Source organism: Medicago sativa, chromosome 8 (assembly GCF_051527215.1).
Source record: "Medicago sativa cultivar Bolivia chromosome 8, Bolivia_mono, whole genome shotgun sequence".
Lineage (NCBI taxonomy): Eukaryota > Viridiplantae > Streptophyta > Magnoliopsida > Fabales > Fabaceae > Medicago > Medicago sativa.
In genome coordinates this window covers 75,453,348-75,585,014 of record NC_140756.1, presented here as the reverse complement: position 1 = coordinate 75,585,014, position 131,667 = coordinate 75,453,348, and the positions used below count along the sequence as shown (strand labels likewise).

Genomic DNA, 131,667 nt, shown 5'->3' with positions numbered 1-131,667 from the left:
CAAACAGAATTACAAAGGGCTCAAATAAAAACAGAAACCCCAAAACCACATCAAACCACCAAAAACACACTAAAACTCAACACAGGTGGAAAACAACCGAAACTAAAACCACAAATAGCAGGAAAACAAAAAACAGATCAGCACCCAAACAAAATAACGAGGCTGCCATATGCAAAAATGCACAAAACCAGCACAGGTCACCGCAATATAAACAGCATACCCCAGCCTCAAACTTGTTACTGTTAAAACCGTTGAACACCTCCTCATTTATGCACCATTTATGCACCATAAAATTTAAATATCAATTATAAACATTATTTCAAACTTTATGACTCTTCACCATATATGTATGCCATACATACATCTAATTAGGCGTTCACATTTACAATAAAATTTCACAAGTCAATGTTTTGAACTTTTTATCTAAATGCACCCACCATCTCCATTTCTTGCCTCTAAATCCCACAATAACACTTCCAACTCAAACAATGCCAATCTAAATGATGACTTAGCCTCGGCCACATCTTCAAGTCTTTACCCCAACACGCATTTCACAAACCATGAATCTCTCCCACTTTTATAATAGTCGTATATTAACTTTATTAAATCGCCAATCTAAATGATGACTTAGCCTCGGCCACATCTTCAAGTCTTTACCCCAACACGCATTTCACAAACCATGAATCTCTCCCACTTTTATAATAGTCGTATATTAACTTTATTAAATCATTCCCTCAATTTTCCACAACTTCTGAAATAGATCAAATTCGAGCACAAGAATATCACCACTTGAATAACCTCTCCAATATTTGTTTCTATTACATACGATATGGCCTTTTCTCTTGTGCTCACCATAACAAAAAATCTGTTCTTCTTCACCTTCTTTGTCATCTACTCGTCATTTGAACTTAGAACAGTCGTTTTTCGATGTATCCATTAAGTCGATGAATCTAAATTCACGGATACTCTACAGTGGACACGAATCAGAACTAAAGTCAAGAATTATAGGAAGAATAATGGCATTTATGAATGCCTCTGAAAATGATTACGCTTTAGTTTTCATTAATTGCAAATGAGGTATCTGCTTTTAAACTTGTAGCTGATTCATTCAAATTACAATTTAAATGATCAGAACTTCTCACTGTGTATGATCATAAAAATGAGGAAACTCAATGAGTGTGATTCATCGTCAGAAATTGAATGTAGAGGATGAGACCACGCAAACTCAGTGGGACTAATGGAGATACATTGCTCGAAATCAAAAAACTATTGAATTGTGAATTTGTTGTTACTTGCTATTTTTCCTTCTCTGTTTTGTTATCAACTCACATTCTTTATGGTTGTTTTATTTTAGAATAAAATTGAAACTCTTGCAGATTTGAGTTATACATTATATTTTGCATAATAAATTGAGTAACATACTCTCCAATTTCTGAACAAATGTTTGAACCTTCTGTCACCATATCCCACATTATCCCCTCAGAATTTCAGGATAAAATAAAAACTAATAATACAAATAAGATGTCTCATATGACCCAAAATACTTAGTAGTGCACTATAAACCAACTATCTACAAAGATCAAACGTCTAAGAAGTAAGAACTAAGAGTGAAAGAAAAGCATGCATAAAAGTTTTCCCTAAACAAGTTCCCTTTATAATTGGTTAAACCACTACAGGATGCTAGACAACAATCTCATGACAAATAATGCTTACAATGAAGCCAGAGAAGAAACACAAAAACCTATTTCTTTTTTATCATTAGTTGGTTGGAGTTGGACCAGACATGAACAAAACCATGTCTATTACCCGTATAAATCGCATTCCGTTCTTCATCATAATAGAGGGTAGTTATACCCTCCAAAGCCTCTTCAACTGAGCTCCTTCCTTGAGATGAATCAATGCCCTCCAAAGCCTTTCCAGCATTAATTTTCGCCACACATTTCCCCGACAAGATGCTGCTCACATTGATGGAACCTACCACATTGGTAACCATCGCTTGATCTTCAGAGTCATCCCTGCAGTAAGAAATGATCAGGTTCTGATCACTTGTTATGTAATTGTTGTTTAAGTTGAAGTCTGGATGCCGTAACAAGTGATCCTCCAATGATGTAACCAGTTCTCCACGAAAGTTCCATGCAGAAATTGTTCGGTTTTTGAGAGTAAGGAATAACTCTTTCTTGTAAAGAAGGATAAATATAGTTGGTTTCATGAACTCAGTTCTGCTTACCACAGCCGTCAGCTTAGAACTTTGTAAGTCAAGAATCTGAAGGTTGACATTGTCCTGATTGACTAAAAGCTTTTCATTGCATTGCACTATGAAGTCTACCTCCCTATTCCAGTGTAGATAACTGAATTCTTTGAGAATTACGCCATCCTCAATGGATATAATCTTGATTGGAATGTGATCACTTCTTCTTTGGAAGATGAATAACATGATGCCAGAAGTAATGTTGATCCGTTGAACGTTGCTAAATGAAAACGAGTATAGAAAAGTGTAGTTTTTAAGGTTAAAAACCTTGAATATACTATCAAACGCACAGTAAGTTAGGACCTTGGCATTAACATCATCAAATTTCACAACAAAAGACTCTGACTGAAAAAGATGAAAACCGGCATCCGGCTTGGCCTTCCTTATGTATTCAATACTTGTTGATCTGTATTCAACCGGCATCAGATTCTGGCTTGACACTGTAATAAGTGAGTCATTGTTCTTGTTGTAGAAGAGGCTTTTGATGAGGTCGTCGGGGTGCAGATTCATAAAGCAAATCCTCTCATCTGTTTCACTACTAAAAGCTGCACAAAGACCAGAATCGGCAAGAACAAATACAATGTTTTTAGCAGCAACAATCTGAACAATTTTGGTACTTCCCATCAAAAAGAGCAAGATATGTGAAGGAGGAGATTTATGTTTAGAATTATGAGTGTCAAGTGCATGACTCAAACGCATGTTTTGGAATTTATGTGGAGTAGTAGCAGTAACAAAAGCATGGTGAGGTTTAGAAGATAACTCGCGGTTTTGAAGGATCTTGATGATGTTCTTGTTTCTTTTCTTGATGTTGCCACCATTGTTAGAACCTTCTTTCCCTCCACGAGTATTTTCATCCATTGTTGTTTGCATAAATGGTGTAAGTTAGAAATATGAGATGAGATGAGATTGGGTGGAAAGTGAGTGTTAAGTAGTATATAAATGAGATAACTTCTATATCTAATGTCTTATTTATGCTCTCTTTGGGAGGGTTTTTGAGAGGGTTTTTTGAAGGGTTTTGGAGAATTGAGTGTGTATTTTGATATATATTTAATTTTTACAAAAATAAAATAAAGGAACATTGATTAATGATGATATAAAATATAAAATGAAAACTATAGAGAATAAAAACATAAATATATCTCATAGCAATGAAAAAATCATTTCAATAAATAAAAAAGAAAGAGAAAATTTAGAAATACTTTTGTGCTTTTACACACTATACGTAAGGAAAAAAATTACATATTGTTGAACGGATGTTATTATTTTTCTTATGGGTTGATTGGTTTATAGAACAAAAACTCAATTTAATTAGACCAAAAAAAAAACAGTGAGATTCAATCTATAACTAATATGAAAATAAATGTCCATCAAATTTACCATTTTGCCCCTAGGAGGGGCATTTGGGTAAATTAATTATTGGAAGTTTTTTTTTAGGGTTGGCCTATGAATTTCCATTTTTGCCCCTAACCAATTTTTTTAATTATTTTCTAATTTTTATATTTTAATAACTTTTAATTATTTTCCAATTTTTATATTTTTAACTATTTTTCAATTTTTCCTCCCAAATTCAGTTGCTTCTACATTGCCGTTGTGGGAGATTAAGGAATCGTTTGACCCGACTTTTTTAAAACTTCTCTACATTTTTAAGGAGAAGTTAGGCCGAATATAATATCAATTAAGTACTTACTAAAAAAAGTACTTTTTTTGAACGCATAAAATTGAATGGAATGAGCTTTGACCAGAAGCTGTTGAATGTTACTTTAAAAAACTACTTCTCGACAATTTATTTCACAAGCACCTCTTTTCAACTCACACTGGGAACCTTTTCTTTATTTTTTAATATTATATTTCAATATTTTTTTTCTTCCATTTAACTTTATTTTTTTTAACCGTTCCATTAATTTTTTAAGGAGGTTCCATTTAATTTTATTACCTTTTTTTCAAAGGAATTTTATTATCTTTTTATCACTTATATATTTAATTTCAATATCGTTTAATCATCACAATCTCACAAATATTTTTATTCACGCTGTCATTTAATGATCCTAAATATTTTTATCTCATTTCTTCAACCTCGCGAATATATACACACATTAACGTTTAGAGTAATATTTTATATCCATCTGTCTGTTTTTTGTTACGCTAATGCATATAATTTTTTTAGTGTTGCTTGGTTGAGTGCTACCTTACCAATTTTTTTTAACTATTTTCCAATTTTTATATTTTTTAAAACTTTTAACTATTTTACAATTTTTTTATTTTTAACTATTTAAAACTAAGTTGATAGTTCATGGTTTTTAAGGTTTATATTTTGACATATTACAATGATACACAATTATCCGTCATTTTACCATCTATCCTTTCAATGTAATCTTCCAGAGTGAATATTACTAAGCATATGTGAAGAGACTGAATATTGCTCAGCTGATATTACTTTTTTGACGTCAAAGAGATTTTTTATTTTTTAACAGTCAAATTACTAATAACCAAGTTCCTACACAAGACGCTAAAGAGTTTAATGTGTTTCTTTCGTTCATTTTGTGTCATGTAAATATTGGTGTTAATCCTTTTTTGGTAACTCTATGACAGTAGCGCTCACTTTTATAATTTTAACTAATATGTAATTTATGATGTTTTTCTGCTCTTGATAAAGCTTTCATAAATATTTTGATAAAGATTTATAATTTTTGTGCAATATTCATTAATTTGTTCATTTTTTCTTCGGAACAATTTTTTTACAAAATACGTTACTGAACCCCATGCCTTAGACCATGCATCACAAATATTTGGATTATGCGACCTTCATTCTCAAATTTACGAAGAATGGTAATATTCCGTAATTTGAACATCTCTCCTTTAAAATAAGTTTTTTAAAAGTGCCTATAATTCACATGAAAGGACTCGATACTAAATTGCAGTTAATATCTGCCTTTACTGTAGATCATGTGAAATGATTTATATACGTTGAAACTGAAAGGCAAAATGATATAAATCAAGTAGAGAGGCATTCAACTATCTGTCTGATTCAGAAGTTTATTGTTCACCTGAAAGGACTGGATACTAAATTGTAGTTAATATCTACCTTTGTTGTAGATCATGTGAAAGGATTTATATACGTGGTACTAAATTGCAGTTAATATATGCATTTGCTAGGGGTGGCAAAAATACCCATGCCCATGGGTACCCGTGGGTAAAATCCGTCACCGGTATGGAGCTGGTAGCTAAACGGGTATCCACGGGTATAATAAATGGGTATTTGACTGCCCATTATTATATGGACACAGACACGGATTGAATTGTATCCATACCCACGGGTACCCATACCCGATAATAAATTAAGTAAATTACTAATATATCTTTACATATCATATCTTATTATTTAAAGTTGGTACCTTATTGAAGAAAATTTTACCGCCCACCTAAAAATCCTCAATAATAACCTATTTTTATTTTAAATTTTTTTAATTCATCTTATTAAGTTCACCGTTTCCACTTCATTCACATCATAAAACATATAGATTATATAAGAATCATGAATTTTCTATGAATTATGTATGATTTATGAAATTTTGAGTGGATTATGTATGGATGTTTAAAAGTTGAAGTTTTTTGGTAATTAAAAAAAGTTATTATTTGTACCAAAAAATAAATAAATTCAAAACTCGATGGGTACCCATGGATACCTCAATACCCACGGGTACCAGTATAGTGGGTACCCACGAGGATACGGGGCGGGCATGGGTATCATATTTATCCAACGGGGCGGAGACAGGTATCATATTATTCGTACCCATGGGTATCCATTGACATTTGCTGTAGATCCTGTGAAAACATTTATATACGTTGAAGCTAAAACACAAAATGATATAAATTAGGTAGAGATGCTTTCAGTTATCTGTCTGATGCAGAAGTTTGTTCACCTGAAAGAACTGGATACTAAATTGCAGTTAATATCTGCCTTTGTTGTAGATCATGTGAAATGATTTATATATGTTGAAACTGAAAGTCAAAATGATATAAATCAGGTAGCTTTGGTAATAGGGTTTTCATTGGTTTATAGATAGATATCAATTATTACTGGAAAAGTGTTTCTACCGCTGACTAAATATGTTTTCATTTGTTACTCGTGATCAAGCCATTTTGAAGATTTAGTTTTGTAATCCGTAATGCAAGAATACTCTAAATATTGTATTATGGTTTATAATTATCTGTCATTTCGCAATCTATCATTCCAATATAATATTTTGTCAAATACGTTACTGAACCCCCGTGCGAAGCACGGGTTTATAACTAGTTTAGTTCATAAAAAAGAAAGTAATTTTTATTACTAGAGTGCAATAAATTGGAGTAACTTAATTCCCATCTCAACAACTTAATTTTTATTGTGGTTGGAAACATAGAATTCGAAGAGAATCGAAGAAGATAAGGGAAATCACAATTTTCTAAATCATTTCTCTAATTTAAAAAGCATTTGACTATATAAGACTATAAGAGGTGATTTGAATCACAACTTTCTAAGATATTACACGATCAAAGAAAAGGTAATTTAAATTTTATTCAACTCCACACCCACCACCATTGCACAATTGGGAATCTGAAATTATGATTCCATGCTTAAATAAATTAGGGTAAAATGTAGAGATCAAAAACATATTTAACCCCATAAATTATTTTTGATAAGAGTCTAATTATATAAGAATGTCCAAGTAAACGAAGATACTTTCAACGAAACGATAGTAACATGTAAGCTTCCTTGATCTCATATTCTTCATTGAGTTCAAACCTACATGACCACCAGTCAGAAATATTAACCTCCAAATGAATTTTTCACCAAAGCACATCAAAGAAGCACCAAATCCTTTTCCCAAACAAAAAATTGTCTCCTCCACCTCCACCTCTACCAAAAGAAACCAATAAGAAAACTTCCACCGTGTTTACATATTAATCCATCAGAACCCGTCTTTTTTGGATTAGTCACCGCACATCAACCAATATTAAGAATCATGGTGTCCTCGTCATCGTGCTGCCAACTTACCATTCTTAAAGTGTGAATGCAAGTCATCAAGGAGTTAGTATCAAAGGATTGGTAAGCAAGACAAAGCTAAGAAAAAAATTGTTAATATATTGAGGTAGCCTAAGAACACATCACAAAATGTATATATTTCTACAAGATATGAATTGTACTTGTGTTGTAGTATGACTCAAAATTTGATGGATGGAGAATATTGTTGATAAAAATATAAAAGATTTGTTTCAAATATATTTTGTGCTGAAAATATATTTATGGACAATAAATATATTTTTGTACCGTATGAAGGACGATTTGATGCAAATATATTTTGAAAGGAAATATTATATTTTTGATGCAAATATTCTTTCACTAAAGGAGAAAAAAAAAACGTATCTTCAGTGTGATATTCGTTCCAAATTTATGAGTTATACTTTTACTATAAATATAGACCTTGTATCAGAGTAAACCTTGAGAAAGAGGGGACTGAAACAAGGGTTTAGAAAGGCAACAACAAAACTAGGGTTTGTGTAGAGTTTGTCTCTTTGGAACAAACACTAGGGTTTGAGGGTTGATTCACCTTGGGAAACAATATTAGGATTGAGTCTCTTGGTCACGGGAAGAGATTGGGGCTTTGGGTAGAATTAGGCGGGAGACTTATTCTTGTAACCCATTGATATCTCTTTTGTAAAGTTACTCATCATTATAGTGGAACGGAGGGCTGCTCTCTCCCCCAGACTAAGTCGATTTGGACCAAACTGGGTCAACAAATTCTTTTGTGTTCTCTCTTTCTTTCTCTCGCTGTTTTCTACTTTTGTTTGTGATTATAACTTCCATACACTTTGTATTGGTTTCTTGACTATCTCTTGCTCCACACATCAAGTATTTATTGGTGTGAGTTTTCATCGACTTCATAACGATTGGCGCCCACTGTGGGGCAAGGATCAAAGGAAAATCAAGTACCATGGGTTCGAAGTGGGATATTGAGAAGTTTACTGGAGATAACGATTTTGGGTTATGGAAGGTAAAGATGAAATCGGTGTTAATACAGCAGAAGTGTGAGAAAGCTTTGAAGGGTGAAGGTGTGTTACCAGTCACCATGTCACGAGCGGAGAAGACCGAGATGGTGGACAAGGACAAGAGTGCCATTGTCTTGTGCCTCGAGGATAAAGTTTTGAGAGAAGTAGCGAAGGAACCAACTGCGGCATCAATGTGGTCAAAGTTAGAGTCTTTGTACATGACAAAGTCTTTGGCTCATCAGCAATTCCTAAAGCAACAACTCTACTCATTCAGGATGGTGGAGTCAAAGGCCATCATGGAGCAACTTAAAAAGTTCAACAAAATCCTTGATGACTTGGAGAATATTGAGGTGCAACTTGAGGATGAAGATAAAGCTATACTCTTGTTGTGTGCTCTACCGAAATCTTTTGAATCGTTCAAAGATACCATGCTCTATTTCAAAGAAGGCACTGTTACGTTGGAAGAAGTTCAAGCGGCTTTGAGAGCCAAGGAGTTGTCCAAGTCCAAGGACTTGAGAATTCATGAAAACGGTGAAGGCCTAAGTGTCTCAAGAGGGAATGGTGGAGGTAGAGGTAAACGGAGAAAGAGTGGTAACAAGTCAAAGTCTAAATGCTTTAACTGTCACAAGATGGGTCACTTCATGAAGGATTGTTCGAAGATTAATGGTAACTCCGCACAAATTGTCTCTGAGGGTTATGAGGATGCAGGTGCTCTGGTGGGGTGTTGTTTGGAGGATGAAGAAGGTGATATGTCTCACCTTGAGAATGTTGCCTAGTGGAGCGGTGGTCGTCTGGAGAGACGTTAAACACTCAACATCAGCCTGGAGAGGCGGTGGTAAGAATACTCATGATCAGTCTGGAGAGGCGGAGGTAACAATACTCATGATCTACCTATTGAGGTGGAATTTCAAGGTGGAAGACATAGTGGGATATACGTATTTGCTAGTTGAGGTAGAGTACGCTCAGCTTGAGGTGGAGTTGAACACACCGGTAATGGTACGACTATGGAGGACCTTGGGTGCTATGCTCTAGTGGTGAGCAAGGGATTTCTTCATGAAGACGGAAGGCATTCCGGAGATTGAAGAATGTATAGCACGGCTTGCGGGATTACCCTAAAAAAAGGCCAATGGTGATTGGATGCAAGGTGATCTTCAAGGAAGCGGGAGATGTCCTGTGTTGAAGAGGTTATGGTGAATGCTTGTGGAACTACCTAAAATTCCTAGTGTAGTTGGACTGCAAGGACCTTCGAGAAGGCGGAAGACAGTCCGATGGCTGAAGGGGTTAAGGTGTGTACTTGTGGAACTACATAAAATTCCTTGAGCAGTTTGGACACAAGGATCTTCAAAAGGGCGGAAGGCATTCCGATGGTTGAAGAGGTTAGGGTATAAACTTGTGGAGCTACATGGTGTAATGGGATGCAAGGGAAAGAGCAGCATGGTGGTTGATGTTAAATTGCCATCATCACTAATTTAGAGTCAAGGTGGAGAATGTTGTAGTATGACTCAAAATTTGATGGATGGAGAATATTGTTGCTAAAAATATAAAAGATTTGTTTCAAATATATTTTGTGCTGAAAATATATTTATGGACAATAAATATATTTTTGTACCGTATGAAGGACGATTTGATGCAAATATATTTTGAAAGGGAATATTATATTTTTTTATGCAAATATTCTTTCACTAAAGGAGAAAAAAAAAACGTATCTTCAGTGTGATATTCGTTCCAAATTTATGAGTTATACTTTTACTATAAATATAGACCTTGTATCAGAGTAAACCTTGAGATAGAGGGGGTTGAAACAAGGGTTTGGAAAGGCAACAACAAAACTAGGGTTTGTGTAGAGTTTGTCTCTTTGGAACAAACACTAGGGTTTGAGGTTTGATTCACCTTGGGAAACACTATTAGGATTGAGTCTCTTGGTCACGGGAAGAGATTGGGGCTTTGGGTAGAATTAGGCAGGAGACTTATTCTTGTAACTCATTGATATCTCTTTTGTAAAGTTACTCATCATTATAGTGGAACGGGGGGCTTCTCTCTCCCCCAGACGAGGTCAATTTGGACCGAACTGGGTCAACAAATTCTTTTGTGTTCTCTCTTTCTTTCTCTCGCTGTTTTCTACTTTTGTTTGTGATTATAACTTCCATACACTTTATATTGGTTGCTTGACTATCCCTTGCTCCACACATCAAGTATTTATTTGTGTGAGTTTTCATCGAATTCACAGCAACTTGTATTCTTGAAGTTTACAACATTCGATTCTTCTAGACTTTACATACTAGTATTAAGGGGAAATTGAATCACTTCCTATTGGCGAAAGTATTACTCCTTATGTCATAAATTACTCGTCATTTTGGGAGAAAAATTATTTCAAATTACAAGGCATTTTACAATACCAATGAAACATTAATGATATTTTTCTTATGTGTGCTTTTTGTATCGTTCTTCATATAAAATTCACTTTTTGTTCTTATAACAAATTTTGAGAAAATTGTGGATTAGAAAAATCATTTGTAATTATGAGTATTTTATGTGAAGAAACACACGAATAATGCATAAAGAAATGCACTTAAGTTTTGTCCTTTTTCTTATTATAAAAAAATTTACGTTGAAAATTTATGGGAATAAAAAAACAAATTCATTAATGTATAATAGCACATGTATGTCTACATGTACAACCGTTTAAAATAAAGAAATACACAGCAATATCGAACAATAAATCTAAAAAACATCACAACAAACAACGTAAACTAACACCACAAATTATCTTTTCTAAAATAATGACCAAGTCATAGTCCCGATAAACAACAAAATTTATTATTTTTGTTGATAAGCAATGACCTATAAAGTAAACAATTTAAATCATGATAATAAACTAGTCAATGGCCATTACAACTTGCTTGAATAAAAAATGAGAAGCATTTTAGAAACATATCAGACATTGGTGAATGTTACTTTATTAATTAAAGAAATGATAAAAAAGCAATAATATGTCATTAGTTTTAAATTAAATAAGTTTTGGATATTAGATAAATCACACACAATTGATTTTCTCTAATACTCATGAATTAAACACGAGTCATGCACTTCAATCACTAACAACAATACCAACTCCATGCATGAATCACAAATATATCTTACAAACAAAATAATACATATCTCCCTCATTCATCATGTATTAATTATGATTCTTTGATTCATGCATGTCATGTGAGAATGAATATTATACATGTAGTTGAAATACATAATGTTTGCATCCGTAAGTCCTAACTCAAATGACAAATACCGAAATTGTTAGGTCAAATATTTGTATCCTAGATTCAAACTCAGGGTTTTCCCTATGTGTGAGTTTCATATGGTATTTACCACATGTCTACAGACAAAAAGAAAAAAGAAATACAAAGTATTTGCAAATTTTAACATCTATTACATTTATATGTTATTTATTTATTATATTTCGAATAACGTATTTTTTTAAAATAATCACATAAAAATTTATAATGTTATATTATTTTATAGAAAAATTATAAACTACATTAGTTACCACTTTGAAATTACAACAGAAGTATCAACTATTAATAATTTATTTGATCTCTCGTTTACCCTTATCTATTGTTTTGTACTTTCTTATTTTTCCTTTATTCTTTTTGCACACATATTTGAATGATAAGACACTTTTTACAAACGTAAGGTTAGGTTGCTACTCTCTAATTATTAATATATATTATTGTCAAAAAATTTGTTCCCCTCTAAATATTTATATATTTTCTTCTACATTACTTATATTTAATAAAAAATAATTATTTTTTATTTTCTTTTTCTTTTGATTCTTGATAAATCTTAATATTTTTTTATTTGATTATGGATTTATTATATTCTATAGTTATAACAAATACTCAATATATAAATTTGTTATTTTATTTGTAAATTTATTATATTCTATAGTTATGGATTTTTTTTTTTGAGCAAATATAGTTATGGATTTATTTGATTATTTTATTTGTAAATTTATTATATTCTATAGTTATGGATTTATTTGATTATTTTATTTGTAAATTTGTTATCTTGTAATGAACGAGCAAATATCACCATGCATAATTTCAAGTTCATTCTCCTTATTTCTGTAAGGCTTAATCTTTGGACAAACACCACCTTTATCCCAATCACTTTCAAAATGATGTGGTGGAAATGTTGTCACAACTACATCAATATCATTTTCTTTCTTACCTCTCTTGTCAATTATAATTTTAAGGGTGGTCCTTAAAGCCTTTCTCAATGCATGATGAAGCTAAAAATCAGTTTCATTTCCACCAAGATCAGCACAGTCATGACTACCTAAAACTAAATCACCCTCGTAGTAAGCTAAAGGTTTCAAAAACCAATGAACAATTGAAAGCACAACTAAATCAATCTTATCAAAATTCATTATCCATTTCTCATCAACAAGATCCAAATACTTATAATTTGGCCCTTCATTTGATATTTCAACACCATGTACAAGAAAATGGGACCAATACACTTTGCATTGTGAGAACCAAAGTGACACCTTCTAAATTTATTGTCATGACCCTTTGTGTATACAAGGATTGACAACATACATAGAAGTGACTCAAATCGGGTCCTAGCCAAAGAATCACCAACAAATGCTACATGCTTGTAAAAATATGATTTTTAATAAGATGAGATGATGTATAGATATACATGAAGAGGGTGTGGACTTAATATGCTTCTCGAAATTGTGAGTATGAGATAAAATTGATATTGAATTTTGCGAGTTAGTGTGTGTGTGTGTGTGTGTGTATATATATATATAGAAATTAGAATATGTGCTTCTTTTAAAAAATAAATTGTATTACAAGGCTAGTCAAGCAGTACAATGCGTACACATAATAGACCCAACGCAACTAAAAAAAATGTAGTGAAGTGAACCAATTGAGAAATATTATTAACAACATCATCCATTAATTTTTAGGAGAATTTTGTATATCTCGAGCTTGGTTGGAGACCGATATCATGTACGTAAAATTAATTTCAAATTCAAAATTCTTTTAAAATGTCTTTTTTTTTTGTTACATGAGATAAGAATTTAAAATGTCTAATTATAAAATAAATAAATAAAAATAGGTGGTCTACCAACATGTGGTTAGTCTTAATTACTAACAGATATAAAGGATTCGATCGTTACCTCTTATAAATGGAGAAAATTTGTTGGAATGGTGAATTAATCTTATATGTCAAAATTCAAATTATGTCCAAGAAAAATCCTATATGTCAAATAGATTTTTATAGATATCAGTCGGCGTTACTAAAAAACAGTTGATGTCTCGTGTCTATAACATAACATTATTGTATAAAAAATAAATATTGTCTTCGACATGGATTCCACATCGGTTATATTTAACGTGGGTCGGATTAATAATTCCCTAAAAAAGATAATTGTTAATTTATTCATAATATATTTAATGTGGGTCGGATTAATTTTTGATTAGGATCGTTTTTGGTGAAATTTTATTTGTTAGGATACTTTACTGTTGTTTCATTTGGTCATCACTATTTCTGGGTCAGGTCTAATGCCCCAGTCTCTGTATCTCTTTCTTTTTTATTTAATATGTTTTTCTTTGATTAAAAAAAAAATCAATATTAATAAACTGTTTTGACAAAATAATCATATAACAAGGATTTTTTTATCCTTTCAAGAAGAACTAATTTTAAGTTTCTTTTTAAGCTGCGTCAAAAAAAGGTTCTTTTAAAAAAAAATTGATCATTGTCAAAGTAGTTTTCTCGTTAACCTTAATGTTTCCAACTTATATTCTGCATAATAAAGTAATGCTTCCAAAATGGGTATATGGAGATGTTGATAGAAAAAAATGTAGAAGTTTGATTTGGAGAGATTTTGATCATGGAAAAAAAACCTCAGTTGGTTGCTTGTGATGATGTTTGTTATCCTATGAAATGAAATGTTGAGGCCTTTATGAAGGTTAGATATTTTTTAGGGGTCTATGACGTTATTTGGCGATTGTCTTTGTGTAAGCTCAAAACTTTTGTATCTTAGTTATATGACTCAGTTTTTTGTCCCTTTCCCTTTTGTGTGAAAATAATTTTACTATAATTCTTTTATAGATAAATAAAGTAAATTAAGACATTTAAAATCTATTTTATTCCATCTTCCAATCAAACACAACATATATATAAAGATGGGTGTTGTGAACACTTTCCTTTATCCGGTGAAATCAACATGAGTTCTACATTTTAAAGATATAATCCACCTTGGTGAGATTCATGTGGTCCAATAAAATATTTTATTAGATCATCATTATAAACAAAAAAATATTTGTTTTAGATTCATAGAATAACCAATGTATCTGATATACATCAGTTATATAATAAGCTACAAAAAATTGATTATAATAGTGACCGGATGGAGTAATGAATGTTATAATGGAGTAATGAGTGTTAATGAGTGTTTCTAACGTTTTTTCTATGTTACGATAAATTATGGGTAATTCACCATTAATGGCATGCACCAATTAAATTGTGACATATGTATTCAACCCTTCAAGTCAAATATGTGGGTCAATTTTAATCCTAAGGTAATTTTTACTATTTCAACTTTTAATTAATTATATTTTATTTGTTTAATTTAGATGAATTTGTATTTTAGGGTTCCATTTCACATCAAAAAAATTTATCTTTTATTCATCTTTATTCTCATCAATTATCATTTTCATCTCAAGAACATCAAACTTCTTCATCTTCTTCATTCAACGTCTGATATACATCTCCTTCGTTTCAGAATTGAATCACGATTGTTACTGTTGTTCCAAACGCATCATCGTTGTTCTTCTCTTCTTTGATCTCACTCACTCCTGTCTTCACTCAATCCAGGGCCGTTCCTACGAATCCGGAGGCTCAACTCTGGAAGTGAAAAGGGGTTCGTAATAAAATAAAAACGTATTTTTTTTAAAAGAACAATGTTCTATTTAAATTTTTTAAAAGATAAATACAATGTGCCGTATATATGCGATACATCCAAAGGTAAAAATCACTACCGTATACATGAGAAACCTCAAACAACCATCCCAAAAAAACACTCACCTAACACCAAAAGTACGAGGACCCAATTATAATAGGCCTAAAACAAGACAACATAAGAGGAAAAGGAAATCAAATCGGGGAAGAAGAAAAGGAAAGTCTGATGGAGTGATGGTGATGGAACGTGTGGTATCAGAGAGAAAGAGAATAATTGGGTCTCTTTCTCTCCGTTAGACATAATCGAGTGATGGTGATGGTGATGGAGTGATGGTGATGGAACAATGTTCTCTTTAAATAGAACATCTTGACTATGTTTTTAAATGAATAGTTTATCAGATTGATTTATCTTGACTAGGTTTTTAGTCGTTTTTAAATGAGTAGTCAAGATGAAATGACACTTCCATGTTGACTGAATCGTACCTAATCGACTAAAGTTATCAAATAAAATCAATGGGACTGTTAAATATGACCAAATTCGACTATGGATGAACCAGAAACTTGAATTTCGATGATCAGAATCTTCGGTTTAAGTCAACCAGACAAACTATCGATTTGAAAACCTGGTCAACATGAAATGACACTTCCCCATCGATCGAATCGTATTAAACTGACTAACGTTATCAAATAAAATCAATCAGACCGATAAATATGTCCTAATTTGACTAAGGATGAACTAGGAACTCAATTTTTGACGATCGAAATCTCCAATATAAGTCAATCCGATAAATCATCCCTTTGAAAAAATATATTGTATAAAGATATACTCCCTCTATCCCCGTATCTAAGCACTCTTTTTTTATGTTCATACCAATTATGTTAAGCAGACTTTTTTTTTGTTTTTATAATAAAATTAAAGTAGTATTTGTTTAACCAACCTTAATGCATATCGTAAAAAACTAAAACTAATAGGTTGCTCATAGTTTTGCAAGAACATTTTTATCTCAACATAACCTTTATATTTTCTATAATGCACCATCTACGGTATACTAGTATTTGATTATCTTGCTAAAAAAAGTCCTCTAGTCAGGAAGATGATTGTTCAATGTAATACTTCATTGAATTATAAACGACCTATAATTTATGATAAAAAAAATTCTTTCACAAAGAGACTTCGTACTATTTTCAGTTTATTATGTATTAATTGAAGTGAGATATGATGGAAGCTTGTAGGACTGTTATGGTAATCCAAAATATCCCGCCAATCATTTTGGACTTTTCCTAACTAATCTTTTGCTAGAAAACAATTGATGGAGATTTTTTTGGCTCCTTTGATAGAAAGAATGTTATGTGAGGATAAATCTCAAAGTTCAAATACCGTCAATAGCGAAAATTGGATACTTACTTTTAGAGAGTGTGAATCAATTTCTTAACATTATAAGTTAACAAAATTCTTAAATCTCATTGTTAGTAGTTAACCATTAATTTTTTTATAAGAAGTCAAATTGACCTATCAAATTTGCATTAGACAAAATCGAATTTGAGACATTAATAGAAGCGCACTCCAAAATGAGCTAACAATTAACAAATTTTACACGATGGTAGCTAATTGGTGAGAGTTTAATATTTTAACCTCGAATCTCTAATGAACAATTATAAAAAGGTATTAGTATAAATTGAATTAATAATAATTTCCATCTTCTCCAATTTATTAAAAAAATGTTTCTTAACGAACACTTGTCAATATATTAAATAAGTCTTGCAACAATTCCTTCAAAACAAGTCTTGCAACAATTATGAGTTTCGTAAAAATAAATGTCTTATTGCATAAATTGAAATTTTATTTTATTTCTCAAATTATTAGAACCTCTCTCGTTTAATTATTTCACAAACACCAACAATTTATAAACTGGTAAATACTTTTATTTAACAACAAAAATCATAATGCAACAAAAAAAAAGTTGATTGAAAAGTGAAAGCCTCGCATAACACGAGCTTATTTGATCTGCGAAAACCTCGCATAACACGAGCTGATCTAAATTTAACAATCATCATTGTGGAGCTTGTAACGAAATGTAGAATAAAATAATAAAATAATTTGTAAAATTGGTTCTGGACAGGACAAACTATGCAAGAGGCAGGTCAAAAACATAAAATTTGATCCCGCACTAAATTACTTCACAACTTTTTGTCCCATGTCAAGTTATTTAAAATACAAAAATAGTTTTTTATTCATCAAAAATCGTATAAAACCAAAAATTATTCAATATCATAAAAGTAAAGTTTGTCGTGTATTGTTATTTTCCGTACATACTGTTTATCAAATCAAACTAATTATTTGCTGAATTAAAATATGGTGTGCGGCCCCTTCACCTGGCGACTGCATATCTTTTTAGTTGGTTTGTCTCTTCTAAACTTTCTAAGGAAGAAAACATTCCCAGTGTCACCACCCCAAAAAGAATGATAAATTGACATATAATAACGTTGTTTAATATTAATTTAAAAATTAAAATACAATAAAAAAGTAGCTTGACAAATTAAATTGTTTGGTAGTGTTGTTTTTTTTACAAATCCACGAGCTATTTGTAAATATTTGTGTTTTAATAAGTACCGTCACCAATCACCACAAGAAAATATGATCTTTTAGCAGGAATTTTTGCGAGGCCCCTCTTGAAATGCATTTCACCAGTTCATGAAAATTATACTAATATTTTTGTGAAAAATAATACCCCATATACAGGAAATGTTTTTTTTTCCTGCATTGATCCTGCTGAATCATTGTTCACTCCCATAGAAATCCGCAAAAGCTCTCGCTCAAACTGATTAAATGCAATTAAAATTCATACAAGAGATAATGAGTAACTTGCAACTAATTTATTCAAGAGTTGATACAAATACAACATATAAATAAAAATACAGGCACTGAATCATATGAACGGAGAGGCACATCTTTGTAGCATCCACACAAGCTGAAATAAATCAAAACAATGATATGATATATGATAAAATTGTGAGCCTTGTACTCAAGCTTTAACCTTCTGATTTGGCTTGAAGACATTCTCAATGAGTGATTCCTTGATAGACAATAGTTCTGGAAATTCCTTCTTCAATTTTCCCGCATCAAGCTCATTGTTACTTCTTGGGGCAACTATCACCTTAGCTTGTTCCTCAAGAGTGAAGTTCTTCCAGGTGAAGCTTGAATCGATATAGTCTTTGTACATTTGTAAGATTTCATTGTGGCTAACAACTCCAGGATTTGTGAAGTTCCAGATTCCAGTGAGGTTTCTCTTTGCCATCTCAATTGAGATGGGAAGAAGTTCATCTAAAATGGTCATCGAGTTTGGAATATCTACAACCTTCTCATATCGGGTGATCTTTGTGATGAAATTGCGAGGGTTGGATAAATCAGATGAAATAGGCATCCTCACTCTCAAGGTGCATACATTATCGTAGTTCCTCAGCAGATCCTCTACCTGTGTTAACAAAAAAGGAAAACAAGGTAAACACATATCTCAAGTCTAACCTAAAATACCACCTTGCTTTCTTTTTGTTAATGTGAATTTCTACGCACGCAATTACAAAGACTAATGCAATAAAGCAACTAAGAACCGCTTAAGAGACTAATGTTTTTCGGAGAAAAAAAAAATTATGAACAAGCTTCCCTGTAGTCATTCGTTTGTAACATTGGTAATCATTCAATCAAGATCAGACAATCTAGATTCAAACTCAATATTTTAAATTATAAAACAAAACTGAAATCTGCATTTTTTTTTCTAGATTGTTGATCTTGATCCGACAACCAAGGATACTCCAACTACTGCATATAAAAGTAACATTAGCATATCAAACAAATCAAAACACGGAAATGTGATTCGTTATAGTTCTTCTATACGCATCTGAAATCTGAAATGTAATGTATAAATCAAGCATAAAATTATTTTAAAATATAATATAAAACAGATCTAAGGTAAACAAAAAGAAAATGAAAACGACACATAAACAGATCAGTCCTAACCAATAATTCAACAAATCAGCATTCTCAAATTTAATAAAATAGTAACATTTACTAAGCTCATTGCACAGCACGATCCAAAAAACATCAATCTTAAACATGTTTAAACAGAACAACTCCAAATCAATGTAACATACCATAGCCTTGGTTTTGGAGTAAAAAGAACCAATGAAATTAGGAGTATCTTCTTCCTTAAACCCAATCCCGGATCCAAGAAGATGAAGATCATCATACTCAAAAATACATCCAGTAGCAAAATTAATAACAATAAGTCCACGTTCACGGCACACGTCAGCAAGAGTGAGAGTCCCAACCACATTAGCACGGATAGTTTCAACTTTATGAGTCTCACACCAGTCCACGTTGGGTCGACCCGTAACACCAGCAGCATTAAACACGTGTGTTGGTTTAATCTCAGCTATGTCAGATTCCAATGAAGATCGATTCTCAAGACGACCCGACCCGTATTCGAATTGGATCCCTTGGGCGGTACAGAGTTTGCCTAAGAGGCCTCCTATCCAGCCGGTGCGGCCGTATATGAGAAACTTGAGGGGAGTGTCGGAGGAGGAGGATGGTGCTGGGAAACCCATGATATTTGGAGTGAGAAAGTGAGAGGAGAGAGAGAGACACGGAAATAGTATTGCTGGCTAGATCTGTGCCTCTGCTCTCTCGATGCGTATTGTTTTGTGTTTAGTAGCGTGATGAACCTTTCTTTATAACGTAAATAAACGGAGAATCAAATCAATCGATATGGAGCACGATGGAGCACTAATAATATTCCATTTTATCTTTTTTTATAACTAGTATGAAGCCCGTGCCAAGCACGGGTAAGAATTGTTATCTGCGATTCCATCTTTTTTTTTATAATAATTAACATTGACCATTTGTAATAAAAATTGAAAATAAAAATACAATGTATTTTGTGAAGTATATGAGCCAGGGAAAATATTGGATTGTTATTTGAGCCATATTGATAGCAAAATTGTGTGTGAAATAAATCAAGCTCAAATATTGTTACAAAAACAAAACAGGATATACCAACCCAAATATACTTGAACGATGACAACAAAGTTTGTGTGTGTTAATTGTTTGAAATTGAAGGTATGGATATGTAAGAATGAATTGGATTATTTTTTTTATATTAGGTAACTTGACAATTATTGGTTAATGCATGCAAGTGTGTTGCATAATTGTATTGTCTTCTAATCCATCACCACTTTGTACCATATTCATTCACGGTATGAGAATTGCCGTAATAAAGTTTTTGGCCAAATCATTGACTATTACCCTATCCGATCAATGTTTTTCATTAGCATTGCAAGACATCATTTTTAAGCCTCAGTTTGTGGTTTGGAATACCTTAGCATTTTATGTCATTCAAAAACTCATTAGCATAGGCATCTTTTCCTAAACCTCAACTTGTGGTTTGAAATACCTGAACACTTTATCTCATTCAAAAACTAATTAGCATAGCATCGTTTTTTAAGCCTCAACTTGTGGTTTGAAATACATAAACACTTAATGTCATTCAAAAACTCGTTAGTAAACTACTCCCTGTGTATACCATTTTTTTCTTTGATTTACAAACAACAATCGAGCTCAAGTATTCTCTCTCTCTTTTTTAAGGGAATCAAATATTCTTTCTCAATCTCTAGGATTAATTTTTTTAGAAATTATTCAAGATTGTGTTGGTATAAAAAATGGTTGAAAAATTTTTTAAATAAAAAAATCAACAATGAAAAATGTATGATGTTAAAAAAAACAACAAACTTCATTGTCCATATGTTGCATTATCATTATTACCGTGCAAAGACACAACAATAGCAAACTTATATCAGAATTTGGATATATTAACAAAACGATCAGAGGTAGTCAAAAGTACAACATTGAATAGAGAGAAAATGTGACATCTAACCAAATCCACCATATATCTATATTCGTAGATACAATCTTCTAGTGAATGTTAATTTCACCAAATGTTCTAGCGAAGGTTATTTGGAACATCTACAACAGTAGTAAACTAAAAAGAATCTTTAACTGAGTCTCACATGTACACATCATTTATTTATAATTTTTTTAAGAAAATTTTGAATAAGGATTCAATGATTCAAATGGTAGTAAATTAAAAAGAGTCCTTAAATTGATCCGACTAATATGTACTTTAATGTGTGCATTTATAAAATAAATAAAAAGAAATTGAAAAGAGTAAAAATCACATGAATTTGAGATGGTAGAACTGACATTTATCTACATTATTTCTTATTATGATTGTTGGAGCCGTTATTTGTTGAAGAGAGAGTCCTTATATAATGGTCGGTAATTAATAAATACAAACTTTTTCTTCCTTCAAAGAGGTCCTTGTTAGGTTTAGGTCTATGTTAAGTAAAGGACTCTCCATTGGAGATGCTCTATGTTCAAATCACATTATTATCTTTCTTTCCCCATGCTATGTTTTTAATCCCATATAACATTGCATAACACCAACTCTTAAAATGTGATAGGGTATACAGGGGTGGAGGGTATTGTCGTGTCGGGGTGGCCTTGGCTACCCAATTTTCTTTAGTTCATTTAATTATTTTATAATTTAGTGTATTTTTATATTTTGCTACACTAATAAAGTAGATTTAGTTACCCTAAATAGTTTATTTGCGAAAAGTATTAGCAGATATATGAAAGACAAAAATATCATTTGATATTTAAATTTATTTTGCTTGTTTTGACACTTTCAATCTTTATAGCAACTACACACATAGTTTTATAAACAATAAAAAAAATGTAAAGATAATAATCGTAAAAATATTTTTTATTTTTTCTATATAATTTTGTCCCCTCATAAAATTTCGATTAGATTCGTCACTGGTATAGCGGTAGCCATTTTTTCAAAGACTAAAAACATAGTACAAAGTAAACATAAAAAATAAAAAATATCAAAATATCAAAATTTAAGATTCTTTCATACCTAAGAATTAAAGATCCTACAATGGAATAAAATTAGAACATAAAAAGGGTTCGAATTGACATGTACATCCTTAAAAAAAGATAACGGTTTTAAGAAAAATGATTTGAGAAATTTCACCTTGAAACCCTAAAGTCAGATGTGACAGAGGTTTGGGGCAGCAAATAGCAACCTCAAACACTGCTATTGCTAGCGGCAACTTGTGAGTCAAAAGCATCTTGCCGGAACCCTACCACCACTACGCTATTCCATGGTACCGGCACTAATGACAACATTGCTCCCATGAACACCCTATATTTGCCTTTCATTTATTTTCATATGTAGTTCATTTAGCAGTGCAAAATATATTTGTAGACTAACCTGTATGACAGTCCAATGTTTGAACTAACTCACCATTTTTTTCTATACAAAGTAAATCTTGTCAAACTCAATTGAAAATTTCAGTGACAAACTGTTGACAAAAATGTAAATGCTCTCATCAATATCACTGACTTGATTCAAATACGACTCGCTTTTCTATTTGTCACATAAAGTACATGTCTTATGTTGTACCAAAAAAAACGTACATGACATATGAACTCCTAACATCTTATTTTAATATAAACTTGGTTTTCTGAAACAAATATATTTACATCTGTTGTATTCTATAACGGTACCCTCAGATGGATGCTTAACGAATCAATTAGTTACTATACATAAAAATTAAGTAGTTTATGCAAATGAATTTCATTAAGACTACAATAAGATAGAGTGCAGTCCAACCATCTGTTTGTGACGTTACTATACTCACCGAAAATGTAATATGCATGCAGATATTCTTGCTAAGATAGAGCGCAGTCCAACTATCTGTTTGTGACGTTATATGAACCTCCGATTAATTTGTATAATCTGCTCCTTGCTAATGCACGAGGTGTAGTATTTGTTAGGGAGTAGTGCCCTTTTGTTTTTGGTTTTCTTTCTTCTCTTTTTTCCTCTATTGTAACAAAAAAAGCATTGGAAATCAAATAAATTTCTAAAACCAAAGTCAATTAGATTAGATGTGGTTGAAATGGAGGATCGAATTTAATTCTATACTGCTAATATAGATTTTAAAATTTTGAAATTTTATATTTATATGTAGATAAGAATGAAGGTCATATGCACAACCATTGAAATGGAAACTTGTTTTAAATAGTATTTGATTATGCATTGATTAAATTCCATTTTCATTTGTTGGTAGTATTAATGCACCATACCATAATAAAAGCATGAAGAAGTCAAAATGCTAAATGTGTGGTTAATTACATGACTAAATTGTATTTTGTTTTAAAACAACATTAATCGATAAATGCACCACAATATAAATTATACAAAAAATATAGACCATAGAATTTCATTCATGAAATTGAAAGAAAACAATCAAAACAAACTGGAAGTTAGACATCATATATATATGGAAAAAGTAAAAGCCATACAAATGAAAATTTTAGAAAGAGAAAGAAATCTCCCTCAAAAAAGAAAGAGAAAGAAATCAAAGAGAAAATGCAAGAAAGGGCAAGGAAGAATGCAATAGAAGCTATGAAATTTATTTTGGTAGAGAAGAAAACCCCAACAATAGAAATGAGAAAGAATTTGTAACAAAAAAAAATAAAAAGAGAAAGAGAAAGAAGATATAAATAAGACTAAATGTCCTTATTTAAGGTTTTGCAAAAATTTAAATTCCAAATTAAATGCCAATAAAAATTCTCATTTACTTTTTAGTATTGTAAATGCCAGATTTAAAAAAAAAGTGATTCCTTTAAATTATTTATAGTATTTACGTTATATTCCTTTTATAGAAATATTTTTGTTTTTAATTCATATGAGTCATTAATTATATTTTTAAATTTATATTAATTTGTTTTAGTTTAATGGGTATCAATATCATTAGAAATATGACACATATGACGTTAAGCCACATAAGATTAGACATTAAATGATTTTCTTTTGACAAAAATCCCAAATTATTTAGATTAAATTTATGTTTTGTCATATTGTATCACCCTGCAGTTACTTAGCTAAAGAAAATTATCAAAATGATGATTTGATGGATCATTTCCATTTACTTTAACAATATCAAAATGAATCAATTACATTAAATTGCAATTATCTTCCACCAAACAAATTAAAAAACGAATAATATTTACATGGATGGTTCTACAAAAAGAAAAAGGATTTATTGAAATCGAAAGATTGAAACAGCAACATTACATTATACCAAAAACACGATCAAAAGAATCAATTTCACCAAGAGAAACAATCCAAGAATGAAGACACAAAGAAAAATTTGGACTCGGCAATTACATCAATAGAACATTGTTCAAAATAGAAAATCAAGATTTAAATAAATAAAATTTTCCTAGAATTAAAAAAGATAGTAAATTCCCTAAAAAAAAAATAGTAAATTGTAATTTAAAAAGATAGTAAACAAAACAAAAGGGACTTAGTGGTGTTCCCTGGACCTTGCGGAAGACCGTATAGTATTGATGATTTTTCTCTACTTCTAAGGAGTGGTCTTTTTAAAGGGTTCATAGATCACTCTTCTCTACTTCTCTCTTATTTTTAACATAGACCTCCTGCCTTCATTCTCTTTTGCGGAAAAAGTCAAGTTGTGTCCAATAATATGTGTCACTATATATGAATAGATAAATATAAATGTTTGATGGAAATTTTTTCAATTCATAAATCTTAACCTGTGCTGAACTAAAAATTCAGATTAATCCTGTATGAACCATTATTTGAATGTTCATCATATTGAATTACTGTGCAAAAACTTGGCTAAAGACAATTTAAAAAAAAATGAAGATTGGCTGTATCTTTTCCATTTACTTTTTTTTTTTAAAAAAATCTTTTCCATTTACTTTAACAATGTTAAAATGAATGAATTACATTAAACTGTATTTATGTTACATCAAATCAAACAAATTAAAAAAGAATAATATATTTTGACGAATGGAAAACTAATAATATTAAAATCGATGGTTCTAAAAAAATATCGATTTATTGAAATAGCAATAATATTCTACCAGAAATACAATTAAAAGATTCAAATTTCACAAAGAGGTGCAATCCGAACGGACATAAAAATTGGGCCTCGACAATTGCAGCAAAAGAAAATTATTTAAAATACAAATCAATATTTAAATAAATAAATTTTCTTAGATTTCAAAAAGTAGTAAATCACTAAATTGTAATTAAAAAGAAATAGATAGTAAAGAATACAAAGGGACTTGGCTGTGTTCCCTTGACCTTGCAGAATCGTATATTCTTGATGATCATTTTCTACTTCTAAGGAGCGGCCTTATTAAGGGGTTCATATATCACTCTTCTCTACTTCGCTTTGATTTTAAACACAGATCTTTTGCCTTCATTCTCCTTTTTGGAAAAATGAAAGTGTCCTCTTAATGAATTCAATTTGAGGAGGCATAACAAATAAAAAGAGTAAAATATTCATGCAGAAAAAAAAAAAAAGGATATGTGAATAGACTTCAAAATCAAAATTTGAGGAGGCATAACAAATAAAAAGAGTAAAATATCCATGCAGAAAAAAAGAAAGAAGGATATGTGAATAGACTTCAAAATCAAAATCAAAATTGTGTACAAAACTATTGACAATATGTGCATTATATATTAAAAAACATTATTAGGTTCAAATGCTCTCAGCAAATAAAGGCTGTAATTTCTAGGCATGACCTGTGCATTAAACTTGAAATTAATTACTTGAAATAATAATGTACAATACATTTGAAATTTGAAAGTTAATTATTTTTTGGAAAGGTTGAAAGTTAATAATAAAAACCTATTAAATGGATTTTATTGGTGACGTCTTTAAACGGAAATCAAATGAAATGATTTTAATTTGAATTAGTTGATTTGAATTAAGTTGACTTAGAAAATTATTAAATGTTAATTAGGCTAATAAACTGCCACGTGTACTCTAGAATAAAGAAGGTCTCAATTGTTTATATTGTAGATTAGTGTGCTAAATGTTATTATTTTTTTAATCAAATATTTTTTGCTCGCATATACTAGAGATTAATCTTAATCTTTTAAATGGAATAAAGGTGATAAAGCTCTTTTTATAATTTCAAAGTTAAATTTAAAACAAAACGTCTTGTAAGCGTTGAAAGAAATCATTTATCATTTCATTTAATTGTCGGTGTGTTGTATGATAATTGTTTAACTTTCGTTATGTCATTAAATTAATTAAATATAAAATTAAAGTGAGAATAATAATAAAAACGAAAGTATAAATGTATAATGGATCCAAAATTGTTGCAAACATGCAATCATGCATGATAGTTTGATTATATATTACTAATTGTTCCTTTATACCATTTTACTAACGGTTTAGTTTGGTTCAATTATCAGTTAGTTTGAAAATATAATTAAAAAAATTGTCTTGATGTATAATCATATATCACGGGACCAGAAACCTTTATTGATGTAATTCAGTCTATAGTATCAGGTTGTTTTAGAGTCGTGATATTTTCAAATGATGGTAGAAGGAAAAAAAAAAAAAAAAAGAGGAAATTAATAGATACTTCAAATTGAATTTGGAGCTTGGTTTTTATTATTTTGTTTCTTAAAATCTACTGTTCTCATGTATATATATAGCTGGTATGAAAAATCTTTTAGATATCAAAATTGTAGATGTTTAACTGAAATCAAACCAAAGAAAAATGAAAGCTAACATTTTTTTTTTTAGAAGCTAAACGAAAGCTAACATTTATAACTACAACTTTCATGAAAACACTTGAACACAATTCAAAACATAATGGGGTAAAAAAGACACATTTGCAGGCGCTGAGCGCCAGCTCCCTGAAATTGGGTGTTGGGGCGCCCTAGTAGAGGCGCAATGTAGGTGTCGAATCTCTTACACTATAAATACATGTTTTAACGTGTTGGAGACATTTTTTAATCAATTTTGAATTTAGAAACTTGTGCCCTAGAAGAGAAAACACAGAGGAGGCAGTTTCCAACACCATTGAATGAGATTTCTCAAGAATAGTTCATTGATTGTTCTTGTAATTCTTCTTTAATCTATTTCTCTGATTTATTTGTTATGGTAGCTAAACCATCCGTTGTTATGGATGTGTAGACCTAGATGGATACTTTTGTTATGTAATTTGATATTTGATTATTGATGAAACTTACTGAATTATTTTTCTTATCTCCATGCTTAATGCTTTTATTCGTTTGATCATCGATTAATTGATTTACGGTTCATGTTGTGAAATGGGAGTTGAATTTATGAATGCTTTGAGATAAGATGCCTTTGTAGTCGAGGGATAGATGCAAACCCTTGAAACCATTGAGAATTCTTGTTCATTCATGCTTAATTCTAATCTTAAATTCACTAAGGAATTAGGGTGAGGTGATTTAGAGAATTTGGTAGTGATTTAATAGTCATAGTCAAATCATCAACTCAAGTTTGAAATTTAGCGAAACTCATCCCTAACAATTTTATTATTAAAAAGTTCAAACCAATTTTATTTTTCTTAATTTTCATTATTGCTATCAAACAAGTCCAATACCTTTTTGTTCAATTAAATCACGAATATTGTTCAGCCGTACAACGAGATCTTTGAGTTCGGCACACAGTCTTACCGTTTTAATTTTACTACTTGCACGATTTCCTACACTTGCGAAATTGCCGTCGAGTTTTTGGTGCCGTTGTCGGAGATTGCACAATCACCGTTGATTTTTTTTTCTTAATCAATTTTTTTTGCTCTACAATAGAAATTTTGTTTTTATTTTATATTTGTTGATTTACTAATGTCATGTGTCAGTGGTGTTTTTCTTCTTTGCTGAGATAATTCACCAAATATAATGGGAGATTTTAATGTTTATCTTATACAACTTTTGGAAGAAGCTGAAACTTGTATTCTATTTGCATAATATCGTATACTTGAGGGGCAGATCATGAGAAACACATTTTAAAAAGACCTCATTCAATTTCTACCTCATAGGTTTGTTTTTTTTTTAAAGAAGGATATATGAGTGACACTTTTGATTATTATGTCTCACCATAAGAAGGTGAAGAACTATTGGTCTTGGAAGTAGAAGAAGACAAGTTTTTCATGAAAAGATCAATTGGAAGCAAATGCTACCAACTCAAATTCTTCACAAAGATTCATATGACAAGAACGTTCATATCAAGGATGTTTTGATTGAATTCAGGAATAATAATAATCAAGTTTCAATTGATAGATTTAAGGTCAATGTGAGAGGTTATTTGAGCAGGTGGTTAATTTTGAGAAGTTGGAGACTGGAGATAAATTCACTGTTGTGGAAAAGAAAGATGAGGGAAAATTAATAAATATTAAGGATGAAGCCTTATTTATATGCATATGAGATATTTTTGCTTATAAAATTTAAAGCAAAAATATTTTTTGTTCGTAGGTCTAAAATGAAAGTTTTAGTGATCATACCCTTGAGCCAGCCCAAGATGTATTGAGCCTAAAATATACTATTTCTCTTATATTGTGAGAGACTGACATGAACTTCCATTATTTTGTTACGAACCTGGAAATATCTCATGTTATGCAACTCTAATAGATTTTTTGTTTGTTTGTAGATGTAGGCAGCGCTGGACCTAGGCCATTGGTCGGGGGTGCGACGACCTAGGGTCCTTGCCGGTAGAGGGCCCAAAATAATTTTAAAGTGGGGGGGTGTATATAGAAATATTTTGTTTATGGGGGGTATATATAGCAAAGTTTACAAAAGGGCCAAAACTTTGACATGATGATGGGTTGGGCTTATGTTTGTTAATGTTTTTGGCGTAATTTTCTATATGTACCCCATATAGCACAAATATTTTATATACACCCTAACTATAAAAAAAATTTGGTTGTTCTTAATAATGCGTAAAAAAAATATTATCAAAGAAATTAGTGATATTTTTTTGGGCCTTTTGTTCCTAATAATGTGCTTCTCTAATATTAAAAATATTGGTGATATTTATTATCCAATAAATTGGGATAATTTTCATAACAAAACAAATTATATTTTAGTTGAAAATGGACCTACTAGAGATATTAATCTTAATCTTGTCTTTCAAAGGTTTCAAAAAAATAAATTACATCAATATAGTAATATCAACTTTCTTGAATTGATTGAAAGGATTGCATAGTTGAATTTGATAATGCAAGATCATGCATTGTTTTTGTTCAAGCCTGGTGATTGTATGACAACCGATTTCCCCTTATTTGTATTGTTTTTTTTCCACCCGAGCTTATTAGTGCTTCTCGCACGGGCCCGTCGATTAATAAATTTTTGCCGTTCAAAAAAAAGATAATGCAAGATCATGCAAGACACATTCATGTACCATCATAATGAACTTGTTAGAGATACTTATAGCATGTAAAAAGAGGAATGATGTACTTCTAGTATACAAAGGAGTTCTTGTGTCTATGATTCTTCTAAAAAGTCGAACACTCATTTTGTATCATGTATTATTGTTGTTATGAGTTTAACATTGGAAAATTTTGCATCCAAAAGTTTAAAATTTAGTTAATTACTTGTTTATATACTTTTACTTTTTTGGTGTTATTATTCTTAGGTGCTAAAATTCCAGTCTACTTTGCATGTGTTATTGTTTTATACTTCTACGATATTTTATTTTGTTTTGGTGTCTATGGAGTATTTGATTTATTTTCAGACGTTGCCTAAAAAAAATTATTTGGTAGTGGAAAGTGGAAAATAAAAAAGAAATGAAAAATTAATAAAACCACAACAATTAAGCAACAAATTTTATGATTGTATTATGTAAGGGCTCTTTTCTCATATTATGCCTAAGGTCCCTAAAAATCTAGGAATAACCCTGGACGTAGGATACTAGATCTTATTTGATGTGGACGAATAAACTAATCCAGCCAGAAGCTGCAAGCCAGCAAGACATTAGTAATCATAAGCCAAAGTGAAGAAAGCCGAGCTGCAAGAGCTTGTGTGGACGAATAAATTTATGCAGACTCTTTGATTTTTGGTACGAAAATTTATGTATACTCGATTTCAATTTTTGTTACAATGCTACGATGTCTCATATTGCAGTCAAATCAGACCATTTTCTTCTCGAGACATTTTACCTTTTTTTTCATCGGCGACATCTTAATAGGTTTGAGGTTGAATAATGTGTTAATGTTATGTATGTAGTACACTAACGGTCCAGGTAGTCATTTAAAAGACGGTTCATAGATATATTCTGATTTGACGATTATTGTGTTCTATATATGTTTTTGTTAGGGACTAAAAGTAGTCTAATTTGTTGTATAGGAACAAAAAGAAGTTGTGTCATTATTTTCAGGCATGTTATTTAAAGAGTTGTTTTTGTGACAACTTTTGGGACAACTATAAATTTACAAAGAACGATAGGTTTTAACACAAAAATCAAAACAATAGAAACTTAGAAAGTAAAAACATAATGTAAATATAAGAGATAAAATTGTTACAAAAGTTATCATAAAATGATTGTACAAATATCATTTTTCTTTTATATCTTTGTTTTATATAAGATCTCAAAAGGGTCTTATCAACAAATTGTAACTTACATACTCTTAATTTGTTGAAAATCGCAAAATAACCTATAATATTTTTTATATAAAATTAATTACATTTATCAATTTATTTGAAATGATCAAAATAACTTATAATTTGATATGAAGGCAGTATTTTTTATTTTTATAATGCTTTATTTAGGGAATTCTTCAAAGCTTTCTATATCGCTTATCATATAATTTTTTTTTTTATAGTTTTAGTGCAGTCATTTAGCTTTTAAATTTTCTAGTTAGGTTTATGAATTTAATTTGCATGCCATGATATTGTGAGAATTTTTTACACTATCAATTAATTATAATTGCTGAATCATTAAAATTATTTGATTTTAATCCCGTATGCCTGAAAAATCATACCAAGGGAAAGTTATGATTATTAATTGAGATTTTTTTTTTATTTCAATTGGATATCCTATTTTGTAAAAAATCATACTAATAGATATGTTTTTAAGTCTCAAACTTGCCCCTCCAATCCAACCATCAAAGTCTAGTTTGCCGCTATCCTCACGAGATTTGAACTTAATCCTTATCAATCTAGCAAACCTATATTAGCTCATAATGCTTAATACACGAAGTCTCATTTTATACCTTTCTTAGAACAAATTCTCATAAAACAATCTCTAAAAAAAAGTTTTCATAAAAGAAAATTAAATAAAATGAAAGAATAATTTGATAATTTTTTTTTTGTCCCATGCCAAACATAATCATCTTTTTCTATAAAAAAAAAATATATGTAAAATTATTTCCCTTGCACTCCATGCTGGCACTTGGCATGATCTTGTTGGCCACTCACTGTCGGTGATTTGCTTGTAAAACTAAAACTTTAACGTGGTTCAAATTCAATTTTCGTACGGACGAATTCCTTTTTCTTCACCATAGCATCGCTGTTAGTATATTTTACTATGTCCGAAAATTACGGGCAATGGACAAGGTTGTTTGTTCTTAAACGATGCAACTTGGGCTGTGTGTTCCTACACCCACGAATTGTCCAGATACACGGTCACTAATATGTTCCTACCTGGGATAAATTAAACATGCATCTTCTTTTCTTTTTCTAGAGTGAAGCAAAAGTAGCTAAAATACTAGCTTTTTTTTTTTTTTTTGAAAGAAGCTAAAATACTAGCTTAATAATATGGATTCTCGTGCGCACCACAAGAGCATTTATATTACTATAACTTTCTTAATTTGGGAGTTGTCTTCATTTGTTTTGAGGGTTTGCCAAGAAAAGAAAAGGATTCGGTTCTTTTCTAGTTACCTATTACCTATCCTAATCTTCAACACTTTTTGTTATATTCTAAATCTATTTAAAAATATAAAACAATATCGATATGAAAAATTGAAAACCGCACGAACAAATCACTAACATTTGCAATTCCTCCTTCTCTACTTTCACACATCTCTTACCAATCCCACCTTATCAAGAACATCTCCTCCGCAAAGCTAATTTGTTCTCAGCTAACTCTTACAACCTTCTAAACCTAACATTAAATAATACACATTCGATCAAAACATTGTTACTTTTTATATTTCGCTTAGTATTTATAATAGTAATAATAAATACTTATTAAAAATAATTTTATGAATTATTATTCTCTTTTGTTAATTTATTTACTGTTTTTTTCCTGAATATATACATGATTATAAAAATGATTTTTTTTCTAATAAAAGCCAATATAACATTACTTAAGGATTCTAAATAAAAACGATTTATTAATAAAATTAAATATTTTAATTTTTAATACATTAAATGGACTATTTCATAAAAAATTATCATTTTAAATTGTCAAACAATATTTCAAGACATTCTTAACATTTTTCATTAAATTATACTCCATCTCTGTTCTGAATTATATGTCATTCCAGCAAAAATTTATTGTACCAAATTATATGTGATTTTACAATATCAATGAATAATTAGTGTTTAATTTCCCATTATGCCCTTTACTATTTATTACTTTATCTTTTTTCAATTCTTTTAATTTATGTTTTTCATACCTTTAATGAAGAATATTTTTGTAAAATAACTCATAATTACTCATTTCTATATAAAATTAATTACTTTTCTTAATATATGTAAAATTCCTAAAATGACATATAATATTTTGTAGCACTTGTTAAATAATCAAATATAATAAAATTATTTTAGAATTTATGTAATCAACCTTTTAAAAGTGTTTTTTTACAGAACCTTTTAAAAGTGTTGTAAAAATACATTTTTTAATACTAATCTTATTTTATGTTTCCATTAACAAATACCTAGTGATGCCAATTAGAATGATTCTACTTAATCAAAAAAATTAGAATGATTCTATTTTTTTAATTGTTTTGCAAATCAGTAGTCTTTATTTTATTGAGTAAATTACACTCCCCTCCCCTCGAAGATGCTTGAACTACACTCCTCTCCCCTCTTATGTTAAAATATACATTTCCCTCCCTTGAAATGTAAAATTGATACTCCTCTCCCTTATGAGATACTTGAATTTCAACCCCCTCCTTTAATAATTTAATATACATTACACGTTAATATATTTTAACATAAATAAATATTTTTATAATATATACTAATTTTGAATCCCAATTTAAAAAACATAAATTTGTTTTTTTATAATTTAAATGTCAATTATAATTAAATTTAAATATTTTGTTATTAATTTTATAATTTGGAGTATAAAATTCACATTTAAATAAGCATTACTTAATTGACTTTAGTAATTTTTTACATATTTTAATTTTATTTTGGGTTGTTTGATATTTTATAATAGGGTTTAAAACTACATGTTATTGAAGTTATGAATAAAAAATAGCGAAAAATATGTATTCAAATTTTGATTATATTAAAATGAATATGTAATGCTATTTTTCTTCAAAGTGTGTTAGATTATATTTTTTATTAGATTATTAGAAATAAAAAAAATTATTGAGGGAGTAAAGGGTAGATTTTAATATAAGAGGATATGAGAATGTAATTCAAGCTTCTCTCAAGGGATGAGAGTGAAATATTTTCTAATATATTTTGAATAAGAGGGGAGGAAATTGTATATTTTAACATAAGAGATGAGGGAAGTATAATTCAAGCATCTTTGAGGAAAGGGAAATGTAATTTACACTATTTTATTCTATACTCCTATAACTTGATACATATTGGCTAAGATAATACCTTGACATCTAGGTAGGTTACATAGGGTGGATGGGGCACTCACTGCAATCAATCAACTGGTCATTCATCCCCTCTGCTCTTTCTTATTTTTCTCTTTTCATAATAGCAAAACTTTTGCTAGGGTTTCTCTGATTGAACAAAAGATAACAAAAGATTCCATTCTTTTCTTCCAGAATATTAATTATTTGTCAGGTATAATTACTTACTTTCAGCACCACTTTCTATTTTGGAAAACAACACAGTTTTGGCCACTTGTGTTCTAACCTTTGGTCAACTAGATCTCATTTTATGTCTGTTTCAGTTCAGATCTTCCCCTCAAAGAGAGTTCATATCTCGTTCTGTGCTTATTATTCATCAAAATGGTGAGAGGAAAAACTCAAATGAAACGCATCGAAAATGAGTCAAACAGACAAGTAACTTTCTCAAAGAGAAGAAATGGACTGCTTAAAAAGGCCTTTGAACTTTCAGTGCTTTGTGATGCTGAAGTAGCACTCATCGTCTTCTCTACCACTGGGAAACTCTATGAGTTCTCCAGTTCAAGGTATGTTTAATTTATTCACAAACTATATATATTTAAACTCAATCTATTTTGTTTATTAATTTGAACAGTATTGTGTACTTGATTACTTGGAATTTATGTACTATTATTTCTATATTTATGTTAATTTTGAGAACCCTTTTATGGAAAAGATCATTGATATTTATACACAAACAAATCAATCATATCAAGCAATATAAAGATTTTCACTGATGCTATAAAGGTAGGTTCGTACGCTCATGATTTCAGCTACAAAGAACTGAAAAATAAAAATAAAACTGATTTGGTTAAATATGCCAACTATAAGGTCTGCTGCATCACCTAACTAAAACTGTAGTGTTACAAAAGAGTGAATAATTAACATAAGGGTTTAATGGATTATAGCATCAAAGGTGAGTGATTTTAATGGATTATAGCATCAAAGGTGAGTGATTTAGTAGTAGATTTGATTAAATATCTTGCTAATTAGGTGGGTTTGAGGTATATATGTATGTTCAACCACACGTGTCAAATTTTCTTTCAAATGAGTTATTTGACAACTTTTCCTATTTTTAATTTGTGGATTCAAGAAGTGGAACCAAAGTTTAGAATATGATACAAGACAATTAGACAAATATAGATTTACAAATTCGTCTTGAATCAAACTTTTAGTATAGGAGTAATTTGATTTTAAACATCTTGTTGCCACACACTTGACATAAAAAAAGGTAAATTTCCCCTCGGGTTCAAATTTGTCATGGAACTAGTTAATTAGCCTCTAGAAAGTACAGTTATAATTCTGCTTGAAAAGGCTTTGGAATTATGATAAAATGCAGTTTTCTTGATTATAGGAGAAATTTGATTGCATGTTTAATCACCATAATACATGTATTGCATTTGTGATTTTGCTGCAGTTCTGAAGTAGTTTTTTTATATCAAAATCACAAAATCATTTTAACAACTTCACCCTAAATCTAAACCCATATTCACCCTAAACCTAAACCCATATACTTATATTATAATTGACAACCTCTTTCCAAAATATTATAATTGACAACCAATTGGGATTCTTTAGATTAACATCAAAATAAGAGCCAGTTCTTGATTTACCAGATATTACTAGTACTATTTTAATTAGAATATGTTTATCTTTTTTAATTACATGTTAAAAGCATTGTTTCTCTTTCCTCGGCACGAGCATAAGCTGTTGGAAAAAGTTAACCTTGTTGGTTTAAATAGATTTTTTTTTTTTTTGGGTTTGCGATGTCTTGTTTATTGCTTCCCCCGTCGCTTAAAGTTTTTTTTGGTAGTGACCGGGGTTTGAACCCCGACCTTGCATATTTTATACATTTGTTCCAACCAACTGAGCTAAGCTCACGAGAACCCCCTCGCTTAAAGTAATATCAAAATCTTGGGGATATGCATTGAAAATATCCTGGCGACTTTTCTTTTTGTATTTGTCAAACAATTGTGGAGGTCTAGTGAATGTAGTAGTTACATATAAGAACTGGTTCGGTTCGGTTCAGAAGAAAACTACACTAAACTAATACCACAATTAAAAAAACTGACCCGGACTTTTATAATGGGTTTGTTCTAAACCGAATTTAATTGAACCGGTAAATTATATATAATTCTGTAGTCTAAGCCGAACCAGAACTACCTTTACATAAGGCAAAATGTATTTTTTTTAAATGTACTGTTTTTTTTTTTAAAGAATTGTATCAAATTTCTATTAGAATTATTTAAAACCCTACCAAATCGAATATTAGAACTATTTAAAATAAAAAAGACTGAATCACATGCATCAATAGTTTGTGAATTGAACCTAACTGATTGAGTCCAATTCACAAACTATTTGTCCAAGTTCAATTTTTTCGGTAGAATAAAATGTAGCGTTTAGTTCGTTATTTTTAAACAACCCTAGTTACAAAAACAAATAGCATTGTCTTGTGCAAACCATGACTCACATGCATATATTTTAAGTCGAAATTATTGTAGCAAAATTATCTTTCACTATGTCAATGCATGTTCAATTAGGTATAGATTTTGATATTGTCTTTCCTAGAAATACCTTTCTTTTGTTTGGATTGACTTATTTACGGTCACAATTGTTTGTCAAACTATTCGGCCAAGTTTACGAAAACAACTTATAATGTTCACAAGTTCTTTTTAGTAGTAGAGGCAGTGGCGTTGCCAGGAACCTGGTTCAGGGGGTTCACACTTTTAAATTTTAATTAAAATTATATTATATATTTTTAAGAGAAAATCTAGTATTATATATCACTAGCGCAAAACAGACACAATTTTATACTATTTTTTGTTGTTTTTATATTTTATTTTTAATTTAAATTTGGAAAAAATAGTAGATTGTAATTGGGAAAATTCGTAACAAAAAACTGCTTAAGTATGTTTAGTTTTAAAAAAAAAAATTATAGTTTAGGCATGAATTTCAATTTAAATTTAAAAACGAATTGAATTCCTACGATAACTTTGTCTAGAGGAAAGGTCCGACCAAAAGTAGTTAACTCATGATTAACTTTGCAATTTGTCTTTAATGATATAAATATGAATATTAGAGACCTAACATTTTAATATATTGTTTTTTTTTTGTCAATTCACCCCTTTTGGTGTGAATAAGTTGAAAATTAGGTGTTTGAACCCTGACACTTGCATAACGTAATGTCTCTATCAATTGATTTATACGCCTGAAGACTATATTAAAATATATTTTATAAATTACAAAATACATTTGTTTATAATATTTCCATATTATAATTTTCAAATATTATATACATTTATTTTTGAAAGAATATATTATATACATTTAAAATATTACATATGTATAAATATGAACCGATATATATCACATGTGTTCCCTTAGTTTAGAGAAAAGTGCTTAACATTTCAATGAAAACATGATGTTGCACATGAAAAAGCGTGGGTTACTACAGTTAAATTGAGACTTTGTGGTGCAAACATGGTGCATCACTTACACTTGAGGGGGTTCAAAGCCAAAAGTTACTAGATAATATGTGGAGATTTAGTAGGTTGAGGGGGTTCAGCTGAACCCCCTGGCACACATGTGCCTCCGCCCATGAGTAGAGGTGGTTGGATCGAGTTAGGCTTTAATAGATCCAATTTTGATATATAATAAAAAAGATCAAGGCTTAGACATGATATAAAGTATGCCATAGACTTATTTTTAGGTCCGACGAGTCCAACATCATTAAAAGTTTGATATGACATGTTAGCATATTTGTAAAAAGTCTATTTTATATGAATGTGTTTAACTAAGTAATTAATAATAGTCCAATATCTACCTCAAAAAAAAAAATATAGTCCAATATCATTTAAGATCCGATTTTATAGTATTTAACAAAGAGAATTTAGATTTTTGTCAAAAAAAAAAACAAAGAGAATTTAGATGATATGATTGTGTGTGTATATGATATCATGTTCCAATTCTAGTTTATAATATAATACATATAAATGTGTAGAAAAATTATCGAGGTTAACAAGTTTAAATTACTGAAATGTTAGGAAACTTTATACATTTATTTAAAAGTACAAACTCTAATATAATAATAATAGTGCAAATATATTATTCATATTTACCTAAATTGATCAAACCGGCCAACGGAAAAGTCTATTTATTGCATGTAGTCTGATAAATAGAATTCTAGATAATAATTATTTACCTTCACTATTTAAAAAAATAGGCTTTTATGATTTCAAATTCACTTTTATTTTAAGGGAAATGTTAACTTGTGTCCTCAAGGCACAAGTTAATGATTCAAAATAGAAATATTCTATTGTAATTAATGTATTTGACTTTAACTTTTTTACTTTTCAATAATTGAATGCACAAAATTTAAGAAAATGTTTCCATTTTTGGGTTGCTTAACATGTGTCTTAAGGGCACAAGTTAACATGACCCTTATTTTAAAGATGTTAATGAGTTTTCTTAATGCATTGGTTAAAAAGGTAAATATAAAAATATTATCTTAAAACATGTGTAATCAACTTTTTTATAAGTTAAGAAACTGCATTTTCCAATGTTAAATTTTTATTTTTTGCTTTTTTTAACAAACTTGTTATTAGTATAATCTTTAGTTTAATCTATACCAAACTGATCCATAATAATATATGCTGATGGGTTTTTTGAAAGGGTCTAAATCCTTTTAATTTGTAGCTCGGATGGTTATAGCGTTTCCATTCATTTGTTGCATACTTCAATGAACATGATTTCTTCTTTTCGTTATATATAACATTAGTGTTCTTCTCGAGTTATAAGAAACTTTAACTTGATATACTTGTTATTGTCCATGGTGGAGATGCTTCAGTATAAGCGAAACAGTGGAACGCTATCAAGGGAAAGTTAAGGAACTGGCTCTCAGCACCAAAGGAATCCAAGAAAATACACAGGTTAGCTCTTCATCATCGTCATGTATATATCCAGTGAAATGGATTAATTCTTAAATAAGTTTTGTTGTCAAAAATATCTAAAATTTGATTAATTAAAGCACGTATATATATGGAACTAGCTTATATTTACACTTATGGACATGGCTTTATCTTATTTAGGACCCTCTTGTGCATGTACGGGTAACTAAATAGTAACTATAACTGGCTTTATCTTATAGTATAACCTACTCTCCAAAAAAAAAAAAAACTATGAAATTTGTTTTTAGTCTCCCTTTAAAAAGTGAGTATTTGTCCCTCAACTTTTGTAATATATTATTTCTAATCCTAAATTTTTAAATGTGTCGTTTGTAGTTCTCTTGAAAAACATTGAAGGGGATTAAAACTGAATTTTATGAATAAATAAGACATTTTCAAATTTAAAGAACAAATCACGCCACTTTTCAAATGGGAGTTTAAAAAACCAATTGAACTTTATGAAAGTTGGAGGGATACAACTATTTAGCCCCAAAGTTTTAATGACACGTTAAATAAATTACAAACTTGTCTATGTGAATTTAACTCAATTAGTACAGACATTGCATCATATATGCGAGGTCGTGGTTTAAATTTCAGACACATCAATTATTACAAATTTTTAGGCACTAGACAGTTTGAAAAAAAAATTACAAACATACTTATAATTATCTTCTACTCAATTTTGTATATTGAAATTATTGAAATCAATGTTCTTGAACATATATCATAGTATTGTTTACTTACTCTATCTCTAGTAATAAACAAGAAATTTAATTAGTATACTCTTTCAATGTATAATTATTTTACATATATGATGTGTTACATGTGACAATACATCATTGGATACATATATAAAATAATTATACATTGACATATCGTGTTCATTAAACATAAACAAAGTGGCTCATTGGCACACTAGCACAAAATTCTATTCTCATGGCAATCCATGTTAGCTCGACCCATTAAGTCCGTATACCCATTTTTGCATCCAAAAAAGTCTTGTGCTACTCTCATGCTTCAAATCTTGTTTCTTATCTTATATTTCCGGAACCTCCCTTCGCTTTCACTTATTGGAAAATTCCCTAAGATTTTAGTGAGTTGTATGTGGTGTCTAAGATCTTTCAATCTTCTCATTATCAACTTCAACTTTTGTTCCTTCATTGATGACATCGAAAAATGATCGTTAGATTTTGTTGTGCTAAAACCATTCTAACTTTGGTCGGCCAAGCTCTAACAACCATACGATAATCCGTTTTTAAAAAGCAATAACATTATATTATGTGAATTCATTTCCTAAATTAATGAAAGAAATAGGGGTTATGAAAAGTTTGTCATAAGACTACTTTCTATGACCCAAAGACTAAGAAAATTACTCCCTCGTCGTAAGGATGAGCTACCTAATAAAAATAAAAGAAGACAGAAATTAAAACAGAGAAACTTTCCTGATACATCTTGCAATATTGATGCATATACATCTCATTTTACATATTTATTCAATAATAAAGTAAAATGTAGTAAATAGAAATAAAACTTAGTTAAAAATATAAATTGATTAAAATAAAATACTAATAGAAAATATTGTGTTATCAATTTCATGACGGAGGAATGATAAGATCATATGACCCAACACTCGATCTTGACTACGCTGTGATGCAAAATATAAAAACTATGTCAACATCTCAAAAAAAAAATCTTTTTGAAAGAAAACATCTCAATAATTTGATGCCTTCCAATTAGGTGTGTTATGGTAAAATGAGAAAATAATTTAGTGTTTAGAATGAGAAAATATTATTGTCTTCAAAATTTAAAACTCACACTGGAGGGTTATGATACACATTTATACTTGAAAAAAAAATGATATATTACTTTTCTCCCACACTATAAAATTTCTAAATCCGTCTATGCCCTGAACCATGAGTTCGTTAGCCTTTGCCTCAGACCCCTTAACGCCTCATGATTTTTTGGGCTTTCCTCTAATAGAATTTGATCATTTGCAACTGCCTTGTTGGCCATATCCTTCAGCTTGTTCTAGTAGGAAGATTCATTATATAGTACTAGTAGTAAGATCAAACAAGCTAAAGCAGATGGCTCAATTGTACTGTGTGCTCTCTTTTCCATGACTTTTTCACATGATGTACGTAATTTTATTGATAAAATCATTTTGTTTATGAATAAAGTTATTCTCATTCAATTTTTATATCTCGATCGTGAAATGACTCTCAAAAATCCCGCATGACTATAATAAGAACTAAATTAACTTTGACATGCACATGGAAATAATAAAAGTATAACACTACCCACTTATTTTCGACCTATCATTTCTTAAGATGCATGTCAAGGTTTTGAAGCTTATCATTCAAATCCAGAGACGATTCATATCGGGCGGATCAAGAGGAAGAACAAAAATACCTCGGGTTTGTTGGTCAAATGTGTTTACGGCAAAACGCGAGGGTGGGCTTGGGATCGATAAAAAAATCTTATGCTTGTTTAATCTCAGTCCTTTAGGGAAATGGAGATGGGGGATGCTTTTGGCGGCTCGATACTTTGGCGCCATGTCCTGGTTGTTGGGTACAATATCTAACTCAAGACTGACCTTTGAACTACTGGAATTCATTGGCTTGGTGGCGAGATATCTCTTTGTTGGGTTCCAAGTTCCAACCCTAAGCAAGAGGTTGGTTGGTTCTCGTATGGGAGAGTTAGAAATCTTTGGAGTGGCCATCGATCTCTTTCTGGAATTGATGTTGGATTGGGTAATGACAACTTTTTCATCAATTTTCCATGTTTATTAGATAGTAGAGAATGAAACCTCAATGGTGGCCTATGTGGGACACTCGTCACATGACATTTGGGTTTGGGATCTTAAATGGAGGAGACTTTTATTCGTTTGGAAAGAATAATTGGTTTTAGATATTTTACGTCTCAATGGTGAAGTCTCTTTGACTCACGTAGATGACGAGTGGACATGGGTGCATGACACTAGTGGTAAATACTTTATAAAATCAGCCTATTTTCCGCTATTGGCATAGGTCCCACCCAACCAGGGTCTCTCCAACAATGGGATTAAAATTCTTACTAAGGCGTGGAAAGTATCGCACGATCAATGATTTTTGCTTTCTCTTGTTAGATAAGACTCTGACTTGTATAAACCTTCTACGTCGTTGCGCTATCCCATATGTAAATTCAACTTGATTTGTGTTTTGTAGGCATGGGCCGTCTGCGAGACATCTTAAGGTGACATGTAATTTCTCTCGTAAAATTCGGTAGTGTCTTTCGTTGGTTCGGGTGGCAATTGGCAATGTCACCCGATCTTTTTGGCTTGTTTTCGATTCTACTCTTTTGGTAGGTTAGTAAGGGGCAACAATTAGCTTTGGGTTGACATTCAGTTGTTGAGATGATTTGGAAGACATGAAATGATGTCATTCTTATCCTTTGTTGTGTTTTTTTTTTAGACTCGACTCATAATGGGTTGTACACTTGAAGTATCCATTGTACTCATTTTTATTTATCTATTATCGTTTAGCCTTGAAAAAAATTAGCAATCACATCTGAATGTATAAGTCGTTGGTTTATTGGTGAGTGATTGTGTTGGAAATCACATCACATGCGTTCTTTTAACAAATTTTATCATTTGTCTTTCTTCATGCAGCATCTAATTGAATGTGATATAGACACAACAAAGAAGTTGGAACACCTAGAGCTTTCCAAAAGGTTTTCAGAACCATCTTTCTTTAATTTGGTTCCATTTTGACTGTTACATATTGAGGAGACAAAAAGACACATGGATGATTATTCTTATGTTCTATTGGATATTTTCATGTATTGTAGGAAGTTGTTGGGAGATGAATTGGGTTCATGTGCTATTGACGAATTACAACAGATTGAAAATCAACTCGAACGTAGCTTAAGCAAAATAAGGGCAAGAAAGGTACAATTCAATCAAGTTTTGCTAAGTTTTAGTTATTAATGAATAACCAAAACACCTAATTGAAGAACTCGGTGCTATTTATGTTCAGAATCATTTGCTGAAGGAGCAAATTGAAAAGCTAAAAGAAAAGGTAATGAACAATGTTACTACTATAATGATTGCACGTTTCTTCTTTCATTCAATTTATTTGATTATTTATTTTCGATTGCTTAGTATAATTATCAATATTTTTTGCTCTAACTTAATTCAGGAAAGGTTGCTTCTTGAAGAAAATAAACGCTTATGCAAGCAGGTTAGTCTCTTTAATTATGAAACATTAACACAAACATTAACACAAGTGTCTGTCACCCGACACGCCTTGTGTCCGATTGAAAGTATCAGTGTTACATATTTAATTTCTAGATAATTAAAAGCTTAATTCTCCATTGTTTTTCACCTTGATTAAAAGCAAATATCTGACTTCACTTCATTGTTGTAGTGTGGAATTGGACAAAATGATTGTTTAAATAAACAACAAGATATGGAACTCATAACAGAAAGTGTGCGTGACGTGGAGGTGGAGACAGAATTGTTCATAGGGCGACCAAAGAAAAGAATGAATTGAGAGCTGAAACCAGCAACAGAAGAATATGCATATACGTAAGGAAGCAAAATATAATTAACATTGAAAGTTAATAAGGTCCATATGAATAAATATTCATCCACACCATGTTATGTTATATCTAATTAAATATGTAACTTTTGTTGTACTGCATCAATAATCACAAGTCACAACGATGCTTGTGAACATTGTTTGTCAGATAATAACCTGACTCATTATATCAATTAATTTTTGTTTGGATAATTAGAAGGCTTGTTAGCCTCTGTGTCATGTAGTGAAAATGGACAAAAACAATAGGGAAGAAATAATTAGGTAGTGGTGTGTTGTACAAATAGATAGTGGCAAGATTTGAAGAACAGGAAGAGACGTGTGTTACAATATATGCCACCAATACTCCTTGGTCCTAATTATTTATGGTGCAATTTCATTTTTATTTGCACAGTGACTGTGTTGGTTGTTGTTACGATGTGCTAGCTGGTAGTATTTCGTAGTATTGAACCCAGTTAGCTTGAAGACGACTCAGAATTATCTCTATTTAATATTTTGAGGGAGATATGTTTGGAACACACTTGATTTTAAACCCTAGAAAACGCAATCTTACCTACTCTTATTATTAAATCTTAAAAATAGTGTTGCACATGGCTCAAAAATTAGCTTCAATGTTAATCACTCTTCTCAATGCAAAGGCATCTGAAAGAATGCTTCGTATACAACATATCTCCATCTCTAATGATTTAAAATTTAGACAAATGCATCAAATTGTATTAAGTAATAAACCAATAAGTTAATCGTGTTCACATGAATTGTCGTTTAACTTGGTAATTAGTGGAATTTATTTAGAAAAGTAGATAAGAGAAAAGATTTGATGCGGTTGCAGCGTTTTAATTGTCCTGCCAATGCGAGATTAACTTTAGTTGATTCAGATGTTTAACGATTAGGGAATCCTTGAATCCCCTTCGTCTTTGTTGGAATTTAAATAAAGAAATTATTCGTTTATAACTTGTCTTATACTCCATCGGTTTCAAAATGAGTGTCGTTTTAGCCAATAAAAAAATTTCAAAATTAATGTCACTTTCAGTTTCTAATGCAAAAATAATTTTTTCTTTTCAATTGTACCATTCAATTAATACTATGTTACACTACTTCCAAAGTATTATTTTTTTCTTTAATGAAAAACAAACCAATAGTTGATTAGGATAATTTGGTAAAATTGCTATGACATTTGACTACTTTATTCCATTCCTTAATATATGTGCAATTGGCTAAAGCGACACTCATTTTGAAACGGAGGGAGTATTAGATTTAAGAAAGTAGAATATAACTCTGTGATGAATTAGTGGACATTTTATTTTAATCCTGTAATTCACCTTTGCGAATTACGATGATCCCTAAAGATGAGTTATAACACTAAATTCATTTATGTTAGAAATTAAGCAATTCATTATTGTCTTTGTTATTTATAACACTCAAACTAGGGTTGAGAATCCAACACTCACTCTTCTAGTGAGTGAAACTCATGTGGATCTCATCATTTTATGTGAGATCTATTTAGAGCGTGTGGTACCCACATAAATTTCACTCAATAAGAAAGTGGGTGTTAGAAGGAGAATGATCATGACACTCCTCAAGTAGGGTTAACTATTCATATTTCTATTTTAGTCCATCATAAAAATAGAAGATTATTATTTTTTCCACCCTATCCATTTCTCGCATGCATGTCCTATTTTTTATTTTATTTTTACAAAAATGTTCATGTGATTTTCGAATTTTATAATCCGAATTGAGTTTTCCCTTTATTTTGAGATGGAAAAATGAGTTTTTCACCAATTCGGATTTTATAATTCAAACATCCCAAAAAAATAGGACGTATTCCTTGCTTCGAATTATAGAATTCGAACACCCCCAAACACCCTTATTTAGAGAAAAAATTGTTCGGATTATATAATATGAACTGTAACAGCACAAATTATGATTCTGTTTGTAACTTTGATAGCTAGTTTAAGGACCATATTAATCTTTCTAACTCTCATCATTATGTTTTGGGTCATTGTTAGTTGTTCTCAATAAAAAATTTGATATTTAGGCTACTTGATTAGATTGCTCAGAAACTTTTTTAGAAAATAAAAAAAAATCAAGGATCAAAACTTCTGTAAAAGGGACTTCTTACGGGACTCCGTCCCTTAAAGTTCAAAATTCCATTGTTTATACCCATTATTAATGAGTAAATAGGCAATTACCCCCTCTGAAATTGTAAGTTTCGTCAATTACCCCCCTGAAATTAACAAAACGTCATTTACCCCCCTGAAATTGCACAACGTTAATCAATTTACCCCCTCCGTCAAATTCTTCTGTTAGTGAACATGACGTTTTGCAAATACTCCCCTGAAGTTTTGCACTTATGTGCAAAATGCCCCCCAAACTTAAAAATTTATATATTTTTTTTATCCTTGACTCAAAATGCCCCGTTCACGCATCTTCCCTCCAATTTGTAGAATTTGATGCACATATTTACTTGTTGAAAAAATAAATACTGTTATTCACTTTTAGTTTTACTTGAACACTTTTATTCCCATTGCTAAAAGGATGGAAATCTTTTCTATGTGGTGATTGTTGTGATCATGGAACACAAGAACACAAATACACCAACACATGGTGCAGGTGAAAATTTCTCATACATGTCCAACCATAAAATATGTTTGTGGTCCTGCATAGTGGTTGAATTCTTTTTTGCCCATTAATTAAAATTTGGCTTTTGTCCATTGATTCTATGTACATATTTAGAGAGCATGTATGAAGCCTAAAGTGAACAAACTTGCAGCAAGTTTGGACATTGCATTGAAAAGAATTCTGAAAATCTATGTAGCAAAGAAGTATGTAAATCAGACAAAAGTTAATGAACATTGGTTCATTGATCATGTATATATATAAACACAACTCTACCATCAATGATTTTGGTTTCAATATTATTTTCATATTGATTACTCAAGCAAGTAAGAATGGGAAAAAAATATATACATTTTCAAGTTCGGGAGGCATTTTGCACATAAGTGCAAAACTTCAGGGGGGGTATTTGCAAAATGTCATGTTGACTAACAGAAGAATTTGACGGAGGGGGTAAATTGATTAACGTTGTGCAATTTCATGGGGGTAATTGAAGTTTTGTTAATGTCAGGGGGGGTAATTGATGAAACTTACAATTTCAGGGGAGTAATTGCTTATTTACTCCATTATTAATTATTTTTTTGGATTTTTCATATTCTCTGACAAATCTGGAAAAAAATTACATTAGTTTTATTTGATTTTTAGAATTTTTTGTGGTATTTTTTTATTTTATATATCATGTTTTATCATTTTTTACTTCATTTTTTGTTGTTTTTAAAAACAAAATTTGTAATGGGGAAATATAAGAGATTCGGATTGTTACTTGTGTAAAAATGACAATTTGATCTACCAATATCTATCGAATTCCTCCACTATAAAATTCATCTATAAAAAAATGTTAATGGATTGTATTTAATCCATTTGTTTAAAAATATGGATGATTTTTTTTTTTACCAAAATATGGATGAATTTAATTCTTCCAACTTATTTTAAAAGTCCAATAAATTATCTTAAAAAAAATCCAACAAATTAGTACTTATTATTTATTTTTAATCCAATGGATCAAATTGCAACGCTATATTTTTTTTGGCTTAATTGCAGTTTTAGCCCCCTAGTTTTTTCAAAGTTGCGATTTTGGCCCCCTAAGGAAAAAAATTACAAAACCGCCCCCTAAGTTTTGTAATTGTGGCAGTTTTGGCCTCCAAGGCCATTTTGACTCGGTCTACGCTGACGTGACACCCTAACAACATCCACAATGGTAGTTTCCTAACAATGACTCCTTAAATGGACCTCACGTGACACATCACTTATTTATAATTTTTAATAAAAGTACCTATTAAGGACTCAATGACTCCAATGGTAATACACTAATAAGGACTCCAATGAAAAGTACTTAAATATGTCCCACTATTTTTATATCATTAAACAAAAACGATTTATCTATTACTCATTTTTACAAGTGGGACTAAATAGTACACATTTTATTACTTTTTTAAACGTGGGACCCGTTAGTTACCAAAGAGAGAGAGTGTCCTTACATAGTTGCTTGTTCCTTAACGGGGACTAATTTTTTCTTCCTTCAATGGAGGGTCCTTAACGGGGAATGGTCCTTGTTAAGTAAGGACCCCCCATTGGAGATGCTCTAAGTGAGGTGCCGAGTGTCATTTTTTATTTTTATTTTTGCCTTGGGGGCCAAAACTACTATAGTTGCAAAACTTAGGGGCGATTTTGTAGTTTTTTCTTAGAGGTCAAAATCGCAACTTTGAAAAAGTTAGGGGGCTAAAACTGCAATTAATTTTTTTTATTTTTTATTGAAGCCTAAATTGCCATGAAACAATTTTATTAAAAATAAATAAAATAAAAATTGAAAATTAAATCCAGAAAAATATCTGGGTCTCCTTACTTTTCCACCCAAATTCGGATGAACCCTAATTTTCAATTTATTCCCCAAATTCAGAATTCCCTCAATCCACATCAAACCCAATCGGTCGATTCTAAAAACCTCCGTGTTGGAGACGGTACAGACGCCGTGTTCATCTTTAGCTTCAAGGGTAAGTCTCATTCTTCCTTAAATTGCTATTAAAACTCTGATTTTTATTATTTTTTTCTTATTTTTGAAATCCGATTTTGGTTATTAAGACATATTTTGCTCTGTTTGGATTATGTTTTGGTTAACTAAAGATCTTGCAAGTTTACTACTCATTTCCCTGTGTTTTCTGAAATGGGTTCTTGGGTTCTTTACATAGGGCAGTCGAGGTAGTTGATCCAAGTTTCAAAAACAAGTTTGGGCAATATTTTAACTTCAATTCTACTCAATATAATCGAAAGCACAAGCTCCAAATTTAATTTCAAATACTGTTTGTAAATGACCCATACAAGCTCTTGCATGGGTCATTTGCAAACAATATAAGCTCTCATATGGGTCAGTTGATACGTTTGAAATTTGAATGTTTTTGAGTAGAACTGAATTAAAGTTTTTGTGTAGAATCGATTGATATGTTTGAATGTTCTTTTGATTGAGATGGGTTTCCATTCAAGAATCTGACAACACTATAATGCTTTTTTTGTGCTTTGAATCATTATTTGGCTATGGTGGCCTGATGGGCTTAATTTTGGGTACTGTTGGTCCTATTGTGCTTCATGTTAGTTTATTATTTCATTTAAATTGGAAATACTGCTTGGAACTTAGAGATAATACTATTTGGTCCTTTGTCACTCATCTTTAATTATTGATAATACTGTATGAGGCGATGGTTTTTCTCCCAACTTGTTGTTTTCTTCTTCTTCTCCTTCTTCTTCAAAATCTGTCAAGTGATTGTTTAAATCTTCTTGCAGCAATTTAAAAAGCTTCATCCTTTTCCAATTAACATTCACAACAACAATGGATCTACTCAACCAATACTCCGACAACGATCCAGGTTCACCAACTCAAAACCCTGATTCACCGGAAAATTCTCCACCCCGTCTCCTCCCATCCCGTTCTGCCGCCCCCAAAGTCGACGACACCATGCTAACCCTAACTGTAGCCGACCCCAAAACCCTCTCTAAACCCATCGACCCAACTCAACACCTTGTCGCCTTCAACCCTACCTATGACCAACTATGGGCTCCCATCCAAGGCCCGTCTCACCCTTACGCTAAAGACGGTTTAGCCCAAGGTATGCGTAACCACAAACTTGGTTTCGTCGAAGATGCTAACATTGAACCTTTCCTCTTTGATGAACAGCATAACACCTTTTTAAAATTCGGTTACGCTGCTGATCCTTCTGCGTCAAATTACATCGGTGATTTCGATGCCTTGCAGAAGAATAACGCTGCTTCTGTTTACAATATCCCACACCGCGAACAGAAGAAGAGGAAAATTGAATCCCTTAAGAAGAAAGAAGAGAATGATGATGAAGACGACGAAAATAACGACGAAGAGGGTGTTGAGATTGAGAATCCAGCTTCTGAGGCGTGGTTATTGAAGAATAAGAAGAGTCCTTGGGCTGGGAAGAAGGAAGGTTTACAAGGAGAGTTAACGGAAGATCAGAAGAAATACGCTGAGGAGCACGCCAAGAAGAAAGGCGAAGAAAAAAGTGGTTTTGGTGGTGAAAAAGTTGAGGCTGTTAAGGATAAGAGTACTTTTCATGGGAAAGAGGAAAGGGATTATCAAGGTAGGTCTTGGATCGCGCCTCCGAAAGATGCTAAGGCGAGTAATGATCATTGTTTTATACCAAAGAGATTGGTGCATACTTGGAGCGGACATACAAAAGGGGTTTCTGCGATTAGGTTTTTTCCGAATTCGGGTCATTTGATTCTCTCGGCTGGTATGGATACTAAGGTTAAGATTTGGGATGTTTTCAACACTGGTAAATGTATGAGGACTTACATGGGTCATTCCAAAGCTGTTAGGGATATTTGTTTTACTAATGATGGAACAAAGTTTTTGAGTGCTGGTTATGATAAGAATATTAAGTATTGGGATACCGAAACAGGGCAGGTTATATCGACGTTCTCCACTGGGAAGATCCCTTATGTTGTGAAGCTTAACCCGGATGAGGATAAACAGAATGTTTTGTTGGCTGGTATGAGTGATAAGAAGATTGTTCAGTGGGATATGAATACAGGGCAGATAACTCAAGAGTATGATCAGCATTTGGGGGCTGTCAATACCATTACTTTTGTTGATAACAACAGGAGATTTGTTACTTCTAGTGATGACAAGTCCCTCAGGGTATGGGAGTATGGTATTCCCGTGGTTATAAAGTATATTAGTGAGCCACATATGCACTCTATGCCTTCCATTTCGCTTCACCCCAACGCGAATTGGCTCGCCGCGCAGAGCTTGGATAACCAGATTCTTATTTATAGCACAAGGGAGAAGTTTCAACTTAACAAAAAGAAGAGGTTTGCTGGACACATTGTTGCTGGATATGCTTGTCAGGTCAATTTTTCGCCGGATGGACGTTTTGTCATGTCGGGAGATGGTGAGGGTAAGTGTTGGTTCTGGGATTGGAAGAGTTGCAAAGTCTTTAGAACTCTCAAGTGTCACGAAGGCGTTACCATCGGTTGCCAGTGGCATCCTCTGGAACAGAGCAAAGTAGCGACGTGTGGCTGGGACGGGTTGATAAAGTACTGGTAAGTAAACTCTCATGCTGTGCCATATATAATTACAGAGTCTTATATAGTATGTTGTTCTTTGAAACATGCCTCACTGTCAGTTACTCATTGCATGCTAGATTTTCTGTTACCATTTTGATAGAATTTTGTGTATGGTTATTCAATTCAAGCTAATATAGGTCTCTAGTTCATTTAGCTCATAACACATCTCTTAACTTCTTTAGATTGCATCAAATTATAGGGTCATGATAGTCATCATTAGTTTATTGGTCCAACAGTCTAGCAGGAGACATGTGAAGGTGTTTTGAGTAGAGATTTATGTAAAAATTTATTTGGTGAAGTCACCTAAGTCCTTAGACGATCTTCATATTGGCAGCCTTTAGCTTTTAGGAAAACAATCCCTGTTATCTACAACTCTTTTTTACACTTGTGTAGGTATTGTCTCTTGTCTTCCTAACCCTTTATTCTCCATTGTCAATATGATGTGAAAGCCACTGTACATGGATAACTTGTTTTAAGCTTGCTCTTATTCAAGTAAAGAACGTTCTATTTCTGCTGAATATTTTGACTTGGAATGAGAAGAGTTGCATGGCGCTATTAAACTCCTATCATGTATATATTAAGGCGTTTAACATTCAATAAACTTCCATTTTCATCCACAACCTTGGCACACACTTTCACATTAATCTCTACATCAAGGAAACCTGAAAAATATGTCCACCTGTGAATTTATTTGTCGCACTAGTCATGCCATTTAGGGGTCTTTGTTAGTAGTAAGTTGGCTATGTTGCCAGTAGCGGTGCAATCGTGCGTGATAACAGGATAGTGGAGACAACGTACGCTGCGACCCCTTGTTCCTGCAACCTATGTTCAGCAGGAACGGCATTTGCGGCCGCGAATCGCGATGAAATCGCAGCGCAGTCACTCTTTCTCGTCTGCCGTCTAGGGTTCGAGGGTGAAATCTCACAAATACCCATATTTTTAAACTGCTTTGTTTAATTTTAGGGTATTCTAGTCAATGCGTGTTTTTTTAAGGAGTTTTGTTATTTGAACAACCATTTGATTGACAACTTTTGGGACAACCATAATTTTACAAAGAAAAAGAGGTATTGGCACAAAAACCAAAGCAGTAGAGTGAGAAAGTAAAAACATAATGTGAGTATGAGAGTGAAAGTTGTCACAAAAATTGTCAAAAAGTGATTGTACAAATATCATTTCTTTTTTTTAAGTTGCCAGTTTATTTATTTGTATTCGAGAACATATTTCTTCTGGTTACAAAAAATAGTTCTCCTTAGTTGTGACTTGTGAGACTTCGTTCTCCCTGTACTAAGCTCTGTTTCCCTGCGCAAAGCTACAAAGCTGTGTCCCCTTCTGCACAAAGTACGAAGCTGTTCTTCTCTGTGTTGTTGTTGGTTTTCTTACCTTTTTCTGCATGTGAAGGAGACTGCTATGTTCTACTCTGTTCCGTTGGTTTTCTTTGTTTTTCTCTGTTCAGTTAGTAGTTAAGGTATTAGGGTGTTGATTTTTAATGTTAGTAGCAAATGACCAAAGTTAATTATAAGGGAAATGCTAACTTGTGCCCTTAAGGCACAAGTTAAGAAGCTAAAGATAGAGTTATTTTTTTGAAAATTGTGTATTCAACATTACAAAACTTTAAACATTTATACTTTCGATACAAAATTTATCGTTTGTTTCCTCTTATAGCTCATTAACTTGTGCCCTAAGGGCACAAGTTAGCATGACCCTAATTATAGTTATCAAGTATGATTACCCTTTAGTCTTCACAATAGTGGCTATCCGCTATGCTAAGATTAACAAGATCGATAAGTAGTAAGACACATGCTTGTTTGGCACATTTAATGCCATATGGACTGACATTCATTACTACTGATCAAGTCTTCAGAAAGGAACTTGGTTTGTATTTTTTAGATGCCAACTGGCATTTACCATGGCATATTAGGCACCGATGTTACCACTAATGGGGACCATAAACAAAAAGGACTAAAGAGACCCATAGAATCACAGGTCAAGGGTATATTTTTTGCATTTCTTTAATATAGGGACTACTATAAAGGTCACTGCCAAGGTTTCAGATGAAAGTGGTAGTTAAATTATTTAATGTTCTAATGATACATTTGACATTTGGATAATATTATTGGAATTAGGATGTGAATAATACATTTGCTTTTGGTTAGAAATGAACCCCTTTTTCTAAATCATGATAGCCATGGTGTCAAATTATTGAGTTAAATCATAGAATCCTTCAAGTTTATGATTTTAGGTATCAAAATTGACTTAATTCACCTACAATGGCTTTTATGTATACTCAGGCAGTTTTGCTTAGACTCACATAGCTACAGTAATGATAAGACTCCATAATGCACAGACATTAACCTCTTAGTTGTAGCACTCAACTCCAATTGCTTTTATGTTTTCTGGTTCATGATTACATAACCAAACCTATGGTAGCAAGTTTGAAACATACCCAAGAGGCCAACGAGATGATTGAATTCAACCATGTTGAGCTGAAGCCTTTCACTCCCAAGCTGAATCCAGATCCCCAATGGATTTGTTCATTTTCATCCTTTTGAATGTGGCAGCCAGCTCCTCATGTTTAGCCTGGTCTAATCTGGAGCTGTGGTCCCATCTTAGTTTAATTTATCAGTTGCTTACAGAGTTTAATTGACACCATGGTTATGGTTTGTGATAGAACAGTATGGCGTAATTGATCCATGTAGCCGACCACACTTAGTGGGATTAGGCTTTGGTTGTTGTTGATGTTGTTGTTGTTACAGAGTTTTAAAACTTAGCTATTTTGGTTTGCTTTGATATTAATTTAGATTGTATTTGTTTTGCCCATAGTATTAAATTATATTCAGCAATCAGGATAGATGCTTTAAATATTTTCTTTGTATTGAGTAGCTCTTGTCACTTTATGAGTTGAGTCGGTGAGTACAGTTTATGTGACAATTTTTTTTTTGAAGGATATGTGATAATTTTGCTGTAAAATGTTTTCAAGCTCAACACTGTCCGTATTTTAAGTTGTTAATACACCATATGATATATTTCGCTATTCCATAAGATGGGATCGACATATTGATCCTGATATGATTCCTTTCACTGGAATCAATAGAATTAGCAAAATATGCCTTTCCTAATCCTGATAAGATTAGCAAGGTGCTCGTCTGACAGCTTCCATGCCATTCATCCTGAGTTTCAAGATGATATTCTGCTTGTTTATTGTGTATACCGTTTTGGCAGTTGTTGCATTTTTTATTTTTTTTTAAATTTTAATAAGATTCTACATATATCAATATTTATATTCAAACAGACACACAATTCTTAATCCCTTTTGCTCTCATTCTTTATAAATCATGCTTCCAACACCATTTGACTTTTAACTACCGCAAATATCAATAATTGTACTCAGACGAAATGTGATTTCGACCAAATATATGTATGGGGACATTTAACTGTGTTCATGTTCACACTCTTGGTTCAAGTTTCTGGATATAGATGTTTATTGACATCAATGTCTATATGTTGGATCGCAGGGACTAGTTCTGTTCAATGATGCCTGTTGCTGGAACTAAGTAGCAGAAGCGGGTAGACAGAACACCACATGGCGACCAAAGGAGTAGCAACATAGTGGATTCACTTGTTGATTTGGTCTTCCTTGGCTCAACGGCATTAATTGAATATTATCACGAGATTTTCTTACACTTTTCAAGACATTGTCGCCAAGCATTACATGCTAATTGAGTTGTAGTACCATATCAGAGATTTTTTTGAAGATGTTTTAGTCTTTTGTATAATAGTAACTTAAGTTAGACATTCACCAGTTTGAAAAATTCCATGTCATGTTGCAGTTTAATTTAGCTTTGCGCTTGCATCTGTAAATAATTTTGTTGGGATTTTTGTCATTCAGTAAAGCAAAATCCAATTTATTATGCATGTGCTTATAATATTGTCATTGATTTTTATTTCTTTTTATCAAAAGTTGTTTTTTTGTCAAGTATGTGCCTAGAAATTCACCCTTTAAGGTTGAATAGTAAGGTGTCTGGGATTGAACCCCAACTAGGGTAGAGCATCGGACGGGGTTCGGGCGGATCCGGGCTCGAAAACACGATACTGGATGAAACCGAATGCACAGAATCCAGACCCAAATTCGACCGTATTTAGGCTCGGTTTTGGCGGGTCTCGGATGTGTCGGTTCGTCGGTTTATACGGGTGGGTTGGATCGGTTATAGATCTGAACAAAGGGAAGAAAATACAGAAAAATGGCAAAGAAGAAGTGAATGAATTGGCTGAGACAGCTTTTCTGGGGTGCTTGTTTCTTCTATGTTTTTCTTTTCTACAAGGTTCCTGTTTCTTCTCTCTAGTTACCTGAGTTTGGTAGTGGTAAACTCAAGTATCAATGTATTAAATTCATATACTAGTAAAATAAAATAGGTGAGAGAAACAAAGAGAAACATGACGTGCCAATTACAAAGACAAAGGCATGTCACATGTGTAGTGCAGACATTGGGTAATGTGTTGACTTCGGTATGTCCCACTCTATCACATTTTAGAGTGAATAGCTGCTCTGTTGAAAGTAAATATCAGTAATAAGCGGGTACATTCGGACACCGCTTGTTCTAGTTCTCTGCACCGACTTCGACCGTTTAAATCCATATGCAACTGATTTTATTCACCTGTGTCATCCGTGACCCATATCAACCCGCCCGATGGACTCACGGTTGACTCGGATATATCGGGTTGCGGGCGGGTATGGTAATTCTGCTCAGTCCTAACCCCAACCTCTCTATATATTATGTAATGTCTCTATCAACTGAACTAATCTTACGAGGACTTTATCAAAAGTTGATATTACTCGTTTTAATCTCTAAAATGAATTGTTCATGTAAAATGAATAATATCTATTAATGATACGCATATCACTTTAAAGAGTTAAATATGTAATATCAATTGTTGCTCATTTAGAGGAGAATTGTCCAACACGTTTCTGGTGAAATTATGTTTATGCCGATTATTTGACAAAGAAAGGAAGGTATAAATCAAGTTGGGGAGTTGTGAAGGGACCATAACTGGAGATTGTGGGTTGCGATTCTATTTCTATTGGTAGGGATGCTTCTATTAAATAATTAGTAGAGATCAATGCAGGGATAGAGCTTAACTGCTTCAATTATAGGGAAATAAAAAAGCAGCAAGCTTTCATTTTTTAAAGAGACAGAAAATAGATATGTAGAAACACGTATCATCAGCAGAAGATTTTTCAGTATGTACAGCTAAAGGATCCTAATAAATATCCAATAGATAAAGTTCAGTTTAGATATGTTGTTGATTGTCCAATAATTTATAAAGTTTTTTTAGTCTCATTTGAAAAGCTGCATGTTTTCCTTCCTGGTTTTTGAAATGTCATTTTCTATCACCGAAATCTAGTCTTAACTCTTAACCCATGTCTAATGTTTAATAGGAGGACCACAACTTTTTATTTTTTAATGTGATGAAAAAGAACTGCAACTTATCTTTTCTTTTTTAAAATATTTTTTAAAAAAAGACAAAAATGATATATTTCAAAAGTTGGAAATGAACTCACTTTCCAAAGGAAGTCAAAAATATAATTTTGTAAAATTTTGGAAACTAAAAAAATATATAAACAATTTATTCTCATTTACTATTTTTGGAGTACTTTATTCTTATATCAGTGACAATAATTGTTAGTTGAAGTAATCCATCCCTCGGTCAGGGTCCTACCTTACCATGAAACCCTACAGCGAAGCTGGTGTTTATGAATTATGCCTCTTATTTGGAACAGAAAGGTATTAATTTAATCAAGTGGAGATTGGGACTTGCAGAGGGACATATCACATATGGGTGGAGCTTGTGTGTTGCGAAAGGTCTTCAAAGATGTAAAATACAATCATGTGTCAGCAGAATATTTTTCTTAATAAACAAAGGTACTTGAAATAAAACCAATGTCTCATTCTACATTAGTTTGGTAGATCATCCATTCAGCATTTTAGTTTAGGTGAGAGGTAAAAAGCTCACCACCTCTGAACCGGTTCAGAAGATAAAATTTTCTTCTCGAGTCATAACATAAGTTGATAGCATTGAAACTATGATTTCAAAGAAACTTAAATGCACAATCAGAACTTAGAAGTTTTTGTGAGGGGAAGAAAAAAGAAGTATTGATATAAAGAAAGCATTGACACCACGTCACCACAGTTAAGGAAAAATAATTATATACAAGTTTGTTAAGGAAGTTTTCTCTGTTAACGCATCTTAAAATTATATAAATAATGCAGGAGAGCACTATCAAAAAGAAGAAAGAAAAAAAGAGTAATAAAAAAACTTGGCTACAACTCCATCAATCCAAGACAATAAATTACCCATTTGTTATCATCTTTTCAATATAAAATGAGACTACACATGAATGCAGGAATAGATATCACCGGCAGCCATATCAAAACTTTTATAGCTCCCTCCAAGGCTCTCCCAGTTGGTAAAGATGCTACTTTGGTGGTGTTTTTATATTCAAGGTTTTTCCACCATGGTGTTCTCCGCTCAGAAATTTAGTTCTACACAGCAACCCAAACTTAGAAATATGCCACATGATTGGGCTGCAACGCCAGGATCAATCACCTGATAGTAGTTCTTCCAAGAGATAATGCTCCGATTTCACTTTCAGTATTCTGCATCGATGGTCACATCCGTTTGTCAATTAACATATTAACAATGAAATAATCAATAAGATTGGTGTTTATATTACATTCAAGTATATCTTCCCATACTAAATGATGTTATACACACATAGCATTTAAATATAAACTGATGAATTTGAAAGTAGGCATTTAAATTTGTCATTTGGTTATGTAGGTAATTGACATTTGATAAATCTAACACATGAGATATGTAAGGCAAACTTTATGAGCAAGAGATAATATTTCTCGTATACTCGGTCTCTTTCATGAGACTAACATAAAATAAATAAAAATAAAACAGTGAATGGTACATCTTCATGAATGCAAAGCAACTTATAATTAAAAGTCTCTCAAACAACAAAAATAGACAAGAAAAGAAAATGATACTGCAACCCTTCTAGAAAACTAGTGAAGTGAATTAATGTAACCTCAGACTCAAGTCATATTTCCAGGAATAAAAGACTAATATTCAAAAACCTAAACTGGCAGGACCAGTGGATGGGACAAGATTTTTCTCCATCATTTAATGAATAGTTTACCTGTGATTTAGGGGAAGGGAAAACATTCCAGAACCTAAGCGTTTCATCTCCAGCTCCAGTTACAATAGTCTGAAATGGTACTCAACACAATCAGGAATATAGCATAGATGATAAAAAAAATATTTTCTTTGTCATACATACTCAGTAATCTAGAATGAGGATTAGGTGAAAGAACTGAAATACCTGTCCATCTGGAGAGATGGCAAGATAGAGAACCCTATAAGTATGGCCGGTAAGAGTCGCCAGCTGCATCAAAGGACAAAAAAAGATGGTAAAACTTGTTTAACTTAGGTGAAAACAAAAGAAGACATACACTTTATCACAGACGACACTTTGTACCTTTGACATAGTGGGGTATCTCCAAACAATAATCTGGTTCTGGGAGTAGCCATGTGTGCTTACTAGTTCGTTGACATTTTTGGACCAGACAAGATTGCAAACCTGCAAAATATATAGATTAAAAATTATTTGATTTCTGTTAAGAAAGAGAAAGAGCAGAGAAGACCTATTTATCCTTCTCTCAATATATACCATATATTCTGAAACTTATGAACTGAAAAGAACTTCAATAATCTAACTTTTGCAGTTATGAATGGTAACCAGCTAGAATTAAGATCTGCTTTATTTTTATTTAGGATTTTTTTACAACCTTTTAGTAGAGTAAGAAAACTAGACTGGAGCCATTTTCCCAGTAATGTCTGAGTAACTCTACATATGATAAAGCAAGGAATGATTTCATAGCACCACATAAAATGTGTGTGTAAAGTGACCAACATATGAGAGGGGAAGGTGTTTGGGGGAAGTGGCATTCCCCCTTCCCTTCCAACAAATTAAATATAAGTTTTCTAGCAACTAGACAACTATATAAGGTCAATAACTACCGGCGCCAAATTACAGCAAATTTTGAAATACAGTGCATTTGTATGAAAATATAAATCAGTTAAGAAGTACTCTTACCTGACTTCCAGTGTCCATACAGCTAAGGTGTGAGTTTGTGGTTGTATTCCAGAAACGAATACATCTATCTGCAGTTCCTCCTCCAGATGCAAGAAGTCCATGAAGATGAGGAGACCATGCAATAGCTTTAACAGCTGCTGTGTGCTCACAGTACTTGAGGACAGGCTGGGTTGAGTGTTGATTCCAAACAAACAACTGCAACAATATGAATTGAGTGAGTTTCAGTGCAGGAGAAGAAAAGAATAATAGTGCAGTTGGATACTTCAGATAAATCATTAAGTTTGTGATTGCATACTTTGTTGTCATTTCCTCCAGATGCCAACTCACGGTTATCATATGACCACTTCAGTCCACAAACCTTCGAAAAATAAAAAATCAAAATCAAAATCATGACGAATAGCATGTAAAGTGATGAAGCTAAGAAATAGAACTAAATCTAACCTCTGATTTGTGTCCTGACAGTTTACTAACAAAATCTTCTTGTGTGCGTATATCTCGTTGATAAATATTCTTATCCCGTCCACCAGAAGACAAAAGAGATGAACTCCAGGCCAAGGCCCCAACACGTAACCGATGGCCCTCCATTGATCTTATCTTCTTGCATCTTGCTGCATCCCAAATCTACATGGATATAGTCAAAAGCAAGGCTTAAGTTAATTTGCAACATAGAAACAGAGAGCATAAAGTTTCCCTAAAAAAAAGAATAAGGAGACTTCGCAGGTTCCAGGGATGCAATGGGAAAATAGACATATTTCATATTTTGATACCACAGAGCAGTTAAGCAGAGACCAACTAAATACCAACTTTTCATGGGGAAGGCAGTCCAAAGGAAAAAGATTAAGATGGAAGTGATGCACTTTCTATATACCTATGGTAGAACGAAAACAGGGTAAGCCTATACACACTCTTCAGGGAAAATGTGTATGGTTTATGGATCAGTTAAGATTCAATCAAGCAAGCAAATTAAGTGTTCTGCGTTAAAAGTCAAATATAGAGCATGCCTATAGAGTATAGACTATATCAGTAGATAGCTATCAAGCTAGTACCAGTTGCCAAAACCAGATCCTAAGTTGCTTAGGCCCGCTTTTATTAAAAAGCTGCATTTCCTGGATCTGGTAGAACCTCAGAGGTACTGAGTTGAGATGACAGATTATACAAGTAATACAGAAGCCGTCTCATTATTTTTTTTGGGCAAAAACAGTACAGAACCAATAAATTAACTAACTAGTTCATTAAATGATTAGCTAACAGAAGCATGAGTCACGCATCAGCTGGTTCGAGCGGTGAATTATCATAAAGACTCTGACTCTCTCCCCTCTTATCATATTGGCGTTTAAGATTGGTTTTAGTCCACATCAATTAGTATCGAAGTATTGAACACTAATTTTTTTTAACCCAATGGGATTGACATCGAAACATGAGTGCCACATGGGACATATGTGAGAGACATATGCGCCACATGGGTTAATGGTGAAACCTATACAACGCAACATATCCGAGAATCAAAACATAATTGAAACTTATAATCATGTGAATATTATAAAATTAAATGCCAGATGTGTTAGCTGGTATACGGTTCACCATTGACCCAAGTTTATAATAACAGAACTTTGATGATCAAGAAGAGTAAAGAGTCATGAAGTTCAGATATAAACAATTAATATAGACATGATACACAACACAACACGGCATTAATATAGACATAATACACAACACGACACGGCATTAATATAGACATAATGCACAACTCGACACAGAATTAATATAGACATAATGCACAACACGACGCGGCACAACACGACACAACACAGCACATCACGACAATACACAGCAACACGACAAGAGCTCATCATGGCAAATACACGACAAGAGCTAATCAAGGAAAACTATCAAAACATATAATTGTATCAGTATACATAATTGCATAATCAAACATTAAATTCATTAAATGCATTATAATATACCCTTTTATATGCCTTATGTATGTTACGACGTATTTAGAAGGTATATAACTGTCTAAGAGTCTACCCAGGAACAGGAAGCTCCCTGTCATCAGGAAAATGTTCTTTCCAAATAATTAGGGTTTCAGTATCAGTAATGGCCGATAATCCACCACATTTAGAATGATAAGCATGGCTATAACATTTATTCAGAATGTAAGATAACACATGCTATTATCATTCCAATGCAGAGCCCATCCCAGAGGGGAAAAAATATTCCTTTCAAATGGGAAAAAGAAGAACAATATATGGAAGTAAAATAAAAAAGACAAGGAAAAACCCAAGAAGAAAATCAGAGCAAATAAAAAAAGAGAGTAAAGAAACCTCTAATTGCCACAAATACAATCAAACACACTCATTAGGAAACCCTAATTTATGATCAACATTTAGCACATAAACTCTTACCTGAACTTTACCATTGTTAGTTCCAACAGCAAGATGAGTACCACGTTGAGCCCAACCAACAGAACAAACACAATCATCAACCCCCAAATCACATAATTTAGTTACCTGCATAAACCATATCAAAATCAAATAAATCGATTAAAAAAAATAAACTTTCAGGTTACAATCTTCCTAATCAAACATCATCCAGCTCAAAATCACATAAAAATTGAAAATTTTGAAATCAACCACAAAAATCATATGATAAAAAACTCACCTTGCTGCTACAAGCATTCCAGAGATAGACACAGTTACCCAAACCAACAGCCAACACATTGTGTGAAGACCAATCTACCAGATTCAGATAAAAATCATCTTGCAAAGCAGGTGCATCCAAAACCTATATCAAAATCAAAACCCTAAATCAACAACATTCAAACAAAAATCAAAGAAAATAATAAAAAAAAAAGATTATTTTTTTTATGAAATTCACCTTATAAGGCGATCGAGGAACCTTCCTAGGAGCCTTAACCGGACTATGATTAACACCAGGAACAAAATCATCATCCATAAACGGCGAAAGCGAGTGCATGGACTGTCTCGTCTCCGTCTTATACCTAAAAATATTCCTATTCGGCAATGTCATCGACGGCGAGTCGGTTTTCTCCGGCGTAACCGGACCGGCAACATCCGGTCCAAACAACGCCGTTCTCAGAAGAGTTGTATAAGCGCTGGAACTATCATCGCGTCCTTCTGTCGGAGTATTGATATCAAACAAAGCGAATTTCGAAGCAGATCTACTCGGAATGAACCTATCGGAGTAGATTGTTCGAGAAGGTGAGGTGTAATGGTTGCTGTTGATCATACGGCTTACATGACGGAGACTCTCCGGTGATGGCTCAGGCGGTGGAGAATTGTCTCCGACGGTGGAAGTCGGTGGTGGATTTCGATTACCGGTTCCGTCCATGGCGGAGCTGTGTTAATTTTTTTCCCGGGAAAAAAAGAACGCTGTAAAAGAATTTTCTGCACGGCTTTTATATAAAAAAAATTAATTAATTTTTTATTAAAAAATAACACTACTCGAAAATTGTGCAGAGAGAAAGAAATAGAGAGAGAGAGAGAGAGAGAGAGTTTCTTTGTTTCTCTTTCACAACACTGTTTCCTCACTCTTTCACAACCCAAGCTTCTTCTTATATACACATTTTTTTTACATTTTTTTATATTTTCTCTCTCAATCTTATGACAGAAGAAAAGAACAAATTGTTTTTTTGTTTTCTAAAGCTTTTCACTTATGACTAAAGATTATGCTAAATTTAATAATATTATTATAATTAATGTGATTTTTATAAAAGATTGTGTGCAATTATATTTTAGCATGTTAATGTCTTCCCTTTTGCTTTTTTTGTATGGCAAATATCTCGCTTTTGTTAAAATTAAAGTTTGGTTTCCAATTTCATTCCGAAAAAAAAGTTTTATTTTCGTTCAATATCTTTTTGACGGATATTTCTATTTAATATCTCATTACTAGATTTGGCGTGAGTGTACTTTAAAGAGCAATGAATAACTTTTAATTGAAAAAATTAATGGAATTTTGGTTTTATAATAATTTATTACAAGATTATTCATTAATTGTTTCAATAGATTTTTTTTTTAAGAAGCTAAAATAACCCACCCAAATTAACTTAGGATATCGAACCTAAAACCTTGAGGAGAAACACACTTTCTTGTCTCGTTTCAATAAATTATTATCTTTATACGTTTTAAGTATTTTGCATTATTGAACATCACTTAATATATGTTTGGTTATGCGTTCAATTTTTATGTTTAAAGGGTCATCACACATTAATTTAGATCAAGAACATCTATGTTAGATCAAGAATAACTACACAAATCAGTTGTGTATCACACATTTAATCAAAACCTTAAGACATTGTGTTTATGGATCATCTCACTTGTGTACTGCCTCAACTTTTCTAAATAATATGTGAACTCACCTCACACTTAAACATGAGTTGTTTCATACATTATGTTTCCCCTCGAGGGATAGTTTTTCATTTACATATGTATCGTCGTTGGTCGCACTCAACAAAACACGCAACCTAACGACCTTTGTCAAGAAGACTTTCAACGCAAGAAATCAGTCGAACCATTCATCGTTGAATCATGACGGAAGTCCGGGAGATCATCTATATTAGGCCAAGAGCGACTACACACGTGAGTTGGACATTACAACTTTACCCCAAGACTTTAAGACATTGAGTTTATGGATCATCTCACTCACGTATTGTTCAACCTCCACTTTTTCAACTTTATGAGACTTCTAACACACCACACTTGTCACAATTATATTAAAAAGAGTGTTGTCATTTAATTAATTTACATTTAATTATTGCCGTCAAATCAAATTCCATTAGAGATATAAAAATTATGTTGACCAACGACCTTTTGAAAAGAAAAAATTACGCTGACCAGCAAGATCGGGTCGAGTGAAAAAAGTTAGACTTCCATATTTAAAGTGTAGTGTATCTCAAATATGAATAATTCTGGTGAACGAAAGCTATGGAAACCAAAAACATCTATATGATTTTTTTTAGGGAAAAAACATCTATATGATAACACATATTTATGAGTACAAATTAATATCGGTATTTAGATTTTACAAGACTTGCATACATTACACACCAACCACTTGTGCTAAATCTCTTTGGGGTCTGTGTGGACGTCAATATCATTAATAATAATAATAATAACAACAACAATATAATCATTAATTATTTAAAGGGTTTGTCTAACATGTACAATATTGCACATCTTAAAGCAACTAAAAGTTGTAACATTTTATTGAAAAACATCAATTATTTATTAAAAGGTTATATATTTAAAAAAATTGAGGAAAAAATTATTTATTTAATATAAAATGCACAAGTTCCAAGGCAAATTTACCTTTTTAAATTTCTTAACATGTGCAAATTTGCACATGATAGAAAAACCTTATTTAAAATATTATAATTAATTATTAAAATAATATTAATTTATTTTAAAGTACTATTATATCATTAATAAAAGTTTTATATTTTTATAATTCCACATTCATATTATATTTAAAAAAGACCAATTCCTTTTTAGAAAAAAGATTACTAGATCAATACTAATAGTTTAAACAATGCACCCCATTTAATTTAAACATAAATGTAAATTTATAATTAAATATAACATTTTATTATATTTTGCTATTGGTCCATCGACCAACACATTCAAATACTCACACACACAAGAAGGAGAAAATATTGTGATCCAAGTTCAAACACAAAGTTCACATTAAATATCTTTACGGTCAAACCACTAGCCATTTAATCAGATGGTTGAATTCAAGTAGTTAATGATTTTCAACAAATGACGAATCGTTTGGGAGAACCAGAGTTCAATTTTTGTGTTGAATTTTTTTGATAAGACTTTACTTACCTCCCACCCTCTGTGAGCAAGAGGGTCAACACACAAAAAACCACACACCCTTTTTATAGGAAAAAAAGAAAAAGAAACAAAGCTGTGCATAGTGTGTTAGGGATGTCAATGGGACATGCCGAGAAATAATAAAACAAAATCAACATAATTAATTATTGAACATAATTTTTTTTTTCTTATGTCTGGTGCAGAACAAAGAATTGTTGGTGGTGGTTTTTTGGTAGAAATGGATCCGTCGCGGTGGAGAATGGAGTTTCGGCGTGGAGGAGAGCAGCTTTCTAGGGCGGAGGAGAATGGTGCATGTAAGCATGTTAACACTCCAACGCACAAGTCAGTAAGAGAAAGAAGTTGATTTTGTGCTTAAAAATGGTGAATGAATTGTACCTTGTGTGTGACACAAGGGCACACTTATATAGGCGAATATGTTGACAACCGTTTCCGTGATCTGCAATGTCATCTTCAAAAACTGTTAGTGAAGAGTTTGACGGCGGAGATTGCTTCAGAGCGTGCTTATGTGTCGTAAGCCGCTCGAAGCTTCTCGTGCACCCCTAGTTGACACCTCTCTTGGATCTGTGGGCCATTTGTGCTTTATGTTTGTGCCGTCTATGTGGACGAAGGCCTAGTCTGGAACAAATACCAAAAAAAATCTACCCTTCGGTTTTTAGGAAAAATGCTTCAGGTAATTCAGAGTTCGGTCGAAAAGTAAACAAATATCAAAAAAAAAAAAATTCACCCCTTTGACTTTTAGAAAAAAAGGTTTCAGGTAGTTTAGAGTTCGGTCGAAATGTAAAAATTGTAAATAAAAGTTATTTTTTTTTTTTAAATTGTAAATAAAAGTTATTGACATTTTCAAAAATACGTCTAACAAATATACTTAAAAATACTATTTTAGATTCTTAAGAACCTTTTTCTTTTAGAAGTCCTTTTTTTACAAGGAGATTCATATTTTTTTTTTTGAAGTAGACAAGAAGATTCTTAAAAACCTAATTACTATTTTTATTTTTCAATGACAACATAATTTCTTCGTTCTTTAAAAAAAACATAATTTCTTCGTATTTTTTAAGAACCAAATTACTCATTTTATTTTTGAATGACAACATATTTTCTTCATTTTATTTTTGCCAGATATCTATTTATAGATATCTATTCTTCAAAGAATTTAGTTAAAATAAATTGAGTCAAAAAAATCTTTAAAGAATAAAATTATGATCTAATTTTTTTTTTTTATAAAAGATCGCGATGAGGTTCAAACTTAGACTTTTCTATTTATATATGTGAATTTTCAATGGTTACTATTATTTCATCTATTAAACAAAATTACAATATATCAAAAATAATAATAATTTACAATATATCAAAAATAATAATAATTATGTGCTTAAGGACCTTAATATTTTGTAGTTGACCATAGTGGTTTTAATTTTTACAAGTTGTTGACCATAGTGGTTAAACAACGTTATTCCCATGAATGCTTAGGATCTAGATGTTGATGCACTCACATCATGAAACTTTTTTTTGAAGGAAGGAATCATGAAACTTATTAGTGTTTTTTTTTTTAATAATATATATAAGAAAATCTGAAGTCTCATTTTGATATATGTTCAAAAGGTTTTGTTCGATAGTCCATGATCCAAAACTGGTTTAATCCACTCTAACCTGAAACAAGTTGCTTACACATCCACTTGGTAGGGAGGTGAGCTCGTAACATTCACATCATCAACGAATCTAAAACATCTCCTTCCCATCTGATACGTAAAGCTTGACGGATACAAAATCCACCTTCTACAATCGTCAACCAACGACATCCTACCATCATTTGAAGGATTTCTTCCTTCAAATGTATAAGAGGATTCAAAAAGTCCTCCAAGGTAGGATCTAGCGCCTCTTCTATTCTTATATTATATTGTTCACATACCGACTCAAGTGTCAAAGCGTTTTCTGCAGACAACCCCCGCCATTTCAATCACTGGACACTGTTCTGATCCTCTCAAATCGGTATATATAAAAAAACACATATTTCATATTAGTTTTTTTTAAAAAAAAATATAATTTTTAATCCGAACCTATACAACTAATTTTTGTTGTTGTTATTGTTGAACCGCGACAAGTTTGACGAGGCAATCCATTGATCATATAATTGATCATGTGTATTTAAAATTTACGTCCCTGTAACAAAAAATATTTGGTTCAAATTTAGAAAGATTTTTTATTTATTTTTTAACTTTATAAAGGGATTAGAAACATAATAGAGTGAAATGAATTGGGCCGATTGAATTCAAATTTGAACAGTAATAAGATTTTGATTACGTGATTTTGGGCATTTCTAGGATTCTTCAACAATAAACGCTATCAAAAAACTGTGCAACTACAAGAAATGTTAGGGAGGTTTGGTTATTTTGATTTGATTTTTCAAAACTAACAACTCTCAATGGCACTGTAATGATCCTAAATAGAGAAAGCCATGTCATCAAATGAAGCTAGCAAATTGTCACAGTTGTAAAGACACGTGGGCAAAGTATTGGATGAAAGGTGTACATCAAGAAGTGGACAAGGCTTATATAAGGGAAAGAATGCATGGAAAGAAGGCATTGAATATGTTAATGAAATTCTGATTCTCCTTCTCCTTCTTTGATAGTTCTTGTTCCCCTTTCCCCTTTATCCTTCTTATCTTTCAATTTCACTTCTATCATATACCTGAGGATTATTTCTATTGTGTTGCTGAGTTCTCTGTAATAGATTATTGAATCCATTACAAGCACCAGGTAATCCTAGTGAGTAGTGACTTCATAGAGGTAATAGATGAAAAATTTTGCTAATAAAATCTGAATATAGTAAAAAAATTAAGGACATCAGCTAAGTTCCAAGTGTTTGTTTTTTTTTTTTTTTTGTCAAGAGTTCCAAGTGTTTGTTACCACATGGTTACGATGACTAACATAACAATAAATAAAACTTCATAATTCTAAAATCCTAATTGTGATTCAAAACTCAACAATATCATATAAGAAATAGAACTCTGATCCAAGTTCAGATTCAACTAGTTCTTCAACTATAATGAATTGCATTTAACATCTAATCTTGATGCAATGACGGTTGCTGTTTCGGACTAGGAGAATGCCAAATCCGTTAAGCGGTCGTATTAGACCGGAGGGAATGCGACTCACCAAACTCAGACATATTAGGCTTAATATTTTTTTTGTCAAGTAATCTAACGGCTAGAGAAATCCACCTTATATTAGACTTAACATTTATTAGACAACAATAATGATACATGTACACCGTATATTTTTCAACATTTATTCAGCACTTCGTTTTATTTTTATTCCTCTATTTCTATCACGTCACCACCCTATTACATTTATCACATCACTCTTTTTTTCTCCTTCTCTCATGATGTATAATACATTTTCTTTATATTTTAGTTGTTCATGTCTTTTCTTAGGACCATTCCATCTTGATTCACAATAAAAATAATACTAACTGTTTTTCATTCTTTCTACACCGAAAAAAGCGTTTTAAAAAATTGTATCGTAAATTATTTTTTTTCACACTCAACACAACCAACATATAGCACGATCTGTGCACAGAATTTGTCATGAATACTTGTCAACTGCAATCCGTAATAATCAAAACTTAATTAAGTAATACTTCTATTAACTTTGTCCATACGCAACAACGCTCTCATAAACAGATCCTATCATACTTGTACAAATTAAGCACATGAGATTTATTAAAGGTTGCTATAAAATTGGTGAAGATGCCATGCCAGCCTTTTTTGTATAATGATGGCATGCCAACCTATTTAAAGAGTAATACTATAAGTCTATAACATAATAACTTTCAGCCAAAATGGTATATAACAAAATAAGGAATGGGTTGAGATATATGGAGAGAAAAAACAACAATAAATCACATCACACTATATCATTTCAAATGACGATAAGGCAAATAGAGTAAGCATTTTGTTTTTTCCTTGCATTTTTTAGGCTGGTTGAAGGTAGGTGACTATTGGATTGGTCTAACTGCTGGTTTTTCCTAATGTGTTTAAATAAAAGAAAGTAGGGCCTTTTGGCCCTCTTTTGTACCCAAAGAAAAAATTAGAGAGCATTTTTTGTTCACAAAAAATAATACAAGTAAAAAAAAGAAGAAATAATATTTGTATAACTATTTTGTGACAACTTTCTATTTGTTGGTAAAAAACAATAGAGATTGAAAGAGGAAGAAAGAGTGAGAACACAAAGAGTATGAAAGAGAGAGTTGTTTAGAAGTTGTCCCAAAATAGTTATACAAATATCATTTCAAAGTATTCAACATAGAATCAAGTGATTGAGCTCAAGTGGTTAATGAAATTTATCAAATAATGAATCGTTTGGGAGAATTCAGGTTCGATTCTTAGGTGAAACAATTTTTTATTAAATTATATTTACCTCATGGCCACTCCATATTACCAGGGTCCCCTAAGGTTCGATTCTTAGGCAAAACAATTTTTTATTAAACTATATTTACCTCACGGCCACTCCATATTACCAGGGTCCCCTTCCTCTAAGAATCGGAGGATTAACAACAAAAAATCAACCTAGAGAAAAAAAGAAAGTGGCCGTCTAAATTGAGGTATGCTTTGGTGTGAAAAAATTATTGCGGTATGATCTAACTTTAATTAATTTTTTTTAATTTGAATTTAAATAGATAATATTCAATCATCGATATAGTATAAAAAAATTATTTAGTAAAAAAAAATTAACGAATCTAGCCACATCCGACCGCATATCAACTAAGAGTAGAAATAGGGTAGGTTGAGTTAAGCTTTGCAAAGTTTAAGTATGATCGTCCAAACATTTCAGCTCAAGTCTTACATGTTATCCGAAGTAGACTTATTTTTACACATGAGTTTGATTTTTTTTAAAAGTTCAGAATGATATGTTAGTCAACTTAAAAGTCTATTTCATATTAATGATTTAAAATAAATACAGTAAATATGCATCAACAATTAGACTTAGTCACCAAAACTCTAAAAAAACAACTCTCAAACATACATACATACATACATACATACATACATACATACATACATACATACATACATACATACATACATACATATATATATATATATATATATATATATATATATATATATATATATTCATCCTTGTATAGGAGGGGTTATTTTCCCTTATCACCACTCACCAAAGTGTAGCAAGGGGTGATATCCATGAAATTAAGCTTTAATGGGGAGCACCTAACGACAAGAAATCATATAGGGACTTTAGTCATTTTTTTAGTGTCATTTTAGGATAAAAGTAGGCATTTTGTGTTTCTTTTAGTCGAGTCTTGTAAAAAATCGTTCAAAAAGTCACGAAAAGACAAAAGGAGGAAAAATGCCTTGAAGACATGAAAATCTATCCGAACCAGACAACTATATGGTTGAACTATGTTTTTTTACAAGTTTATCATTGATGATTCTTGGGGGAATAGTTGTTACAAACGTTCTAGTGAGAAGAAATGGAGAAATGAATGAAGAAATCAAGGAGTCAACTATTGTCTACCTCACATTGAGGGCTATGAGCCCCACATCGCGAGCTACGAGCCTCGCATCACGAGAATACAATTGGAAATCAAGGAGATAGATACTATCTATCTCGCATCGCAGGTTATGAGCCTCTCATCATGAGAATATGATTGGAAATTAAGGAGATCGATACTATATACCAAAAGAGATGCTCATTGTTAGCCTCACAACACGAAGGATAAGCTCACATCATGAGACAATTTCCTTAAAACTTAGAGAAATGAGTGCCTATAAATACTGACCCCTCAACCAGGAGAAAAATGCCTTTTGACAAGCAGACGAAAGCAAAAACACAATTCCTAAAGGATTGGAGCGACCGAAGTCATTCGGGAACCAAATAATTATCAACCGGTGATCCTTTTCTCATGTTATCTTATTCATATTTGTTTATACGTGTTTAGAAAAGCTATCAGTAGCTATTCCTCTTTGGGTTAGGTGATGAAAGAGAAACTTTGTAATTGTTGATTATGTAACTTTAAATAATTCCATGCATTTCCGTCAATTACTTTGCTATTTTATTCCGTTAATATTGTTCTTAATGATTTTTATGCATTGACAAATGTTCATAAATCAATTTAGGTCACATTGATTATTAACCGTAACTTTGTTGGCTTGACCTATTTTAACTTCTCAATTATTGATTATATTTAGACATAAACTAATAATAATTGTTACTTACTTTGGTGTTCTTAAACCTTCAAGGGGTATGACTCACCTAAGACATTAGGGAGGGGTAATCGTTGAAGAGAATTAGTGACCATGATATTAGCCTAACTATTTTGTTCAAAGGTATTAAAAACAAGTAATCGACAACATTGTATTCATAGTTTGTAGTTATTCAAATGATTCAGAGAAGAAAAATTAAAATGACTTACTCCCCCCTCTCTTTCTCTCAAGGACTTAAAACTAACCGTTTTGCCGCGTGCAACCCCAATATCTTAATAATAATCGCGTAGCAGTTGGGTTGAAACTACAATCAATATTTATATAAGAGTTCTTCTCCACATAAATTGTAGTTTCAACTCAACTACTACGATTATGGACGGTCTAGTTTACTTTAGGCGGCCTCAATTTGGTGTATTTACGGAGAACCCGTACGATGGTCAGTAGGTGAGCTAGTGACTCGAGAAGACCTGATTCGTTGAGGAAATGAGTATTGGCCTAGTTCGAATTGAAATATAAAATACAATGAGAAGAGTTGAAGGCAGTAAATATGAAGATGGGAAAACGAAAAAAAGGTAACATGGAAAATTGATGAGAAGCTTCTTTGAAAACGGAAATTGATGAGAACTAATCGAGGCTTGCATGATCTTTATTGGAAAGAGAAAAATATAGTTCATGAACAAATTTTTTTCAATGTCTTTTTTCTTTTGTTAAAAATATTTTTTTGTGAGGTCTAAAGTCTTTGTTTGGGTTGTTTGACCCTGTGTCGGCCGGCCCTACGCGCACATATGTGTGTAACCGACCAATATGTGATTGTTTATGTTATCTGGCTCAGTTGGTATCTCTCTTCTGCATCCATCATCTGCATACTCAATGACTTGGTATGGTTTTAAAAACAGTAGCAATGCAAATTATTGACCAACAAAGCTAATTTTGAGATAGCAAATAGCATGACACATCCTAATTACGTTATCTGGCTCAACAAAACTACATGCACATAAATCACACGTTCTAACTTATTAATCTCTCCGTCATTGAGGATTCAGGACACATCCACATGAAACATCCACTCACATGCAGTAGCAAATAGCAATACGTTACACATGACACATCCACTCACCGGAGCAAATGAAGCTCCCTTATTTTATCATTGCGTTGCGTGTGTCTATATATATCCTTTTTCATTTTCCTGTATTTGCACACACACAACATTAACCTTCCTTGAATTGGAATTCAAATAATTCCTCCTCGTCTAGTAAAATGACAAAACCTGGTTACATTAATGCTGCATTTCGTTCTTCTAGGAACAACAAAGCTTACTTTTTCATGAATGATAACTACGTACTATTGGATTATGCTCCAGGAACCCCCAACGACGAGGTTTTGAACGGGCCTGAATTTGTTCGTGATGGGTTCCGTTCACTTGCTCATACTGTATTTGGAAGCTATGGAATTGATTGTGCGTTTGACACCGATAACACCGAGGCATTCATATTTTATGAAAACCTTTGTGCTCTCATAGACTATGCTCCGCAGTCAGATGAAGATAAAATAATCTCGGGTGCCAAGATAATCTCTGACATGTTTCCTTTTTTCAAAGGGACAGTGTTTGAAAACGGAATCGATGCTGCGTTCAGGTCAACCACAGACAAAGAAGCTTACTTATTCAAAGGAGACAAGTATGCTCGTATATAGTCTCGTTCAAAGTATCGAGAACATTAGCGATGGGTTTACTTGTTTCCGTGGCACTGTCTTTGAAAATGGACTGGATGCAGCTTTTGCCTCTCACAAGATCAATGAAGCATATTTTTTCAAAGATGAATACAACACATGTGTCCTATTTGTCCCAGGCTCAACAGACATGTATCCTGTTACTCGTCTCGAACTCTTGACAATTGGAAATCTCTTCGGGGAATAATACCTGAATAGAATTAACCGTGACTGATATGACTGTGTAATCATCATAATGCTGCCAGTACTGTGATAATTAAGAATAAAAATTGATAATATCATTGCATAGTGATTAATTAATCTCTCGATTATATGAGTTTACATTTCATCTTTGTAAAACTAACAAAAAGTCTCTTTGACAATGACAATCTAATTCTTTTGTGGAAAATTAATCACAACAGATAAAAATAACTGTGATGTATTTAAACAAGTAAATTAAAAGGATGAGCAGTACTGATGGCAACATGTTATACAATACTTCAATGAAAATTGACATGTGTGGAATAGGTTAATCCAGCAGCCCAGTTGGAAGGAGCAACATTCCAAGCTATTATAGTTTCTTTGGTTGTGTAAGAAGTAATCTTGAAAGAAAGAGTTTGGCCACTAAGTGTTGCAAATGCTTGGTAAGAAGCACCCCAATTGTGGCTCATGCTAATCCATCCTGTTCTGCTTCCTTTCACCCACATGTTTGCTATATCACCTCCACCTCCCACATTCATCACGTACACCAATAACCAATACCCATTTCCTTGGAAAGAGAATCGAAATCCTTCACTCCTCATGCAAGGTACTCTAAGAAATTCAATTTTTTTATCAACAAATCACATTGTAAGTACGATATCACTAAAGCCAAAGACATATCTCTTTTGTAATGTTAAGGTAAGAATAATCTCCATAAAAGACAAATGATGCAACATATTATGCAAGAAAAAAGGTTGAATTTGGATTCTTTGTGATCACAAAATCATGCTGTTGTCTACCTAGATTGTATCAAGATTGGATGATTCATATTTCAACTTCGCATTTTAGATGCAATTTACCAAAGTTGAAGCATGAACTACCTCTCTTTGATTTAACCGTTTATATCACATAACTGCATCAATTGTGTCATTGTGACCATAGAAAATATGGACTCTTATGTCGACGCAATCATGCAGATGTCAATTTGGATTACGAGATAAAGATCAAATAACTACTTTTGGACTCGATTTATCAAATTTGAAACATGGAATGTCTCGATTTATCAAATTTGAAACATGGAATGTCTGATTTTGATATGATGGTCAAAATCATGTGACTGTAAATATATGTATCCACACAATCATGTTGAATCAAGATTAGATCACATTTTCACTTTGTACTTTAAATTTGATTTACCAAATTTAAAATGTGGACCGTCTGATTTTAATCCGATAGCCTAGATAGATCACGTGACAAAATCATATGCATGTTTATGAGACATTAGAAAATATGGACGACCATTTTGTTATTAATCTATTCTATATTATGTATATGTGGAGCAAGCTTGATTTGTTAATTACCTGCGATACATAACAGGGACGATACCGGCCTTCCACTGTGCAATTTTCATGAAGGCAGGCTTAGACATGTCAAAATGTGAACGTGGTGGGTTGCACCATCCACCGTAATCGGATGCCTGAGACCAATTAGGAGGGCAAATATTTGTGGCAGTGACTGTAGTGTAAGGAACATTGGTGTTACATGCACTTGATTGAACACATTTTATTTGATAACAAGTCCCACATGCATACCCATTATTGAACAATGTTGAACTCAATGCTGCTGTGTCTGTCCCATAACCATTCAGAAACAAATTTCCATACCCACATGCTCCTCCTTTAATAAGTCCATCAAATTTTAATTAGTTACCACAAACTATTTAATTATTTATATCTAGAAGGGAAAATTAGTATTAATTGTGGTAATGCTAATGACCAATTTACAAACTATTTAAGTAAGATGTTAAATGTTTGTCTTAACCGCAGTTCCAATAATGTTAAACTTTGTCAAAAAATAAATAAAATAATGTTGGTCAAACATTATTTCAGGTAGGATTCAAATTCGGGTTCTTCTGAATAATTTGTTTTAAATGATAGTTCGTCAATCGTTTGGTCAGTAAAATGTTAATATAGTGTTATACCAAAAAAGGTTAATTTAGTGAGATTGATTTTGGCTTGTACATCAATTGCTGAAATGGTTTAGCTAATGATAATAATTAAGAGATTGAGATATAACTTACCCATGGTGGCAGAAGCTGTCTCATCGCCATAAAATGTGGCATGTGCAAGAGTCCATGAACTGGGTTGAAATGTGCCCGCTACTAAAGCTGGCTTTGCAATGATTGTGAGCATCAGTGTAATTGTAATTGTAACCAAGAAGCTACAATATTGATAAATTGCAGCCATTGTTAAAATTCTGTATAAATTAATGAATGGGATTAATGGATGCTCATTGATTTGTTCTTGTAAATGTGTTCTTATATATAACTTCCAATTTCTGTAGCACGTCACTAATTGAAAGAAGTTGCCTTCGTGATTCCCACGAATATCGATTATCTCTCTATCTCTCCTAGTCAACAATATTACCGATGTTGTTTGTTTGTTTATTTTTTGTTATTGTCTAGAAACAATATTGCTAGCCAATGATGTAGTTACATGTAGAATGATCCAGGAATATTATACCATTACCGCATTTCTTATATAAGTAAAGAAAATGGTGTTACTAAAAAATATATTAAGTCGTGCCAACATGTTTAATCATATGATATATCCAGAGGATTAACAATTCTTTCACAGCTGCACGTTGCTAATTATATAATTAAACATTTTCAATAGCTGAATTTTAGATATTCAAAAAGTACATAAAAGTCCATGAAATTGAACTTCAATACCTCAGTGGTTTTTAGCTAGTCTAGAGTCTAGACATTTCTATTTTTCGAAGGTCAAAACTTATATTCAAGATGTTGATCCAGTATTCATTTTAATTTGCCAAGCATTGTATTACTTTAAGCAGAGGCCATAAGAAATTAACCTATGAAAAGGTTATTATTATAATCCCGCGGAGCTTTTAATATCAAGTAATTTGTTCGGTCACATTTGCTAAAAAGGTTAACATTCAATTTATTATACCATCATACAATTGGAAATCCATGCTTTATTAATATCCAAGAATGGCACATAGTGCATCACACCGATCTAAAGGACGTATTTGGAAATTAACTTGGTGTGGCACAAATGGTAGATGCTCGAGTCACTTAACAATGTGATGTAGGAAAGGAAATTTATTTTAAAAAGCGTGCGACAAAACTCGAACAAACATAACACATTATTAAAGGTTAGACTCATTGATGGTGTTAAGCACCCTCGTAACTCTTCCAGTAAACAATGCAGTGTATGCTATACAGAGTCCAGGTTACTTTACAAGTATACAAACCCCATATACTTACAAGTAGGATAGTGGCAATATTCAAACATTGAGATCAATCACATTATTATGCGTGACAGTGATAACATGACACATAATACAGCATGTTGCTGATTGATAAATTTGTCACTTTCATAGTAATTCCTATTAATGAGCTCACATTGCTTGAACAATGAATATGGTTCCAGGAATACCTGTATGCATACACAACATAACAAAACATGAGGATTGCCAAATGCACCTATGTTCAAGCGATACCATTATATTTTTCAAGGTAACAGATCTTTTATAAATTTCACTTACAATAGATTTATAACTAGATAGCAATAAAAAAAACAATATTATATTGCAATCATATTCAAAACATATATGCTTCAATAGATATGGTAGAGTTATTAGAGTATGCTAGGAATGTACCTCCACTTATGCATTACTTCATTCTGGCAATGTAATCAATCTTGTACCCGAGTCATACACCATTTCAGTTCCACAGCTGGTTCAAATGTTAATTTCGATTGTTAAATTGATGTTATACCATAAATTAAAGGGTGGTGTTTGCTTGTGCCCTAAATTAAATTAGTTTAAGCATTAAATATGAATCATTTGAAACCATAATAGTTAATTAGTCAGCAGTATTTTTGTACTTACTCAGAGCATTTGACTTTGTTGTTGGAACCACCACTTGAAATTGACAGTATAGTCCCAAAGAAGGAGGTATTTTCAGTTCCACAGTTTGGACAGGGACCCTTTTAAAATTTAAATAATCAGTGTATGTAGCAGTTCAATATAACCTACAAAATCGTGTTAAAAAACTCATACCTTCAAAATCACAAAATCTTTGATAATGGCCCTTGTTAGTGATAGAGCTAGATATACAATGAGGGGAACAGCCGCAAACCAAGTGAAAATGAAACTAAAAGGCTCCGGCAGCTGCACTCAACAATCCAAAATATCAATATCTGTTATAGTAGCATGAAGTGTAATATCTTTTTCATTATAATTGGATGAGTTTTGCAAACCTATGGACTGTTATCATGTTACTTTGTACTTTAATAACTTTATTATAAAATATGATTCACTGGTTTTTTTTCCATCATCAAATGGTAATCCGTTGGCATTTTGCTCTCTAATGTTTACCCTGCAGAGGATATTTTTTTCATCTAGAAGATATAAAAACTCCAATGGTGATAAACTGTTTCCATAGATTTAAAAGGCAATAAAATGTTAGAAAGGAAAGGACCTTAAAAATGCAACTACTGTCAGATGCTATGACATTCTGGAATCAAATTACACCCAAATAATAAGTTTGCAATTCTAGGTACAAGTGAAAAGAGAACATACCTCTAGCAAATAAGTGATCTCAAATCCAGTTATATCATCAAGGAAGAAGAACCTAACAGATCACAGGAGTGGAATTAAAAGTTAAAGGCAAAAAATGTCAAGACCTAAAGCAAAAATGTACTTTCATTCATCGTTTCCGATGAAACCTTTGATTTAAGAAAGATGGATGACAAAAAGTGGATACTAATATGGAGATTATAAAATATGTAGGAGCAGGTAGAATATGACATCAGGTGGTAGATAAATAGATACGTAAAAATCAGCATATATTTTTCATTTCTTGCATTCCTTTCTATCCCTTCCTTAGGGTATGTTTGGGAGGGGGGTTTTGGAGGGAAGGGGAGGCTTGTTTCTCTTTTCCAAATTACGCAAGCTACAAAATGTTTCTAAAAATGAAAAAAGTGTGATTGAATTGTTATATGATCATATATCATGGTATACTTTCAATTTTAAAAAAATCTCAAATGCATATCAAAATATAAACTTAGCCCTCCAAAACCCTCCAAAATCACCTTCCCAAACAGACGCTAAGTCATAGTCATGAGTAAGATATTATTCAATCCTCGGAATCAAATATATGAATGAAACATAAATACATTATGTCAAGGTGTATTACAACATTGTTCTAGATGTTTCAGTTTCACCATATGTTGTATTTTCACTTTCTGAGACCAATCATATATTTGGCAGAAGTAGGAATCAAAATTTTTACTGGCAATACAGTAGAATGTTGACATCAAATGGTGAATCAAAGGTTTCACCATTATAAATCAACAAAGTCAATATAAATGATAAAACATATGTAGGGAAACAGGCAAAAGCTACTTACAATCCTAATGCAACCACAGTGGCTGGGACGTTCAGCAGGAACATCTTTAAATAGTCAACAGACAGGTCACTGTAAACCTATAAAAAGACTGTAATAAGTATAGAATAAAGATTGAACACAGCAAGATGCACTCATTGAAATACTCGTCAATCCCAAATGATAGGGTAAAATTCTGAAGGTGAATTCTAGTAAATAAAGAAGCATTTTATTTGACATGAAATGGTCCTCCTATATTTCTTGTCACTACTTGTGAGTTGTAATATGAGTCATATGACTGATATTAGTAGGTTTTATCCCAATCTCAAATCTAAACAAATCTCTTAATAACGAAACAAAATTTTTTACTCCTGTATTCATTATTCAGCATTGCAAGAATGACTTAATAAAGAAAACTACTCTATATAACTACAGTCTACAACTAACTACCAAAACTGAAATAAGAGAATAGATTACATATCAACACTTACTTTTTTACTTCGAAGGCTGCACCTTGGACCCTCAACAACAATTTCACTCCCTTCTCTCTGGAAAACAACCATGAGTTCAGTAAATTATGCCAGAAAGAGGAAGATACAAAACTACTAAATCAATTACAACTGCATTCGAAAAAAATTGTGACCAGTATAACAAATAGAACTGATACTTAGGGTGTGTTTGGATGGAGGGTTTAGGAGGGGAAGGGAGGGGAGGGTTTAGATTTCATTTTTAAATTACGGACACTATGAAATGTTTTTTAAAGAGTTAACATATTAACATGATAAACGATCATGTAATACTTCAATCACACTTAATTTATTTTAGAGAAACATGTTATATAGTCCGTAATTTAAAAAAGAAAAACAAACCCTCCCCTCCCTTCCCCTCCTAAACCCTCAATCCAAACACACCCTTAATATCTTAAACTTCCTAAAATGGAACCCGAAAAACAAATTTTGTTTCATGAACTCTAGTAACCAGTTGATCTAACCTTTAATTTGGTCCAAATGATATAGTACTACATCTTATTTCCTTTAATTACCAGTGACACAATGATGACTTCACACCACAAAACACAGAAGACTTTTCATGAATGAAGTCAAAATAGACAAATAGCAAACCTTTAGATTCAGTTTCAACTTATCATACTCTTTGTCGCTCAAAATTGGATTTCCAGATACATAAGCCATAGAAGCTTCAAGAAATTTTTGTTCATCCGAACCTACACAACAGTGATTCAACAAAGACTTAAAAAAAAAATATAGACTTACATATTAACACTAATCCATTATTCATATATATATAAGAGTAATAACAGAGAAAATTACACCATACTTAGCATGACAACACTGCTTCCTTCCCACATAAGTTCCTCCTTGAGATTATCAAATTCTTCATTTGACATAATAGCCTTTCCCTCATAATAGAATGACTGTTAAATAAAACAAAAAAAACAACCACAAATTTTAGTCCAGATATCCAAAAGTTGTGTTGAACAGTATCAACGGTCATAAGCACTTATGAGACTGTTTGGGAGAACTTATGAAAATAGCTTATGACATGTTCATAAGTTGTTTTGAGCTTATTTTGATAAACTCTCCAAACAGATTATACGAAAATAATTAAGCTGTTTATCCAAAGAGAGACTTAATGGAAGAAAATAAGAAACAAATTTGGTGGGATATATACTTGGAGTGCTTGAAGAAATTCTTGCTCAAGTTCACCAACGGATTTCTTCTCCTTTTTTTGATCTATGCTACAATATGGGAGGACATTAGTATCAATAACAGCATCTCCGTCGAAATCTCCAGCATTCCCTGAAAGAAAAATGATAAGTAAATAAGTAAAATGCGGAGGTGTAGTTAGAAAATGAAAAAGGTGATTAAAGTAAGACCTTGTTGATCTGCAGTGGCTTTAGGCGAAAGTAGGAGTAATCTGCGGCGAAGGCATACGTGGCGGGAATTGAAGTGAGGACGAGAAACAGAAGAAAAAGAGAATGGAATGAAGGGGGTTTGGGGTGCAGAACATGGACGAGGGGGTGTTAAAGTGAAGGCTACTTTGGTAGCAGTTAACATGGTGAATGGTGGGAGTGTAACCGAGAAAAATTTGAGAGTAGTGGTTTTGTTTAATTTGGAGTGTTAAAAAAAAAAAAAATGGGTAAAATGAAGAGTAGTAGCTTGGAGATAAGGCAATGAGAACGTGTGGAGGGAAATGCAACGGCTTATTTTCATATCGTCGTTTCTTGTTTATATATCTTCACACAAGTCATCGCTTATGTGTCTTTGATGACTTGTCCATCTGCGTGCTGTGGCAGTGTGGCATTTTGATTTGGGCACCATGGTGTGTTGCGTTGGATTTAAGCTTTGACATGGTTTTTTGTCACGTGGGCAAATGGGTCCCACAAATAAGAAAATGTTTCATTAAGTTTATGCTTATAACAAAAAATAGTAAACAATTGGCAAAAATGCACTAGAAGTCCTTTATCTTATTTATTTGTAACACTTAAGTCCTTTATCTTTTTTTTTTCCCAAACTAGTCCTTTATCTCACCCAACGCTTGCACAGTTACCCTTTTTAACACTTCCGTTTAAAAAAACGTTGATGAGTCACTGACTTTGCTGACATGGCTTTAAAATTTAAACAAAAAACATTATTCTACTTGGAAACACACGTGCATCTTCTTCTCTTCAAATACTGAGTTTTTCTTCCCCCAAATCAAAAACCCTAAAATCAAAATTGAAAAAATTGGAGAAATTATAGCAGCAATCCGCAGCAGTTGCTCGAACTTAAGAAGCCAAAACAACTCTATGCACAGCTCGACTGGAGATCATGATGAATTCGCACCTGATTGTCTCTGGTGTGAAAGTTGTTGTTAGAAGAGTTACAAAGATGTCCAAACAAAGGAAAAAAATTATGGGATTTTAGAAACTTTGTGGTGAGTTTATAATACTTTCAGTTCATATTTATAGATGTTTTTGTTTATGAAGTTCTATAAAATTCAATTTTTTTTATTCTTTGTGTAGGCTCGTAGAATTGATTGTGGCTGTAGTTTTTTTGACTGGTATGCTGAGCGTGTCCAACAGATCCAACAAACAACAATAGTTCAGACACTATGTAGAGAATGTGTCGAGAAGGAAATGGAAATTGCGACACTTAGAAGGACTATGGTGAAGATGCATGGTGATGAGAAAGCTATGAAGAACATGAAGCTTGTTGTTGTTATTTGTTTAGTTTTAAGTGCAATTTGTTTAATTATCATGTGCCTTTTGGTGAAAATGTTGATGTAGTTTTATATGAGTTCATGTGCATTTTTTGTGTAAATGTTGAAGTTATTTGGTCCTCTTAGATTAAGTGTTTATGTCTATTGTAATGGTGAAAATGTTGAAGTAATCTTAGATTAAATGTTTATGACAGTTGTAATTTATGTCAAATCATCATAAATTGCAGGATGAGCGGATTCACATTATCTTAAGCTCACCATGATTTTATCTGTACAATAGTTCAGCGTAAAAATTAGTGTTGGCAGAGATTATTGTTACTAAAATGGATATCCATAACAGTAAAGAGGAAGAAAAAAAATCATGCAATCATAGCCAAAATAACAGGTTCTTCTCATAACTAACTTTAGCATCCTTGGTGGTGCATACATAGCCAAAATAGACAGGTTCTAGTCATAATTAAGCATCCTTAATGGTGCATACACAACCAAAACAAACATAACCAAAATATACTAGTTCTTGACATAAACCAAATATAACTAAAATTGTTCATTTCATTTATTAAAAAAAAAAAAAACTAAAATTGTTCATTTCATCTCCTTATGGTCAACTTCCTCCTACTGTCATCGACTGCTGGTTGTGAACTTGAAGTTGGAAAGAAACTTGATGCTGTTGATTTTTGTGGTGCTGGTTGTGAACTTGATATGGCAGGTTGCTTTGCTTGTTTCAGCTTCTGTTTTGATTGTGAAGTTTGAGAGGGTTTTTTTCCTTGTTTCTGCTTCTGTTTGGGTGGGGCAGTTTGAGATGCATTGGTTTGATTTGGAGCAGTTTGAATTGCAGCAGTTTGAGAAGCATTGGTTTGAATTGGAGAAGTTTGAGATGGACCAGTTTGAGTTGGAATAGTCTGAGTTTGAACATTCTGAGAATTAGCAGTTTGAGATGTAGCAGTTTGAGAGGGCCCTTTGCAGGTTAACTTGTTATGCCCAAATTGTTTGCATTTGCTACATTTCCATGCCCATCCTTTTCTGGTGCATGAACCAGTTTCAGACCTCTTTTCATCAGCATCCTTGTTCCTTGACCTCTTTGGTCTTCCTGGACCCCTTCTTAGCGGTGGTGGTAGTATGTCAACATGCGGTGTTGCAACCCATAAATTTTCACCATTTGTTGGGTAAATAATTGGATTGTAGACAGCCTGATAAGCTTCTTTCCTATAGATTAGAGGGATAGCATTTTCAGGATCCTCTCGTCTATCAATGTAACAGGTTATAGCATGACAACAAGGTATCCCTGTGAGCATCCATCTTCTACAAGTACATTCCATCTTGGTGAGATCAACAATATACTTTTCAGTTGTAAGGCTCCTTATCAAAATAACATCATAGATTTTTTCCCCAGCAATCCTTGTGAAATTAAAAACAAGAAAAATCAGTATTAGCTCAACATATAGCAGTCACAATGACACTGTTAAATAAATACATATGATATAATTAGCAGAATTAGTTCAAAATTTTTATGCAGATTTTTATATAGCAGAATTTTTATGCAGATTTATCTAGCAGAATTTTGATATGCAGATTTTATTGCAAAATATATAGCAGAATTAGTTCAACATATTTGTATTAACATATGAAGTAAGCTAAGAAACTCTTACCTACACCTCCAAAACCTTGACAGTTCTCTTTCTTTGTCCAACTTTTTCTTAATGTTGGGCAAAACTGAACCATTATAACTATCAAATCTTGTTCTGTTAAAGGCCCATCTCTCCATTAGATACCCTATTATTTCTTCAAACATTGTAACAATTGGTTTATGTCTTGGGCCAATAATCACAGAGTTGAATGTTTCAGACATATTATTGACTAAGACATCACATTTTGAGTTATATGTGAATTTTGATTTGCTCCAGTGTCTAGGAGGAATTTTTGATAGATATTCAAATGCCTCATCACTTACGGCCTTGATTTCCTTCATCTCTCTCTCAAATGCTTGCGGATAGCTTGCCTTGGCAGCTTTCCACATCAACTCTTTCAATTTCTTTCCTGCAAACTTCTTTCTGAAGTTGTTATAAAGGTTTCTTACACAAAACCTTTGTTCAACTTCAGGAAGAAGCTCATCCATAGCAGGTAACAAACCCTGCATTACAGATAGATCAATATTCACCTATACCCATTTAAAATAACAAATAAAATTAAAACAAATTAAAAATTAATTTGACATCATTCATACCTTTTGTTGATCTGAAATGAAAGTGAAACTCTTGCAGAAACGCTCTCCACCTAGATCAGTCACCAAAAGTTTAAGGAACCATGCCCAAGAATCCTTTGTCTCTCCTTCAACAACTGCCAATGCAATAGGCAACATTTGATCGTTTGGATCCCTTCCCACGGCTGCCAAAAGTTGCCCCCCATAGTATCCTTTTAAAAAACAACCGTCAAAACCTATAATTCGCCTACATTTTAAAAAGCTTTTCTTACAACCATCTAGACACATGTATAGCCTTTGGAAAGTAGGTAACAGAGGTCTATCCACAAAATCTTCAACAATTATACCCTCAACAATCTCAGCATGTTGCACAGTCAACGTCGCTGTGCTATTTGGATTAGATCTCAAGATTTCGTGACAATAATCATGCAATCTACGGAACTGCTCTTTGAAATTTCCATCAACCAAGTCAATTGCAATTCTCTTAGCTCTATATGCCTTCATCCTACTAACTCCGGTGTGCCACTTTTTATGTGCTCTGTTAGAAATAGTTTCCAAACTGATGGTAGGATTTTCGCTAACTGTAGGGACTAACTTCTTACCAAGCCAAGTTGAATTCATCATCCTCACCTTATATTCTTTCTTGCAATGATGATTGTCATTCAATGTTCTCAACTGCCATGTATCCTCATTTGGTAGCTTGGCACAGTAAGCAAACCACTCACACCCATCATGGCAGACAACTCTAACTCTTATCTTATCATTTTTGGCATACTTTATGTCGTACCCATTATGTATTGAATAAATTGTGACTGCTTCCTTAAATTCTTCCTTTGATGAAAATTTTGAACCTAAAATCCACTTATAATCTAACATCTTCTTTGGCATAACAAATGAGAGGTAACCATTTTTAGGAACTTCATCACCTTCACTGTCAACATCAGTTTCTAAAACCTCTGAGTCATACTCTTCATCAATTTCTGACATCAGTTTCCCTCTTTTTAACTCTCTTAAATTAAAAGAGTCTGGGTCACTAGCTTCTTCTTCTTCATCAAATTGAATCTCATCTGTTGGTGCAATTGTTGTGGATTTTGTTGGTCTGCCTTTCCTCTTCTTTGGAACAGATGCATTATTATTTTTCTTAGGTCTACCGCCTTTGTTCTTCTGTTGTTTACTTCCTGCACCTACTTCTACACCATCATGTATTTCACTATCCACATTAGTATTGTTGAGATGATTTAATATGACTTCATCATTCAAACCCACTTCATCATCTGAATCCTCGAACCTCTCACCTAGTGCACTATCTTCGCTATCCACGCCTCCCTCATTTTCAGCTTCAAATACTGATGGGGCAATATTCTCAGTTTGGCATACAGGTTCTGTTTGGGCTATTTTTGCATTTTGGCCTATATATTCAGGTTGGGTTACTGGATGGACAAGATACAAATCTACTTTCCCGTTGTTCTTAAGCATTTTCTCCATTTCCAAAGCTCCAACATCGTCCTTTAAAATTTTCAATTGTCCAGCAAAGTCATACCACATCTCAACTATATCTGCATACCCCATTTTTTCCTTAACAATTTCCTTAATCTCAATATACCCCCACAAATCAGAATCAAGCTCCCAATTAGACACACTACCCTCATATGTTCCTTTGGTATCCACAAAACTACCACCATGGTGGATGTCAACACGATAACGACAAATACTGTAAAATAACAAATTTGGACCACATTCAATAAAAGGACCACATTCAATAAAAAAATGCAAATAAAGGCACAACAGTCCAACATAACATAAGTCAGTTTGGACCACATACATAAAGAACTCATTTTTAACACCATCCACTATAGTTCAACACTACCCCACCACTGACAGTGAAGGATCCAAACAGAATAAACTACAATTAAGATTGATACTCACAAAAAACACAGATAAAACAATTCAGAAATAGAAAGGCTAACACAAAAATTCATGTTGAATGAAACAAACTGAATAAGATATTTTTTGAATAAAACAGTAAAATCCAAACTAAGAATCATATGGCAACCAATTGAACAGAATCGAAAATTTTGGACAGAATCGCGTTTCATCAAAGTCGCGATTGAACATAATCGCGTTTGAGAACAATTGAACAGAATCGCGTTTGGAAAGAATCACATTTGAATGGACAGAATCATACGCACCTCATTGAAGCCAAGCACAAGAGAAACGAAATCCAGATTTGTTGATGATGATGATGATTTTCGCCCCTTTCACAAACCCTAGAATTGGAAATCTCAACAGTTGGTCTGTTTCTCTTCTTCACGTCCGTCACTTTTCTTTTTAACGGAGTTAATGCCACTTCAACATCCTAGATGACACATCAGCGTTTTTTTTTTTAAATTGTAAAAAAGGTTAATTTTGCAGGCTTTGGGTGAGATAAAGGACTAGTTTGGGAAAAAAAAAGATAAAGGACCTAAGTGTTACAAATAAATAAGATAAAGGACCTCTGGTGCATTTTTGCCTAAACAATTTCATTAAGTTTATTCTTATGCTAATATTTTTCCCACCCTATCTCATACTCATGCGCCCTGTGTAATTTTTGAAAATGTCTTTTGGATTACGTAATTCAGAAAAATACGAAATGCAATTCGGATTACGTAATCCGAACTGCTTCGATATATATAAGGAAAATCATTCCTCCTGTTTTACAGTTTCAACTTTTCACTTTCTCTCTCCCTTATCCCAAAATTCGAATTGCACAAATCTGTCCAAACTTAAAGTTTTTTTGCTCAAAATCACCGCATGCAAGTTAATTAGGTCCCAAAATTTGAAGCTTTAACAAACATCAAATTGAAGGTTAGTATTGATTCCTTATGCATGCAAGTTAATTAGGTCAATTTTTTTTTGTGCTCTGAAGCTGTTTGGATTATAAAATCTGAATTGCACCTGTGTTATTTTTTCCATGTGTTGTGTTGTGTCTTTTATATTGATTACCCTAATATGCATGTTACAAGTATGAATCATGTTGAGCCTCGACAGAAGGCATCGACAGAAGGCAGAGGCTGAGGTTATAGTTTGAGTTCCTAGACATAGGGGTGGCATGGAACGTCGTGTTGATGCTGACGATGAGCCTCAGCCTGAGCCAGAGTACGATCAGATGGACGTGGAACATCAGGTGGAGGTTGATGCTCAGGCTGAGGAGGATGTGGGTGATGCTGAGGAGGATGTGGATGATGGCCAGCAGTAGCGGCGAGGGCGGAGGGGGATGCGTTTGCTGGAGCAAGACCCTGAGTCTCTTGATGACTATCCCGGTGGCCCACACGATACTACCCTGCTGACGAGGTACCATGTTCATGTGGCCAGGAAGGCTGCTGATGATGAGGTACCTATTAATGTGATGCTTTAATGATTGTAAACTGTTGTTAATCTTTGTGAAACTGATGTTAATGTTTTGTTTTTAATTTTTTGCAGTGGCGAAGCAATTTAAAATGCATCAACAACGGGAATAAGATTGATTTGATGCATTATGATGATACCAAGCTTATCATGGCTGCACAGTGGTGGCGTGATAGACTGAGTGCCACCGGTATTTCTTGACTTCAGGATACCAGCTACAGCCAGATTAACCATGACCTATGTTTTGCATTTGCGGAGAGGTGCCACGAGGAGACTTCGAGCTTCCATCTTCCATTTAGGGAGATGACAATGACACTTGATGATGTGTCCTGTTTGATGCATCTCCCCATTGATGGCATATTTTTTTCCCACAATAGTATTTCAAGGGACGATGCGGTGGAGATGATGATGCGGTATTTGGGGTCTTCTCCGGGATATGCTCTTGAGGAGGTGAATGACACCGGAGGTGCACATGCACGGTTTAGCTACTTGAGGAGGATTTTCAATGAGCGTCTTTTGCAGCAGTTTGAGGCTGATAATAAGGGTGATATGGAGGATGAGGTGCAGAATTTGTGGGCGCAGGCTCTCCGCATATATTTGTTGTACTTGGTGGGGATCACTATCTTCATTGACAAGAGCGCCACCTATGTGGATGTTGTCTATCTGAGGTACTTCAGAGACCTGGAGGTTGTTGCTGGTTATTCATGGGGAGTTGCTGCACTATCACACTTGTATGAGGAGACTAACAATGTCGCACATTGGAACACCAAGCATCTGTCAGGATACTTGACTTTCTTGCATGTATAGATAAATAATTATGTTTGTTTTTTCATCTGTAAGTGTTGATTGTTTGTATATTTATATGTAGTTGTCTTTGTTGCATGCTTGAGTGTATCAGCATTTCAGGGGTATAGGCAACAAGGATGTGTGGGGTGGATATCGGGAACATCAGCATCCACGCGCCATGCTTTTTGCACCACGGGTGGGTTTATCTGCACCAGACGAGTACAGAGGGCATCTGGATCAGCTGGATCTAGCGGGCATTGTCATGGCCCATATGGAAAGCACCGTGTTGCATGTCCGTTTGAGCGGGTCAGCCTTTACTCTGGATGTCTCATATACGGTAACTGCAAGGTGAGATATATGCCGGAGCGGGTGCTTCGTCAGTTTGGGTACATTCAGACCGTCCCCAGACATCCACATGAGAGTGCACCTCCCCAGGTGACCTTAGTGGATATCACCTACCGCTTTCAACATTTTCTTGATCATGTGCTGACACCTCAACAGTTGTGTCACCGTGCACTACAGGGTGTGGAGGCAGAAGAGGGATACATCAGATGGTTTTATCCCGTCTCTCATCCACGCATGATTCTTCCACTGGAGGATGTTCAGGTGCCGAGGCCACTAGAGCAACAGGCCCTTGATGAGGTTGATGTTGAGGAGGATGGAGATCAGGGGTACTCGGAGTTGTCCGAAACGTTGACCTGTATCAGAGACCGTGTGTATGCTGTGATGTACAGTGGTGTGGTGCCGCAAGGGTCTGAGGCATGGAAACATTTAGAGGAAGTCTTGAGAGAGGTTTTTGGTGGGAAGTTTTATCGTCGTAGGCATAATGTTCAGGGTGGCAGGGGTAACAAGGGTATAGTCATTGGATGATTGTAATTTTTAATTATGTTATGTTTGAATAATTTGGATAATTTTTAGTGATGTAACATTTGGATAATTTTATTTTTATGTTTGATTAATATTATGTTTGAAAATTATGTTGTGTTCTTTTGAATTAAATTTTATGTTTTGAATATGGTCAATGCATGGTATGTCGTTTAGAAGCAACCTAAATGCGCCAAAACATTCATGTTTTAGCCAAAACATATGACTTCTGTCTCTGTGCTGATGCAGTTCGGATTATATAATCTATAATGGTTTTACACATCCCGGATTATATAATCCGGAAACATCCTTTTTCACCCCAAATGTTGACTTTTTACGAGGTGATTGACACATTTCGAATTATATAATCCGGAATGTGTAAAACCAGTCCGGATTATATAATCCGAACTCATCCAATGCACTTTAGCATCAAGATCCTTCAAGGTGCTTCAAGCTCCAAAATGCATGAAATTTTCTGGATTATATAATCCAAAAGTAGTTCGGATTATATAATCCGGACTAGGGGTATTTTTGAGAAAAAAATAGGGCGCGCTAGAATCCAGCAGGGTGGGAAAAGTAATAATCTTGTATTTTAATTAAGTAAAAAAAATTGTATTTTAAATTTTGGGCCGGTTTTTAGGAAGTTAATTTGTTAACCCGTCAACTTTTTGTGGCTTTGGCTCGGGCACACCCCCGTTAACACCCGTAGTATAAAGATTATCTCGGTAGAAAAATTAGATGAAGTTTAGTTTAATAACCACATTAGTATCTATAGATAGAAATTTGTTAGAGGAAGCATGACCATAATATGTGCACAAACCCAACCCAAGTGTGAGGTTCCTTAAGCTCTTGTTTTAGGTCTTACCTTAAAAAAATTATGTGGTGAACTATGAGCCACTTATCCTCCTTCTCTCTAAAATCCAAATCCTCCTTCTTTGTGTAATTTTTCAGGATCTTCTGTTGAACTACGAGCCACTTATCAGACCAACCAATCAAAATGGAGAAGTAAAATTGACAAATGTTGAATAAAACATGAATTATGAATTTCTACAAAATATTTTTTTAGCTCTAATTAGTATTATTGAAATTAAAATTGTAAGCTTATTATTTATACATAATTGAAGAATGGTTGAATATTATCAAAATAATTTACATAATATAATTGAAGTAGAACGTTGGGCCTATGAGTTAATAAAAAAGAGGAAAAAATAGAAACGAGTTTGGGTCTCAATACCCGAATAGCCCAACATCCTTGATTCTCGCTACAAAACCCTAGCCTCCCCCTTTCACTCTTTATAAGCGCCTCACCCTCTCTATTCCTCACCCAAAAATAACGCTTCTCAAAAGCTGCAATTTTTATTCCCTCTTTCTCTTCCCTTGTTTTCTGAATTTGAATAGATGGGTAAATTGAATCTTTCATTATCTGTCTATCTTTCACTATATATAAAATATGTATGTGTTTGTTGACTTTTATGATTGAATTGCGTATGTTATGTTCGAGAGGGGAAAATTTGTTATTATTATTTACAAGAAGAATTTTAGGTTGTTCACCTTGTTTTGTAATTTATTGGGTCTACTTTTACAGTTCCTTTTGCCTATTTAATCTTATTTTGCTTTGCGTCCACCAGATCCACGAATGAAGCAACAAAACTCAATTCATGGATTTTCACTTCAAATCAGGTCAAAGGGAAACTGAGTAAAAATCCTACGAGTGTGATTTCTTTGATTAAATGTCAGTAAGATGATACACTTATAATTCCTTCAAGTTTATTATTTTTAATTAGTTGATTTTACTATGATTGAATTCAATTTATTTTGTTAATTGAATTTGTAGGTTTTATCTTGGTGATATGATTTAGTGATTGGTTTATGTATTATATATTTTCTCCACTCGATATATAAATTTTTTATTTTGTATTTCATAAATTCTCCTACAACAAGGAATCAATTTATAAGCACTTATTATTCACTGGATTTTTAAGTACAATGTTATGTATTTTTTTATAATATCATATTATTGTAATATATATCAAGGATAAATTACATATGAATAGAAGGCAAGCGAGCAACGAGTTGTGCCGCTAAACCTTTTTGAATGACAAAGTCAATTCTCGTAAAAACGACATTCATGGACCTAGAAAGCATGACATTGTTATGCATGATCATTTGAACTCTATGTAGAAGGTTAACAACCCCTAACGCTAGGAAGCCAAAATTATTTTGAATATAATTTTTGTAGTTAAGTAAAACTATTGAGGTACAATATTTGAAATAAAAATAATACTTTTATGCAAAGTCCTTAAAAAAAACATAAACAATAAGATGTTGTATAAAATAAACATTTCAAAATATGCAGTTACAATAAGATGTTGTTTTAGGTTGAACATTTATGTTTTTATTTGTATTTCTACTAACCATTACAATTTTTGTTCAGCCAAACCCGTATTGTTATTAACAATGGTGGTGGTAGTTGTTAACATGAATTTTCATATGTTCATTTCGACAGGAAAAGTGATGTGCAAGTAGCATCATATATTCTAATTTATATTGAAATCAAGAAGACACAAGTCCACCATAGATGTGATTCTTGTATAGGAAGCTTTCACTTCCTTAGGATCAGAGTGGTTAGTCGCGTCGTATATCGGTAGGATCTCGTCATAGACATCATCCTTCCTTTCAACGTCATTTATTTCGTCTAGTATATCAACAAGCTTTTGGATCGTATCTTTAAAAGAGAAAAGTGATGATCAAGAGTACAAAAAAAATTAAGTCCAAGGAGGAAGCATGGTTTCGACAACAAAGGAATTTGACAGATGTTTGGATTTCAACTTAAAGAATTTCAAATCCTCGCTGAAGAGGCAAGATCAAAGGTCCAGACACATGGAAAACAAGCTAAAGTTGTCGAAAAGATTTAGTTTCTAGCCGTTAGTTTGTTAGTTATTTTTTCATAGAAAAAATGGGTCACAATTCATTAACAAAAATTCTATAAACTCAAAGTACACGAGTGAAGAATGTATGTAACAATGATTTGCTGAACCATCTTTACTTAATGCAATGCAATTTATCTTTCTTTAAGTTTCTTTGCCTTTTAAAATTCTATGTATTTTAGTTTTTTAATCTTCAAACATATTATTGATTTATGTCAAAAGACAATTATCTTCATCATAAAATAGTTTTCTTCATCTTGTTCGTAAGCAAATCCATGAACATTCATATGTTTTTTGGAAACTCATTGCACAACATGTCATAGGATTTCTAGTTTGATCTTGCAAGTAACAATTTAAAACTAGTCTTATTGTTTACCAAAAACACCGGTAAACAGTAGTTCAAATCGAAATATTAGGAGTCGAGGTCTAACTTCTACCTCATTGTTTGTTGAAGAATTATAATGTCTCTTTGTATCATTAGAAAGCATGGTGCTAATTAATGATAGTTATATTCGAAGGATCCGCAATGTCTGTTGTGGCTAGTTCTTTTGGAGTTTTATTCATCAAAACTAGCATAAATGGATATGTTAATATTGCTTCCCAATTTCCTTTACCATGTTGATGAACAACGATCCCCAGAGCGTCAAGTTCAGTCTTAGTTCAATCGTCCACTTGGTATCTCATAATTGAAGACCTCTTTGAGATAGTTGTGTCAATGGTTTTGGATCTAGTTGTATAACCTGAAGATGAATCATTCTGAAAACAATTAAATAAGCTTCCTCTAGTTAGCAACATGATGAAATTTATCTATGAATTCTACTACAACATTTTTTACTTACAACCACACTAAAAACATATCAAAATATGAAGATTTTTTTTTCTATTTAAGATGATGATGCTTTTTAAACTATGGTGACTTAAGGTATTGCATATTCAATCGACAATGATTATGATATAAGGAGTAATCATAGTACATTGGATATGATGAATACTTATGATTTATCTTATCCTTGCTAGTATAATCCATTCAAGATGGAAGTAAGGAAATTTTATAATTATTATCAAGGATTTAAAAGCCTATTACACGTGTATGCATTAATTTTCCATGTTCCATCATGTCAATATGTTAATCATTTACCTTAAACCTTAAAGTCCTTTAAAGGATATGAACTGCAAATGCGAAAATCTATTGTATTGAGCGAAGTAATCTGAAACCCTAATGACAACGGGTTTTTTCAACGAGATTTGTTTCGGAGGTCATTTTTCTAGCGTTGGTCCCCACGTATCCCTTCCCTCGTAATTTTCTAGCGGCAGTATAGGCAAAGCTATAAGACAAATAATTTTTCAACAGAGAAATAAAATAAATTGTTTCAATACAATTTTGTCACTCTATTTTTCATGTAAAATTAATTTTTACACTATGTTTGGTTGGTAATTTTTTGTCTCTATTTTTCATCTAAAATTAATTTTTACACTATGTTTGGTTGGTAATTTTTGTTTGAAGGAAACAATGTGATCTGACCGGATCAACAGAACGACGTCTGGTGCAGTGAACTTGGTTGTTCTTGAGTGTTTGGAATGGCGGGGTGGTGTACCTACAACCACTCCGATGCTCAAGTTAGTATTTGAGCAAGAAAGATGAACTAGGGTGAATGAAATCGTACCTTGGGAGACCGATCAAGTCTTCTTATATCGAGAGTTGCAGGTTTGTATTTGTATTCCACATGTTTGCTTATTTTTTTTAGAGTAAGTCATTTTATTGATACCATATTTTTAGTAAGGGACTCATTGTGGCTATCACCAAATCTAACTTTCTCGCAGCCTTACAAATAACCTGCCAACAAATGGTTGAATTAGGCATTTAAAAGATCACCTATTATCAACACGAGGAAACACTAACACCAAAGAATTTTTCTTCTGAAATTGGATGAAATTAAAGATCGTGATCTTTTAGTATTTTTCATCATTGAACAAATGTGGGAGAAATTTGTTTAATTGTTAGGATTAAGATTTTTGTTTGTTAATGTCATTTTGGCTTTTGAAATTTTTTATGTATTATTCCATGTATTTGACTTTAAATATGAGTAGAGAATATTCCTAATTGTCTTCGTGGGCTTAACTCAGTTGGTATGGACAATGCATAATATATGCAAGGTCCGGGTTCAAACCCCGACCACCACAAAAAAAAAAAAAAAACAGCTTGAGTTTGAGTTAAAATGATCATGAGCACCAAAGAAATAACTGATAGCACCAAAGAAATAACTGATTGAGTTTGAGTTAAAATGATCATGAGCACCAAAGAAATAAACATTTATTTTTTTAGCAATAAAGAAACGTGATTTGTTTATTTGTGCTCTTTAGGTTTTCGTAACAATTACCTGAAATTTTGGTAGGAACAAATCCCACTTTTGAAATGTATGCTTGGTTTTCATAATGAATTGCGTTAAAATCCTTAGTTCTCTACTTATTCACCGTGTAAATTACTTGACGAAAAAATAAATAAACAGGTTAAGTTACACCAGTGTTTCGGTATTTGTTGAAGTTCTAAGATATAGAAATAACATGTTCTTAGAGTAAATTCTGATTTTGTTCCCCGATTCACATGCTCTTCTACTTCTAGTGTTGGTGTACTCTGATCAGTATCTTTACATTTTGCTAAATCTTTATTTTCCTTTAGCTGAACGAAGATGTTGTAAATTAAAACTTCAGCGTTTTAACTTTAAACATTTTAAAATTGATGATCTATTAAATAAAATATATTAAGCAGTCTTGTATATTGGGCTATCTGGAAAGATGTTGATAGAGACCAAAGTATCTTGTATCTATCCATACATATTTCTTGTGAGGCATAATCATGACAATTTTAATCCCAATATAATTTGTTTTTGGAGAATTATTTGATACCAATGAGAAAAGTGGATACTGATACCCATTAGGCAAAATTAACCCAAAATTTAAATTCACTGAACAAATAATTAAATATGAAATAGTAACATGGCATCAAATGATTGGATGTTGGGTAACATATCCAATAAAACTCCAATATAATGGCGTTGTCACATTTTTTTTCTTTCTATTAATGTTGTAGCTAGTAGGGTAATTTTCTGGCCATTGCATTTGTTTTCTTGTAGTACAAGCTGTTGCTTGGTTTCATTACTGTCTTATGTGAAATTGACCAAGATAGGACTCCTGACAGTGTGTTTAGCAGAAACCCATTTTAGAAACCCTTGAGCATGTTCTACTGTCTTATTACCCGACCCTATACGGTTGAAAATCACAGAATATGTGTGTTTCTGGTTGGCTTCTGAAAAGTAGAGCTTTTTTGGCTGGACATTCACATCAACTCCTTTTGGTGCTGTGACTATGGCAACATAAGACGAGTGTGCCTCACCGACATTTGTCACTGTCCTTGTGAAAGTCTGCGAGGAACCAAGCACGACAGAAAATGAGGGGTAGTTAAGCTCTCCCTCGGGAATGCTTGATGTCTCAGTGCAGTTAATTTTTCTGTGTGCGATGATCCCAACTTCCCTGTCACTGTAGCCTAAACCACATAGATAAGGTATATAATCATCAGGTTGGATATCATATACTAATCCAGGATCATCTGCTTTTGATGGATTCACGTGGCCCGAACCTGTGGCAAAAAGATCTGCCGGCTGAAGTGTTTCATCGACAACGAGTTTGTTTTCTAAATTTAGTGTGTCTGCAGAAGTCATTATGGCAGATTTTATGGCTGCTGGTGACCAATCAGGGTGAGAGCTTTTGAGCAAAGCAGCAATGCCACTAAGATGTGGGCATGACATCGATGTGCCTGACATAATGTTGAAGGTGAGTTTTGGATCGGTGTTGTTATCCAAGGGGAATGGCCATGCCGCTAGGATGTTCACGCCTGGTCCTATAATATCCGGTTTCAATATACCAGGACTTGGCAAGTTGGGACCTCTTGAAGAGAATGATGCAACGGATGGCGCTAAGGAGTCCCCGATAATCGTTCCCTTAAATGAAATGGTTGCTGTAGGTGTTGAAGTGGAATTTATATAGGCCTTGATCTTTAGTCCATCAGCATAGCTTACATGTGTTGCTGGTAGGACATGTACATCAGCTGAGAGACTGAAACCATTGGGTTCATCATTCATGAGAATCATGGCGATACCACCTGCTCTTTGTACTTCCTGTCCTTTGGCAATTCTTCCTATACCCCCTCCCCTCTCACACAAAACAACCTTTCCTCTGAAGTCAATTTCACTCAAGGATCCATTAGCACAAAATGAAGATTCTAGTTTGCCATTTATTCCTGCATATGCTAAGGGCAACAGTGTAGGAGAGAAATTGGAAGGCTGGAAAACAGATTCACCCTCAAAGTCTTCTCCATTTCCAAGGACTGCTGTTGCCACAATGGTTCTGTCAATAGTGCTTGCTCCAACTGTGAGCATCCATGGGGCTCCATTAACCAAGGAGGCTTCAGAAGGGCCAAAGTTTCCTGCTGAAATACTTACAAAGATTCCCTTCTGAATTGCTGCAAAAGCGCCTATGGCAGTGCTATCATTGAAAAATGGAGGAGGCTCACTTAGACCAAGTGATATCGATATTACATCCACACCATCCTCCACAGCTGCATCTAATGCCGCTAGTATATTACTCTCGGCACAGTCTTCTCCAAAGCACACTTTGTAAATTGCTAGGTGAGCATGAGGAGCCATCCCTGCTGCCGTACCTTTAGCATTTCCTAGCACTTCTGCATTGTCGACAAAAGCACCAGCCGCTGTACTTGCTGTGTGAGTCCCGTGTCCATCCTCATCAATTGGTGCTTCAGCTTTCTCTCCTTTTACTGCTGCATTGTTGAATGATCTTGCTCCAATTAATTTGTTGTTACAAATTGTACCATTAAGTTCGCATCTCCCTTTCCATTTCGACGGTGGTGGTGGTATTCCTTCATCGCTAAACGAAGGATGATGATCAGGTGTGATTCCTGAATCTAGAACACCAATAATAACTCCTTTTCCAAAATTTGATTCCTTCCAAAATCCGATATTTTGCTGCAAACCCAAGAAATCTGGGGTATGTGTGGTTTGACGACGCAGTGTCCTTTCGGGATGAGCTGAAACAAAACCATTCTTCTGTTCAACAGCTCTCAACTCTTCTTGAGTTAGTCTTGCAGCAAAACCACTCAACACATTTCGGTATGAATAAATCATTCGCGGTTGTTCATCAGAGCTCATAACCGTAGTTGGCATGAATGAATGGTGCCAGCTTTCTAAATCTTCTTCTGATTGAGAAAATAGCTTACCCTCTGGCTTATTCACATGGATAATGTATATTTTTGAACTGCTTTTCTCAGTACTTCGAGTGGTAGGGTTTAGTTCACTTCCATGAGTTAAATGAATATCGAAACTCAACACGAAAGTGAGAGCAATGAAAAGGAAATGATCCATGTTCAAGAGAAACTTTACTTTCTAGTTTCTACTTGATGGAAGAATGAAAGAGGTGTGCTCTAAATACATTCACAATGATTATATATTTATATGTAAGTGACACTTCTTGATTGCTGGCATGGTTATATACTAAGTTATAACATGTTATATTATATATATGTCATATGATTGTGATAATATTTATGCTTAAGTCGGCAACAATGATTAGTATTTGTTTTTAAAAGGTTGTTGTTGTCTTGTTGTTCCTACCTACCATATTCTGTTTAGCTTAATTTGTTGGAAGATTGCTTCATGGAATCATGGATATTTCCTTGAGTTTTTTTCTCTGCAGGCTGTATCTTTGCATTTGCTGTGTAATTCCACTTGGAATTTTTCTACTGCCCCTAAGAATCAAAATGCACACAGTGTATACTTTAATGTCAAGTGAACTTCAAAAACTAATGTCAAATTTATATTAAGACAAAGTTATATAGATTTTATTTACGAGAATGTTCTTTGTAAGTTATGCGTTCATACAATGGGCAAGGAACACTTGTCAAAGCCACATTATGCCTTTTCAAGAAAAAAATAATGCATCAAAGACTATTTTAGTCTTTAAGAAAAACTATGAGAATTGGTTTCTTAGGACAAATAAAAGTACTTTTTAGTCCAGGAAAAAAAATTGGGAAAACTTCGACTATCCCTTAGCTACCATTAGAAATTGGATAATTAGGTGCTTAACAAATAATTAAAAAGATCCAAATTTATTCCCAGCAATAATTACAAATAGACAATTTGATCTTTACAACAAAAAGATCCTTAAATAATTTATTCTTCAATAAACGGTCAATTTTTATTCTTTTTCTTTCGCATTCAAGCAACCACCATCTACATAAATATATCATTTTATCTAAGAACTAAGAAATATGTATGTATAATCATTATTGTCAAGGAATTGTCTCCTTTTAATTATTGATAGGCTTTAAGATATTATTTTCACCCATTGAGGGATGATTCAACACTTTCTTTCAGAGGGATTCATAATTTCTTTTCACAGCTAGCTACTTCAATTAATTCAACTTTTAGCACAATTTCACAAGAAAAAGTTTACTTAAAGAAAACAAATAGACTCAAAAGGAGGCACTAGTGGAAAATATGTAACGAACTAATGGGGCCAGAAAAATGCCTAGAATGCTTCAACCATATCTCCACATCAAGCAAATAAAATTCGTTTTGGAATAGTCTCAAAACAAGTTCTAGAATGCACTACTTGAGAAATATCACTCAGAATTCTGCTCTTTACCCAACATTTTTTTTGCTCGATCCCAACTGAAAAGACCAAAATACCCCTGCGTGATTCAACGTGAGATAACTCACATTTGGTTTTTTTCAATTTTTGTATTTTTCTTCCCAGCCACTTCCTCTCTCTCAAGCAGAACTCACTCAAGCTTCATGTAACATTTTTCAATTCTGCAATATCCAAATTCTAAATTAAGCAACCATAGCAAAACGTATGTAATCAAAGAGGCTAGTTGGTCCAATTCAACAATTTTCCAATTCTGCAAATTCCAAATCGTACACTGAAACGGTTGGTTTGTTTCCAATTTTCCAATTTTTCAAAGAGGCTAGTAATCGTACAAAAACGTGAAGTGGGTAAACCAACATAATCACATATGAAAATTCTGAAGTGGGTAAACCACTTCAACCATAGTAATCGTACACTGAAAATTCTGCAATATCGAAAGAAAACCAACGTTGGAATTCAATGTGAATTTTCAACGGGGTAATTTTGGAAATTCATTTGGGAATGAGCAAAACGTATTGGGCAAAGAGCGGTATTCTATCACTCAAACTAAAAGAGGGGATATAAATTCATATTTAAGCACAACTCTTTTAACAAGTCTCATATTTAGATGCAAATAACTAAGAAAGGTATCAAACAAAAAGATTTATGCTAATTATCAACTTTTAATTGAACACTCCCAAGAAAACCCAAATTAATGCATATCAGGGCCCGTTTGATGGTCAGAATATGATAGAGGCAGAATATGATATAAAGCTGGATAGAGATATGATATGATAAGGACATGATAAACATTAATTATATCATGTGTTTGATGCGCACATGATAACAAACAAGACAATGCAAAAATTATCAACTCAAAACACTTTTTCCCTCCACAGTCCACACTTAAAACCTGCACAATCCTCAATGCTATGAAAAAGTGCAAGACTTTTTCCCTCCACAGTCCACACTTAAAACCTGCACAATCCTCAATGCTATGAAAAAGTGCAAGAGAAAATAAAAAAGGAGAGAGCAAGATAATTTTCATGAAAAAGCAGTCAGCACCAGGAGTACTCCAAATTTATTTTGACTTCCTCCTCTTTCTCTATGTTTTTAACCGTGATATCTTTCTTGTCCTTATACATGTTTATTATGATATTGAGAAACTGAAACTATTTTCATTAGATTGAAATGAATGGAGTACATGAGTTTATATACAAGTCAGATTTGTACTACAAACTAACTAGATTGTACTACTCTATTGTTACTTGTACTGCAAGTAACAAGTGCTTCTTTCTTATTGGCTGGAATCTGCTCATGGTATAATAGCCCCCCACAAGTTGGAGATTGGTATATGTTGACCATTCCCAACTTGGATAAAAGATTGCTGAATGGTTGGGGAAGAAGAGACTTGGTGAAAAAGTCTGCAACTTGTTCTTTGGATGAAACTGGTAAAAGTTTCAGTACACCAACTTGAACCTTCTCTCTGACAATATGGCAATCAATCTCAAGGTGTTTAGTGCGCTCACGAAATACAGGGTTAGCTGCTATATGAATGGCACTAAGATTGTCACAATAGATGACTGGTATTTTTGCACTTTGAATCTGCAAATCTTTCATCAAGTACAACAGCCATTGCATTTCACAGGAAGCTGAAACCAATGCTCTATACTCTGCTTCTGAAGAAGACCTGGACACAGTGAGTTGTTTCTTGGTTCTCCAAGAAATGAGGGATTTCCCTATGAAGAAACACTGACCAGAAATGGATCTTCTAGTATCTCTACATCCTGCCCAGTCTGCATCTGAAAAACCTTGAAGATGCATATCTGAATCTCTAGGGAAGAATATACCAGAACCTGGAGAGCCTTTAAGATACTTGAGAACTCTCATACCAGCATTATAGTGAATCTGTGATGGATTGGTGAGAAACTGGCTAAGTTGTTGTGTGATGAATGTAATGTCAGGTCTAGTGGTATTCAAATATAATAATCTCCCAATGAGTCTCCTGTATGATGGAACATCATGGTAAGGTGTACTAGAGTCATGGTGTAATTTGACAGTTGGATCAGATGGAGTAGATACAGGTTTTGCAGCTAACAGGCCTGAATCATCAATGAGGTCAAGGCAGTATTTCCTTTGACACAAGGAGATACCCTTTGAAGAATGAGCAACCTCAAGTCCCAAGAAGTATTTGAGCTGGCCCAAATCCTTAATTTTGAACTTTTCATGAAGTATGGATTTGATAGCATTGAATTCATCAATTGAGTTGCCAGCTAAAATGACATCATCAACATACACTAAAATAGCAGTAAAACTGGTAGGAGTCTGTTTAGTGAATAGAGAATGATCAGATGATGCCTGTGTGTATTGTTGAGTAAGCAAAATGGAGGTTAATTTCTCATACCATTTCCTACTTGCTTGCTTGAGGCCATAAAGAGATTTATGTAGCTTGCAAACTTGATTGGGATGAGAATGAGGAACACCAGGAGGAATGAGCATATAAACATCTTCTTGAAGGTCTCCATGTAAAAAGGCATTGTTGACATCAAGCTGATGAAGATGCCAATGATTGATAGATGCTAATGCAATAACCACTTTGACTGTTGTAAGCTTAGCTACAGGTGAGTAAGTATCAAAGTAGTCTAAACCCTCAATCTGTGTATAACCCTTAGCCACCAATCTGGCTTTGTATCTTTCAATGGATCCATCAGCATGGTGCTTGATTTTGTATATCCATCTGCATCCAATAGGTTTGATCTTATCTGGAAGATCCACAATTTCCCAAGTGCCAGTTTTTTCAAGAGCAGATAACTCATTTTGCATAGCTTCCCTCCAACAATCAAGTTTACTTGCCTCAGCATAGGATTTAGGTTCAACATGATGCAGAAGAGACAAAGCAAAAGATGAGTGAGAATGAGACAAGTTTGAATGAGACAGATAATTTGTAATGGGATAAGAAGCAGAAGAGAAATTGGTGAGATTATTTGCAGTTTGAGGACAAATAAAATCTTTAAGATAATTGGGAGTATGTTTGATTCTAGAAGAGGTTCTAAGAGGAATGATGGGAGGAGGAGGAGGAGGAGGAGGATGTGGAGAGGGAATGAGAGGTGAAGCAGGTGAAGAATCTTCACCAGAGGGAGTAATAGCAGAAGGGTCATCAAAAACAGATGAAGGAAAGACAGGATTTGGTGAAGAAGGAAAATAGGACCAAGGAGATGTAGATGAATCAGTAGAGGGTATATAAGGAAGAATATGTTCATGAAAGACAACATTTCTGGAAATAAAAATGGTATGATCATGCAAATCAAGTAAAACAAATCCTTTGACACCTGACTTGTAACCCAAGAAAACAGATTTCCTGGCTTTAGGTTGTAACTTGGTTCTGTGAGCTAGTAAAGTAGAAGCAAAACACAGGCTACCAAAAACTTTGAAGACACTAGAGTCAGGTATCTCATCATATAACATATGAAAAGGAGATTTATGCTGTAAAAGAGGGGTAGTGACCCTATTAATGAGGAAAACAGCATGAGTGACAGCATAAGACCAATATGGTTTGGGTAATTTGGATTGAAAAAGAAGTGCCCTGCCTACATTAAGAATGTGTTGGTGCTTTCTTTCTACCCTAGCATTTTGTTGAGGGGTTTCAACACATGATTTTTGATGAAGGATGCCTTTAGAAGCATAAAAGGCAGGAAGATGAAATTCAGGACCATTATCAGTGCGAATGGTTTTAGGTGTAATCTGATGTTGATTTTCAATCATGACAATAAAATTTTGAACATGCATAGACACTTCAGCTTTAGATTTAAGTAACACAATCCAGACAAATCTGCTATAGTCATCAACTATAGTCAAAAAATACTGATGGCCATGAATAGAGGTAATAGCAAGAGGACCCCAAATATCAAGGTGCAAAAGATCAAATTTGGAAGAAGCATGAAATGTACTATGAGAAAAAGGCAATTTCTTAAGTTTGGCAAAGTGACAAATATCACACACAGCTTTATTATCAATAGTGATGTCAGGATACAATTGATGCATATTATGCAACCTTTGATGAGACAAATGGCCAAGTTTGAAATGCCATAAAGCAGATAAAGGAATAGAAGAACTGGAATTTAAACTAGAAATGGAAATCTTATTTGTGGATTTATTACAATGAGGAAACTTAGAATCTATAGAAACACAAGGAGGAAAAGTTGTAGGGAGCTTCAATTTGTAAAGGCCACCATAGGGCTCACCCAAACCAATCATCTTCTTGGATGTCAAATCCTGTATAACACAACCATTATTATGGAAGTAAATGGTACAAGTTAAAGATGCAAGAAGCTTAGAAACTGAAATAAGATTGACCTATGAAAATGTGAGGAAAACTGAACATTTCCAGCTTGAGTGATACTAACTGTTTGACCATTAGGAAGATTGACAGAGACTGGGGAAATATCATAAATTTTATTGAAGAAATTGGGAGAAGAACAAATATGTTCATTGGCACCAGAATCAATGAGCCAAACAGGGTTAGTGACATGTAAAGAGTAACAAGAAGCAGTGTTTATACCTGAGGAAGTGGGAGGTTGAGAATGGACATGGTTAGAAGTAACAGGAGGAGATGCTGAGGCAGTCAAATTTGATTGTTGAAGCAAAGATACAAGATGAGTGTATTGCTCTTGAGTTATACCAGCATTGGGAACAGAAGAAGAAGCCTCAGCAACATTAGTAACAGGCTTAACCTCAGATGCTTCATGAGAAGAAGCATTAATAGAAGGTTTGGGTTTGATATAGGGAGGGAATCCATGTTTCTGGTAGCAGGTCTCAATAGTGTGATTGGTACGGTTGCAAAAGGTGCAATACCTAGAACCTTTACCACCAAAACTGTTCTTACCACGCCCAAAACCTTTAGAAGTATCAGCAGCATTCACCAAAACATTTGAATCATCAATGGAAACAGGGGAAGAAAGTTGAGTATTATTACTTTCTTCTTGAACAACCAGAGAATACACTTTGTTAATGGAAGGGAGAGGGTCCATTAACAACACTTGAGTCTTAACAACTGAGAATTGATCATTCAATCCAGTTAAGAACTGTATAACTTGGTCTTCTAAACGAAAGTTACGTGCAGAGCGCATGGCTTCACATCTGCACTGGTGAATGCAAGTGCACAATGGCATACGTCTGTGGGAATTGAGTTCTTCCCATAGAGTCTTCATCTCTGTGAAGTAATCAAGTACAGATTTGGAACCTTGTTTGAGATTATTGATAGAAGAACGAAGCATTGAAACACGAATACGATCAGCTTTAGAAAACCTATCTTTGAGTTCTTCCCAAACATCAATGGCTCGTATGTGAAAAACGATAGTTTGTGCAATTTGTGGAGATACCGAATTGAGAATCCAAGAATGGATTAGATGATTGCATCGTTCCCATGTAGTTCTATTCAAGTCTTCTTCATCAGGTTCTGGAGTAGATCCATCAATGAAAGCAAGCTTGTTTTTGGCGCCAAGTGCTCGTTGCATGGATCTGCTCCAAACAGGATAATTTGAACCGGTGAGAAGAGGCGTGACAGTGACAGTGTTAGGTCCTTCACTAGGATGTACATAGAAAATAGACTCTGTGTCAACATTGTGTTGATGACGAACCATGATTGAGAAACAGAGATGAAGAAGAAAAGAGAGAAAGGAATAAGGAAACTGGAAAAAGAATCCAGAAACTGAGAAAAAAAACGATGAATTCACAACGAATTCAACGAGAATCATGACGAAGATTGAAGCTTCAAAAACGCACAACAATGGCGGAAGCTTCAAGTCTGTACAACAATGGCGGAAGCTTGTAACTGAATCGTAACAAACTTTCTGAAACAGAAAGCTCTGATACCATATTATGATATTGAGTAACTGAAACTATTTTCATTAGATTGAAATGAATGGAGTACATGAGTTTATATACAAGTCAGATTTGTACTACAAACTAACTAGATTGTACTACTCTATTGTTACTTGTACTGCAAGTAACAAGTGCTTCTTTCTTATTGGCTGGAATCTGCTCATGGCATATTTGGAGTAACAAGTACTCCAAATTTATTTTGACTTCCTCCTCTTTCTCTATGTTTTTTACCGTGATATCTTTCTTGTCCTTATACATGTTCCTTCAGTAAGAGTTTCACATCTATCTATTGATTCAACTTGGCTTAGTAGGATAACTGGTTCAACTTTGTTTCATACTTAGCCGTACTTTTTACCAGTCGTTAAATATGCCTTCTCTTGTTATAGTCCAGAACTTAGTAAGTAAGGCAACTCATCGAATATGTCCTCATTAAAAATCATATTGGCAAAAAATCAGAGTGGCTTTGATTTAATGTGCGTCTGAATGTGAGGATCTCTTCAAGAGATATATCATCCATGGTTCTCACGATAGCTTGCAGATAGGATGCCAATCAAATTGGACCCAATTTTTGTGGATGCGGGTCATTTTAGTCTACGAGAAAAAATATAACTCAAAATAGTCCCTCACAAATATATAAAGGGAACACATTAGTCCCTCCAAATATTTTGACTTATTTACGTCTAATTATATGTCAAATATTAAAAAGACTCAAATTAGCCTCTCACTAATTTGAGTCAATTCAGTCTTACTGAGTTATTTCTCTCATTCTTCTTTCCTCTTGCCAATTAAGGAAGTCCTATTCACTGCAATTAGGCAATGTTTTAACTTTTAGCCATTCCATAAGTTAAATATGGGAAATGTTAACCATTGTCCTTTGGGCATTGGTTAAAGTACTAAAATAAGTAAGTTTGTATCGAAAAGTAGTGTAATCATTGATAAGAAAAAAGTAAAGACTTGTATTTCCAAGACAAAGTTTCTATTAATGGAATTCTTAACCATTGCCCTTAGGGCACTGGTTAGCAAGACCCGTTAAATATTCCAAAATCTTAAAATGTTGGATGAAAACACATAAGTCATAACAATTTATATCTTTTTTTTTTTTTTGGTGTAATAACAATTTATATCTAATAAGCTACTTTAGATGGAATAGAGCGAGAAAAAAAGAAATTTGGAATTCGATTTAAAAATAAGTTTCGTCGTAATTTGGGCAAAAAAAGATATCAACAATGTTTTACACCATGACATGGAAAATTGACAAGGAGTAAGGATCCACTCGATTTACTCCCTCTGTCCCTATACTATTTAGGCTGACCCACTATCATTATTTGAAAAATGTTTCTCCCATCACGTTTTGCTCACTCTCTACTGCACTTATGAAAATGCCTCTGGCGTGAGTTAAGTCACGCATGTGTTAAACACAACGTGAGTTAAGTCACGCTGAACCTAGCGTGAGTTAACTCACGCTACTTGTCCCTTTGAAGGTGACAACAGCTCATTTCTCATCTCAAATCTCCGAAAACTCTCTCAAATCAACCAAATCCCTAATTTCTTCAAGTTCAAATCCAACAACACTCCAATAACGAGTAAATTTTCATAATCAAACGCCGTTAACCTTTTATGTTTATATGTTAGATATTTCCTCTTAAATTAGTATTTTTTTTACTTTTAGGGTTTGTTTAAATTTTGATTTTTTTTTCAAGAAATGATACAATGTTTACATGTAAATGACTTATATTGTTTGATTGTTTAAATGTTTGCATGTTTATATTGTAGTTATGAGTTTTAGGGTTTATGTATAATATGCATTCCAAGTGTTTGATGAATGTTTGAACGAGTTTTTCATTGATTGTTTAATTTCTTATGATGTAGATATGAAACAATGGACAATTTGTTCGAAGCTCAAGTACGTTTCAACGGTGGAAACCCTCATTTGCTCAAGGTTCGGATCGATGTCACGCTAAAGGATCTGAAGGATTAACTGAATGAAATCAATCAAGGACTCATTCTTGGAGACACAAGGAGCATGGAGGACCTTCAGTATGCACGTCCCGATTATTTGCAGACCGAAAAGATAATGCTGACAGACGATGAATGCGTGAGGAGCATGTTCTCCAGATATCGTCAGGAACGCATGTTCCCGAGGATTTAGATGGAAGCTACATTGCTGAGATCACCTGAAGATATTCTCAAGAGTTTGATTTTGCCACAAGATTATGTTTAGGTAGCATCATTATTATGTAGTGTCTTTATTTTGTTGGAATTTAAGTTTAATTTTCGTTAGTTTGCGGAAGATGTTGGTTTTGAAGTGTCTTATACTGAATGTAAAGATTTGCAAGCCTCTTTGAAAAGTCAAAAGAATGGATAAAACATATGTTGTATTCTACCTAATGGTTGTACAAATTTTTTCATCAGATTCCTTCGTATAAGATGAGTGGGACATAAGGAAATGCACCTCTAAGATGTTGTTTTGTACTTGATCATGCTCCTCTGTCAATTGAAACTTGTCAGTTGGCACGACAGCAAGATTAAGTTCAAAATAACCTCTTGGAATGCATTCATGTTTGTCATTACTCATCTTATATGAGGGAATTTGATGGGAAAATTTGCACAACTCATTAGGTAGAATGCAACATGTGTTATATCCATTCTTTTGAATTTTCAAAGGGCGCTTCAAATCATTACACTAAGTATAAGACACTTCAATGCTGACATTTTCTCGCAAACTTTCAACAATTTAATTTAAATCCAACATCATGACGATACCGCGTATATTTAGGGAGAATGCAATGTAATGTAGATGAAATTAAAACTAAATAAAATTGTGTATTTTTTGATTTAATTTTATGTATTTGTGCAACTTTATTCAAATTTATTCAATACGCAACTTTATTTGAATTTATTTAATACACAACTTTATTTGAATTCACGCTGGGTTTAATTAGTCTTCGAAGACATTATATTTTTTTAGATGCCAAAATCTTAAAATAAATGCAAATATAAACAAAAATAAAAGAACAAAATTGATACACATAAAATCTCATTTTATTATTATATCGATACATTTATAATAAGGTATGTTTCTTGTCTAGGGAAGGGGATTGTGGTAAAACTACACCTGCTTCAGAAGAAGATGGAGGTGATGGGGTAAAGCAAAATCTGTGGGATAAAGCTAAACCAGTGGTGCAAGGTGATGGGGGAAAAGGAAGGGGAAGGATAAATAGATGGTGGGAGAGAAGAGGATTGCTGGGGTAAGGTATGTTTCTTGTATAAGGCGAAAGAGACCTTGATGGTCAACCTTACATCCAAACAAACCAACATGACACCCAGACAAACCGCACTTCTTTGCAGTGTGTTGTCATCCCCACATTGACCGTTCATAAAATCCCTGAAATTTTCAAACAGGCCTCTTTCTATGAAAGGCCAACGATGGAAACACATTGTTGTTGTAGAAGGAAGAAGAGGAGAGAGTGTGAGATGATTGTGTGAGAAATGGTAAAGGTTAGAAGGGTATTTATACGGGGAATGTATGCATAGGTTGCATCTATCCATAACGGTGAGTCAAGTGAGTCAAAAAAACGTGTAAAAACAAGTTTTACCAGCTGACCACCGTCCAAAAAACGTGTTTTATGTTGTAGACCACCGGTCAAAGAAGCGTGGGTTAAGTCACGCCACTAATTGTTGAGTCCAATTCTGAACTATGTCTGAGTTGACTCAAATCATTGCCAACCATCTTTGCATATAATTTGAACCTGAAAGTTAAATCATATTCTTTAGTAACAAACAAAAATAAGAGTCGAGAGTAGGGATGGCAAAAAAAAAACCATGCCCTAGGCACATGTAAATAAATTAGTTAATTCGTTAAAATATCCATTTGTATGTTTAGAATTGAAGTTTTTAGATAATTAATATTTTTTCCTTCCAAAAATCTATGATATCCGCGAATACTTGTAGATATCTTTTTACATGTTCTTGTGAGCTTAGCTTAATTGGTAGGGACAATGCATAATATATGTAAGGTATGAGGTTCAAACCTCGACCACTACAAAAAAAGATACCTTTTTACATGTGGATTACCCCGTTCTACAGATACTCGCATCTCTATCTCTATCTCTATATACATGTATTCTAAGGTGCATTTTTCTTACATGTCACCTCACCAAAGCCTCCCCTTTCTAATTAATCTCTCATACATATGCCACATGGCTCTCTCTTTTTCTTCATTTTTGACTTCTTTATTATGTAACTTCCTATTCCTATTAATTAATTTGTGACTCCTTCAACTACTCATTTTTTATTTATAACCTACAAATTGAAAAAATTATTATGTAACTTCCAATTAATTTGTGTAACTCATTCCACTATTTATTGTTTTTCATTTATAATATCCTACAAATTGAACAAATTTAGTGCATAATTTTTCACATTCCCTTTCACTCTTTATAACCACCACTTACCCCACAATCATTTTCTACTCTTTTATGCACATCTCTCCACCTAGAGAATTTTTTTCACCGCTTTGTTTTGACCACTGTATGTTGTTCTCCACCATTTCACAATTTTTTCTCCATCGGTTCACCTCTTCAAATACTACTTTTCGTTTACCTATGTTCTTTCGTAATATTTCTGATTCATCTTACTTTATTTAGAATATTTGGAGTATTCAACCTATTTGTTGTTTCTGCTAAAAAAAAACATATTATTCTTTGTTTTTTTTTTAACAAGACATATTGTTCTTTGTTGATTCAAATCTTTCTCTGTTTTTTCAATTCACATATTCTTTTCTCCCAATTCTGTTGTTTTAGATTCTGATTATTTACTTTGGTTTTTATGAATAGGAAGAAGAAATAACGGGAAAGTAAAGTGGAGGAGAAACATCATCATACGAACAAAAGGAAAAAAAATGAGAAGCGGCTTAAGAGGAAGCCAATAATGGAATACGAGTTTTCAATTTTTAAATGAATTGTCTTCTAAACATTTAGCACATTTTGCTAGCTATATTTGAACTGCTGATTTTTTTTTTTACGAAATATTTGAAGTGCTGATAATAAGGCAAATTTCATAGCAAATGATGATAGTCAACATATACATATGGCCTATGGGTGGTTCTTAAATTTTTTATTGCCAATTTTATTTTATAATTAGACTAAGAAATCCTGTATTATTAACTCTTAGTTGCATGCTTTCAATTTCATTGCCAATTTTTTTTTATTGTTATGTTGTTATGGCCAATTTGAATTCTATGACTTTAAGAATTCAAACTCAATGCATATGAAGGAAATAAAAAGGAAATTAAAGAAGAATACGTTTAGATTTGTACCGAAATAATCCTATAGTTAGGTGATGTAATTTTCTACTTATCGTCTTTCATTTGCATTGCTCAATGTATTCTCTTGTATGGATATGATCTTATTTCTTAATTCTTTTAAGTGTTTGTTTTTAGTATTTTTCTCTTTGACTTTAAGAATTCCAACTCAATACACATGAAGGTCACAAAATAAATAAATATGAAATCAAAGTAGAATGCATTTAGGTTTGTACCAAAATAATCTCATGGTCAGGTAATGTGATTTTCTACTTCTTCTGAATTGAATTGAGTGATGACGACTTATATTAGTCTTAACATAAATTGTCGCATGTGGATTTGTCATGTAATGCAATTTTCTACTTATTCTAAACAGAATTGAGTGATGACAAGTCTAACATAAATGGTCACGTGCGGATTTCTTTATTTTATATTTATTGTGCTTTCTACAAGAGAAGTCACATGTTGGTTTAATTTTTTAAAATTGGGAAAGATGTATTAAAAGAAATCAAATTCAAGAACAAGATGTACCCGAATAATAGCGATGACAACTTATATTAATCTAACATAAAAATTTGCATTTGGATTAACATGTTTTTTTTGTTGTTGTTCTGAATAACTTTTTTGTACCTTTTTTTCAAAATGATAGTCAATTCAAAATAATTGTTTATCTTCAAAAAGATGGATAAGGAAAAAATATTATTAATTAATGACAATAACACTAATGATTATTTTACAACTATCTTCTATGTGATTTGAACCATATCACTTAAACTTACAAAATCAAGCTACAACCACTAATCTAACACTTCTTAGAAATAATATTGTTGTTTTTGTAACAAAAGTAATGGTGTATTTTTAATGATGATTTTGGATTTCAATGCATGACTTTTTATGAGTAAAATAAATGTGTGACTCTTAAAATATTTTAATAATGATAATTGAAGTTAAAAATGTTAATAATTGTGTAAAAAACGGAAGATAATAGTAATACTAATTGGATGTTATGAAGATTAATATAGCATTTGAGACGTGAGAATAAGAAGAGTCAAATTAAAGGGTGAATTTACTCTATAAATAAAAATTAGTATAACCAAGTGATTAGACTCAAATGATTAATGAGATCAAACAAAGGATGAATTGTTCCGGAGTACTCAATTTCGATTTCAGGATGGAACAATTATTGTATAGACTTTTTACCTCATGGCAGAACCCTAGATTATTAGGTTCTCTTTCCCTAGAAACTAGATGGTTAACACAATTTTATTTTATTTTTTATAGAATGATATGTAGCCCAAAAAATGGTAACAACAATATTAAAATTTAGTAGGATTTAAGAAATTATTCTAATAAATAGATAATTATTTATATTTTAGTGGTTAATGATAAATATGTTAAATAAGTTATTTTTTTAATCAATAATGAAGTAATCTAAGTAATTAATTGATAACGTAGAAATATCTCTTTGTTATTATCTGGAAAAACTATTAAAAAAATATTTTGGTAAAAAGAATATTATATGGTTCATAAGTTGAAAATAGTGTTTCTAAAAATAGTGTTTGTAAAAAAAATAGTAAAATATATTCTCAGTCATAGGAAGTTGAGATTGAACTATTGTCGTGTTGAGATGGTCTTAGTTTTGCTATAGTGGTGAAAAAAGATCCTGAACAAGAAAATAAGGTTGGTTACGGTTATATGGTAAGAGAAAATTTTGTACTTTAATTTTTAAATTATGATTTAAACACATTATGATTTAAAAATAGTGTTTGTAAAAAAAAATCAAATATATTTGGTCATAGGATGTTAAGAACGAACCACCGTCGTGTTAAGATGGTCTTAGTATTGGTATAGTGGTGGAATAAAAATACTGAACGAGAAACTAATATTGTTTAGGGTTATAAGGGAAAATAAAGTTCTAAATATATTTTAACTTTTAAATTATGATTGAACACATTGTATTGGATTGAAATATTTTATTCACTATAAATTTGACATTTTAACATGTATCCATTTGATTTTTGTACCGATTGTACCAAAAAATATAAATTATACTATCCTAAATCCTAATAAAACCCGTGCAACGCACGGGTTATATACCTAGTTTGTATAAAACCAGGTTACATATTTATTCAACGGAACGGAAACGAATATCATCGACTTTGTATCCATAAATATCCATTGCATCCCTAATCGAAGGGTTGAGATACCCTACTATATATAGCAAATATCCAATAGAAGATACTAGAAGCACTTTATTACGTCAAGAAAAGTCTGGACCCCGTCTCATAACTTCACTCACTCACCCACTACTGTTTAACATAAAACCCAAAGAAAACAACACGCCGCGCCGCAGTCACAGTCTCACACACGATGGAACCGTCGAAGCTGAAAGAACTGAAGCATTTCATCGAACAGGTTAAGTCCAATCCTTCAACTCTCGCCGATCCTTCACTTTCCTTCTTCCGCGACTATCTCGAAAGGTTAATTTCTAACACTTCTCTTTCAAATCACAGTTATTCAAACCCTATTATCTGCTTTAATTTGTTGTATTTGATTGTTATTTTCAGACTCGGTGCTAATCTTCCTGAATCTGCTTATTCCAAACCGGTAACCTATAAATCCTTGTTGTTTTTGTTTAATGTTTTCTGTTGAATATCGTCGAAGTATTGTCACGGATACGGGATACGACACTGACACGTTGACACCGGTTATAATTTTATAAAACGATATAATTGAGTGTAATCACATGTCAGTGTCGTCTCAGACACGTCTTCGATCGGAAGTGTCAGTGCTATGGAGTTGAATATGTTTATTGATGCATTCTGATGTGTGTTGTGTATGATAGAGATCTGTGGAGAGTGATGATGATATAGAGGATGTAGAGGAAGAAAAAGTGAAGGTGGAGGAAGTAGAGGAGGAAGACGAGATAATTGAATCTGATGTTGAGCTAGAGGGTGATACCGTTGAGCCTGATGATGATCCTCCACAAAAGGTTATTTATTTATATAATTATTTTAAATTTATTGTAGTTTATTTATGTTGAGTTTGAGGTTTGACTTGAGGTAAATGCATGTGTTGTTTCAGATGGGAGACTCTTCTATTGAGGTTACAGACGAGAGTCGCGAGTCTTCACAGTTGGCTAAAGCTAAAGCCATGGAAGCTATTTCTGAAGGTAACATAACATTCAATATTGATGATCGATTTGTAGTTTTTTTATTATATTTTTATGGTTACTATTATTGGGAGGTGGATGGTTCCACAAACAATGTATGCGAAAAAATTAATCTATTGCATGGAATGGTTTTAAGTTGATACTTGGTCAAGTGCTGTCAAAATTGCAGTAGTGTTGCAGTCGTAAGATGCTTTGATTTGGTGACCCATATCTTGTCTTGAATATTTTAAAACCCTAGGAGGCTGGACTGGGATCCTTAGAAGGGATGAAAAAGCTCTATCCTCCGAACAGTAAACATGTTACAATTTTTTGAATGACTGAAATCGCAAACCCTGACTGCTAGTGATAAATAACTGGGAAGGAATCTAGTAGTGGCCAGGGTGGGTCCAACATGTTAAGAGGCCTAAAGCAAATTCTATAGTGAGACCTTTGAAAATAGAAAATTCACACAATGCTTGTAAAAAATCCACAAATCAAATTTTTATTGGTTAAAGGTTTGAACCTAAGACCAGGATTCGAGGCTATCATCTTGACAAAGCCCTAGCTTGGACTGATTGGCCCTTGGGTCGGCACTGGTAGTACACTTGACTTCAGGGACATGAGTATCAGTTTTCAATCTCTTGTGTTCAACAAGCATACTTGTCTGTCAATTTGGGGCAGTCGATGTAACTGACATCTCTTGTGTTGAGTCTGGAGCCGTCTGCAACTCCAAAATAACAAATAAACTCGTTGCTTGGAATCAAACACACGTTTTAAAAAGAAAGAATGCCACCACTTCGTCACAATGTAATGTTTAATCTTGTAATAACCCATAAATTACATATACCTATTCTCTATATATAACCAGGGCACTTGATTCATACCAGTTCATAAAGTTTGGATCTTATTTTATTTTTTAATGGTAACTATGTTATGGGATGATGTTAAGAAGGGATAAAATTAATCAATGGCAACTATGTAATGTGATGATGTTAGATTGGCCCATTGAATGTTCTATTTCAAATATCTCGACTGTTTTGGGTGGCAACTCGTATTCTTTCCAACACTTTAAGACTTATAACAATGGAATTATGATTTGAAATGCAGGTAAGTTGGAGGAGGCAATTGAGAACTTGACAGATGCAATTATACTCAATCCTACCTCTGCCATAATGTATGCGAACAGAGGTATGACTTGATTTGATTCTTTGCTTTTTACATGCTCTAGTTTTTTTGTTCTTATTGTCCAGGACAAACATTCATTGATACATTTTTCATATCATATACAGCCAGTGTTTACATCAAAATGAAGAAACCTAATGCTGCAATCCGTGATGCAAATGCTGCTTTAGAGGTTACATACTCTCCTCTCCGTTGTACTGCATGATATATTTGCTTGACTTAAAATAGACGGTTGAATGTGCTGTCCATGCATAATGTTTTTGTTGCATTATATTCCAAAAAGGACAACGTTTCTTTGACAAAATCTAACCTAAAAAGAGAGAAAGGTGTCTTAACTTTCAAATTACTCACAAAGATAGGTTCCAAGTGCTCTTAAGATTTGATCAGTGGTAAATACGCACTTCTTTGCTCCTTTAGAGAAACAAATTATGAAGAGTTTTTTCTGCTTTGAAATACATGCTTCTTGATAAGTTTTTGATAAGATGCAGAACTGTGGCATCTGAGTAGCCAAATACTGTCAACGTGTTGTAATACATATTTCTTTAAGTAGACACTCCTTTAAAGGTTCAATCTGTCTCATATAAATTTGCTTTGTACTTTCTTTTTCTTTTATAATTATGCGAACCCTACATTCGAATACGGTGGTGTGGATGGAGATGGACTATGAGTGTATAGAATTTATTGAGATATACCTTTTTTTCAATGGTCATAATTCACAATTAATGTAGTATTTGCCAGAATTTATTATGTCTGTAACTGCAATCTGATATGCAGGCAATATTTTTAATATTCTATTCCTCTTTCCAGATTAATCCTGATTCTGCTAAAGGATACAAGTCACGTGGCATAGCACGAGCGATGTTAGGTCAGTGGGCAGAGGCTGCAAAGGATCTCCACGTAGCTTCAAATATAGACTATGATGAGGAAATAAATGCAGTACTTAAGAAGGTTTGCTTTTTTGCCCTAGTATCTTTTGATGGGAATATTCGTCAGGCTAGTGTTGACTGTGATAAATGACGGCACAAAAACAATGCTTATTTGAGTTTGTCTAAAGCCTACCTTCTTGCATTTAGAATTACCTCACTTGTCAATAACTGGACGTGGTATGGGTAACATAAACGAAATTATGAGGATATTTATTATTTTTAAAGACTTAAGTAACCTATTTCAATATGGAAATTTGCCTGGGGATCTATATTAAGCAGGAAATGTCTTTGTACGTTATAGATTATGCCGGTACCTAAGTAGATGCCAGCATGGTGTACATAGTCATGGATGTTAACCAATTAATTAAGAATGATGTAAAAACCTAAATTATTATGCAACACTTCAGTAGCTGCAAAGGAATAGATGCATGATAATAATGATAATGAGGAGTGCATCTAGGAGAAACAAGTTGGAAAAGGGGTTATTTTCAGCATTTGGCTACTTGAGGTGTGTATGAGTAGTGAAGATATTTCCTGAAAACAATATCAGATTGAAGAAACATGTGTATAGTGAAAAACTTAACGTGTTGACTAACTTCATAGTTTTTTTAGCTGGTGAAATTTTATGTTCGTCCAACCAATTCTAGGTTTTTACTTGTATTTTCCATACCATCTGCAATCACAACACCTGAAAGTTTGTTTGAGCACAAATCCTGCTTAGTTAAAGGGCAATAAGTTGTGTTCAATGGTTGGATTTGTTTTGTATTTTATTAAGTTTGTTTGAGCACAAATCCTGCTTAGTTAAAGGGCAATAAGTTGTGTTCAATGGTTGGATTTGTTTTGTATTTTATTATAAAATATGGATTGTGTAGGTTGAACCAAATGCCCACAAGCTTGAGGAACACCGTCGGAAGTATGATAGGTTGCGCAAAGAAAGAGAAGAGAAAAAAGCTGAGCGTGAGAGGCAACGTCGCCGTGCTGAAGCTCAGGTTGTCAATTGTGATATAGGCATGCTTAAAAAACATGTCAGGCGAATTGTGATAGATGCATATTTAATATAGCTGTTGCTAACTTGTATACATTACAGGCTGCATATGAGAAGGCCAAAAAGCAAGAGCAATCATCTTCCAGTAGAAATCCAGGAGGCATGCCTGGTGGGTTTCCTGGTGGCATGCCTGGTGGGTTTCCTGGTGGCATGCCAGGTGGGTTCCCTGGAGCTGGAGGCATGCCTGGTGGTTTCCCTGGAGCTGGAGGCATGCCAGGTGGCTTCCCTGGAGCTGGAGGCATGCCAGGTGGCTTCCCTGGTGCTGGGGGCATGCCAGGAGGGGTGCCTGGAAATGTTGATTTTAGCAAAATCTTGAACGTATGTCAATCTGAACATTTAATTTTTTGCGTGCTTTTGAACTGCTATATTTCTCTGTTCTTTCCCTCTCACACTTGGGGGGTGTTCGTTTCACGGACTCAAATTATTCCTAGGAACAACATATCCAGGAATATAAAGACGAGAGTTTTATTCCTGGGTATTTTAAAAAAAAAATTGTTTGGCACACTCTTGAATATTTGAATATTCCCAGGAAAATTGGAAGTTATTTTTTATTTTTTTATTTAAAAAGTATGCAAAATTTCATGGGAATCCAATTTCCCATCTTTTAACATGGGAATAATTTCATCGAAATATACCTAGGAATAATGATTTCTCAACCTTGTAACAAACATGGATATACTCATTCCCTACCCATGTATTCCTAGGAATGTAAATCTTAAACTTGAAACAAACACTCACTTGGAAAATGGATTCTCTGCTGAAATAATGTCTTTATATAACCTTCCATTTGTGGGACTCTATTCGATGGGGTTTTTTCTCTCTCCCTTCACAATCACACATACACAAACACACATATTTACATGTTTAAGTCTTGATGTCAAATGTTCTTTAACATGTGTCTCAGGACCCTGATTTGATGACGGCATTTAGTGATCCAGAAGTTATGGCTGCTCTTCAAGATGGTAATTTTCTGTTCTAATACTTGGCTCTATTCTTTTTCTTTCCAAACTTTTTTTTCTTTCATGAGAACTCATTTTACTGTCGAAGCATGAATTTTCATAAGCTTTTCCACGTGATTGATAATTTTTTTTCTGGTTAATTTAAGGGCAGTTGCCTTTTTTTCAAAGGAAGGTAGCTCATAAGTCGTAAGAACCTTTTCTATCCTTAGATTTGGAATCACAAAATCTGCTAAAATCTAAGGACAAAGTGAAATTCAAGCTATTTTATGTTGCTTGATACTATTCACATACTTCACAATACATGATTTCCATAGAGACCATGTGGACCAATGACGGAATCTGTTAGATTTATCATATCTATAAAGAGGGGAGACATTTAATTGGATATTTTGTTTGGTTTGAGGGAAGGGATGAGAGGGTAGATAACTCCTCTTGTTTGGTTCTCTTTTTTGGATAGTTCTTAAGATGAGAAGGGAGATGTTAATTTAATTAAGGTATAGTAACAGTATTGCTTTTTATAACTTATAACTTTCTACTTAATCTTTTATGTAAAGACATGTATTTGAAGGTTTGTCAACCATCAACCGATAGGAATCTGGTCCAATATTGAATATTGGAGCAGACTCAAAATTTAGTCAATAAGGATTTTGCTCCCCCTTCTTTCCCCATTCCTCTTATCTTCTTCTAACCAAATATAACATAATTTGAACACAGTCGTACAATGGCCGTGTCACTTTTTAACATATTGCCGTATATGCCCATTTTAGCCGTCTTCTGAATGAAAAAAAGACATGAGTTCCTCATTTCTCTTTTTTGGTTGAGTGCAGTTATGAAGAACCCTGCTAATTTGGCTAAGCATCAAGCAAATCCCAAGGTTGCGCCTGTAATTGCGAAAATGATGAGCAAATTTGGAGGTGCTGGTGCTGGTGCCCAGTGATCAAAACTGCATGTTTGTGATTTCAGCATTCTAGGCCTCTGCATTTAATATTAATGTTAATTATGTTGCATTTTTAATTGTACGGATGATATATCATTAAACTTTTTTATGCAAGGCCTGTTTTGTAGGTAAATTGCTCCCGTTCTTTATTTATCAGCAACATAATGTTCTACTGACTGGATTTTAATGATATAGTCGTTATCCTTCTGTTAAGGGGAAAAAGTATTTTATTTAATACTATTAGTATTAGTTTAATATATTGGAAAATAATTTTATAAATAATATTTGGTTCTTTTTGAAGAAAAATTCAATGCAAGTTTGATAGCTTTAATAATATATACAGACCGATATTAAATATCTAAGATTATATAATTTTTTTTTACAGTTGTAAGAGATTAATTCTGATACGCATTTTTTTACAGTGGATAAAATTAGCCACTTATGCGTGTGATTTTAAACTAGAATCTATCGTAGGATTTTAGCGTTTCTCGTTTCTTATTCTGCCTGTAATCGGATTGTAGGATTTTAAGCGCGTTTTTTAGGGTTCATTTGATAGCAGACGAGAAGACAAAAGACCATGGATTTTTCCAGGAAATAAAACACAACAAAATATTTACCGTTTAAAAAATAAAGAAATACGAGAAGACAAAAGACCATGGATTTTTCCAGGAAATAAAACACAACAAAATATTTACCGTTTAAAAAATAAAGAAATACATACTGTACCAAATCCCCAATGCATCGCCATGATTAAGATTCAGGAAATAATACGTAGATGGATGGATGCTCAATCACCTAAAATATGTTTTGTTTGAAGAACATTAATTTTATTTTTATTTTTCTTTTCTTTTTCTCTTTCCTTTTTGCTGGGTCAAGTTTACAATCTCAATTTCTTCCTTTATTTTTCTTAAACCTTTGTTTTTATTTTTTTATTATTATACTAAATAGTTAAAGCATCTTTTTTCTTTTTCTTCCCTCAATTTCCCTTCCTTTCACCTTTTTTCTCCACGAGTTTTTCCTTTTGTAACCTATTATGAGCAATAAACTTCTTCAAATACCCAAGTCGGGTTTTACGGGGAAAACGATTCATCAACCATTGGGTGTTTGCACACGTACAACAATCTCAAGCCATACGAACATTGCGTAGCAAGTAATCATCACATGAACAATCAGTTTGAAGCATGTCTGTTCTCATTACATACATCTCATAGACTATCAGGTAACCCATCTAACTCAAAATATGGCTTTCACTTTGTCACAAGTCTTTCTAATTTAGTATCGAGGTTTCACCGCTTAAGTTCAACTGTGGCATTGACGTATTGTCCATTGGATAATGATGATTTAACTTTGAAAACATTATTTTAATGAAATGTGGGCAATACTTGGGTGCTATTAATGGCACCGTGCCATTAAATCCTGGTCATTGATGGCACCCAACACACAAATCACACACACACACTTGGGGCAATGTGTGGCCCTGATTTAATGGCATGGTGCCATTAATGGCACCAAAGTGCCACCCTGAAATGTGGCTCTCGTTTACCGTCGATCAATTCCAAGTTTACAAAGAAAGAGAATCAAGGGCTAATAAGGACCTTGTTACATATTTGTTGTATTGAAGTAGCCTACTCTCCAATGCGCGTTATCTTCTATCTCATCTTAAAAAATTCAATCTCTAACGTATTTAAGTTAGTTTTTGGTATGAAATTCAAGCTCATTTAATATGATATCAAAGTCGGATTAAAGATTGTAATGTGGAAATTGTTGGGTCAATGAGGGAAGTCCGGGAGAGACCACCCACATCACGGTTAGAACAAACACTCAAGTGAGAGAGACGTCACACTCTTACCCAAAACTTTAAGGCAATAAGTTCATGGGTTCTCTCACTTATAAAATGTTTTACCGCCATTTTTCTATCCGATGTCGTACATAATTACTCACACTTGCACACAACAAAAATTAGACTCAAGACCTACACTAAGCATTAATATTGATATTTAAAGTTGTGTTTGAGTCTTCTATCACTTAAATTTTTGGTTTATTGGATGTATAAACGTGCTTGGACAACCTTATCATTTGAGTTAACTTTTGAGATGGGACTAAATCCATTGAACATGTATTTTTTTTCTTTACCGTGTACTCATTTTATGAGTCCATTTTTTTCTTTTGTTGAATGTAATGAAATCATTTGATGTGGGAATACTTGGTCTTATTTATTAGTTTGAACATTAAAGTCGTGCCATGTAGCTTGTCCTTAAATTTTTTCCTTCCAAATCAACATATGTAGAAGACTAAAATATGAGTAGCCTTGTTAAAAAATTCCATGCTTCATGAATGTTGTGTTGCCCTCGTCTTGTTACCACCAATTACGTTGTTGAAATTTTTGCTGTTTTGGTCTGAACTAATCAAACTCTTTCAATGGTTTGAAAAAGAATTAGTAGAAAACCTTCTCAAGCATGCGCAGGACTGTAAGAGGGTGCACCACACCTAAGCTATTGGCACTAAGCACTAAGTGCAACTTTAATTAGTCACGTCATTTTTCCTTGAAATTAAGTAGTTTGCTTAGAGTTCCTCTTAGTGACGACTGCATTACCTCTAATTAAACACTTACCTAAAATAATTACTTTCAGATGTAAGCTTAAATGGGAATATATAAGGTGGACGGGGTAAATCAAAATAAAATAAAAAATCTTCGATTAACAAGTCATTTGAGTTAAAAAAGATAGTGAGATTAATCATCGTTCTATCGTTATAAAAAAATGCTACGCCTAAATTAATGTGCTTTGTAGGTCCCCTAAAAGTCCGATTAGTTCAACGGATAAGGAGAAGGATTTTAATCGAGGTGAAGGAAAGGGAGGAGGAGAAGTATTTTAATTAAAAATAAAAACATGTTTAATTCACAAGAAGAGAGAGAAGTGAGGGAATAAGTTATAATTTAAAATGTGTTTGGTTCACATAAGAGAGATATTTTAAAATTAATTTATTATTTTACCCTTAAACTTAATTAAATATATGTCAAAAAGTTTTAACATATAAAAAATATATGGCAATCTCGGGTTCTCTATGACACAAATCTAAAGTACAAAAAATATTAATATTTCATTACATTACTTCTTCCTCACACTGTCTCTCTCAAAGTTCATACTAAAATGAGATTTTCTCTTACGAGATATCGGAACATAACGATAAATATTAGCAAACATAAGTTAAACTACAACTCTTCGACGTAAGTCAAACCATTTATTGATTTTGCAATTTTTGGATCTTGATGATCCATCTAATTTCATAAAAATCTATAAATTTATATTTGACATAAATTTATAAAATAATTTCATAAAAAAAGTGTCACGATTATAAGAAAATAAAAATGAAACACAGCAACACAATAGTGAATTGATGACGCAACGTCAATCGAAAATAGAGAAGCAGCAAAGATGAAGATGGAGAACCGCGCACATCTGACAGGTATTTTGTATAAGAGTTTAACTTAAATGTTAAAAATTTCAATAAGGACAATTTTAGAATTTTAAAATAAAATTGAGGATAATTTTAGAAATATAGTAAAAATGTAAACAACTCACCTCCGCTCTAAAAAAAACTCTAATTTGGGGGGTAAAAAGTGGCTCACCTCCATCTCATCCTAAAATATTGAACCAAATACAAAAAAAAAAAAAAAAATCAAATACTCCTTCACCTAAAAAATGCCGAACCAAACTGACCATAAAAAAATGTGCTTAGTAGTTGTAAGAACATTTAATTACAAATTCAATGACTAGTATCATTTCACCTTACAAAATCAATGACGTGATCTTGTCTCATAAATGAGCACTAATGATGAAAATTGATTAGAAATTTTTCACTTCACATAGTAACACTCATCTGATTCTAATACGCTGTTTTGTGTAGTTGTAAGAACATTTAATTACAAATCCAATGACTAGTATCATTTCACCTTACAAAATCAATGACGTGATCTTTGTCTCATAAATGAGCATTAATGGTGAAAATTGATTAGAAATTTTTCACTTAAACAGTAACACTCATCTGATTCTAATACGCTGTTTTGTATTTCAATCTTTCTTAGAAATCGTGGTAAGGCCTAACACAACCCCACAAAACTAGTTTGTGAGGTGAGGATTGCCCCTACTTATAAACACACTGTTAGACCATCTCCTATCCGATGTGGAACTCTTAACACACCCCCTAACGTCCAAGACTAGACATTTGGAGCATGGACATAAATGGAGGGCGGCCCGATAACAGAAATCTGATAGCAGGTGGCACAATGGATCATGAAGGAGGCTCTGATACCATCCATGGCCGTTTCTAAGATTTTGGTGGCCTAGGGCGAATCTACAATTTGGGTCATAACTAATAGTAAATATATATAAACATCAAGTTTGATACAAAAAACTAACCATTTTTAGGGCCTAATAGACCACTAAAAAAAAAATTGGGGCCCAAATTTCGTACTTATTTTTTGGGGCCTAGGACGGTCGCCCTCTTCGCCCTGCCTCAGATACGGCCCTGATACCATCTTAGAAATTGTGGTTGGGCCTAATACAACACCACAAAACCGGCTAGTGAGGTGATGAGTGAGACTCTTAACCATCTTCCAATCTCAACTAAACGGTCAAGATCGTTAACAACTTATTTAGTTATTGTGTGTAATACAAATTAACCAATCTAAAATTAACGACCGAGATAAATTACAACGTAAAACTGCATCAATTGATTCCTGCATGCAATCCAGGTCCCAAATTTCACCACATCTAAGTTGTTTGTCATGTGTTTTTCAAGGCAACAAAGAGTAAAAAAAGTGAATTACTTGTATATCGTGCAACCAAGAACAATTTAAACAGCTATAAACAAAGAAAATTCAAATTGAAAGAAATTCGCAGTAACAACCGTGATGTTAAGATGCTTGGACAATAACCGTCGTAGTAGTAAATAAATTTGACAATGAACTCACAACTGCTACAGTATGGTGCGGACACAGCTCCAACTTGCATTGCAAGCAATATCCAATATATCATGACATACACGATTAATTAGTTTATACATAATTGCTACATGCATATATAACACACAACTACTTCGTGCCTAACTCCTACAATGAGTACTAAGTGATCAGTGGTATTATTAATCCATGCAACTGAATTGCTGTCCAATTTCAATTGTACTATAGTTTTGAACTTCTAAGTTTATAGTATTTTTTATTGATTTAATCAGCACAACAAGATTTGTCGCGGCTTTACACTACGCAATGAAATAGTTTAGCTCCGGAACATTATACGACAATTGTTTCATGTTTACTTTAAAATATTCGTCTTCTTCAATATGGGGAAATTATACGTGTAGAGTTCCTAGGGATTATGACTATAGTGCCTTGCAAGTCAATATATATTGTATCCAAATACGATTTAGACGCGTTGCCCTCTTAAATTTGATGTTTGGATAAGATTAGACCCAGATTATTCGGGTTTAATGATTAAATTATGGAATTTGTCTTGAGAAAATTCCTGGATTAAAAATTAACAAATAAGATCCCTAAAAGAAAAACAAATAAGATATTATTTTTGAAAAATGGCAACAACTGTATTTAAGATATTGTGTATGTTATTTTTACATGTGTTTGACTTATAACTTTTATGATAATATTTTCTTTTATGGATTCGTTAAACAATATTTCTGGAACATTTGTTAGCATGACTTTTTTTTTCAAGTGAATTTTCTTACAAGAGAAATATTATTTTAAATTATGCAGTACACATATATAGTGTTTTCCAAAACAAAATTGTAGTACAATGCAAGTCAATGATTGAATATCGATGTTCAATAATTGTAATTGGGTAAAAACAAAATCATTGGATGCTTTGTGATCGTAGCTTAGCAGATTTGAATTTAAATTATGCTCGTATATTTAATCACAAATTATATTTATATATGTCTTTTAAACAAATGCCTTTTTCATGTCTCCCTGGCCTATTGACTCTCGTGAACTCATCATCTACAACATTGTTGGCATATTTGAGATGAAAAATAACCAAATCTTCATGTTACAAACAGGCTCATTCAATTTTAAGGAGCTTCAACCTCTATGTTATGTATTACCTTTTTGTTATAGGAAAATGTTAACGAGTGCCCCCGGGGCACTCTTTAAGCATTTTAATTAGTAAGTTCTTTATGAAAAGTTGTGTAATGAGTGCATTGGAAATTATAATAGTTGACTTTTTAAAAGAATACTACTCCCTCTGTTCCTTTATAATTGTCACATTTTGACTTTTTACACAAACCAAGACACTAAATGTATTTCACTACTTTTGATACAATAACTTATGTTTTGCCTATAATATCCTTAATTATTTAATATCATATTTCATATATTTCTCTCTCTGCAATAAATTACTAAGGGCGTTATAGGAAAAACACAATTTAATGTTACATTGAACTTTGAAAGTGACAGTTAATTAGAAACAAAAAAATTCTGAAAAAAGTGACAGTTATAAAGGAACGGATGGAGTAATAGCTAAATTTGGTTTGCTTAAAGAGTGCCCCGTGAGCACTCGTTAACAAACCCTTTGTTATATAATATCAAGAAGAGAAATGATATTTTGACAACCACTTTTTGACAACTTTCGGACAACTTTCTCTCTCATACTCACATGATGTTGTTATCCTCTCTCTTCCTTTTTCTCTCTCCATTGTTTTTGACCAATAAGAAGTGAGAAAAACAAGGTTGTCAACAAAGTTGTCATCAAATGGATGTTAAAATATCATTACTCTATCAAGAAATGGAGTTAAATTATCGTTTGACTCAATTATAAATTGTTCATTAGTGGGTCCTTCATTAATTAATAATAATACTATACAAAGACTTTTTTTTATAGAATCCTAGACATGCGTTTTTGTGTCATGATGATTTTTTGAAAAGTTTGAGATGGTAATTTTTTATGGAAGCTAGACTAGACATGATAATAAGTAACCTCCATGTCAATTCTTCTTGAGCATTTGTGATAAGATTGCAAAGGTTTTACCTCCTTCTCTTGGTGCACGGATTATCCTAATAAATAACCTAATGATAAAATTTCATTACAAGTGCATGCAACTACATTAGTCTGAATCTCATCCGGAGGAAGAGTTGGATCATATTTTCAAAATGGTTGCTGCTAGTTGGAAAGACCGAAGTAAGATTCTTGCTCATCTCTGTAAAATTGATGAACTCTTCTAGTAATGAATTAAGAAAGGCATCATCATGGTACCACCACTTTCTCAAACACTCGCTTTCTTATTGAGTGAAATTAATGTATGTATGTTTTCAAAGCGTATGACCCACATTAATTTAAGTCTATTAGAGAGTGAGTATTAGAGAGAGTGTTTAATAAGAGTATTGCTAGCACTACTTCCTCAAATGATACTTGTACGGTTGTACCCGCTCTTAGTTAGCCCCTAAAACACTCATGATAGAATAGAATATTTTGTTGTAATTAGTCATAATTAGTTTCCTATAATTATGTTGTATCATAATAATCATAATTAGATAGTTGACCAAATGTTACACATCTCTATTATATATATTTGCCTTAATTTTTTTGAAAAGTACACTTGGCACTCTTCTATATTAAACTTCATTTAATGTATTACACACCTAAGCATCACTAATACACATGTGCACCTCATCATCTAATTGTAGCTTGATTATTGGCTATTGATAAATCATTTTTACATATTAACACATGTTTGACCTTGCCATTTATTACAATTGATACCGATATGAATGCCAATACAAAAGTGGCATCCTATAAGAATGTGCTCTCTATTGAACCTACAACCATTTCATTTTGTATGTGTATTTCCACTAATCAAACAATCACCCTTTAATGTCCATAAATGTCTTATAATTACGTGTGAAAAAAGTTCTAATTTAAGATCTGCATCAACAATTGTATTGCTCAATTTTTCTCTATAAATATTGGTTCAACTTTCACCATTTCATATTCATTCAAAGAATTCAGAATTCTTTCCAAATATCGTAACGAAAGTTGTATATGATGGTGGTTCGGGTAAAAAGGTGTTTTCATTTATACTATTTTCTGTTAGTTTTCTCTCATTGTATTGTTTTTATTTGATAGTATTATCTATCATTTTTTTTAATTCACTTATAAATTCTAGACTTCTTTATCAAAGTCCAGGGATTATGGATCTAATATGTAACGTGGAGGCTAGACCTAGCAATTAGACATCTAAATTTTGAACTCACACCTTTCAAGCGATCATTTGATATCATGATCAACACATAGCAGCAGTACAATTTCGTCCAAGAATTTTTGAAGAATATTAAGATTGAGAAGCATTGATAAGGATCTATGAAACATGGAGATTTTTTTTTTCTTTCTATGAAACATGGATATAAACACGTACTAATGTTCTTTTTAGTGTTTACTGGCATTATCATCAAATTGTTTGTTGATAATTTATTTTTTCTGGCTGAAATATATAATTTAGTTTTTTTTGAAGGAATAATTTAGTTGTTTCTCCTTAAAAAAAATAATTTGGTTGTTTCAAATTATAATTTTGCTACGTTAATGTTGTTGGTTTTTTTTTTTTGAAGGAATGTTGTTGGTTGGTCTTTTATTGTCTTTGTTTATTTTTTCATATTTTTTAATTATATTTTAAAACAAAGCAATTTGATTAGATGCACCAATATAAAACAAAGTGATTTGATATATCAATAAAAAAATTGTTGGTATACACAAGTTAACTCATTCACTATATACGAAATTACGAATCTATATTATTATAAAGATAAATAAAAAAATAGTACACGTGACATTTTAATTTGCTTACAAGACTTAATTGCTCTTAATTCTTCATTTGTAAATTTTCTACAATAAACACGTTACTTCTTTTTTGTTGTTATTACTTACTCATATTAATTTAGTAGTTTTTATGAACATTCAAAGTTATTATTACTTATGTTAATTTAGTAATTTTTATGAACATTCATAATCAAATCAAGAAAGAGAAGATTTTCACGTGCCAAAGCAATTGTCCTTTTTTATGGTGAAAATTTTATAATTTTTTGTCAATCATTTCTATACATGCTAACAATTCAATTAATAATCTTAAACAAAATAAAAAAAATATCTACTTCGAATCTCTATAATAAACAAAAGGCATGCACATCAAATATAAATCAAAATAGGCGTATAATTATTGATTTAAATTGTACTAAAAAAAACTGATTATGATTTTATTATACAGTTTCAACTCTATTTTATTACTCAATTATAACTTAATCGTTGTATTTTCTTCATGATTTTTTTAATCTATGAAAATAATATCCTAAGTAAATAGAAAATCATTTTTACGTATTAATTTTCCTACGAAAAATTTAATAAAATAATTTTCTAAATATTTGTTTTAATTTTTGGAAAAATAAATCAAGGTAGGCAAATTTTCCAATCAAACTTATTAGGCCATATTTTGTTAAAAAATTGAACAAGCAAGAATTTTGGTTAAGAAACGTCCATTTAATCATACATTATCAATGCAAGAATTTTGTTTTGAATGAAAATTATATGTATTGATTTTAGTTGATTACGTAATATGCATGGTCAAAGATAATTAATAACATTTACCTTCAATTCTTTAATGGTGATCATCATTTACCTTCAATTCCTTTTTCCTCTAAAAAATAATTTGTTCAATTCCTTCAACATGATAAATGGATGATTTACGTTTTTAATCATATGTTTAATGTTCAATAATCTGCTAGCCTTTTCCCTATATATAGTCGATCCATCTTACATCATTTTCACTTGCTTATTCATTTCATACGATCTTATTACCTTTAAAAAATTTGCAATGGTACCATACACATGTTCCATTTTCGTTGTTTCTAAATATGAATCAACCATTAACGTTAGAAAAAAATTAATCAAACAACGTGTTTTACTTCTCTTGCTCGAAACAGAAATTTTATAACATCAAATAAAATGTATAATTAAATTAAATGAAGGATTAAATGACAATGAAAATTCATGAATGAGTTTGAATGAAAAATAACCGTTAAAATAAAGCTTATAAAATAAAGCTTAATTCTCTCTCAAAAAAAAAATAAAGCTTAATGAAATTTTTTATTTAAAATAAAGCTTATAAAAATATCCAAATAAGAACAATTACATTGGACAAATCTTTTTGCTTAGTATTTTAATCTCAACAAGAGTGCACTAAAGATCCTATGTAAATCTTCTTTCATTTTTAATTTCACTAAGATAATAAATAAAACGATGTTAACCCTTTACCGCCGATTAAGGATCCATTTCCTAAAAAGAAATACCCATTCATTACCTAAAAAAAATTGTTAAGAAAAAAATATTTATGAGTTGATTATTGTTTGTATAATAATATTACGAAGTTTACTCCGCTAATTTTTTTTTTTACCAAAAATGGTAACAATCACATTTGGATTGAATCCGTGTGAGACGCAACAAAATATAAAGTTTTTTTTAATTGTTTTTCTTAAAAAAAAATTGGTATATGCAAATTTCACTATTGTAAACAAATAAAAAATAGCTTCAGTTTTTTTTCCAATGAAAAACTAATTGAATTTTTTATCACTTATTAATCATGTTTTAAAGGCAACCATCAAATTATCATCATTGTTTGATTTCTCAACCAATCAAATGGAGTCATGTACTCTTTGCCTTAACTTTCTACCAATTAGAGTAACTAAATCATCATAGATTTCAATCATACACGTGTTTGTTAACAAGTAAATCAAATATATATATATATATATGTACAACAAATATAACTTTCTAACATGCAAAATCTTAAATGTTTTTCTGCTCAACTTTCAACTAGCATGGTGACGTGACATTTTTTTTCTTGGGCTTTCATTTTCATTTTTTTTTCGTTTCTCAAATATGAAACGTATCATTGATGTCATTACAAGAACCATTGAATTGCTTCTAAAATGCAAGGACCATTGAGTACGAGTATATGATATAACATAATGAGTATGTGTAACATTCCAATTTGAGTATTAAGAATTTAAAACTTTTTCAACTCAAATAGAGTTTTACTTTAAGATTTCAACTTAAAACTTCATATAAATGACTTTGAATAACTTTATTTAGAAGAAAGATTTACAAAATATTTACATTTACATAAAAGACACCTTTAAAAATACAACGAATAATGAGACCCTAAACTAGACTCTACTGTGATCCGGCCTCTGATGATACTTTGAAAATTACTTATACCTGAAAAATAGAAATAAACGTGGGGTGAGAGTATGAGTGTATGTCATTGCAAGGACCTTTGAATTGCTTCTAAAATTGAATTAATTCAAATTATTTCTGGTCAATTTGTTTTGATAAAAAAAAAAAACAAGGATCCTAAAAATATGTCAGATTATATAGTTGATTTAATTATAATGCTATGAAGAGTATCATTTTATTTTTCTATGAAAGATGCAAAATCATCTTAGCATTTAATGAAATATAAATTGTCTAATTGAATGTATTTATTGGTTTTCTTTGATTGTGTTTTTCAGATGATGTTAGAGGTTCTTGGTACAAACTCAGATGAAGAAGAAAAAAATTAATTTTGTTTTGAGAAAGAAAGAAAAATTAATCTAACAACTAATTATTAAAATTTGCCATTAAAAAGCCTTTGTTTAATAGGATATATTTTTTCTTAATTAAATACATTACATATATAACTTTTAACCTATGTTGATCAATAAAATCTTATGTCTTTCATTTTAAATAGTATTCTAGACATTTTTTAAACTAAAAATAGAAAATAATTGATATTTTAAGGATCTTTTCTAATAAGTTTTCTTAAGAAAAAAAATTTATGGAAAAAAAACTAGGAGACGTAAACCTAATCTGATAAAAATTTAGGGACATAAATCGAATCCAAGAAAAGAGCTAACATGAACTAAGTTGTATAATCACATTAGGTTAAGAACAAGCACATTAATTAACACTGCATCTTTGTCAAAATCCTTAAGACATTAGATATATGGATCATCTCATTTATATGTTTCTCCTCATCTACTGATGCATTCAATGTGAAACTTTAACTCACATATGACACATTAGCACCACTTAGTGTGATTTAATGGATGAAGGTTTATGCTCATTTCTTTCATGAGAAAAGAGAAAGTAAATTAGCAAATGAAAGATGATAAAAAAAAAATTGAACATGAGAGAAATGATAATGAATATCTCCGCAATCAATACATCATAGAGTTCAGAGTTATGAGGAAGCCTAGAATGAGTTGGACATTTGTCTAAGAGAAACCCCACAAATGAGATTGACCTCACATCTTCATTCTAAACCTTAAGACATTAGGTATATTGGACATCTCATTTATATGTTTCACAATATTTACTCTTGCATCAAATGTAAAGGGTTAACTCACACATGTCACATTAACTTCTTCTCTTTAAGGGTGATAATCTTGGTGTCTATGATTTGACGAAATATCCAACTAAGATTGGAGACACAACCTGTAAAAAAGATAGGTTGGTGGCACTTTTATAGAGGGCGTTTTTACCCATTTCTTTCATGAGAAGAGCGTAAATAAAATAGAAAAAGAAAGAAGATGAAAACGAAATTTAAACATGAGAGAAATGGTAAGGGAAAATAACGATTTTTTGATAATTTATGAGTTTGTTGATGAAGTTATAAATTATTGGGTAATTATTCTACCTAATATTAGAATCATTAAAAAAATGTCACATAAATTTAAAATGTCTAATAAATGTGTATTTTTTCAACTCATCATAACACATCTACATTTTTCCTTTTTCAGGTCCTCCAAAGACCAAAAGTGAAGGAATTTTAAATATTGCTTTCACCAAAAAATAATTCCATCAAAGTGAATGACATCAAAAGTTTAAAATGTAAAATAATAAAATTAACACAAATGACACCTAAAAATTAAAAAAAAAAAAAAAACAAATCATTGTAATGATGGGACTTCCTATGAAGCTTACATTGAATTATATTCAACATCAGACTAAAAGAAATCACACAAATGAGATTGACACCACATTTTTATCCAAAATCTTTAGATACATGTATATGAGTCATTTCACTTATATGTTATTCATCATCTACTATTCCATCTATTGTAAAATTTTAACTCATGTCAAACACATTAACATCTCTCTCTCTCTCTCTCTCTCTCTCTCTCTCTCTCTCTCTCTCTCTCTCTCCCCCCCCTCTCTCCCCCCAATGTGTGACTCTGTGTCCTTAATTATGTGACATACTACATAGTCAAATAAGGTCAAATTGAGGCACAACATGGTCAAAAAGGTGGATTGATGTAATTTAATGGATTGGGGTTTATGTTCCTATCTTTCATGAGAATAGAGATAAAAAAATTAGAAAAAGAAAAAAGATCATGAAAAATAAATTTGAGAATAAGAGATGTGATAGTGGTAAAAAAGAATAAGAATTGTGTGTTTTGTCCATGATGTTATAACAAATAGAGTGATTTTATAGTAATTTTATCGGTCTATTGAAGGAGTTTGAGATATTTGGGTAATCAATTTACCAAAAAATTAAACTCATTTAAAAATACGCCACAACATTTAAAAATGTTCAATAAACATGTATTTTGTCAACTCAACATAACACATCAACGTTTTTCTATCGTGAAATCCCAACGAAGACCAAAACTGAAGGAAGTTAAAATAATAGTGATTGATATTATAAAATATTGCATGAAAGCGAACAACATCAAAAAACTTCAATTTAATATAAAAATTATACAAACAACGTTGAAAAAACTAACAAAATAATTCATCAAAATGTTTAGAGTTTTATGGCCACCTACAATGAGGTAGATCATCACAAAGCACACAACTGAGATTGACACCACATCATCGGCCAAAACCTTAAAATATTATGTATATTGGTCATCTTACTTATATGTTTTTAAAGATCTACTTGCATATATTGTG

The 131,667-nt window shown here is 32.7% G+C and overlaps 11 protein-coding genes, 1 long non-coding RNA gene and 1 pseudogene across 16 annotated transcripts; 6 read left to right on the top strand and 7 right to left on the bottom strand.

Annotated features, from left to right (window-relative positions):
• Nucleotides 1–1,377: 1,377 nt before the first annotated feature.
• LOC146901553 (uncharacterized) lies at nt 1,378–3,542 on the bottom strand. The gene has a single exon (XM_085733728.1). The coding sequence runs from the start codon at nt 3,116–3,118 to the stop codon at nt 1,742–1,744; it is 1,377 nt and encodes a 458-aa protein (XP_085589854.1). The 5' UTR covers nt 3,119–3,542; the 3' UTR covers nt 1,378–1,741.
• A 14,554-nt stretch (nt 3,543–18,096) lies between these two features.
• NRS/ER (nucleotide-rhamnose synthase/epimerase-reductase) lies at nt 18,097–19,942 on the bottom strand. Its single transcript, XM_085732422.1, has 2 exons — nt 19,394–19,942; nt 18,097–18,717 (listed from the first exon to the last, which is right to left on the bottom strand). Exons 1-2 carry the CDS (start codon nt 19,844–19,846, stop codon nt 18,268–18,270), a joined length of 903 nt encoding a protein of 300 aa, XP_085588548.1. The 5' UTR covers nt 19,847–19,942; the 3' UTR covers nt 18,097–18,267.
• A 14,047-nt stretch (nt 19,943–33,989) lies between these two features.
• LOC146901551 (agamous-like MADS-box protein AGL19) lies at nt 33,990–43,863 on the top strand. Of its 4 annotated transcripts, none has more exons than XM_085731589.1 (8): nt 33,990–34,131; nt 34,246–34,480; nt 38,800–38,881; nt 42,543–42,604; nt 42,722–42,821; nt 42,910–42,951; nt 43,072–43,113; nt 43,300–43,863. In XM_085731589.1, the coding sequence occupies exons 2-8, from the start codon at nt 34,299–34,301 to the stop codon at nt 43,423–43,425; spliced, it is 636 nt and encodes a 211-aa protein (XP_085587715.1). In that variant the 5' UTR covers nt 33,990–34,131; nt 34,246–34,298; the 3' UTR covers nt 43,426–43,863. The 4 variants fall into 4 exon arrangements, with proteins under 4 accessions (XP_085587715.1, XP_085587713.1, XP_085587714.1 ...); XM_085731587.1 differs by having other exon boundaries at nt 38,791–38,881; XM_085731588.1 differs by having other exon boundaries at nt 34,241–34,480.
• Nucleotides 43,864–47,953: 4,090 nt separating this feature from the next.
• On the top strand, nt 47,954–54,575 carry LOC146901550 (uncharacterized). 2 transcript variants are annotated; one of them, XM_085738166.1, is made up of 3 exons: nt 47,954–48,074; nt 48,859–50,643; nt 54,180–54,575. In XM_085738166.1, exons 2-3 carry the CDS (start codon nt 48,905–48,907, stop codon nt 54,184–54,186), a joined length of 1,746 nt encoding a protein of 581 aa, XP_085594292.1. In that variant the 5' UTR covers nt 47,954–48,074; nt 48,859–48,904; the 3' UTR covers nt 54,187–54,575. The 2 variants fall into 2 exon arrangements, with proteins under 2 accessions (XP_085594292.1, XP_085594293.1); XM_085738167.1 differs by lacking the exon at nt 54,180–54,575 and adding an exon at nt 48,270–48,279 and having other exon boundaries at nt 48,859–50,647.
• A 2,213-nt stretch (nt 54,576–56,788) lies between these two features.
• LOC146901549 (B-type cell cycle switch protein ccs52A) lies at nt 56,789–62,374 on the bottom strand. Its single transcript, XM_085738165.1, has 10 exons — nt 61,703–62,374; nt 61,487–61,609; nt 61,231–61,335; nt 59,267–59,446; nt 59,121–59,183; nt 58,826–59,020; nt 58,208–58,309; nt 58,052–58,114; nt 57,869–57,937; nt 56,789–57,320 (listed from the first exon to the last, which is right to left on the bottom strand). The coding sequence occupies exons 1-10, from the start codon at nt 62,174–62,176 to the stop codon at nt 57,267–57,269; spliced, it is 1,428 nt and encodes a 475-aa protein (XP_085594291.1). The 5' UTR covers nt 62,177–62,374; the 3' UTR covers nt 56,789–57,266.
• A 9,786-nt stretch (nt 62,375–72,160) lies between these two features.
• On the top strand, nt 72,161–72,829 carry LOC146901548 (albumin-2-like; annotated as a pseudogene).
• A 58-nt stretch (nt 72,830–72,887) lies between these two features.
• Nucleotides 72,888–75,057, bottom strand: LOC146901547 (expansin-A18-like). Its single transcript, XM_085732421.1, has 3 exons — nt 74,892–75,057; nt 74,173–74,488; nt 72,888–73,423 (listed from the first exon to the last, which is right to left on the bottom strand). Exons 1-3 carry the CDS (start codon nt 75,055–75,057, stop codon nt 73,111–73,113), a joined length of 795 nt encoding a protein of 264 aa, XP_085588547.1. The 3' UTR covers nt 72,888–73,110.
• A 938-nt stretch (nt 75,058–75,995) lies between these two features.
• Nucleotides 75,996–80,354, bottom strand: LOC146901546 (PGR5-like protein 1B, chloroplastic). Its single transcript, XM_085732419.1, has 11 exons — nt 80,116–80,354; nt 79,911–80,038; nt 79,557–79,653; nt 79,343–79,443; nt 78,713–78,769; nt 78,246–78,322; nt 77,417–77,468; nt 76,895–77,005; nt 76,724–76,821; nt 76,493–76,568; nt 75,996–76,269 (listed from the first exon to the last, which is right to left on the bottom strand). Exons 1-10 carry the CDS (start codon nt 80,294–80,296, stop codon nt 76,511–76,513), a joined length of 960 nt encoding a protein of 319 aa, XP_085588545.1. The 5' UTR covers nt 80,297–80,354; the 3' UTR covers nt 75,996–76,269; nt 76,493–76,510.
• A 535-nt stretch (nt 80,355–80,889) lies between these two features.
• On the top strand, nt 80,890–81,686 carry LOC146901545 (uncharacterized). The gene is made up of 2 exons (XR_015021414.1): nt 80,890–81,155; nt 81,244–81,686. It is a non-coding gene; the product is annotated as an uncharacterized LOC146901545 (long non-coding RNA).
• A 124-nt stretch (nt 81,687–81,810) lies between these two features.
• LOC146901544 (uncharacterized) lies at nt 81,811–85,941 on the bottom strand. The gene is made up of 4 exons (XM_085732418.1): nt 85,830–85,941; nt 83,665–85,351; nt 83,090–83,571; nt 81,811–82,838 (listed from the first exon to the last, which is right to left on the bottom strand). The coding sequence occupies exons 1-4, from the start codon at nt 85,832–85,834 to the stop codon at nt 82,031–82,033; spliced, it is 2,982 nt and encodes a 993-aa protein (XP_085588544.1). The 5' UTR covers nt 85,835–85,941; the 3' UTR covers nt 81,811–82,030.
• Nucleotides 85,942–87,333: 1,392 nt separating this feature from the next.
• Nucleotides 87,334–88,680, top strand: LOC146901543 (uncharacterized). The gene is made up of 2 exons (XM_085737066.1): nt 87,334–87,825; nt 87,931–88,680. The coding sequence occupies exons 1-2, from the start codon at nt 87,334–87,336 to the stop codon at nt 88,678–88,680; spliced, it is 1,242 nt and encodes a 413-aa protein (XP_085593192.1).
• Nucleotides 88,681–94,543: 5,863 nt separating this feature from the next.
• On the bottom strand, nt 94,544–97,513 carry LOC146901542 (subtilisin-like protease 4). The gene has a single exon (XM_085732410.1). The coding sequence runs from the start codon at nt 97,031–97,033 to the stop codon at nt 94,763–94,765; it is 2,271 nt and encodes a 756-aa protein (XP_085588536.1). The 5' UTR covers nt 97,034–97,513; the 3' UTR covers nt 94,544–94,762.
• Nucleotides 97,514–111,772: 14,259 nt separating this feature from the next.
• HIP1 (HSP70-interacting protein 1) lies at nt 111,773–117,901 on the top strand. Its single transcript, XM_085732411.1, has 11 exons — nt 111,773–111,959; nt 112,047–112,086; nt 112,325–112,471; nt 112,564–112,651; nt 113,738–113,818; nt 113,920–113,984; nt 114,620–114,760; nt 115,611–115,727; nt 115,826–116,101; nt 116,688–116,745; nt 117,570–117,901. The coding sequence occupies exons 1-11, from the start codon at nt 111,850–111,852 to the stop codon at nt 117,677–117,679; spliced, it is 1,233 nt and encodes a 410-aa protein (XP_085588537.1). The 5' UTR covers nt 111,773–111,849; the 3' UTR covers nt 117,680–117,901.
• The last annotated feature ends 13,766 nt before the right edge of the window (nt 117,902–131,667 follow it).

Bases quoted from the DNA above. Each gene is read 5' to 3' on its own strand.
- LOC146901553 (XM_085733728.1), bottom strand. From the start codon at position 3,118: ATGCAAACAACAATGGATGAAAATACTCGTGGAGGGAAAGAAGGTTCT.
- NRS/ER (XM_085732422.1), bottom strand. From the start codon at position 19,846: ATGGGTTTCCCAGCACCATCCTCCTCCTCCGACACTCCCCTCAAGTTT. The intron at 18,718-19,393 runs GTATGTTACATT...TTGTTAACACAG, and splicing joins ACTCCAAAACCAAGGCTATG to GTAGAGGATCTGCTGAGGAA.
- LOC146901551 (XM_085731587.1), top strand. From the start codon at position 34,299: ATGGTGAGAGGAAAAACTCAAATGAAACGCATCGAAAATGAGTCAAAC. The intron at 34,481-38,790 runs GTATGTTTAATT...TCCATGGTGGAG, and splicing joins TATGAGTTCTCCAGTTCAAG to ATGCTTCAGTATAAGCGAAA. The intron at 42,822-42,909 runs GTACAATTCAAT...ATTTATGTTCAG, and splicing joins GCAAAATAAGGGCAAGAAAG to AATCATTTGCTGAAGGAGCA.
- LOC146901550 (XM_085738166.1), top strand. From the start codon at position 48,905: ATGGATCTACTCAACCAATACTCCGACAACGATCCAGGTTCACCAACT.
- LOC146901549 (XM_085738165.1), bottom strand. From the start codon at position 62,176: ATGGACGGAACCGGTAATCGAAATCCACCACCGACTTCCACCGTCGGA. The intron at 57,938-58,051 runs GTATTTCAGTTC...GTACCATTTCAG, and splicing joins CCATCTCTCCAGATGGACAG to ACTATTGTAACTGGAGCTGG. The intron at 57,321-57,868 runs GTAAACTATTCA...CCATCGATGCAG, and splicing joins TCCCTTCCCCTAAATCACAG to AATACTGAAAGTGAAATCGG.
- LOC146901547 (XM_085732421.1), bottom strand. From the start codon at position 75,057: ATGGCTGCAATTTATCAATATTGTAGCTTCTTGGTTACAATTACAATT. The intron at 74,489-74,891 runs GTAAGTTATATC...GACTTATTAAAG, and splicing joins GACAGCTTCTGCCACCATGG to GAGGAGCATGTGGGTATGGA. The intron at 73,424-74,172 runs GTAATTAACAAA...TGAATTTCTTAG, and splicing joins GTCCCTGTTATGTATCGCAG to AGTACCTTGCATGAGGAGTG.
- LOC146901546 (XM_085732419.1), bottom strand. From the start codon at position 80,296: ATGTTAACTGCTACCAAAGTAGCCTTCACTTTAACACCCCCTCGTCCA. The intron at 78,770-79,342 runs GTTTGCTATTTG...GTTGTTTTCCAG, and splicing joins AGTTGAAACTGAATCTAAAG to AGAGAAGGGAGTGAAATTGT. The intron at 77,469-78,245 runs GTAAGTAGCTTT...GTGATCTGTTAG, and splicing joins ACTGTGGTTGCATTAGGATT to GTTCTTCTTCCTTGATGATA.
- LOC146901544 (XM_085732418.1), bottom strand. The intron at 83,572-83,664 runs GTATGAATGATG...TCTGTAATGCAG, and splicing joins TCATTTCAGATCAACAAAAG to GGTTTGTTACCTGCTATGGA. The intron at 82,839-83,089 runs GTAAGAGTTTCT...TAATTTCACAAG, and splicing joins TCAAGGTTTTGGAGGTGTAG to GATTGCTGGGGAAAAAATCT.
- LOC146901543 (XM_085737066.1), top strand. From the start codon at position 87,334: ATGACACTTGATGATGTGTCCTGTTTGATGCATCTCCCCATTGATGGC. The intron at 87,826-87,930 runs GTATAGATAAAT...TCAGCATTTCAG, and splicing joins GATACTTGACTTTCTTGCAT to GGGTATAGGCAACAAGGATG.
- LOC146901542 (XM_085732410.1), bottom strand. From the start codon at position 97,033: ATGGATCATTTCCTTTTCATTGCTCTCACTTTCGTGTTGAGTTTCGAT.
- HIP1 (XM_085732411.1), top strand. From the start codon at position 111,850: ATGGAACCGTCGAAGCTGAAAGAACTGAAGCATTTCATCGAACAGGTT. The intron at 112,472-112,563 runs GTTATTTATTTA...GTGTTGTTTCAG, and splicing joins ATGATGATCCTCCACAAAAG to ATGGGAGACTCTTCTATTGA. The intron at 116,746-117,569 runs GTAATTTTCTGT...GGTTGAGTGCAG, and splicing joins TATGGCTGCTCTTCAAGATG to TTATGAAGAACCCTGCTAAT.